The sequence below is a fragment of the Chiloscyllium plagiosum genome, unplaced genomic scaffold, assembly GCF_037043375.1.
Source record: "Chiloscyllium plagiosum isolate Xiang-an unplaced genomic scaffold, Cpla_swu_hap1 HiC_scaffold_24, whole genome shotgun sequence".
Taxonomy (NCBI): domain Eukaryota; kingdom Metazoa; phylum Chordata; class Chondrichthyes; order Orectolobiformes; family Hemiscylliidae; genus Chiloscyllium; species Chiloscyllium plagiosum.
Window position 1 is genome coordinate 32,714,370 of NW_028270162.1, and position 121,896 is coordinate 32,836,265.

General features: G+C 39.9%; 2 protein-coding genes across 7 annotated transcripts; one reads left to right on the plus strand and one right to left on the minus strand.

Moving 5' to 3' along the window:
- Positions 1 to 30,366: 30,366 nt before the first annotated feature.
- denr (density-regulated protein) lies at positions 30,367 to 68,424 on the minus strand. 4 transcript variants are annotated; one of them, XM_043715778.2, is made up of 9 exons: positions 68,293 to 68,370; positions 65,723 to 65,780; positions 62,642 to 62,744; positions 61,001 to 61,020; positions 54,964 to 55,048; positions 42,913 to 42,990; positions 38,011 to 38,127; positions 37,566 to 37,705; positions 30,367 to 30,650 (listed from the first exon to the last, which is right to left on the minus strand). In XM_043715778.2, exons 2-9 carry the CDS (start codon positions 65,723 to 65,725, stop codon positions 30,606 to 30,608), a joined length of 591 nt encoding a protein of 196 aa, XP_043571713.1. In that variant the 5' UTR covers positions 65,726 to 65,780; positions 68,293 to 68,370; the 3' UTR covers positions 30,367 to 30,605. The 4 variants fall into 4 exon arrangements, with proteins under 4 accessions (XP_043571713.1, XP_043571714.1, XP_087856183.1 ...); XM_043715779.2 differs by lacking the exon at positions 65,723 to 65,780 and having other exon boundaries at positions 68,293 to 68,424; XM_088000057.1 differs by lacking the exon at positions 42,913 to 42,990 and having other exon boundaries at positions 68,293 to 68,372.
- A 210-nt stretch (positions 68,425 to 68,634) lies between these two features.
- On the plus strand, positions 68,635 to 121,117 carry ccdc62 (coiled-coil domain containing 62). Of its 3 annotated transcripts, XM_088000058.1 has the most exons (16): positions 68,714 to 68,768; positions 72,724 to 72,809; positions 81,384 to 81,477; positions 85,302 to 85,342; positions 87,570 to 87,728; positions 90,576 to 90,768; positions 92,220 to 92,386; positions 92,485 to 92,586; positions 93,752 to 93,923; positions 97,323 to 97,424; positions 98,021 to 98,109; positions 105,209 to 105,309; positions 107,411 to 108,346; positions 109,129 to 109,312; positions 111,531 to 111,671; positions 118,001 to 121,117. In XM_088000058.1, exons 3-16 carry the CDS (start codon positions 81,399 to 81,401, stop codon positions 118,016 to 118,018), a joined length of 2,484 nt encoding a protein of 827 aa, XP_087856184.1. In that variant the 5' UTR covers positions 68,714 to 68,768; positions 72,724 to 72,809; positions 81,384 to 81,398; the 3' UTR covers positions 118,019 to 121,117. The 3 variants fall into 3 exon arrangements, with proteins under 3 accessions (XP_043571710.1, XP_087856185.1, XP_087856184.1); XM_043715775.2 differs by lacking the exon at positions 72,724 to 72,809 and having other exon boundaries at positions 68,635 to 68,768; XM_088000059.1 differs by lacking the exon at positions 72,724 to 72,809 and having other exon boundaries at positions 68,635 to 68,768; positions 107,411 to 108,190.
- The last annotated feature ends 779 nt before the right edge of the window (positions 121,118 to 121,896 follow it).

Here is a 121,896-nt window from a genome sequence, read left to right on the forward strand (position 1 = left end):
ATGGCAAATGGAGTTTAATGTAGAAAAGTGTGAGGTCTTGCATTTTGGAAAGTTAAATCAAGGCAGGAGTATAGTGGAACAGAGGGATCTTAGAGTTCAGATTCACAGTTCTCTGAAAGTGGAGTCACAGGTCGACAGAACAGTGAAGAAGGCTTTTGGCACACTGGCCTTCATCAGTCAGGGCATTGAGTATAGAAGTTGGGAAGTTATGTTGCAGCTATACAGGTCATTGGTGAGGCCACACTTGGAGTATTGTGCTCAATTTTGGTCACTTTGTTATAGGAAGGATGTTATTAAACTGGAAAAAGTGCAGAAGAAATTTACAAGGATGTTGCCCGGACTCAATGATCTGAGTTATAGGGAGAGGTTAACAAGCTAGAACTTTTTTCTTTAGAGTGTAGGAGACTGAGGCAGGGACCTTATAAAGGTGTATAATATCATGAGAGGCATGGATAAGGTGAATGCACTCAGTCTTTTTCTCAGGGCTGGGGAATTGAGGACTTGAGGGCATTAGTTTAAGGTTAGAGGGGAAAGAATAAAAGAGATCCTGAAGAGCGTGGTACTCATATGGAATCAGGTGCCAGTGGAAGTCTTGAAGGTGAGTATATTAACGTTTAAAAGGCATGTGGTCAAATATTTGGAAAGGAAAGGATTAGAAGGATATCGGCCAAGTGCAGGGAAATGGGGTTAGTGTGGGTGGACATTTTGGTCGGCATGGACTGGTTTAGGTCAAAGGGCCTGTCTCCTTGCTGTAGCCTTCTACGATTCTATGACATGGACAATTTCATGAACATCTGGAAAATATTGTTCGCAGCAACTTTATTTTGTCATTCTGTCTATACAGCATAGACTTGTTTCCACCTCAATCAGCCCAAAACATTTGCCTCCACACCCTTACTCTATCCACAACAAAATATTTTCTCAGAAGTAAAAATGCTATTCCTTCTGTGTGTAACCCTGTGTCCCCATTATGATGGATTAGAAGAAGCCACACAAGATGAGAGAAAGTGTAGTTGGACAATATTTAAGAATATTATTCTCTTCTCATATAATATGACAGCATTGTATATATTAAGAGGTTCTTACTGAGATACATACAAGAAGAATAAATTTCACTTAAAAGGCATAGAGCCACTCAATCACCTGCAGCATGAGTGATATATACTAAAAAATAACTCTATTTAGTTAGAATCCAAGTCCACACTTGCAGTGAGATCTTTATTTCAATTAACTACATTCTATAAAACTCACACTCAAAGAGACTTTGCAGTACAGTTTCATAGTTCCTTGAAGGTGGAGTCACAGTAGGCAGGGTAGTGAAGAAGGTGTTTGGTACACTTGTCTTGATTGGTCAGTGCACTGAGTATAGGAGTTGGGTTGTCATGTTGTGGCTGTACATGATGTTGGTTAGGCTGCTTTTGGAATACTGCACTCAATTCTAGTCTCCCTGCTATCAGAAGAATGTTGCAAAACTTGAAAGGGAGGAAAAAAAGATTTACAAGGGATTTTGCTGGATTTGGAGGGTTAGAGCTATAGGGAGAGACTGAATAGGCTGGGGCTATTTTCTCTGGAGTTGACCTTGTAGAGGTTCATAAAATCATCAGGGGCATGGATCAAGTGAATAACCAAGATCTTTTTTCCATGAGGTAGGTAAGTCCAGCACTAGAGGGCACAAGTTTAGTGGGGGAGGGGAAAGATTTAAAAGGGACCTAAGGGACAACTTTTTCATGTAGAGGGTGGTGCGTATATGGAATGAGCTGCCAAAGGAGGTGGTGGAGGCTGGTACAATTACAACATTTGAAAGTCATCTGGATGGGGACATGAATAGGAAGGGTTTAGAGGGATATGGGTCAAATGCTGGCAAATGGGACTAGATTAATTTAGGATACCTGATCGGCATGGATGAGTTGGACCGAAGCATCTGTTTCTGTGCTTTACAACTCTATGATTCTATGAGTTCCCCATATTAATACAAGTAATTCAATCTCAATGAACCATGAATTAATATATCTATTATTGGTTCCTTTATTCTACTAGTTTTCAAGAAACTCTTCAGATCACATTAGATGATAATGGATTCCCCTTTTCCATTCAAAAATAAAACTATAATAATAAAGAACAAACAAGATAAGCAATGACAATGGATTATATTCAACTAGGAGAAAGTGAGGCCTGCAGATGCTGGAGATCAGAATCGAGAGTATAGTGCTGGAAAGGCACAGTCGGTCAGGCAGCATCCGAGGAGCAGGAGAATCGATGCTTCGAACATAAGTTTTTCATCAGGAATGAGGCTTGTGGGCCAAGGGGGCTGAGAGATAAATGGGAGAGTGTTGGGCTGGGGGGAAGGTAGCTGATAATGCGATAGGTAGACGAAGGTGGGGGTGAAGGTGATAGGTCGAAGAGGAGAGTGGAGCGGATGGGTGGGAAAGAAGATGGACAGGTAGGACAGGTCAAGAGGGTGGTGTCTAATTGGAAGGTTGGATCTGGGATAAGGTGGGGGAAGGAGAAATGTGGAGACTGATGAAATCCACATTGATCCCATGTGATTGGAGGTGGATGATGAGGCATTTTTCCTCCAGGAGTCGAGTGGTAAGGGTTTGGCGGTGGAGGAGGCCTAGGACCTGCATGTCCTTGGGGGAGTGAGAAGGAGAGTTAAAGTGTTCAGCTAGGGGATGGTGGAGTTGTTTCATATGTGTGTCTTGGAGGGGTGGGGTTTGAGGTCGAAGGTGCAGAAAGTGGATGAGATGCGCTGTAGGTCATTCATCAACCACGTGGAAGGGGAAATTGTGATCTTTGAAGAAGGAGGCCATCTGGGATGTTCTATGGTTGAATTGGTCCTCCTGGGAGCAGATGCGGCAGGCGGAGGAAATGGGAATAAGGGATATTGTTTTTACAGGAGGCAGGGTGAGAGGAAATGTAGTCGAGGTAACTGTGGGAGTCGGTGGGTTTGTAGTAGATGTCCGTGTTGAGTCGGTCACCTTTAATGGAGATGGAGAGATCTAGGAAGGGGAGGGAATGTCCAAGATGGTCCAGGTGAACTTAAGGTCGGGGTGAAATGTGTTAGTGAAGATGATAAACTGATCAACCACCTCCGCACAATGTAGCAGAGGAAAAGGTGAGGAATGGTCCTGGTGTAACTGTGGAAGGTTGATTGTTCTGCGCACCTGATGAGGAGACAGGCACAGCTGGGGCCCAGGTGGGTGCCCATGGCTACCCCTTTGGTCTGGAACAGATCATATTCACTTTGTACATTAAAAATCCCAAGCTCTTTTTTTTCCAATGTTTCCAACAATTTCCAATAATTTCCACCTTTTTTTGTAAAACAATCAGATAACTGATTACTGATATTTACTCATTTCAATTTTGAGATCTCTCCACTCTTCAGCATCTCATTGAAAACTGTAATATTAATTTTCAGTCATTTTTCATTTACATATTTCATTGAGTTCATGTAATCCTATGGTGACGTGTAATCAATGTATTACTCAATGGCAATTGCTGCTGGATCTGCTTTAATAATTTCTTCCAATATTTTCACTAAAGATAATGCCATATCTGTTGCTTCAGGAAGTAATAGAGCTTCTGCTGCTAACGTGCTTTTTACTGCTTGTTTAACCTTTAGCTTCCCAGACTAAGGGGTAATATTTGCCTCCTTTTTCCAGAAGAAAAGTTATAAACTCTGAACACCTGAGGTCCTATTACTGAGACTTGTATAAGAAGCTTCACTAAAAACAAACTTCATGTTTCTGTCATCTCCCAGTGATCAAAACTTTAAAATGCAATGCTCCACATCATTTTGTTTCATTTTTTCCTTTCCCTGAATATTATCTTCCATCCTGGGATTTTTCATAGCTTTACTCAATTTTAATACTTCAAAAATAGCATCTAGACTTGTTTGGATGCATAGCCAATTCTAGTTGACTGTCCAACTAGACTTCAATAATTCCTCTGTTTCAATTTTAGAAACTAATGTATTGTTTTGTGGGAATATGGCTTTGTCTAATATGAATGGGGCGAACATTTTCCAAATAAGATTGCTGAAGCAATGGGACACCCAATCCATTCTGCCTGATTTTCAATCCAACATACTTAAAAGCCTTAGAAGTCTGATTTTCAATTTAGAATTGTGTTTTAAGCCCATTTATGACAACATATTGAAATTCACTGCTCCCAATCCACTATCTAGATGCATTATAAAGATGCCTGAAAGCAGCCCTTCATTGTGGCAAGACCTGCTTTTAACTGAAGACAGCAAAATTATTTACTGAGAAGTACCAAACATTAGAAGCATCTTTTAGGCCATATACACATTCAAGTAACTTCCAGAGAGTCCCCAGTTCATTTGATGCCACTGGTGGAGGTCAAAGGAACACCTTCCTCTTGAGCTGATCTCTTTGTAGAAATGTAGCTTTGATATCAATTTGATTTACATTCCCAATCATTTGTTGCTAACAAAGCCAAGAAAATTTCATAGAATCCCTACAGTATAAATAGAGGCTATTTGGCCTATTGAATCTGCACTGACCTTCTGAAGAGCACCCCACCCAGACCCAACCCCCAGCAATCTAACCCCACATTTACTATAGCTAAACCACCTAACACGCACACTATAGGGTAATTTAGCATGGCCAATCCACCTAACCTGCACATCTTTGGACTGAGGGACCCGTAGTCAAGTAAAATTGAGTCATGTTGATTGTGCTTCATTCATCTCTTGTGCAGTGTAACCTGTATGCCTCACTCTATCTAAGAACCCTATGATCTACATGTCCTTGCTTCCCATGATTTGCCTGCACTGCTTGCAAGCAAAAGTTTTCGCTGTACGAAGGCTATAATAAATTAAATGCAACAAGGCAGGATTTGAACCTGTTCCTGGTACTGTGAAGGCAGCAGTGCTAACCTCTAAGCCACTGGGCTTCTCAAATTGCTTGCTTACTGTTGGTGTATCTACTCACATCTTGGACCCCAGTTAGTCTTGAAAAACTTGTGCCACTGGTCTTGCTTTAGCTTCACAAGTCCCATCAGGAGATGCCTTTTCTCTGTGTACTTACCTAGATTAGATTACTTACAGTGTGGAAACAGGCCCTTCGGCCCAACAAGTCCACACCGACCCGCCGAAGCGCAACCCACCCATACCCCTACATCCACCCCTTTAACCTAACACTACGGGCAATTTAGCATGGCCAATTCACCTGACCCGCACATCTTTGGACTGTGGGAGGAAACCGGAGCACCCGGAGGAAACCCACGCAGACACGGGGAGAATGTGCAAACTCCACACAGTCAGTCGCCTGAGTCGGGAATTGAACCCGGGTCTACAGGCGCTGTGAGGCAGCAGTGCTAACCACTGGGCCACCGTGCCGCCGTTACCTATGTGATAGGACTGCTTGTCGCCCATCAGGCATCTCTGTGCATTCTCTAAATTCTCTGCAGATTTGTATTTCTTGTTCTTTGGCATATTTTATTAATTTATTTTTAGTTTGTAGCCACTGAGACTTCCTAATCACATGGACCTCTATTTTTGGTGGCATTTCTATTTTGTGCTACATTTCTTTTCTTTGTTAAACCACACCCTTTATCTCACCTTCTATAATTTTCTTGATTGCTGCTGGTTGACTTCTGTGGGGGGGGGGGGGGGAGGGGGGGGTGGTGGTAATCACATAATAGTGATGGAACTTCAGAATTTCCACCAAAAATTAACTGATCTGGACTATATCATTCCACAATCTGCAACAAATCCTTAGCATGTATAACTCACATTGCTGCTGGTGATAATTTAGTTTGACTCATCTGCTAACATTTTATGAACCACCTACTCCTGCATGTTTCCTTTCACATACACTTTGCTAAGGGGGCTTTCTGATACTAAATTCATAACTATTATGTTCATATTTGCCCACATATATCAGTAAAATCCATCCCCCATTATGACTGAGAATTTTGGTTAGTGGTCCAGGTTGAGCCCCTATCCATTTTTCCATTACCTTATTCATATCTATTGTTTTATTTTTACTTTTTGTATTATTGTTGACTAACAAAATCTGCTTGCCACATCTACAAAATGTAAAGTGAAAATGTTGTTTTCTTTATCCCACATACTTCAATCTATAAGCACTGCCTCATCTTGCAGAGGGTGGACTGGCAATTGACCATGATGGTGTCCTTCAATATTTCTTGCAAATCTCACACCTATCAGTTATATCTACTATGAGCTTATCATATCCCCAACTCCTTATTCTTGTATTCTTTACTAATTTTTTAGTAAACATCTTAAAGGACAAATGAGCAAATTGCCTATGTAATTAACACAACCAACTTTTTCTGGGTTCTAAATTTTTACCCCTGTTATCATTAGTACTTCTTTAGATTCTTTAATGGAAGGGCTGTGTTCTGTTAAAGGAATACAATACTTCCCCAGTTGAGTAAACTGAAATTTCACAGATTTTCCAAATACAATAATTTTGTTGTTTTCCACATCCAGTCTCATCTCTCTTGACTGATGGCCAACGTAATTTTGATTGTATTTCATAGCAAGCTATTGGTGCCCATAAAATGGTTGTTTCTGACTATTTTACAAGGAATGACTATACTTTTCAAAGATTTTCGAGTTTTATCTTCCCCAAATCTGAAACTGGTCAAAGTCTCTAAATCATTAACTTTGTCCCTTATTACTCAGTGCGCAGATAACATTTCAGCCAGTCTACTCCACACAGAGCAGACATGCAACCACTGTGCCATACTACACAATTTAAAAACTCTACCAGAAGCACATTCATCACTGGGCTGAAACTTCTTGTGACCAATACAATGCGCTCTCTTTGATCCATCTTCTTCCTCCAAATTGTCTGTGTCATGTTTAGTTGTGAATTATATGTTTGGGACAGTTCATGGCATGATGGTGCTTTGAATCACACTTGAAACATCTATTCACCACACCCTGAACTTTTTTGGCACTCAGTCTCTTATTGTAAATCTCAAATTCTCTTCATTTCTCACAATTATCAAGAGCATTCCCACCGTCATTTCTAATTGGTATAGTTCTACTTATGTATCCAATCTGTCTCCAGATTTCACAATTTATTTACATTGTGTCCTCCAAATTAGCCCCATTGTGCTATGAATGTTGTTTGGAAGGAATACTTTCTTAGGAATTTTCTTTTGGTGCTTCCAACATTTGTTCTAGTGTATAATTATTTGCAAATCCAGAAGTCTGTTCATACTGGATGTTTTGGCACAGTCGAAAAACTAAATACCGGCATAGATTGAGAAATTTCCACATGAAATTTCTGCAGTCTTACATACAATCTGCTGAATTCTATATGTACTCTTCCATAGTAGTATCCTGGGTCTTTCTAAATTTGTCAAAATCTTATCATACCTCATGAGCCGTCATTGAATCACTTTTTTGACAACATTTCTCCATAAAGTTAGCAATCTTTCCAAACCTTCATCTGTGTTCAAATCATCAAACTCCAGTTTCAAAAAAAACTTCCTTCTTATCCTGCTTATGCATGGTAGCAAAAGTGCCAAGGCCTCTTTTCCTCTTTGGAAAGGAAGTAACCCAGGTCCACATTCTTCCACCTGTCATAAAGCTCACTTACAGAAAACTGGGGTAGGTAATCATAACCCGAAACTTTACATTTTGACTCAGTCATGCTCTGCGACCAGAAGATAACTGTTTTTTAAGACAATCCAAGACCAAACTTTCAGTGAGAGCTTTATTTCAGTTAACCACTGTTCATAAAACTCACACCCCAAATATTATTACTTTTTCATAATTATACAATCAATTCCCATTCAATTGACCTTTATTTAATAGGTCTATCATGTGTTCTCTCATTCTATTGTGTCTCAGGCATTTTTTCAGACCAAATGAGATAATAAGAACCTATGCCAAGCCCATCTGCCAACACTGTTCTCTTTACTCTTAAAAGAAATGGAGAATGTATTGCCTTTGACAACTTAGCAGGCAATGGAGAAAGAGGGCTGCACCAAACTCAAGGATCTACTTGAGGACATTAACTAAAATGATGTATTAAATTCGAACTTACCAATGTTTAAATAAAGTATGAAATGAAGAGGAAGTGATGTTACTTTGGTAGATAGCTGATTTCTTGGTATGATTAGTCATCTGTTCCCTAGTAGTCATTGTACTATTTAAAACAAAGTTGTTAACTGACTGATGAGATATATTTTCTCAATGTCATCTTAAACAATTTTCATGTTATAGAAAATCCAAATAATTCATTATTTTTAATTATTTTCTCCTTTATATGAAATCTTCACCATCTGACATATCTTACTTGAGCAGCCATTCTGTATGTATGAGGTATGTATGAGGTTCCATTGCAAAGGGAATCACAGCTAAATTACATCCAATCTTTTCTCAAGAATAATATACAGGCACTTTACAGTGGGAATTGTAAAGCAATGATCCAATTCCCATTTATTTTTCATGATATCAGACAGTGATTTTCATCAACCAAATTGCTTGTAAAAGACATCATAACCAAGTTAATTGCTACAGGAATAGGATCAAGACAGTGAGCTCCTCAAGACTGTCCCATCATTCTATTGATCTTACTTAATTTTCACTTCAACTGCATTGACTGCTTTTGATCTTAACACGCATATCTAAAAAAAACACTTTCTATCTTAGAAGTTTTAATTTCCCCAAGATCTAGATAAAGCTTTTTGTGTGCAAGAGACTTCCTGATTTCAGTCCTTGATGATCTGGTTCCATATTTTAACTTCTGTTTCTTACTGAATTCCCAGAATTGAATTCAGTGCTTCAGAAGGGATCTGGTAAAGACTCTGCAAAGTTGAAGAACAGCATATCTCTTTTGTATTCAGCCCCTTAAGATAAAGGCTAAAATTCCTCTAACGTTTTTGATTGCTTTCTGTGTGTCAAGCACTTTTAGTGATTTCTTTAAATGGACACCCAAGTCTCTTTGCTCTTCTACAGTCCTTAGTTTCTCAATTTTTTAGAATTTGTCTTTCCTGGGATGAAATAAATGATTTCACACTTCTTCATCTCCATTTAGTTTTGTTCACCCAATTCTTCCATTTCCTTTCATAAGTTTCTGGCTTTATGCGCACTTTTCATTGTGTTTTCCAGCTTAATGTCTCTGCAAATGTGAATACAAAGCTCTCCACTTCTTCCTTTATGTCACTGAGGGCTCTTATTGGCTGTTACAAGTAAATATATAAGTTAACATATACAAGTAAAAACTTTGAATTTTGAGGTCAAGTACTGTCATAAAGTCATACAGTCATACTGCACAGAAACAGACCCTTCAGTCCAACTCATCCTCACCAACCAGATATCCTAAACTGATCTAGTTCCATTTGCCAGCACTTCACCCATATCCCTGTAAACCCTTCCTTTTCATGTACCCATCCTTTTAAATGTTGGAATTGTACCAGCCTCTACCACCTCTTCTGGCAGCTCATTCCATACATGCGCCCCCCCCCCCCCCAAACCTCCACCACCACCCTGTGCATGAAAACGTTACCCTTCAGGTCCCTTTTAAATCATTCCTGTCTCACCTTAAACTTGTGCCCTCTGGTTTTGGACTCACTTACCCTGACTAATCACCCTGTTTATGCCCCTCATGGTTTTCTACACTTCTATAAGGTCACCCCTCAGCCTCCAATGCTTCAAGAAAGAAAGCCCCAGCCTATTTAATCTCCCCCTGTAGCTCAAACCATCTAACCTCGGTGACGTCCTTGTAAATCTTTTCTAAACCTTTTCAAGTTGAACAACATCTTTCCTATAGCAGGGAGACCAGAATTCTAAAATTGTAAAATCATGCAGCATTCTAAAAGAGGGTTCTCCAGGTCCCTAACATTAACTGTTTAAGTCCTGACTTGATTTGTCTCACACATTGTTCCAAATATTTACATGCTTTGTATTAACATGCTTTTCACTTGGGGCACTGGAATAGGAAATCTGACTGATTTTACTGCCTATCCCAGTTGATGGTAATATTGGACAAGTCAGACCCCAGAATGATGTTTGGCTTGATAGATCATAAAAGATTTTTTTTAACTTTTACTGTTGTTCAAAATGATGACTGGTGACTGCAATGTAGGCACATGAGGTTGCAATTTTTTTAACAATAAAACTTATGTTTATTATACAAAGGAAGAAAAACACAAACAAATCTATATATATATAGAAGACAATATTATCTTACTGTGATCATCACAATAAATTTCAATAATATATTTCCTCAATTAATATGTTTCCTTACACTACCCATTACAGAAACTAATTTCCAGAGAAATAGCACTTGCGTCACAGCTTTTTAAATCATTAGTTAACTCATTCCTTTTTTTTGGATTATGGAGAATATCCTACAATTCCTTACATAGTCCACTGGCATAAACCTGTCACAATTCTGATGGCCTAAACCTTTGCAGTTCTACCTGTTGAAGGTTTCTCTCTAAACTCTCCTGGCTTAGAAGCTTCACAAATTGGAAGTCACTTTAGCTGGGCTGACTGGTCTTCCTGAACTGACTTGATTGTCCTGCTTGGAGACTGTTCTGCAATCTGGACTGAACTCTGAATTCTTATGAACTGAGAACTGAGCAAGGCTAATTAGAGACCAAAAAGAGGATTTACATCTGGACAGAGGAGACATGGCTGAGGAATCAATACTTTGCATCTGTTGCTATCAAGGAAGATGCTATCCAGCCCATGGTGACAAAGGAAGAAGACTCCACAGTGGTGCCAGGCAACTAGAAAATTGCAAGTATTATACCCTTGATCAAATAAAAGGTTGCAAGAATAAACCTAGCAATTATGGATTAGTCATTTTAAGTTTAGTCGTGGAGAAGCTTCTAGAAATAATTATTTGGAATAGAGTTAATAGTCACATGGAAAATGGTGGATTGATTAGGAAGGACTAGCATGGATTTCTAAAGGGCAAGAATGTTTAGCTAACTTGTAAAGAGGTAACAGAAATGGTCAATGAGGGTAATGCTGTTGCTATGGTGTACATGGGGTTAGTTAGCTTAAATGCCTGGCTTGCAATGCACAGAGACGCTAACAGCATGGAGTCAATTCCTAGATTGACTGAGGTTACAGTGAAGAACTCCTTCACAACCCCTCCCCTCACCTGAGGCATGGTGACCCTCACATTAAACCACCACCAGTCATCTCTCTCTGATGAAAGAGCAGCCCTATGGTCTGGTAAGACTCTGTTGAACTTTTGTGGGCTTCCAGTAGGTGTTTAGTATAATGCCAAACAACAGACGTCTGAGAAAAATTGTAGAATAAAAGGGGGAAGAGTAAAGTGGTTACAAAATTGCTTGAGTGATTGAAAGCAGAGAGTAATGATGTAGACATTGTTTGGTTTGTAGGAACATTTGTAGTTCCCCAAGGGTCGGTATTAGGACAGTTGCTTATTCTGATATATATTAATGACCCTGATCTTGGTATGCAGGAATAATTTCAATGTTTGTGGGTAATACAAAACTTGGGAGTGTGATAAACTGTGAGGAGAACAGTGTCAACCTTCAAAAGTTGAACAGGAAAGTTGCTGTCTAGCTTTGATAAGCATTATTTATGACTAAATTGAAGTTTCCTGGGTTACTGCACCATTCTACTCCCATTGTCTTATTGGTTAAAGTCTCAAATGAACAAATTAATATTGGGATTTGTGTTTAAATTTTAACCTTGAACTTAAAGTCAGGAACATTTAGGAGATAGTGATCATTGTATCATAAGATTTAGTATGATGGTGGAGAATGACAATGGTCAATCCAGAGCAAGAAAAATCATTTGGCAGAGAACCAACGTTAATGGAGCAAGAACAGAGCAGGGCAGACGATGCTGGAATGAAAGATTGAATAAACTGAGCAATGGGTTGCCCTCAAAGAGGAGTTGATTCAGATATATTCAAGGAATATTTTATCAAACAGGAATGGTGAGCCATGCAAATTTAGAGTTCTCTGGATGACAAAAGAGACAGGAATTAAAATGAAGAAGAAAATATCTATTATGAGATGTGCCAGGTAGAAAATACAGCTGACACCGAAGAGGAATACAAGGGTTTCAGAGGGAAGGTAAGAAAGTGTATTAGAGGATCAAAGCGGGATTATGAGAAAAGACTGGCTTCCCATATAAAAGGGAATCCCAAAGTCTTTCTTAGGAATATAAATAGTTAAAGAATATTAAGAGGAGGAGTAGGACTGATTAGAGACCAATTCGGAAATTTACATGTGGAGGTAGGAGACTGAAGAAGGGCTTATGCCCGAAACGTAGATTCTCCTATTCCTTGGATGCTGCCTGACCTGCTGCGCTTTTTCAGCAACACATTTTTCAGCTCTGATCTCCAGCATCTGCAGTCCTCATTTTCTCCATGTGGAGGTAGGAGACTGGTCTAGGTATTAAATGAATATCCAAGAGTTAGATAGTACACAGGCCATGGTGACAGATGTGGAAACTTCAATAACCGACAGCTCAAGAAAATTGATAAATAATGTGTTGGATAGATTGTTGATGCTTAAAGTTGACAAGGCACTGGGACTAGATGAGATGCATCCAGGGTATTGAAGGAAGCAAGAGGGGAAATTGCAGGGGTACAAACCACAGTCATTCAGTCTGCCCTAGACTCCGGGGAGGTAAAAGAAAACTGGAGAATTGCAAGCATTATGCCCTTGTTTGTAAAAGGTATAAGGATTAATCCAACAATTACAGATCAGTCAATTTAACTTCAGCAGTGTTGAATCATCTAGTAACAATAATTTGGGACAGGATTAATGATCATATGGACAAATGTGGGCTAATTAAGGACAGCTGGAATTAATTTCTTAAATGAACATCTTAAATGAAAATCATGTTTCACTAATTTACTGGAGATTTTTGAAGAGGTAATGGAGAGGGTTGATGAGGGTAATGATTTTAATGTAATGTACATGAACTTCCAAACAGCAAATTTATTACCAAAATGTTAAAGCTCCTAGATTAAGAAGGGCAGTAGCAATGTGTATACAAAAATGCTTGAGTGATAGAGAAAGAAGATTAATGATTAATGTTTTTACAGGCTGGAAGAAGATTTGTAGTGCGGTGCCCCAGTGGATGGTAATAAGGCCTTTGCTTTTCCTTATATATATATTAATGATCTAGACCTTGGCATACAGAGAAAAGTTTCAACATCTGCAGATGGTATGGACTGTGGGGAGCAAAATATGGAACTTCAAAAGGGAACTGACAAGTTGATGAAATGGGCAGATAGGGCAAATGAAATCCAATGCAGAATGAAATGTTACATTTTGGTGGAAAGAACATGGAGCAAAAGTATAAAACAAAAGGGTATTACTGTAAAAGCATGCAGGAGCAGAAAGACTTGGCAGTATATGTGCATATGGTGTGAGCAGCTACCAAAGCATACAATGCCTTTATTAATAGTAGTAGACAGCATAAGAGTGAAGAGTTTATGTTGAATCAGTATAATACTGTACACAAATTATACCCTAGCTAAATATTGTGTACAGTCTTGGTGCCACATATCAGAAAGGATATGAATACATTGGAGAGAGTGCAGAAGAAGTTTACAAGAATGGTTCCAGGAATGAGAAACTTCACTTGTAAGGATAAACAAAGCAAACTTTAAAGCCAAGTGCTGGAAAGTGGGACTAGTGTAGATAGGCCAAACTTGATGGACAGAAAGGATTCTTCCGTGTTATGAGAGGTTGGGACTGTTTCGTTAGAAAGGAGAAAGTTAAGAACAGGCTTGATAAAAGTTTTCAAAATCATGAGTGGTCTGAAATTAAACAGGGAGAAACTTCCCAAATGTAATAGGATTGAGAATAAGAAGGCACCGATTAAAAGCAATTTGCAAAGGAAGGAAATGGAAATGTGAAAAAATAATTAGGATCTGGAATGCACTGCCTGGAATGTGGTGGAGGCAGGTTCAATTAAAGCACTCAAGAGGGCATTTGATGATTATTTAATTTGAAAAAAAATATGCAAAGGTATAAGGAAAGGTTTGGCAGAATGGCACAAAGTTATAATGCTCATTTGGATAGTCGGTACAGTGATGGGCCAAATGGCTTTTTTCTGCATTGCAATGATTCTGTGATTCTGTAATTAGATACTAATCAAATTTCTGTGCTGTAGTCAAGTTATCAGAAGAAGTTGCTTCTGTATTAAGATGGTGCTATATTTAAGCTGGGGTTTCCCTTCAAACCAGATGAGGTTTTCTGCAGAAGATATCTGAAGTAGGAAGATTTGAAAATTATTTAGAGGCTGATACAAGAGTAAATTTCAGAACAGCTGAAAATCTGAACTAAAGCTAGAAAATGCTTGATACTTGCAAATAGTCTGGTAACACTTGCGGTGAGTGAAAAAGACTGAAAGTTTCAGGTCAATGATTTTTTCTAGTTATGAGTTACTGATCTGAACTATGAAAGGTCAGAAAATGATTGTAAATTATAGTCTTTTTTAAAAAAATCATAAAAAGATAGACGGGGTGGTGAAAAAGGTGTTTTGTACACTTGCCTTTATTGGTCAGTGCATTGAGTATAGGAATTGGGATGTCATGTTGTGGCTGTGCGGGATATTGGTTAGACCAGTTTTGGAATACTGCGTGCATTTCTGGTCTTCCAGCTATAGGAAAGATGTTGTGAAACTTGAAAGGGTTCAGACAAGATTTAAAAGGATGTTGTCAGGGTTGGAGGATTTGAGCTAAAGGGAAGTGGCTGAATAGGCTCAAGCTATTTTCCTTGAAGCATAGGCGGCTGTGGGGTGACTTGTTAGAGGATTACAAAATCATGAGGGGCATGGATAGGGTGAATAGCCAAGGCCTTTTTCTCAGGGTATGGGAATCCAAAACTAGAGTACACAGGTTTAAAGTGAGAGGGGAAAATATAAAAGGACCAAAGGGCAACTTTTTCACTCAGAGGGTGGTGAATGCACAGAATAAGCTGTCAGAGGAAGTAGTAGAGGCTGGTACAATTACAGGTACAACACTTAAAAGGCATCTGGATGGGTACATGAATAGGAAGAGTTTAGAGGAATATGGGCCAAATGCTGGCAAATGGAACTCAATTAATTTAGGAAATCTGGTTGGCATGGATGAGTTGTACCAAAGAGTCTGTTTCCGTGCTGTACATCTCTATGACATAATAAAAAGTTTTATAGTACACTTGCCAGATCCTTTATTCTGATGGCTGTGCTTATTGTTAACACTGCTACTAGGTAGTGCAGTGACTGCGCACTTAAACATGGCGATGAAACAGAAGGGAGCAGCAGCTGCATGGAACAAAGTGAACTACTGGTATAATCACACAGTTACGTAGAATCAAACTGTTGAACATGGCTCACCATAATCAATGGACATGTCATCTTCTGCTGTGTTGATTGTTACTTTCACCTTAAACTTATGCTCTATAAACCTATGTGACATAGTGATTAGCAGTTAGCACTGTTGCCTCACAGCGCCAGGGACCTGCATTCAACTCTGCCCTTAAGCAACTCTCTATGTGGAGCTTGCTTATTCTGCTCATGTCTGCATGGGGTTTTCTCCAGGTGCTCCTGTTTCTTCCCATGGACAAATGATGTGCAGGTTAGATGGATTGGCCATGCTAAATTGCACATAGTGTGCATGGATGTGTAGGCTAGGTGATTCAGCCATGGTGAATGCAGGGATGGGATGGACCAGGTGAGATGCTCTTCTGAGGGGTAGTGTGGATTTAATGAGCCAAATGGCCTGCTTTCATACTGTAGAGATTCTATGATTCTAGCTTTGGATTCCTCTACACTTGGGAAATGAACCTGGCTATTCACACTATCCATGCCCCTCATGATTTTATAAACCTCCATAATGTCACCTCTCAGTCTCCTGCACTCGTGAAAGAAATGCCAGCCTATCCAGCCTCTCCCTATAAATCAAACCCTTCAGTCTAGGTAAACGTGTAAATTTTTAAAAGGTACCTGAAGGGCAACTTCTTCACACAGAGGGTGGTGTGTATTTGGAACAAGCTGCCAGATGAAGTGGTAGAGGCGAATACAATTACAACACTTACAAAACATTTGGACAGATTCTTGGCTTGGCAAGTTTAAAAGGATATATGTCAAGCACAGGCAAATAGGACTAGTTTAGGAACCTGGTTGGCATGGTTGACTTGGGCAGAAGGGTCTGTTTCCATGCTGTACACATCTATGACTCAAAAATGAAGGGCATCAGCTTTGCTATCTTTTCCTAAAAGCATTTCAACATGATGGGTGAACATCAGATAATTTACATTTGTAATTTGAACAATGCCCTAAAATCTTTAACATCCTTGGACTGAAAAGCCATTGGAGTTAAAGTCTCACTTTTATCAGTTTGAACAGGTTGTAAAATCTGCAGTGGTTGGAGCAGCATCTGTAACCCAGGGATGAAATTGATTCAAATGGGCCAGATCCACTTGACACCCCACTTCAAACAGCTGCCATAGACACATGTAACAATTTAATACTGTCCAGGAAATACAAAGCTGCTGCCTGGAGAAGTGGACTTCTGAAGCGATCATTTTAGCTGATGTCCCAGCACCCTCTGTGCATCTACAACTGACTATCATCTTTGCTGGCCATCTTGGGTGTTGGCAACTCACTGTTTATAATATATTAAAATTCTTGGGAAATCTAGACTGTCGATTTATTTTGATGTTCAAACACTCATGTAGCCCACCTCTTTTCAGGCTATTCTAAATGCCTGCTGTATATGTAAATTCAGGTAATTATAATTGCTTGTAAATTAATGAGGGCATTTAGCAAGTTAATAGATTATTGTGAATTTCAGGTACTAGTTTGGAAGAATCCAGGATTAACTAGTTTTTCCCAACTTTTTGTACTGCTAACCATTATGATATCTGTAGTATGGTAAATGCTGAATCTTTTATGCATCATCCCGTATAATGACATTGCAGTAGTCTGCTGTAAGGTGAAACTGGTTGAACCTGTAAGGTAGACTGTCCCTTTAAGGCAATCCAATATTAGACTGCAACGTGCTTGAGATCAGTCAAGGGGGATGGTAGACCATGATGCAGCAACACTGTGGTTAATCACACATTTATCATACAGAGAGCTACACTGCAAGATTAGAGAAACTTCAGTGGGGTGGTCATACAGTGTGGGAACACACTCAGGTCTAAGGCAACTCTTAATGCATTTTGGTTACTTACCCACAAAGCTGTCCTGTTCAATGAAGAGTGGGAGAAATGACTGCAACCTGCATATAGTAAATTGAGACAATTTTTTCCCCACAAAAATATACATAAAACTACAAAAAAGGCTTACTTTCAGGTTCAGATGTTAAACAATACCAGATTATAATCCAACAGGTTTTTGGAGCACTGCTCCTTCGTCACTTCACATGAGCTTCCTCTTCAGGAGATCTGGAAGTCTTCCAACTATGTAGATGGTTGTGGTAATTGCCCTATCCATGCTCTCACATGCATTTTATATGGGTGCTTAACACCTGGAGCATGGTTCATGTACTCCGTAATAATTGAGTATATAATACTTATAACAGAGAAAAATTCTCAAAGTGCTTCACAACCCAAAGGTGAAATGATTGAGAGGGTTGATTAAAAACTTGTACGATCAGGTGGATGTTCAGGAAGTCCTTAAGGAGGAGCACCTTCAGGAGGGGATTCCAGACCACATTCGGTCTAAACAATGAAAAGTCTTCGGCTGCCAATCATGGAATGAAGAAGGCAAAGGAATAGTCAAGTGACCACACACAGAAGAATGGACAGTTTGGAAGAGGATCGTCCAGAGGTGCAATTGGAGCACAAGGTGAGATTCATTCACTGTGAGGTTGTGGATCACAAGGCAATGTTCACAACTGGAAAGATAGTCAGAATCATGAAGTCTAGCATGAGTTTTTATAAGCCTACTTCATGAAAAGAGAGTAGGCTCCCAGTGCTATCACAAACCAATGGGTCACACTATGGTTTATCATATGAACTAGGTCTTTGATGGAGTTCAGCTCTCTGTGGCCTGTAACAGCCTGACAGCTGAACCACAGACACTGAAAGTTAATTGTTATTTGATCAGGGAGCCTTGCAGATCAGAATGTGCTTGGTGAATTCAAGTTGTAGCTGAGAAATGCCCATCCTTTAAAATATGTTATAATGAAATCTAGGCTGGATGTGTTGTGAGTAGTATCCTGGTCTTTGAACCAGAAGCTCTGGAATAAGTCCCACCCAGGACTTGATGGCCAAAGAATGTGCATTCATGACATGGCCAAACAGATAGAGTATCAACCTGCAACTGCTTCCAACATATGCTGATAGCAGATGATAACAGTGTGACAGAACCCTGGACTGCCATATGTTTGAAGGAGTGTTGCAGCTACCATTATCATTATTCATAGCCCCAGACTGCAGCGTGCATGTTCACATTGCTATAGCAACTCTGATTTCATGAGTGAACTGTAACACACCACTAACAAAGTCTATGTTATCCAAAAACATTGATATACTTACTAGTGGATCTTGATTGGCCATTATGAATCAGAGAATACATTGTTAGGGATCAAAACATCATAATGTATTATTCACTGTCTAAAGTTTGGTTGTTTGTCCTTTTAAGATTTTTTAAGTTAGACAGGCTTTGTTATCTTTTTAAAGCATTTATTTACAATCTGACAGCTTGGTGAGAGGGAGAGGGTACATTTGAGAGGGAGAGGGTACAATCGGAAGTGACAATATTTCTGTTGAATAAAGGGAACTATGGAGCTATGAGGGAGGAGCTGGCCAAAGTACAATGGTGCAATTCCTTAGCAGGGATGACAGTGGAGAAACAATGGCGGATATTTCTGTGTATAATGCAGAAGATGCAGGATCAGTTCATTCCAAAAAGGAAGAAAGATCCTAGGAGGAGGCATGGGTGGCCGTGGCTGACGAGGGAAGTTAAGAAACATATAAAGTTAAAAGAGAAAAAGTATAACATAGCAAAGATAAGTGAAAAAACAGAGGACTGGGAAGCTTTTAAAGAACAACAGAGGATTACTAAGAAGGAAATACGCAGAGAAAAAATGAGGTACGAAGGTAAACTGGCCAAAATATAAAGGAGGATAGTAAAAGCTTTTTTAGGTATGTGAAAGGCAAAAAAATGGTTAAGACTAAAATTGGGCCCTTGAAGACAGAAACAGGGGAATATATTACAGGGAACAAAGAAATGTTAGAAGAATTGAATTGGTACTTCAGATCTGTGTTCACTGGGGAAGACACAAGCAATCTCCCTGAGGTGACAGTGGCTGAAGGACCTGAACTTAAGCGAATTTATATTTGCCAGGAATTGGTGTTGGAGAGACTGTTAGGTCTGAAGGTTGATAAGTCCCCAGGGCCTGATGGTCTACATCCTAGGGTACTGAAGGATGTGGCTCTAGAAATCGTGGATGCGTTGGTGATTATTTTCCAGAGTTCGATAGATTAGGGATCAGTTCCTGCAGATTGGAGGGTGGCTAATGTTGTACCACTTTTTAAGAAAGGTGGGAGAGAGAAAACAGGAAATTATAGACCAGTTAGTCTGACCTCAGTGGTGGGAACGATGCTAGAGTCTATTATAAATTATGACACATCTGGATAGTAGTAACAGGATAGGTCAGAGTCAGCATGGATTTATGAAGGGGAAATCATGCTTGACTAATCTTCTGGAATTTTTTGAGGATATAACTCTGAAGATGGACGAGGGAGATCCAGTAGATGTAGTGTACCTGGACTTTCATAAAGCTTTTGAAAAAGTCCCACATAGGAGGTTAGTGAGCAAAGTTAGGGTGCATGGTATTGGGGGCAAAGTACTAACTTGGATTGAAAGTCGGTTGGCTGACAGGAAACAAAGAGTAGTGATAAATGGCTCCATTTCAGAATGGCAGGCAGTGACCAGTGGAGTACCACAGGGATCAGTGCTGGGACTGCAGCTTTTTACAATATATGTTAATGATATAGAAGATGGTATTAGTAATAACATTAGCAAATTTGCTGATGATACAAAGCTGGATGGCAGGGTGAATTGTGAGGAGGATGTTAGGAGATTACAGGGTGACCTGGACAGGTTAGGTGAGTGGTCAGATGCATGGCAGATGCAGTTTAATGTGGATAAATGTATGGTTATCCACTTTGGTGGCAAGAACAGGCAGGCAGATTACGACCTCAATGGAATCAATTTAGGTAAAGGGGCAGTACAAAGAGATCTGGGTGTTCTTGTACACCAGTCAATGAAGGTAAGCATGAAGGTACAGCAGGTAGTGAAGAAGGCTAATAGCATGCTGGCCTTCATAACAAGAGGGATTGAGTATAGAAGCAAAGAGGTTCTTCTGCAGCTGTACAGGGCCCTGGTGAGACCACACCTGGAGTACTGTGTGCAGTTCTGGTGTCCAAATTTGAGGAAAGACATTCTGGCTATTGAGGGAGTGCAGCGTAGGTTCACGGGGTCAATTCCTGGAATGGCGGGACTACCTTACGCTGAAAGACTGGAGCGACTGGGCTTGTATACCCTTGAGTTTAGAAGACTGAGAGGGGATCTGATTGAGACACATAAGATTATTAAAGGAGGCAGGAAATATGTTTCCGCTGATGGGTGAGTGCCGAACCAGAGGATACAGCTTAAAAATACGGCGTAGACCATTTAGGACAGAGATGAGGAGAAATGTCTTCACCCAGAGAGGGGTAGCTGTGTGGAATGCTCTGCCCCAGAGAACAGTGGAGGCCCAGTCTCTGGATTCATTTAAGAAAGAGTTGGATAGAGCTCTCAAAGATAGTGGAATCAAGGGTTATGAAGATAAGGCAGGAACAGGATACTGATTAAGGATGATCAGCCATGATCATATTGAATGGTGGTGCTGGCTCGAAGGGAAGAATGGCCTACTCCTGCACCTGTTGTCTATTGTCTATCTCATGGTGAGATTATTAAAATTAAGCAGCAACTGAAGTTAAACAGATTCTAACTGTTTGAGATCTTGGAGAGGATTTGTAGCTCAGGTTGTAAGTTTGCTCGCTGAGCTGGTGGGTTTGTTCTCAGACGTTTTGTCACCATGCGAGGTAATATCATCAGTGAGCCTCCGGTGAAGTGTTGGTGTTCTGTCCCACTTGCTGTTCATGTGTCTTGGTTTGTTGTGTAGGTGATATCATTTCCAGTTCTGTTTCTGAGAGGTTGGTAAATGGGCTCCAAATCGATATTTGTTAATGGAGTTCCGGTTTGAATGCCAGGCCTCTAGGAATTCCCATGCATGACTTTGTTTGGCCTGTCCTAGGATGAATGCATTGTCCTATCCTACCAGCTCAGCGAGCAAACTAACAACCTGAGAATCTAGTTGTAACTTTGCAGCTTCAGTGAGGTTATTTTGTCATACAGTCATAGTCATAGAGATGTACAGCATGGAAACAGACCATTCGGTCCAAACCATCCATGCCAACCAGATATCCCAACCTAATCTCAATCACCTGCCAGCACCTGGCCCATATCCCTCCAAACCCTTTCTATTCATATACCCATCCAAATACCTCTTAAATGTTGCAATTGTACCAGCCTCCACCACTTCCTCTGGCAGCTCAGTCCATACACGCACCACCCTTTGCGTGAAAAAGTTGTCCCTTAGGTCTCTTTTATATCTTTCCCCTCTCACCCTAAACCTATGCCCTCTAGTTCTGGACTCCCCGACTCCAGGGAAAAGACTTTGTCTATTTACCCTATCCATGCCCCTCATAATTTTGTAAACCTCTATAAGGTCACCCCTCAGCCTCCGACACTCCAGGGAAAACAGCCCTAGCCTGTTCAGCCTCTCCCTATAGCTCAAATCCTCCAACCCTGGCAACATCCTTGTAAATCTTTTCTGAACCCTTTCAAGTTTCACAACATCTTTCCAATAGGAAGGAAACCAGAATTGCACGCAATATTCCAACAGTGGCCTAACCAATGTCCTGTACAGGCGCAACATGACCTCCCAACTCCTGTACTCAATACTCTGATCAATAAAGGAAAGCATATCAAACGCCTTCTTCACTATCCTGTCCACCTGTGACTCCACTTTCAAGGAGCTATGAACCTGCACTCCAAGGTCTCTTTGTTCAGCAACACTACCATTAAGTGTATAAGTCCTGCTTAGATTTGCTTTCCCAAAATGCATCACCTCGCATTTATCTGAATTAAACTCCATCTGCCACTTCTCAGCCCATTGGCCCATCTGGTCAAGATCCTGTTGTAATCTGAGGTATCCCTCTTCGCTGTCCACTACACCTCCAATTTTGGTGTCATCTGCAAACTTACTAACTGTACCTCTTATGCTCGCATCCAAATTATTTATGTAAATGACAAGAAGTAGAGGACCCAGCACCGATCCTTGTGGCACTCCACTGGTCACAGGCCTCCGGTCTGAAATACAATTCTCCACCACCACCCTCTGTCTTCTACCTTTGAGCCAGTTCTGTATCCAAATGGCTAGTTCTCCCTGTATTCCATGAGATCTAACATTGCTAATCAGTCTCCCATGGGGAACTTTGTCGAAGGCCTTACTGAAGTCCAGTTAGATCACATCTACCGTTCTGCCCTCATCAATCCTCTTTGTTACTTCTTCAAAAAACTCAATCAAGTTTGTGAGACATGATTTACCCTGCACAAAGCCATGTTGACTATCCCTAATCATCCCATTGCCTTTCCAAATACATGTACATCCTGTCCCTCAGGATTCCCTCCAACAACTTATCCACCACCGACGTCAGGCTCACTGGTCTATAGTTCCCTGGCTTGTCTTTACTGTCCTTCTTAAAAAGTGGCACCACATTTGCCAACCTCCAGTCTTCCGGCACCTCACCTGTGAATATCGATGATACAAATATCTCAACAAGAAGCCTAGCAATCACTTCTCTAGTTTCCCACAGAGTTCTAGGGTACACCTGATCAGGTCCTGGGGATTATCTACCTTTATGTGTTCCAAGACATCCAGCACTTCCTCCTCTGTAATATGGAATTTTGCAAGGTGTCACCATCTATTTCCCTACAGTCTATATCTTCCATATCCTTTTCCACAGTAAATACTGAAGCAAAATACTCATTTAGTATCTCCATTTTCTGTGGCTCCACAAGAAAGCCGCCTTGCTGATCTTTGAGTGGCCCTATTCTCTCCCCAGTTACCCTTTTGTCCTTAATGTATTTGTAAAATAATCTTTGGATTATCCTTAATTCTATTTGCCAAAACTATCTCATATCCCCTTTTTTGTCCTCCTGATTTCCCTCTTAAGTATACTCCTACTGCCTTTGTACTCTTCTAAGGATTCGCTCGATCTATCCTGTCTATACCTTACATATGCTTCCTTCTTTTTCTTAACCAAACCCTCAATTTCTTTAGTCATTCAGCATTCCCTATACCTACCAGCCTTTCCTTTCACCCTAACAGGAATGTATTTTCTCTGGATTCTCGTTATCTCATTTCTGAAGGCTTCCCATTTTTCAGCCGTTCCTTTACCTGCGAACATCTGCCCCCAATCAGCTTTCGAAAGTTCTTGTCCAATACTGTCAAAATTGGCCTTTCTCCAATTTAGATCTTCAACTTTTAGATCTGATCTATCCTTTTCCATCACTATTTAAAATCTCATAGAATTATGGTCGCTGGCCCCAAAGTGCTCCCCCACTGACACCTCAATCACCTGCCCTGCCTTATTTCCCAAGAGTAGGTCAGGTTTTGCACCTTCGAGGAGAAAGTGAGGTCTGCAGACGCTGGAGATCAAAGCTGAAACTTTATTGCTGGAACAGCACAGCAGGTCAGGCAGCATCTAGGGAACAGAAGATTCGACGTTTCGGGCACATGCCCTTCTCTAGTAGGTACATCCACATACTGAATCAGAAGATTTTCTTGTACACACTTAACAAATTCCTCTCCATCGAAATCCTTAACACAATGGCAGTCCCAGTCTATGTTTGGACAGTTAAAATCCCCTACCATAATCACCCTATTATTCTTATGGATAGTTGAGATCTTACAAGTTTGTTTCTCAATTTCCCTCTGACTATTAGGAGGTCTATAATACAATCCCAATAAGGTGATCATCCCTTTCTTATTTCTCAGTTCCACTCAAATACCTTTCCCTGGATGGATTTCAAGGAATATCCTCCTTCAGCATAGCTGTAATGCTATCCCTTGTCAAGAACGCCACTCCCCCTCCACTCTTGCCTCCCTTTCTATCCTTCCTGTAGCATTTGTGTCCTGGAGCATTAAGCTACCAGTCCTGCCCATCCCTGAGCCATGTTTCTGTAATTGCTATGATATCCCAGTCCCATGTTCCTAACTATGCCCTGAGTTTTTCTGCCTTCCCAGTTAGGCCCCTTGCTTCGGTTCTCAACTGTACCAGTCTCAGATTGACCTCTTTCCTCACTATCTCCCTGGGACCCCCCCACTTTACTAGTTTACATCCTCCTGAGCAGCTGCAGCAAATTTCTCTGCCGGTATATTAGTCCCCTTCCAATTTAGGTGCAATTCGTCCTTCTATACCAGGTCACTTCTACCCCAAAAGAGATTCCAATGATCCAAAAATGTGAATCCTTTTCCCATACAGCAACTCCTCAGTCATGCATTCATCTGCTCTATCCTCCTAATCCTGCCCTGACTAGCTCATAGCACTGGGAGTAATCCAGATATTACTACCGTCGAGGACCTCCTTTTTAAATTCCTACCTAACTCTCTGTAATCTCCCTTCAGAATCTCAACCTTTTCCCTTCCTATGTCATTGGTTCCAATGTGGACAATGACCTCATGCTGGCCCCTCTCCCCTGTGAGAACATTCTGCACCCTCTCTGAGACATCCTTGATCCTGGCACCAGGGAAACAACACACCATTCTGTTTTTTCGCTGCTGGCCACAGAAACGTTTGTCTGTACCTCGGATTAGAGAATCCCCTAACACAATTGATCTCTTGGAACCCGACATACCCCTCGTTGCATTAGAACCAGTTTCAATACCAGAAACTTAGCTGCTAGTGCTACATTCCCCTGAGAATCCATCACCCCCTACATTTTTCAAAACAGCATACCTGTTTGAAATGGGTATAGCCACAAAAGACTCCTGCACTAGCTGCCTACCTCTTACCTTTCCTGGAGTTAACCCATCTATGTGACTGTATCTGAGACTTTCCCCCTTCCTATAACTGCCATCCATCACATACTGTTGCTGTTGAAAATTCGTCATTGCTTCTTACGGTCTCCCCAACTGATCCACTCGATCTGATAAGATTCGCAACCAACAGCATTTATGGCAGATATAATCCGCAGTAACCCTTAAACTCTCTTTAAAATCCCACACCTGACAAGAAGCACATTACACTCTACTAAAGGCCATTCACAATCTACAGACCCAGAAAATATCACCGTCTTATTCCTCTAAAAACACTGCCCCAGGTTAAATGAATAGTTATGGCTTATATTTTAAGTTCAATCAAGAGACATATCTCCAAAAACATATAATCAAGAAAGAACCCACTCTACTCACTACTGCAGACTTTCTGTACTCCACTTAAAACAATTAACTTATCTGATTCTGTGCTATGAAGTTTGCCCAACAGCTCCTCCAAGATCAGTTGTGAATTTCACTGTTTGTTAATTTTCCCAGACACACACCGATGTCCAGTGGTACATGAATTCAAACAGCAAAGGTAGTGTCAGTTTCTTTCTTTCTCTCTCCTGCACTGACCTCACCATGTGCTTCCTTTGTGTGTTCTCCTCTCTTTTAAAACTGCTGTTGTTTTGACTTTTTTTCACAAAGTTCCAAAACAATGCAACAGCATATAAAACAGTAATTGCTGCTCCTGGAATTTGAGGAAATCACCTCCAGCACCTAAAATACCTCAAAAAAGGAGCAGCTATTACAGCCAGAAATGTTTCCCGTCTGCCATCTTGGATTACCCATCATGCTGTCCTTGATTCTCCTGTGTTGTGTTTCTTATGCAAATCACTGATTTATGCTCCATATTAAAAGGAACCTGATGAAAGCATTCTAATACAGGGTCATTTCTTCTCTTTCCATGGAAATTGCTTCTTTCCGGAAATGACCCAATTCTTGATTTCCACCTTCAGCTACCACGGACTGCAAGTTTTTGAAACTATTTATTTTCAAACTCTTCATGCATATACTTAATACTTTCTGCTCCTCTTCCTACAGTATAAATTGTGGCATTCTAGTGCATAAATTGCAAAATACTCAAATTACTCGAGTAAATAGTGTGTTGGGTGTATTTAGATTCATAGAGCTGCACAGCATGGAATGGGTGTATTTAGATTCATAGAGCTGCACAGCATGGAAACAGATACTTCGGCCCAACTCGTCCATGCCTAACAAATATCCGAAATTAATCTAGTCCCATTTGGCGCATATCCCTTTAAACCCTTCCTAATCATGTACCCATCCAGATGCCTTTCAAATGCTATAATTATACCAGCTTCCATCATCTGCTCTGGCAGCACATTTCATACATGCACTACCCTCTGCATGAAAATGTTGCCCTTTAAGTCCCTTTTAAATCTTTCTCCTCACACCTTAAACCTACGTCCTCTAGTTTTGGATTCCCCCATCATGAGGAAGATCTTGTCGATTTAGCCTATCCATGCCCCTCATGATTTCATAAACTTCTATAAGGTCACCTCTCAGCCTCCAACACTCCAAGGAGAAAAGCCCCAGCCTGTTCAGCCTCTCTCTAAAGCTCTAACCCTGGCAACATCCTTATAAATCTTTTCTGAACTGTTTCAAGTTTCACAACATTCTTCCTATAGCAGGGAGACCAGAATTGCACGCAATATTCCAAAAGTGACCTAACAAATGCCCTGACAGCTGCAACATGACCTCCGAATTCCTACACTCAACACACTGACCGATAAAAGCAAGCATACCAAATGTCTTCTTCACTATCCTGTTGACCTGGGACTCTGCTTTCATGGAACTATGAACCTACACTCCAAGGTCTCTTTGTTCAGCAACACTCCCAAGGACCTTACCATTAAGTGTATAAGTCCTGCCCTGAATTGCCTTTCCAAACTTCAACACCTCATATTTGTCTACATTTAACTCCATCTGCCATTCCTCAGCCCATTGGCCCACCTGATCAAGGTCCCGTCATACTCTGAGGGTAACCTTCTCTGCTGTCCAATACACTTCCAATTTTGGTGTAATCTGCAAACTTACTAACCATATCTCCTATGTTCATGTATCTAATTTTTTCCTTCATGTGAGATGGGCATTGTAAGTAAGGAGAAAGTGAGGACTGCAGATGCTGGAGATCAGAGCTGAAAATGTGTTGCTGGAAAAGCGCAGCAGGTCAGGCAGCATCCAGGGAACAGGAGAATCGACGTTTCGGGCATAAGCCCTTCTTCAGGAATGAGGAAAGTTTGTCCAGCAGGCTAAGATAAAAGGTAGGGAGGAGGGACGTCGGAAATGTGATAGGTGGAAAGAGGTCAAGGTGAGGGTGATAGGTCAGACTGGGTGGGGGCGGAGAGGTCAGGAAGAAGATTGCAGGTTAGGAAGGCAGTGCTGAATTCGATGGATTTGACTGAGACAAGGTGGGGGGAGGGGAAATGAGGAAACTGGTGAAATCTGAGTTCATCCCTTGTGGTTGGAGGGCTCCTAGGCGGAAGATGAGGCACTCTTCCTCCAACCATCATGTTGTTGTGGTCTGGCGATGGAGGAGTCCAAAGACCTGCATATCCTTGGTGGAGTGGGAGGGGGAGTTGAAGTGTTGAGCCACAGTGTGGTTGGGTTGGTTGGTCCGGGTGTCCCAGAGGTGTTCTCTGAAACGCTCTGCAAGTAGCCGGCCTGTCTCCCCAATATAGAGGAGGCCACATCGGGTGCAGAGGATGCAATAGATGATGTGTGTGGAGGTGCAGGTGAAGCTGTGGCGGATATGGAAGTTTCCTTTGGGGCCTTGGAGGGAGGTGAGGGGGGAGGTGTGGGCGCAAGTCTTGCACCTCCTGCGTTTGCAGGGAAGGTGCCGGGAGTGGAGGTTGGGTTGGTGGGGGGTGTGGATCTGATGAGGGAGTCACGGAGGGAGTGGTCTTTACGGAATGCTGATAGGGGAGGGGAGGGAAATATATCCTTGGTGGTGGGGTCCGTTTGGAGGTGGCGGAAATGACGGTGGATGATGCGCTGTACATGGAGATTGGTGGGGTGGTAGGTGAGGACCAGTGGGGTTCTGTCCTGGTGGCAGTTGGAGGGGCGGGGCTCAAGGGCGGAGGAGCGGGAAATGGAAGAGATGCGGTGGAGGGCATCGTCGACCACGTCGGGGGGGAAATTGCGGTCCTTGAAGAAGGAGGCCATCTGGGTTGTACGTTTTTGGAACTGGTCCTCCTGGGAGCAGATGCGGCGGAGTCGAAGGAATTGGGAAAATGGGATGGCGTTTTTACAGGGGGCAGGGTGGGAGGAGGTGTAGTCCAGGTAGCTGTGGGAGTCGGTCGTTTGTAGTAGATGTCCGTGTTGATTCGGTCGTCTGAGATAGAAATAGAAAGGTCGAGGAAGGGGAGGGAGGAATCTGAGACTGTCCAGGTGAATTTGAGGTCGGAGTGGAATGTGTTGGTGAAGTGGATGAACTGTTCAACCTCCTCGTGGGAGCACGAGGCGGCGCCGATACAGTCATCGATGTAGCGGAGGAAAGGATGGGGGGTGGGGCCAGTGTAGTTGCAGAAGATGGACTGTTCCACATATCCTACGAAGAGGCAGGCATAGCTGGGTCCCATGCGGGTGCCCATGGCTACTCCTTTCGTTTGGAGGAAGTGGGAGGATTGGAAAGAGAAGTTGTTCAGGGTGAGGACCAGTTCAGTCAGTCGAAGGAGGGTGTCAGTGAAAGGGTACTGGTCGGTACGGCGGGAAAGGAAGAAGTGGAGGGCTTTGAGTCCTTCGTGATCGGGGATGGAGGTGTACAGGGACTGGATGTCCATGATGAAAATAAGGCGTTGGGGACCGGGGAAGCGAAAATCCTGGAGCAGGTGGAGGGCATGGGTGGTGTCCCGAATGTAGGTGGGGAATTCTTGGACTAAGGGGGACAGGACGGTGTCAAGGTATGCAGAGATGAGTTCGGTGGGGCAGGAGCAGGCGGAGACAATGGGTCGGCCGGGGCAGTCAGGTTTGTGGATTTTGGGCAGGAGGTAGAAGCGGGCGGTGCGGGGTTGTGGGACTATGAGGTTGGAGGCGGTGGATGGGAGATCCCCCGAGGTGATGAGGTTATGGATGGTCTGGGAGATGATGGTTTGGATTGTAAGTAAGGATACCATTATTGCCAGGAACTGAAACCATGAAGTATTTGGAAATAGTGTAGAAGACAATGACTCTTTTCCAACATCAAAACTATTGAGATAAGCTAAAACAGCAAGGGAACCTACATAAAAAACAAACACAGAGGACTGATTTAATTGTGATTTACAAGGAGTTAAAGAAAGGCTTTCTTTGAGTTGACAGTTTGTTTCAATACATTAAGGAAGACCAGAACTCTCTACGGTAACTTGTAAAAGGCAAGATTTAGACTAAAATTCAGGTGTTTTCTTCCACAGAATAGATTTCTGGAAAAGACTGTCTGATCTCATAATTGACACTGATTCACTAAATTCTTTAAAGAGAATGCAGGACCTACTTTTGGGCTGGGGCAGAAATCATGTCATAGCTTTTAAGCAAAGATTTGATGAGCAAAGTACTGCAAGGTATTATCATTACTAAAGCAATCTCCTGAACTATTGATTGCCTGAATGGGACAGAGATGATCTGAATTTTTTTCCTCCCAATTTGGCTTGAGATTTCATCTGGCTTTTTGCCACTTTCATCTGATTACAGAGTCACTGGATGAGTGATTCTATAGCAGCATATAAACTCAACACTGATGGTGAAGCAATGCACCTTATTCTGAAAACTCCATGGGTGAGGCATTGATGGCTATGGCTACCTCCTCTCAGTTGCTTTTTGTCTATTTCAAAGGTCTCTTGCATCTCTGGCAGTAAATCATTTTTGTGATACTCACAGAAATTGAATATTCTTTTTAGTCTCAGTCATTGATTCTGATGAGAATCATGTTCCTTCTGCCAATTATGCCATAACCTCTTTGTGCAGGTCACCAAATCAAAAACTAACAGGTTTTTGCCTTGCACTCAGTATCAATCATTAGCTGCTTGTTTAACAGTTCAAGATTATTCATTGTATTAATTAATTTCACTCTTTTATGAGTGTTTCGCAGTGAAAGAGTCATTAAACTCCCACAGGACAAGAATTCTATTAAAAGAGTTAATGCATCCTTATTTATTGCTATTCCATGTATGAATAAAATTCACATCCTCGTGCTGACTGATATGTATTACAGAACAATGTGGTGCATATAAAACTCAAGTAAAAACAAATCACAAATATAATGATCCACAAGCAATCAAAACAGATATTTTATTAAACTAGGGATCTCTTTAGTGCACAGAATGTTTTTTTTTAAAACATAATCCAGAAATTTCACAGGAGCTTTGGCAACCAAATACAAGAAAATAGCCTCAAATCCATTGAGGATGTTGACTCAAGAGGTTGTCTGTAATAAAAAGCCTTTTTATTGTTTGGCTAAATTTACTTTGCCAGTTGAATTGAACAATAAAAGTGCAGTCTACTAGGTCACTTCTTCACTTCGCCAAGATCTTCAATGGAGTCATCATCCACCTGTAAGAATAATCTACAGTAATAAACTGAAGCCACTTAAAGTACGAAGTAACAGCTTTGCACTCAAGTCTTACATTATGCAGAGAAGCCAAATAACCATGAAACAAAATGTTCTGCCAGCTTTAATCAGTGCTATATACTTAGAATCATTGAGATACACAGCACGGAAACAAAGCCTTTGCTCCAACTCATCCATGCCGATCGAGTTTCCCAAACTAAACTAGTCCCATTTGCTAGCATTTGGCCCATATCCCTTTAAACCCGTCCTACTCATGTATCCGTCCAAATGCCTTTTAAATTCTTTAATTATACCAGCTTCCACCACCTCCTCTGACAGCTCATTCCATACACGCACTATCCTCTACTTGAAAAAGTTGCCCATTTTAAATCTTTCGCCTCTCATCTTAAGCCCATACCCTCTAGTTTTGGACTCCCCACCCCAGGGAAAAGACCTTGTCTATTCACTCTGTACATGCCCCTCATGATTTTATAAACTTTAATAAAGGTCACCCTTCAGACTCTGATGCTCCAGAGAAAACACCCCAAACGATGCAGCCTCTTAGCTCAAACACTCCAACCTTGACAACACCCTTGTAAATCTTTTCTGAAACTAAGTTTCACAGCATCTTTCCTAAACAGGGAAACCAGAACTGAATGCAGTATTTCAAATGTGGCCTAACCAATGTCCTGTACATCCACAATATGACATCCCAATTCCTATACTCAAAACACTGACCAATAAAGGCAAGTATATCAAATGCCTTCTTCACTACTCTGTCTACCCGTGAATCTGAACCCCGAGGTCTCCTTTGTTCAGCAACACTCTCCAGGGTCTTAAGCTTAAGTGTATATGTCCGGCCCAGTTTGCCTTACCAAAATGCAACACCTCACATTTAAGCTAAATTAAACTCCATCTGCCACTCTGTCTGCCCTTTGGACTATCTGAGCAAGGCCCCAATGTACTCTGAGATAACCTTCTTTGCTGTCCACTACACCACCTATTTTGGTGTCATCAGCAAATTTACTAACCATACCTCTTACACTCACATGCAAATTTTTAAAATAAAATGACAACTCAATTGATGAAGGAGTTGTTAGGGCTGACTGCAAGTTTGATGACAGAAGGTAACAAATCACTTTCAAACCTTATACCAACTGGCTTTTTGTAGTACTACTTGCATTTCAGGACAACCTCAATTTCATTCAAACATCACCTCACCTCAATTTTGACCTGGCACAATAGAGATTCAGCCTTTATGCCTTGTCCAGACATCTAACCCTTGCCCTTTTCTACCCTCTGCAGAATATTTTATTTCCCCCAATCTGGACATTTCACATGGCCTCTTTGATCTTTTCACTGGGAACAGTCTGCACAACGTATTAATTTCATTGCTCCCCTCATTCATTTTAACCTCTCTCCTTCTGAACTCTCAACACCAGGTTATAGTCCAACAGGTTTATTTGGAAGCACTAGCTCTTGGAGTTGGCTTCCGTTCTTTTAAATTACATTCTCGAGATAGCTCAGCTTTTCTAACAATTGGTGTGAAGTCTGTCTGTGTCCCAATGTTGAGTCAGACTGACAGGACCTCTTGGAGAAAGTGAGGACTGCAGATGCTGGAGATCAGAGTCGAGAGTGTGGTGCTGGAAAAGCACAGCCGGTGGACTGAATAAGCGATCATCTGAGTGTTGGTTGCGTGAGACAGACAGGCTTACAGGATAAGCTTCATCTTGATCTCGCTCTCTAAACTTAACAAGCAGTTGACCCATTGTCTCCTGGGACTCGATGGTGACAGAATCTTTGAGGTAACCCGCACACTTACGAGTCACTTTGTGCAAACCAGGATTAAATCTGGGTTAGAATCCCCAGACAAAGAGTAAAATAAAAAAAAGAGAGGGGTTCGAGTCCCTGTGAGAAATAAAGTGAATAAAGGGTTAATGTTCTCTCGGGAAAAAGGAGTTTAAAGTTCCTCTTTCAGTCACAAGGCTTGAGGCTCTGGAGCAGGAAAAAAAGGTTAGAATTTGGTGGTACTTAAAGTTATTGCCCTTGTCCCCCACACCTCCCCTTAGGGGTACGTTTAGGGCCACACAGCATCACTGGGAAAAGGGGGAGAATGTGGAGCTAGTCCACTCGGATCCCAACAGTGAAGTGCATTTACTGCCAAGGAAGGTTTGTCTGGGTTTTTGTTGAGGGAGTCTCAGTTTCTGGACTGTGGATTCGAGTCTTTGTTCTGGGGGAGGGGAGTGGTGTGGCATAGCATAGACTGCGGTCTGCTGCGAGGCTTTTCTTTTTTTGTGGGTGTGATTTAGTCATGAGGGTATGGCTGGTCTTTCTTTCCGTCGTGGCCTCATCTGGTGGGGTGGAGTGGTGGTAGTTGGTCCAGTTTCTTGGGTCACTGGGGGGGTTCAATGTAAGTTGTGCTGCTGAGAGTATTTGATATTTAAATAGTTTGGTTAGATAAAATACTGGTTCAAAAAATCCTTTTCAGTAACTGTTTTTTGTCGTCTTTGACTCAGGATCTCAATTCAATGTGTTTGTGGGTTTTGTAATAGGACAGATTTTATTTTTACATTAATATTGTACATTATGCCCTTTTTAAAATGTGTAACCTTAAAACAAGGTAATTGAGGACCTTGAGCCCCTGATTTGTTTGAAATTCTACAATGCCTGTTTCAAAAACATAATTGTCATGTTTTAGCCAGATGCAAATACTGTACTATATCTTTGCGGTTGTGTTTTTAATGCAAAGTGTTCATAAAAAGAAGAATGCATTTTAAGTTTGATGTTTTGTTTAGATTTTAGAGAGTTTTAGAACTTGAGGCGGAGCTGTTTAAGTTCTTTCAACTATTGTTTAGACTTCATTGGCCTCCTTCATATTGCAAATTCAAACAATGTTGATCTCTGCCAAAGTTGCGATTGTTTTATTTGGGAAGTTTCATTTGGAGAACATAATATATTCTGCATTTATTTCCTACGAATATTCGAGATTTAGATCTAAACTGAAACTGCCTCTTCAATGGCTTAAGCACAGGAAAAATTTTGTTGTTTTCTTAGTGTTCCAGATTTTTGAAGTACTTTTCCTGACAGCTTTCACATTAGCCAAGTAGCAATTTGTTAAATGAAAATAATTTTTGAATAATCTGAATGAGGTACTCGAGGGTTTGATTCGGGACCACTGATTGTTGTTTATAATTGACTGAATTGTTTAAAAGTACAACTTAGAAGCTTATGGATTATATAAGACTTGATAATGTCATAAAGAGTGAACAGAGTAACAGACTTCAAGACAACTGAGAATTTTGAAATAGGCAAACACAATTCAGTATGGTTAAATGTGTGACTGTCTTCATACTGATATCCACCTTGGCAAGGAAGGAATAAGACAGGAAATGCAAAAAATACTTTCAGCAGCTAACATCGTCTCTAGAGTTTCTCCATTCACAGGTAAAACACACATTTGGACCACCACCCGCTCCTCCACAACCTGATCCAACAGATTTAGATTCAATCAGCTTCCCAGTCATGAGCACAAAAAGTGAAGAAGCTAACACTGAAGAGGAGGGCGGTACACTTTTTGTCAGTGTCCTTCCTATGGACATTAAACCACGTGAGCTTTACCTTGTCTTTCAATCATTTAAGGGATCGGTTCACTGATCAAGCTAACATCACAACAGCTAGTTGGCTTTATTACATTTAACAGCAGAGCGGGAGAAGCAGCAAAGAATGCTGCATTCACCCAGCCTGCTGCTGCACTTCACGCTCAGATGCGCTGATATCCTCCATCTGAAGCTTCTCCAGAAGGATGGAAGTCTCATCAGTTTTGTTAAGTATTTAATGGCCCTTATCAGAGAATTCAGATTTCTCTGTAGAGTGACGTGCAAGGACAGACTGAATTTTGTTTTCAGGTAGGACTTTACTGAAGGAGATTTTGGATAACTGGCTTGTTACCTCTCAACTTGGAGGACGTGGAGTGGTCACTAAGGACTGTGGATTTAAGAACTTTACTGGTGAATTTTTTCCCATGTTGAAGGATCCTATCTACTGCATGGACTAGTAATTTTTGTTGTTATAATCATTGTATGTTGTGTGTCAATAACTTGCTTAAGTAATGGCTGTAAGATTCTTATGAATAAATTGGTCGTGCCTTTCTCATCCCCGATCTCGGTGGTTATCGTGGAATGATAAAAGGAGGGAATGAGATATTAAAGAGTTAATTTGTTCTACAGACCTGCAATAAAATGAATAGCCCAGGGGTAGGGTGGTGTGTCTTTGTCTTATAGGTGGAATGTAGGAGGTTTACATGGCTATTTCCTTGCCATTCAGGGATGATTTACATTTCATCCAGAAATCAATAAGAACATTATAGTTGGAATTTGACTACTTCCCTGTAGTTACAAAAAACAATTTGCAACAGACTTGACCATTAAGGGATGATTTGCATTATATAGTTTCTGGAGATGGAGTGGTCACTGCACTGTGTCTTGATTGACATGTGACAATGGGGGAGCTGCCTGGGGTTTGCCTTGTGGGTAGTACCAACCATGATGTAAAGATTTTTGTATAAGATTTTTGTTACCTTTGTTCATGGAGAGTTTTTGCCATGACCCCATAAGCCCTGCAAGGTGTGTTAAAGGTTTCTCCAAAGCTTATACTGTACTGTGCTTAATAAAATTTGCTTGTGCACAGAAGTTGATGTTTGCAGCTGCATCAGGTCTCTAAGAATCTCAAAAGTAAAAGAACTTAACAGCTCCTATACGTATGCATACAAGTTTATGGGGTGAATTTGTTTTTGCAGAATTACATTTTATTTTGCTCAACAACTGCATGAATCCATGTAAAACTGTAAAATTATGCTGACAGCTTGTCAGGCTGACTCAACATTGGGACACAGACAGACTTCACATCTATTGCTAGAAAAGCTAACTATCTTGAGAATGTACTTTAAAATAAATTCTGGGATTTACATACGATAGAACAGAAACCAGCATATCCCATTCTAAAAGATGAAAGATTTAATTTAAAATTGTTTAATCACATCTCCATGACATTGAACTCGTTTGGTTATAAATTCTGTGTTCGTGATCTTATTCCCCACAACCACCTGAAGGGGTGGTGCTCCGAAAGCTAGTGCTTCCAAATAAATCAGTTGGGACTATTACCTGGTGTTATGTGATTTTTAACTTTGTCCACCCCAGTCTAATACCAGCATCTCCAAGTCCTTCTGAAATGGCAGGGTTTTATTAGATCCAAACCAGAAATTATTATTTAAATCAAGAATAAGAGTGAATAGATCATTGCCTGACCAGTCTCTCTCCAACACTTTTTCTCACCTCCCTCTAGGTCATAACTTCACAAAATATCAAGTCAATCAAGTCATCATTTTACAGACTTGTGCTGACTGCATCTCCTCTGGAGATCAACCCTGCACAACGTTATCCTTCATTAGGACAGTCTTCAGGCCTTCTACCATTTACTTGAACACAGGCCCACCCATTTCCCAACAGCGTCCTCTGCCAGGCTGAATTTTTTAAGTGCTTTCTCCTTTGACCCTTCAGTTCTTTCGAATAAGGAGTCACCATCAAACCCAAATAGAGCCTAGCAATGCATGCTTTTCCATGGATCATTCCCTCCTTCCTTTCCACTATCCCAGTATATTGTTGACTGTGAATCAGTGGAATGTCTTATTCTCAATGTAGACTAGAAAGTTTCATCAACCTCGCCTCCAATTTCCATTCTTCCCTCACCTTCACACAGTCAGTCTCTAAATATTCTCTTCAATTCCTCAACTACTATCTCTGGGATTGATTGTGAACTAATATCTACTATAAGTGCAATGACCATCAGCTCCCATGACCACACTTTCCTCCATCCTGCAACCCCGAGGACTCTATGTCCTTCTCTCAGTTTCTCCACCAGCTATGAGATCTCCAGTGTCTGTAATATTGTCTTTCAATTATATATTGTTTCTACTTCTGAAAGACAGCTACGTATGTTTAAAATGTAAAAAATAGTCAGGGCTAGCGGTAATTATGGAGCATGAAACACCATGTCACTGCTCTTTGACTTTCCATCTGGTTTAATTTTTTTTGGCTAACGTTTAGCAATTTTGATGCAAGGTCTCAGATGCCAGATAATATTCCTAGCATTTTCTATTTTTATTTCAGATTTCCAGCACTGGTGGAATTCTTCTTTTGTACAATTACATACGTCATTAAGGCCATATGGTATAATTGCATTGGTCAATTAATTAGGCTAACCTTCAGGATTTTGACAATTACATCTTTCTCAGTTTTCACTTCAGAGTGTCTAACTCCAAATTGAAAATAGTTTCCTCTAAATAAGAAAATTCATTTTCCAACTTTTCATTGTCAAAAGAAAATAAAATAAAAATTTGGACTGACAAAAATCTATACATTTTGTAAATGATTAACAATTACTATTCAAAATAAACCAAAAACTATTGTATGTACTGCTTTTATTGGGCTTAGTCTTTTCAGTAAGTTTTATTCTCTAATGTAAAATTAAAGAGCCAATTGTTGTTTCAATTTGAAATTCTCTTTCCTATTTTTCAAACTTCTGCTTATAGTCATATAAAAAAAGCACACTGATTCTGAATAATAGTCAGCAAAGTTGTACCCTGAATGACGCATGCAGAAATCTTTCTGCACCTCACACATTCTACTGTACAAGGTTGGAAATTACAAGTGTTAATTACAGTAGTCAAAAGACAAACTGGTCTGGATGAAGTTTGCTCACTGAGCTGGAAGGTTCGTTTTCACTTGTTCCGTCACCATATTATGGTGATGAAATGCCTGAAAATGAATCTTCTAGCTCAGTGAGCAAACTTACATCCAGAACCTCAACCTGAGCTACAAATCTTCTCAAAACTCACTAACAAACTGGTCTTTTAGTCTTACCTCTGGCCATTTTTCTTGAATAACATCCATAATATCATCTGTGACATCACCCTGAATCGTGATTTCATCTTCTCCTGTAACTGATGCTCCACAGGAGAACTTCTGAGCAAAGAATCTCTGTGCTTCTTTTAGCTCGATCTCTGTTAATACAAAGGAGATCCACCAATAATGGCATCAACCAAATTTGTGTTCCAGATTCAGAACAACAATGTAAGGATGAAGGTTACCCATTTTATCTAGTAATGTAATTTAGCTGAGTCAGTTTGTCGGCTTCACATTAAATAGTTACAAGATGATTCACTCATGCTGAGACTGGGGAGCAACAAACTATAATAAATAGAAAACAATTGTACCTATGGAATGTCTCCCAATCCAAATTTTTCACACTCTCCATAATGCAAGAAAAATTAAGAGGACAATTAAAAAGAAAACAGTAAATACTTGCCAAAAGTTGCAAGGCCACATACTCTAGTTACATATTTCTTTTTTGCTCTTGGAATTTTAGCTATTGTAACCTTTTGCGGTGCTGTCTTCTTTTTTTGTTTAATTATGCCTCGGCCACCTAAAGGAACAAAAAGGAACTTATTTAGCAAAACAGAAGGTAATTCCTCAGGCTACACTTGGTTTATAATGAACAGATCACACATAGTAATTTAACAAGTGTACAAAGCAAGTCTGACATAAATTTGAGATGTATTCCTGACGAAAGGCTTATGCCCAAAACGTCGACTCTCCTGCTCCTCAGATGCTGATCTCCAGCATCTGCAGTCCTCACTTTCTACTATTTAAGATGCATTTGTCTTTTAAGCATTTCTACGAAGCTAAATTCACCAAGTACCTGACTTAGTAGCTTAGATTTGTCAAAGTATGTGATATTAAGTAATAGCAGTGACAGACATATAATGGTTGCTGAGAGGGAAATTTTAAGACTTGTAATGTGCTTGTCCGTGCTGATCTCGTTTCTAAATTCATAACTAAATTTGAATTATTCACTGAACATGAAAGTATTTTCTAGATCTTCATTTGACATTTTAAGTTATATATCTTGTTACTACCATTATGTGAGACCTAAATTGTGGTCATCATATATTAACTATGAGTATGACACCCTAAGTAGAGCTGTAAAAGCAATTCATTGTGCAGGGTTGTTGTGGAGCCCCAAAATGGGTGACAACAAGACTTATATGTAGACCTGTTATTTAGCCGTGCATTGTAATTTCTAAAACTATTGACCAAAGTAGCCAGTGTTTGGGCTGGAGCAGTACCTGGTGTCAGTGGCAACGTCCAGCAAGGATCTCAGTGGAAGCGAGATGGCTTCAAAGAGTGGTCTGTTACAACAGCAGCAACACAGCAAAGGGAACTCATGGCTGGCCACCAAGCCCATGGCACAGCATGTAATAAGGACTGTAAAGTTAAACACTATCTGTTTATTTTTCTGTCCTTGTGTTTTCGTAGAATTCCTAAATGTAGAAGCAAGCCATTCAGCCCATTAAGTCCACACCGAACCTCCAAACATTCCACACCGACCAATCCCACACAGGCCAACTCTGTAACCCTGCATTTTCCATGGCCAATCCACCTAACCTACTCATCTTTGGAATATGGGAGGAAATCGGAACATCCAGAGGAAACCCACACAAACCGGGAGAATGCACAAACTCCACACAGACAGTCGCCCAAGGCTGGAATCGAACCTGGGTCCCTGGGCCTGTGAGACAGCAATGCTAACCACTGAGCCACCTCATATGAGCCACCGTGCTGCCCCATTTGAGCCACTGTGCCATGTTCTGTGTTTTGGTTTATTTTTCTGTGTTTTAAGATGGTGCCAGAGACTGGCAACATTGTACAACATTTTTCACTGTATTTTGTAATAAAATAAACAAGAATAAATAAGTTCTTGACACTTATTTGAATGAATCAGTTATGCCTAAGCACGTTTATCCAATTAAGTAAATGCAAGAAGGCCCACAGTAAGTTTGCTGATTAAGTCAGGAAACGGTACCAGAACTAGTGACTTTGGAAGGCAGGAGTGAAATTAGTGAAGACTTCTCACTGTTGTTTACAATTCTGTCGAAGCGTTTAAATGTGATAGCAGTAATAGGTGGACTTTAATGGCAATCTTGAGCAGTCAATATTCACTATTTAGGCTCCCTTATGAATTAATGTCATTTGGGAAATGTATCTCAGCAAGGAGTCAACACTTCCAGGAAAACAAGTGTACGGAAATCTAGAATGTTTCCTTCAGAATTGTTCTCTTCACAAGTTTTGTTTTGCAGACAATTGCTGCAATCTTCTAATGGTTACCATAATTGCAGTGCTATCTCACAGGAAACCAAAGCAGCTGCAGAAATGGGTCGTTTTTAATTCTATGGCAAACTGTTTATTTTGTAAATAACCAGCCAGTTAATAATATTTGCACAAATTAATGGCTGATTCCTAATTGCCAAATCTCTTAGATCCTTTCTGGTACACTAGGGTTGTTCAGTTAGGTCTGTGCGACCAAAGTGAGGAAGAAATGAAACAAGCCTGGAAAAAAGAGTACTTGGAAACAGTAAATAGTTTTAATAGGATGAAATTGAAGGTGCTCATATATAAACATGGAGGAACATAGTTAAAAGAGTTAAATGTTTTTGACTGAATGATTGCAATATAATTCAGTAGATATTTCAAATTACTGATGAATTTAGAAAGTGATCTTCTATACCAGCAGGCACAGAACTGGTCTTACAAGTTTCCTGTCACTCAGCAACCATTATATGTCTCTTATTGCCAATACTTAGTGTCACATACTTTTCACAAATCCAAGCTAATGTGACAGGTACTTGGTGAATTTAGATTTATAGAAATGCTTAAAACGCAAGCACATTTTGTTTAAAATCAGCTTCTATGACTAATGAGGATGGAGTGTTGATTCAAACGTGTCCCCAGAAATCAAGTTAACTGTTAAATTATGGAAATACAAGTATGGCGGAAAATAAAATACATTTTGTTGAAGCTTTTCATCTTGCACTATTCAGGACAATTTGCTAGAAATACCAATTTAAAGGGAAACCAATATTTATACACAATTAGGGGAGTGTGCCAATTAGACTCCACAATTACAAATGGATTCTGACTGGTAGATGTGTTGCCCTCAGAAATGAACCAGAGAACAAGAGCCTTGTGTACAAGTTCTTTCTATCCGCAAAGAACTGGATTCTTTGTGTTAATACATGTAGCTTTCTGAATTGGAGTGTGCCTTATTGCAAGTCTGACTGATGATCCTAAAAGGATTGCCAGCATAATTCTTAGCACAGCCAGGATTACTTAGTAAATATTGTTCAATTACTGAATCGCCTCAAATGTTGAACATAGTGTGGAGTGTTTTGCAAGCAAATGCTAGTTGGGTAATAAATACTGTGCTTGTTGCAATTAGCCAAAGGAGTATGCTGTTTGATACAGCTTGCCAGTCTTTGGGACATATAACCTACATACCTAGCATCACAATGATTCTGAAATTCATACATCATATTACATGTGTGATGTGCAGACTGTCTTTTTGGCTTAATGGCAATATCCTATTAGCGGTGAAACCATTTGTGTAGCTAATGCATAGTAGCTCAGACTTTTAAAGAGACCTTACAGAGTATTTGGAGGTAGGCTGGGCACTTTCTGAGCATAACAGGATAATTTTAGAGCTTTCCACTAGCTTGAGCAACAGGTGAAGCTAGATATTTCATGCTGATACCATGAAGTACAAAACAAGCATTTTGCATCAATAACAGGATGTTGCTATCAAGATAAAGATACAATCTATCCAAACACAAATGAATAAAGTGGTATAACAATTCCAGTTCTAGTGCGATGCTAGGTATGGAGGCTATACATTCCAAAGACTGGCAGATATCAAAAGGCACATCACAAAACTATCTTCAACAGAAGAAATGTCATTGAGAGCCATTGAGTCATACCGCGTGGAAACAGACCCTTCAGTCCAACTCATCCATGCTGACCAGGTTTCCCAATCTAAACTAGTCCCATTTGCCTGCATTTGGCTCATATTCCTCGAAACCTTTCCTATTCGTGTATCTGTTGTAACTGTATCTTCATCCAGCACTTCCTCTGGCAGTTCATTCCAAAACCATCCTTCATATGAAAAAGTTGCCCCTCAGATTCCTTTTAAATCTTTCTCCTCTCTCATCTTAAAAATAGGTCCTCTTGTTTTGAACTTCTCCACCCTAGGGAAAAGACCTTTGCTTTTCACCTTATTTATGTCCCTCATGATTTTATAAACCTCAATAAAGGTCACCCCTCAACCTCCTATGCTCCAGTGAGAAAAGTCCCAATTTCTCCTTATTACTCCAATCCCAGTAAGATCCTTGTAAATCTTTCCTGAACGCTCTCTGATTTAATAATATCCTTACCAGGTGAGTAGAACTGTACACAGTACTCAAAACGTGGCCTTACCAACGCCCTGTACAAGCACAACAGAACGTCCTAACTCCTGTATTCAAATTGCGAAGCAACAAAGGCAAATGTGCCAAACACCTTCTTTACCACTCTGTTTATCCATGACACAACTTTCAAAGAACTATGTACCTGAATGCCTAGGTCTCTGTTCGACAACACTAGCCAAGGCCCTACCATTAACTGTATAAGTCTTGCCTTTGTTTGTTTTACTAAAATGAAACAACATATATTTATTCAAATTAAACTCTATCTGCTACTTCTTGGCCCACTGGCCCATTTTTCAAGGTCCCTTTGTCATCTCACTGTCCACTATACCATCAATTTTGGTGTCATCTGTAAACTTACTAACCATGCTTCCTAAATTCTCATCCAAATCTTTTATATAAATGACAAACAACAGTAGACCCATCATTGATCCCTGCAAAGACTGTTGGTCACAGGCCTTCAGTCTGAAAAACAATCTTCCACTATTCCCCTCTGTCTCCTACCATCAAGCCACTTTTGTATCCAGTTGGCAAGCTCACCCCAAATCTCGCATGATCTAACTTTATTAACCAGTCTACCATGCAGAGCCTTGCCAAACAACGAAGTCTCTGGTTACTTCTCAGTTAATGTCTTAACTAATCAGTGTCAAACTGCCTGGTTTATAATTTACACAAAATTTGGCAGTTAACTGCCTGACATCATTCAACTGTTGCATTATCCAAGGCAATGACTCAACTAATTGGAGTCCAATCAGCATTCTCTTCTCGTACACTATAAAATAAACGTGTTCTTCTTTAGATTGGTATTTCTTGTAAATTGTCTTGATGAATGAAAGACAAAAAGCTTAAAGTGCCTTTTGCAGGTCTGTACTACCAAACAATTCTACAAATATTTAAAATAAAGACATAGTAACCTCGTCGTTGTTTCTTCTTTTCTTCTTCCTCTCCTACTGGCGGTTCCCCCCCTCCTGCATCTTGTTGTGGGCTTTGATCTATTTTTTAAAAAAAATTGCACTACTTGGTGAAATTCCATTTAAAATGAAAACTAACTGCTAACCTTGAAGAAAACAGATACAAACCCAAAACCATTTCAGGTAAAAGCCCCTGGTTTTCTGATCCACACGTTCAAGCATAATCTCACTGGCCAAGAGAGCACGTGCAAGGATGTTGATAAAAACAAATGTAAAATAGTATTTTCATCAGGGAAGGTCAAGATCAAACTGTAAGCACTTCTGAAGTATCGGAAGACAACTATTCTAGTTAGATTTAAAACGCACCTTTGTTACAAAGGTTACTGTGGCAAAAATATTACGAATCTTACAATACCGAGTAAGTTGAGGGGAAAAGGTGTTTGTTGTAATTATGGTAGAAAACTAGAGTATAGCAAATGTTACAATAAAATTCAAAAAGTGAAAAAGAACAACTGGGAAATTCCTAGGACAATTGTCTTGGCTCTGTTGTCTGTAAACTCAAAGAATGACAACATACGAGTAACCAACTGCACACTGAATTGAGTGAGCTGGGTCTTTTGTATCAGTGGTGGTACCAATACTTTCAGGCCAGTAAGTCCAGGTTCAAACCTCATTCCACCCAGTGTGTAATAACATGTCCAGCATGTTGATTACAAACATCTCCTTTAAAGCATGGGTTAAACTAGAATAGCCAAAATGTCAACATTATCCAGAAAAAAAAAAATCAGATGTGGCTTGACTGGATGAAAATTACTTTTTTGAAAAGGTCGGTATTGAATATAAAGGGTAATCTGATGAATATTGTATAAAGTTCACAAATGAAAATATGGACCCTCATTAAGGGGACAAAGGAATTGAAAATGGACAGAAAATCAAGAATTTCTTTTGATTACTATGATGCAAATTGAGTAAAACCCAAGAATGGATGTTGTTTTTGTTGAATAAAAGACATAACTGAAGGCTGTATCTGAATGCACATGGTTTATCTTTTTGTTTTGAATGTTAAGAGTGCAAACTAGAAATAAGTATGATCTGATAGCTTTTACAGACATAGTTACAGGATAATTTAGTTTGAGATATGGATTCTGAAGGGGAGAGAACAGCAAGGACAGGAAACCACAAAAAGACAGCAGGGTGACTCTGTTAGTTAATAATAGCACAATAGTCAGGGATGACTCAACTTGAAGAAATCAGGACGTGGATGTGGTTTGGGTAAATGAGAAATGATACAGAAAAGAAGTCACTTACAAGATGCCAACAGTATCCTCACAATAAGGTGAAGTATAAAGGAAAAAAATAACAGAAGTATATAATAAAGACACAGTGATAATCATAGGAGGTTTTAATCTAAATAAACCCTGGATGAAAATCAGATAGGAAAGTAATTTAGCTAAGGAATTAATTGACTGTTTTTGGGAGAGTTTCTTAAACAGCACATTCTGGACCCAACCAGACAGAGTTGTATCAGACCTGGTAAGATATGATTAATGAATGGCCTCTGAAGATTCCTAGGTATCAGCCACCAGAACATGATTGAATTTTCCAAATAGTTTGAGGGACAAAGATTATTTTAAATTTAAATAAGGGCAATTACGAGGCCATGAAAGCACAAGCTCGGCAAAGTGTACTGGCAAATTAGGTTAAATGATAAGTCAATCGAGGCACACTAGAAAAGATATTTATCAAGGAAATATTTCAGAATACACAGAATAAATATTTTCAATGAGAAAGGAGAATTTCAAGGGGCAGACTCACCATCTATGGTTAACTAAAACAGTTAAAGACAGAATCAAACTTAAAGCAAGTATAATTGTGCAGGTCAGAAGATTGGGCTGAGTATAAATCACACAAAAATTGACTAAAAGATTAATGCGGTGGGGGGATAAGAATAAAAAAAAGGAAGCTAGCTAGAAATATTAAAAACAAATAGTAAGAGCTTCTATGAATATTTTTAATAGGTGAACATTGGCCCAATAGAACCAGAGTCTGGGGAATTAATTTGCAAAATCCACAGATAACAGCTGAATGGAGCAGATAATATTCAGGTACAGATCAAGGTGATCACACAGCATCAACACCAACTGGTGAGCAGACACAATGGCTTCTGATTCTGGAGGTCTCTGTCACACACAGACCTTGGATGTCCATATGGTGACAGGAAAAATAAGAGGGAATGTATATTGGAGCTGCAAACTGCCAAGTACCTTCACTTAATGATCGTCTTAGTGTCTTAAAACAAAAAGAGGCTGATTCATTAGTTTTAATATTCCAAAGTTCCCTTGATTTGGAGATGGTTCTGTTAGACTGAAAAACAACGAATATAACTTTTTCATTCAAAATGGAAGAGAAACGGAAAGCCAGAAACTGCAGGCCCATTAGCTTAATGTCTGATACAAGGAAGATATTGTAGCAGGACATTTAGAGTAGAGTAGAGTAATTAGGCAAAAAACTTCATGATGCTGTGAAAAGAAAATCATATTTAACTAACTTGTCGGAGTTCTTTGAATAAGTAATATGCTGTGAATAAAGGGGGACTGTACTTCGATATCCAGAGGCATGAGATAAAATAAGAACTTATGGTGTAGGGTTTGACATATTAGCATAGATAAAAGATTGGTTGACTAATAGGAAATAGTATGCTGGTGGCAATGGCCTTGCAGTATTGCTAGATTTTCAATCCAGAAACTCAGCTCGTGTTCTTAAGACCTTAGTTCAAATCTTGTCTGACAGATGGTGGAATTTGAATTAAATAAAGAACCTAGAATTAAGGGTCTAATGATCACCATGAAACCATTGCCAATTGTTGGAAAAACCCATCTCATTCACTAATGTCCTTTAGGGAAGGAGGTCTGTCATCTTTACCTGGTCTGGCCTACATGTGATTCCAGACCCACAGCTATGTGACTGACTCTTAACTTTCCATCTGGGCAATTAATGGTGGCCCAGCCAGAGACGTCCACATTCCGTGAATTTAAAAAAGTAGGCAAAAATGAGTCATTTTCTGGCTGGCAAGTTGTAGCAGGCAATGAGCCAGAGTTTAGTGCTATTTCCTCAATTTTTTACAATTTAAGTAAAATAGTTGGATGAAATGGCCGAAGTTATGATTGCTAAACTTGCTAATGATACAAATATATATAGGAAAGCTGTATTGAAGTGGAAATAAGGAGGCTGCAAAAGAGATATAGATAGGTGAAATGAGAGGGCAAAGACACGGCAGATGGAGAATACTATGCGAAAATATGACACTTTCTATTTTGACGGGGTGAATAAAAAAAAATTGGTAAACAGGTAAAGGATTCCAGAATTCAGATGCAGAGAGATCTAGGTGTCCTTGTATATGACCACAGGTACACAAAGTGATTAGGAAAGCTAATATAAAGTTATTGTTCAGTACAAAGGGAATTTATATTTCAGCATACAGGCATTGGTGAGATCACATCTATTTGTCTTCTTTTTCTAAGGAACTATGCAAATGCATTGGCAGCAGTTCAGAGTAGGCATACTGCACTAATGCATGGAATAGGCAGTTTGTGTTATGAAATGTAGGACAATACCTGTACCAACTGGGGTTTAGAGCATTATGAGGTGAGTTGATTCAATGCAACAGGGTACATATGTAAAGGATGTCTTTCTTCAAAGGCAATGGAAGAGAACTCTTTGAATTTCTTTTAGGAAGAGGGAGATAGATTCTTGATAAACAAGAGGTGAAAGGAACGTGGAGTAATCAAATCAGCCATGATCTTATTGAATGGGTGAGCAAGCTTGAGGTGCTGAGTGGCCTACTCTACTCCTAATACCTATGTTTGCATAAAGACCTCTGAAATGTGAATGCTAATATGCAAGTTCAAATAAGCACATAGGTATTGAAATTGCAAGAGCTAAAAAACATCCAGAAAAGAATGTGTGAGTATTTCTGCTATTTGATCACATCTGAAAATCTACAGAGATCTTTTCTGGAAGGCAAAGGGCAGTAGAAAGATGGACAAACCGAGGTGAGGGTTGTCACAAAGCTAGTCCCTTTTTTTTTTCTAAAATCCGTTCCTTGGCTCAAGGAGACTCTGTCCTTGATTTTTTTCAGAGGGGTAATAAACCAGGCCAGGCTCCAATCAGGGATGAAAAGCATTTTGAGAGGCCTTTTGTTTATATGTAAATAGATGAGACTTCAGGACAAAGTGGACATGTTTTAGAAGTGACCTGTATAATGAAAGGGAGTGGTCAGCTCTCTAGCTGAGCAGTTTAGTTCAGTCCTGAACTGGTGAGGAGTTCAACAGTGAGCTGTGTGGAAACTCTCTCTCTCTCTCTTTCTTTCTTTCTGCCCTTCAACTTCAACCTGTAAGCATGTGTTCCATTTATACTGGTTTTTCAAGGGAGTTGGGCTTATTGGGACTGTTGTGTATATTCGGGACAGCATAATTAAGGCTAGTTTGGATAGATGGAGTTCTGGAGGCGTTCTTCATTTTGTTCTTTGTGTTTCATTCTGTAATGTGAATAAATTTTTGTGTGCTTTAAAATCTAGTAGTCAACCTAGCTAACTTACTCGATGTTATTTTCACTGTACACTTACCAAATCAAATTGCAAAGTTATGCTCTAGGCTGCCTGCTGAAGAATGTTTTGAGCAATCTGGCCTAGTCCATAACAGAATGGGAGCTCTTTGTGGTAGGTGCTAGTGTCTTTATTTCGGGTGTTGGTTGGTTGGGTAGACAAAGCTTGGGATAGGAATGGCTCTTTCAGTCACCAAAGGTTTTCTGGATGTGGATGCGGTGACTCTGGAAGTTTTGCAACAAGTAAATAAGACCAAGTTGCAGGAATTAGCAGAGAGGCTGGAATTGGAACTGCCTGCTTCTATACGGAAAGGAGTGTTAATTATAGCAGTAGCTCAGCATTTAAACTTGTTGGAGAAACCATCAGAATCTATAAAGATGGCAAGAATTCAATTGCAAAAGAACAGCTTGGGTTAAAGGCAAGAGATAAGGAAAGGACAACAGAAATGAAACAGTTTGAGTTACAAATAAAAGCAGAACAGAGAGAAAGAGAGAGTAGCAGAAGAAAGGGAAAAAGAGAGAGAGCACAGAAAGAAAAAGAGAGTGTTTGAACTTCAAAAACGGACACTTAAAAAGGAAAGTCAGCATAAAAGGCTGGAGATAAAGGCTGAGGGTAGGCCTAGTGAGGATGAGCAAGCCCCTGGCAGTCAGAAGCCTAGTGAGAAATTGTAAGTAAGTATGTTCAAGCATTGCGTAAATTTGATGAGAAGGATGTGGAAGCCTTTTTCATCTCATTTGAAAAGGTCTAAACAAATGCAGTTGCCAGTGGCACTGTGGATTTTGTTGATCCAAACAAAATTTGTAGGTAGGGCTAGTGAGGTATTCGCATCACTATCACAGAAGGTATCTGGGGAGTATGAGGTGGTGAAAAAACCCATTTAAGTGCATATGAACTTGTACCAGAAGCCTACAGACAACGTTTCAGGAAGCTAAGGACAGACCCTGGTTAAACCTACTTTGAGTTTGAAAGGGTCAAACAGAGTAATTTCAATTGATGGTTAAGACTTTTAAAAATCGAGCAAACCTACGATGCCCTTCGAGAGGTAATCATTTTCGAAGCATTCAAAAATTCACTGCCTGAAGTAATGCGAACTCATGTGGAAGAGCAGAGTTAAAACAGCAAAGTTCGCAGCTGAGGTGGCTGATGATTATGAGCTGGTCCATAAAACTCAGTTCAGCTTCCAGAATTAATTTCAGTCCATGAGGTATAGAAACTGGGGCAAAGAAAAATCCTCACGTGGAAAGGGAAAGGGAGATCTCAGTGAAGATCATAAGGAGAACTTACCACAGGGTAAAAAAGAAACCCTTGAGGCAAAGAAATTAAAAAGCTCCGGTGTTTTCATTGTAATAAAGTGGGCCACACAAAACCACAGTGTTGGTGGGCTAGGAGAAAGCCAGATGTAGGAAAACAAGACAAACCTGGGCGTTTTGTTGGACTAGTAACAACAAGCACAAGGGAAGTGCCAGATCTGCTTAAAAAATATACATGCAAGGATAAAGTTTATTCATGCAGGCCAGGAGTAGTAGTTAAGGAGGTTACAATATTAAGGGACACAGGATCCTCTCAGTCTGTAATGCTGAAGGATGTGGACATATACACTCCTGAGGTACTATTGCCAGAAAAGGTAACAGGAATTCATGGTGACATAAAAAGTGTTCAATTATGTAAAGTGAGGCTAGAGAGTCCAGACAGAAGTGGAGAATTTGTTGTAGGAGTACTGGACAAACTCTCACCTCCAGGAATACAATTTGTCCTTGCAAATGATATAGCTGATTCACCAGTAGGCGTGCTGCCAACTTTAGTTGAAAAGTAAGTGGAGATGCACGCAACTTAAGATATGGAGAATGTTTATCCAGGAATGGGCGGCACGGTGGCACAGTGGTTAGCACTGCTGCCTCACAGCGCCTGTAGACCCGGGTTCAATTCCCGCCTCAGGCGACTGACTGTGTGGAGTTTGCACGTTCTCCCCGTGTCTGTGTGGGTTTCCTCCGGGTGCTCCGGTTTCCTCCCACAGTCCAAAAGATGTGCAGGGTCAGGTGAATTGGCCATGCTAAATTGCCCGTAGTGTTAGGTAAGGGGTAAATGTAGGGGTAGGGGTATGGGTGGGTTTCGCTTCGGCGGGTCGGTGTGGACTTGTTGGGCCGAAGGGCCTGTTTCTACACTGTAATGTAATCTAATCTAATCATGAAGAATTTTCCCTGATTGCGTGATCACAAGATCACAGAGGCACAAGCTAATGCAGGATGGAACAAAACGCACAGATAAGAAAGCTGATGTAGCTTTATCAGAAACTTTCTTTGATCAGGTAAGTGGAACAGAGAAGGAGCAAATCGGTAAACATGCAAGTATCGTTAACTCTGCTAAAATGATTGAAATACAGCAAAAAGATGAGAACTTAACACAGTTATCAGATTAGATTAGATTACTTACAGTGTGGAAACAGGCCCTTCGGCCCAACAAGTCCACACCGACCCGCCAAAGCGCACCCACCCAGACCCATTCCCCTACATTTACCCCTGCACCTAACACTACAGCCAATTTAGCATGGCCAATTCACCTAACCTGCACATTTTTGGACTGTGGGAGGAAACCGGAGCACCCGGAGGAAACCCACGCAGACACGGGGAGAATGTGCAAACTCCACACAGTCAGTCGCCTGAGGTGGGAATTGAACCCGGGTCTCTGGCGCTGTGAGGCAGCAATGCTAACCACTGTGCCACCCACTAAAGGCATTTACAGGGAAGGAAAGTGAATGCATTCCTTGTGTTATTATTTCTTAATGTCTTCAGATGATGTCTTAATGAGGAAATAGAGACCATCACACATTCAAGCAGATGAGAAATGGGCAGAGACTCATCAAATTGTTTTGTCAGTAGGGTATAGAAAGGAAGTGCTGAGAGTGGTACATGAGCTAGCACTTGGAGGTCATTTAGTAGTGAGGAAAACACAGGCTAAAACACAAAGACATTTTTACTGGCCTGGACTACACAAGGATGTTGTTGAATTTTGCCAGACGTGTCATACATGTCAGCTAATTGGAAAACCACAGATAGTAATAAAACCTGCACCTTTACTATCTATTTCAGCATTTGAGGAATCTTTCACATGAGTTTTAATTGATTGCATAGGTCCCCTACATCAAACAAAAAGTGGGAATAAGTATTTATTAACAATAATGGATGTGTCGACTAGATTTCCAGAGGCAATTCCCCATTACGAAACATCACAGCTAAAAGGGTTGTAGAAGAATTACTTAAATTTTTACTAGATACAGACTGTCAATAGAGATCCAGTCAGATCAAGGATCACATTTCACATCCGAACTATTCAAGGAGGTTATGGATAACTTGGGAATAAAGCAATTCAAATCTGCTGCTTACCATCCAGAATCGCAGGGAGTGCTAGAGAGATGGCATCAAACACTAAAGACCATGTTGAGGGCTTATGGTCAGGATTATCCAGATGATTGGGATAAAGGAATTCTGTTTGTATGTTTTGCAATCAGAGACACACTGAATGAATCAACCAAATTCAGTCCATTTGAATTAATTTTTGGGCACGAAGTAAGTGGACCATTAAAATTGATTAAGGAGAAATTAATAAGTTAGACTAAGTGTGTAGTCTCTGAATTCTAAGTGTCAAATGTTAGGGAATGATTAAATAAAGCTGAAGAGTTGGCTAGATGGCATTTAAAAGTATCACAGCACACAATAGTGAATAAGAAATCACAAATTTGCAATCTTGCACGTGGGGTTAAGGTATTGGCGTTACTTCCAATGACAGGTGAACCTTTAAAAGCCAGGTTTAGTGGACCTTATCAAATTGAGAAGAAATTGAATGTGGTGAACTACTTGATAAGGACTCCAGACAGGAAGATATCTCATAGAGTGTGTCATGTGAATATGCTCAAAAGGTATTTTGATAGGGAAGGAAAGCAAGAGGAGAAGGTGCTCATGATTACAGCACAGAGGGAAGAACCAAGTTCCGAGGATTCTGAATTGGACATTCCTCAAATCAAATTGGACAATGAGGAAGTTGTCAAAAATTGGGATAAATTATTGAGTTATCTTCCACAAGAAAATTGAAAAGACCCGGAAGAGTTATTGCTATCACATGGGGAGATGGCGGAGATAAACTGGGAAGTACTAACCTAATTGTGCATGATGTAGATATAGGAGATGCTGTTCCGATGAAGCAACATCCTTACAGACATAACCCTCTAAAGTTGGCTCAGGTTCAGAAGGTGATAGAGCGCATGCTCCAAGATGGCATAATCAAAGTGAGTTAGCGACTGGAGCTCACCTATAGTCATGGTGCCAAACCCAGATGGTACCCAACGGTTATGTGTAGACTATTGCAAAGTCAACGGCGTTACAAATACTGATGCATATCCAATTCCATGATTGGAGGACCGTGTTGAAAAAGTGGGACAAGCAACTTACATTTCTAAGTAGGACTTGCTGAGAGCCTACTGGCAAGTACCTCTGTTAGAGGCAGCAAAGGCAATTTCTGTTTTCGTAACAGCAAATGGACTATATCAGTTCAAAGTTGAGAGTGTGTTGCTGGGAAAGCACAGGTCAGGCAGCATCCATCACCTTCATCCACCTATCTCTTTCTCAGTTATGGATACTGCCTGACCTGCCGTGCTTTCCTGGCAACACACTCTCAACTCTGATCTCCAGCATCTGCAGTCCTCACTTTCTCCTATATCAGATTAGATTAGATTACTTACAGCGTAGAAACAGGCCCTTCGGCCCAACAAGTCCACACCGACCCGCCGAAGCGCAACCCACCCAGACCCATTCCCCTACATTTACCCCTTCACCTAACGCTACGGACAATTTAGCAGGCCAATTCACCTAACCAGCTCATTTTTGGACTGTGGGAGGAAACCCACGCAGACACAGGGAAGATGTGCAAACTCTACACAGAGAGTCGCCTGAGGCGGGAATTGAACCCGGGTCTCTGGCGCTGTGAGGCAACAGTGCTAACCACTGTGCCATCGTGCCGACAATATCAGTTCAAAGTCATGCCATTTGGTATGAAAAATGCTCCAGCCACATTTCAAAGACTGACTACCGAGGTCATTGCCGGAATACCTAACTGTGTAGTGTATATTGGTGACCTGGTTATTTTCAGTTACTCATGGAAGGAACATTTACAGCATTTAATTGGACTTGTTCGACTGTGGAAGGCAGGCTTGGTGGTAAACCGAGCTAAAAGTGAATTTGCCAAATCTGAAATCACCTTCCTGGGCCATATTATTGGACATGAACAAATGGCCCTATGAGATGCAAAATCGAAAGTAATTGGGGAATTTCCCACACCGTCAACAAAAAAGCAGTACTATGGTTCCTGGGATTGAGTGGATTTTACTGAAAGTTTGTGCCGAACTCTTGCAGTGTGGCTGCTCCACTCATTGAATTGTCAAAAAAAGGACAAGTAATTTCAGTGGTCAGCGGACTGTCAAAAGGCATTCAACAGCCTAAAATCTGTGTTAACCACTGCCCAGTATTAGCCACCTTGGATTACACGAAGCCTTTCAAGGTGGCTATCGATGCCAGTGATGTGGGTGTTGGTGCAGTGCTCCTGCAGGAGGATGACGAGGGAATAGAAAGATCCATTGGGTATTTTTCCAGGAAGTTGAACATTCATCAACAGAAATATTCAGTGGTGGAGAAAGAGACTTTAAGCTTGTGTTGGCCTTACAATATTTCAGTGTTTATATTACCAACAATGCACCGGAGACAATCGTATAAACTGATCACAACCCATTGACATTTGTGGAAAAATTTAAGGACAAAAATGCCAGACTGTTTAGATGTAGCTTGTCAGTGCAGCCCTTTGGTTCGACAATTGTGCATGCAGCAGGTCACAAAAATGTGATTGCCAATGCGTTATCAAGACTCAAATGCGATACGGAGGCGTTTGGTGGCGGGTATACCGCTGCCTGAATTTGCATGTGATTGTGCATGTTTATAATTAGTATAGTGGATGTGTGTGTTTAGACTACTAACTGGGCTTTGAAGGGTTAAAAATGAAGCCATCATTTGGTATTGATGGTTCATACTTTTCTTTTGGGGGGGGGGGGGGGGGGGGGAAGGTGTCACAAAGCTAGCCCCTTTTTTTTCTCAAATCTGTTCCTTGACACAAGGAGACTCTGTCCTTGATTTTTTTCAGAGGGGCAATAAACCAGGCCGGGCTCTGATCAGTCTGGTTTGGTACAGAGATTGAAATGATTTTGAGAGACCTTTTGTTTACATGTAAACAGAGGAGACTTCAAGCCAAAGTGGTCATGTTTTCAAAGTGACCTGTATAATGAAAGGGGAGTGGTCAGCTCCCTAGCTGAGCAGTTTAGTTCAGTCTTGAACTAGTGAAGAGTTCAACACTGAGCTGTGTGGAAACTCTCTTTCTGCCCTTCAACTTCAACCTGTAAACATGTGTTCCATTTATACCGGTTTTTCAAGGGAGTTTGCTTATTGGGACTGTTGTGTATATTCGGGACTAGTTTGGATAGATGGAGTTCTGGAGGCGTTCTTCATTTTGTTCTTTGTGTTTCATTCTGTAATGTGAATAAATTTTTGTGTGCTTTAAAATCTAGTAGTCAACCTTACTCCAGGTAAATTTCACTGTACACTTACTGAAACAAATTGCAAAGTTATGGCCCGGGCTACACAGTTAAGAACGTTTTGACTGGTCTGGCCTAGTCCATAACAAGGTGGATGACAGATGGAACAGAGTGGTTGCAGGTGAACTACCATGGATGCATGAGAATGAACTAAGAAAGAAGAATTTGATGACAAAAGATTTCCTGGCAGGAAGTACTGTGAAACATACACCAGCAAAGTTTCAATCTTGCGGTCAGATTAAAGACAGCATTCACAGTTAATTCCATTAGCAACACTTGAAGAAACTTTCCCTGACAAGTGACCAGATGATTTCTGAACAATTAATATTAGTCTTCACAGTATTATACACAGAAAACAAAGAAGAGTTATTCTGAATCAGAAGTGCAATATTCACTAAGTTATGCAAACATCCTGTGTTTGCATGCACCACTTATGAGGCACCAGGATTGAAATGACATATTCTTAAGTAATAGCGGAGATTGTTTTAATACAAACTCTTGGCAATTAAAAAAAACAAGAAATTACATGGCTCTGGATTGTTGGGGGAAACGGGGGTGCTGCACTGCACAGCACATCATGATGCTCAAATGCATTACGTCAGAACAACTAAGTCAATAGATAAGCTGCATTTTTTCATATCTGCCATTTACATCAATATTTTCTTTTAAAAGCTCAAACAACATACAATCGTGACTGCAGATAGTTTGTTCAGAGTGAACTTTAATGTATCAAATTTGCAACATGAACTTCATTGTGTAGTTTTGCATCCTTAAAGCATTGGTCCTCAAGACTGAAAAATGTTATGGAAGATTTTTTTGTTACCTATACTGAGTTTTGCAAATTCCTCTGGGCAATTCTTTTCCAGCCACTGTCTGCACTTGGTATACTGGGGCATGTATTCACAATACTGTAACAAAGCACACATAAGTAATTACTCAAAGAACAAATATCGATCATCTCAGTTTGAGTCACACTGACGATTCCATGTTCAAAGCAGTTACAATCTCTACTTGCTCTCTTTCCAAAGATGCTGTCTGACTTGCTGTGATCTCCACTGTTGTTTTCAATAAGATCCCACATGACCTGCTACTACCCAGTGGTCCAAGATTTAAAAAGTGGCTCTTGTGGTGCCTGCTATCTTTGAGCCAGGAGGCCCAGGTTCAAGTCCTGCCTGGTCAAGAGGTATATAATAACATCTGAGCAGGTTGGTTAGAAAATAGTTTTACAAGGTACATTGCTGCCCTCTAGTGGAAGAGATAATAAACATCAAAATTAATTAACCTGGTAACAATGTGTTGTGAATTAAACAAAATATAATTAGAAAGCTGCAGTGGTTGCAATTTTTGTAAAAAGGGATGTGCGCATCACTGACTGAGACAGCATTTATTGACGACACTAATTGACCTTCAGAAAATGATGATAATCTGCCTCCTTGAACCACTATACTCCATGTGATGTAGGTACACCTACAATGCTGTCAAGGCAGGAGTACCAGGATTTTGGCTTAACAACACTGAATGAATGGGGATATAGTTTCAAGTTCAGATGGTGAATGGCTTGGTGAGGAACTTGCAGAAGATGGTGGACAATTAATCAATTCGCTGGAGGGTGAATCTCCAGAAATATCACCGTCCTCAATGAAGCAAACCCAACATTATCAGTGCGAAAGAAAAGGCATTTGAGCACATTCAGCCAGAAGTCCTCCTACATGGACACTAGATGTTGGTCTTCTCCCCGGGTGCCCAGAATCACTGTCTTCAGCCAATTCGATTCACACCACATGATATCAAGCACAGCTAAAGGAACTGGAACTGCAAATGTTATGACCCTGACATCATTTCAGCAATAGTAGTACTGTTCCAGAACTAATTGCAACTAATTAAACTGTTAGCATAGATACAACACTGACATCCAGCTGGCAATGTAGTAAATTGCCCTGTACACAAGATGCAGGACAAATCCAAACCAGCCTATTCTCAATGAAAGCTGTGGACAGTCTGTGGCAGTGGCTCAACAATAAGCTGTTTACTGATGTTTAATTAAGGTAATGTCATTCAACTCCTGACCTCATTATTGCCTTGGTTCAAACAAATGGACAAAACAGCCAAATTCCAGAGGTGAAATGAAAGCGACTGCCCTTGACATCACGGCTGCAGAGTGTGGCATCAAGAAATCCGAGCAAAATCAAATCAATGGGGATCGAGGGAACTCTCTGTTGATTGGAGTCATACCCAGCCTAAAGGAAGATGGTTGTGGTTGTTGGAGGTCAGTTATCTGAATTCCAGGCCATTTCCTCAGGATAGTGCCTTGGGCCCAACCATCAATGGACTTTCTCTCCATTATAAGATCTGAAGTGGGGATATTCATTGATGCCTGCACAATGTTCAGCACCATTTGCAACTCCTCAGACACTGATGTAAGCCATTTTCAAATGCATCCAACATTAGGGTGAAAAGTGGCAAGTAACATGTGTGCCACACAAATGCCAGGCAATGACCATCTCCAATAAGGGAGAGAATCTAACAAACACTCCATGGTATACAGCACTACCTTCACTGAAACCCCCACTATCAATATCATGAAGAGATTATTGACCAGAAACTGAACTAGTTACAAGAGGTCAGCGGGTAGGAGTCCTGCAGTAAGCAATTTGCCTTATGACTCCCAAATATCTGTCCACCATCTACAAAGCACTAGTTAGGAGTTTGATGTAATACTCTCCAGGCATGACAGCAGCTCCAACAACACTTGAGTAGTTTGATTCCATCCTTGACAAAGCAGACTGCTGAATTAACACCACACTGACATTCAGTCCCTCCATCGCTGACACTCAGCAGCAGCGACATGTATCATCTACAAGATGCATTGCAGAAATTCTCTAAAGCTCCTTAGACAGCACTTTCCAAGCCCACAACTACTACCATCGAGAAGGACAAGGACAGTAAAAACATGGGAACACCACTAACTGCAAGTTCTCCTCTGAGCTACTCACCATCCTGACTTAGAAATAAATCATAATTCTTGCAGTGTCACTTGGTCAGAATTCTGGAACCCCTTGCTCAACAGCATTGTGGGCTACCAAACCAAGTGGATTGTTGCTGTTTGAGAGGTAGCTCAAAGACAATTAGGGTTTGACAATAAATGCTGGCCCAGCCAGCAATGAAGTAAGTGCTATTGCCTCTTCTGATTGGGATATAAACAATAATATGAGGGGCATGGATAGGATCAATAGGCAAAGTCTTTTCCCTGGGGTCGGGGAGTCCAGAACTAGAGGGCATAGGTTTAGCATGAGAGAGGAAAGATATAAAAGAGACCTAAGGGGCAACTTTTTCACGCAGAGGGTGGTACGTGTATGGAATGAGCTGCCAGAGAATGTGGTGGAGGCTTGTACAATTGCAACATTTAAGGAGCATTTGGATGGGTAGATGAATAGGAAAGGTTTGGAGGGATATGGGCCAGGTACTGGAAGGTGGGACTAGATTGGGTTGGGATATCTGGTTGGCATGGACGGGTTGGACCGAAGGGTCTGTTTCCATGCTGTACATCGCTATGACTCTATATACTTGGGTTGGGTTAAAATACAATTTATACATACACAAATCTCAAGTTTATTAAAACTGAACATTTGTAAAGTATAAAAAGGTGTTGAGAGTACAACGGAATAGCTTGAATGGTAAACACCTGCACCCCAAAATCTTGGTAACTTAAAATAGAGATATTTGAAAAAGTACAATTCGCCTTCTTCCACAAAGACTCAACGTTTCAAATTCCCTACACACAATACAAAGTTGATACGCAAATATTGAATGGAAGATCTGGCTGATGAAGGTGCAACATCTATGATTGTCTTTAAACAAGCTATATTTTCTTTTTCCTGTCTTGAATGCTAGTCTCTAAATATTCCAACTCGAAAGTAGCTGTTATTTTTTAAAATTCATTTGTGGGACTTGGGTGTTGCTGGCTTGCCAGCATTGATAGCACATCCCTATTTGTCCTTGAGAAGGCGGTGGTTGGTGGTGAGTTGCCTTCTTGAATCACTGCAGTCCACTTGCTGTGGGTTGACTACAATGCTCATAGGGAGGGAATTCCAGGATTTTGCCCCCTGATACCCATTGATTCCAGTTTTGTCAGAGTTCCTTCTTGCCATACTCGGTCAAATGCAGCCTTGATGTCAAGGGCTGTCACTGTCACCTCACCTTTGGAATTCAGCTCTTTTGTCCAGGTTTGAACCAAGGCTATAATGAGATCAGGAGCTGAGTGACCCTGGCGAAACCTAAACTGGGCATTACTGAGCAGGTGCTGCTTGATAGCACTGGTGATGACCCCTTCCATCACTTTACAGATGATGGAGAGTAGACTGATTGGGCGGTAATTGGCCGGGTTGGATGTGTCCTGCTTTTTGTGTACAGGACATACCTGGGCAATTTTCCACATTGTCAGGTAGATGCCAGTGTTGCAACTGTACTGAAAGAGCTTGGCTAGGGGAGCGGCAAGTTCTGGAGCAAGAGTCTTCAGTACTATTGCCTGAAAGTTATCAGAGCCCATTGCCTTTGCAGTATCCAGTGCATCCAGCTATTTCTTGATATCACGTGGAGCAAATTGAACTGGCTGGAGTCTGGTATCTGTGATGCTGGGGACCACTGGAGGACCCTGAGATGGATTATTCACTAGGCACTTCTGACTGAAGATTGTTGCAAATGCATCAGCCTTACCTTTTGTACCGATGTGCTGGGCTTTTCCGTCATTGAGGATGGGAATATATGTGCAGCCTCCTCCTGCAGTGAGTTGTTTAACTGTCCACCATCATTCACAATTGGATATGGAAGGACTGCAGAGCTTAGATCTGATCCGTTGATTGTGGGATCACTTAGCTCGGTCTATCACTTGCTGTTTATGCCATTTGATATGCAAGTAGTCCTGTTTGGTAGCTTCACGAGGCTGACACCTCATTTTTAGCTTTGCCTGATGCTGCTCCTGGCATGCCCTCCTGCACTCTCCACTGAACCAGAGTTGATCCCCTGGCTTGATGGTAATGGTTAAGTAGGGAATATGCCAGGCCATAAGGTTGCAGGTTGTGCTGGATTACAGTTCTGCTGCTGTTGATGGCCCGAGCGTCATTAGCTGTTAGATTGGTTCGAAGTCTGTCCCATTTAGAGCCAGACAACACAATGCAGGTTATTCTCCATGTGAAGGCTGGACTTTGTCTCCACAAGGACAGTGCAGTGGTCACTTTTACCTGTACTATCATGGACAGATGCTTCTGCAGCCTGCAGATTAGTACAGATGAGGTCAAGTATGTTTTTCCCTTTTGTAGGTTCCTTCACCACCTGCCGCAGACCCAGTCTAGCAGTTGTATCCTTTAGAACCTGACCAGCTCAATCAATAACGCTGCTGCCAAGCCACTCTTGATGGTGGACATTGAAATCCCCCACCTAGAGTACATTTTATGCACTTGTCACCCTGAGTGCTTCCTCCAAATGTTGTTCAACATGGAGGAGTACTGATTCATCAGCCAAAGGAGGACAGTACGTGGTAACCAGTAAGAGGTTTCCTTGACTATGTTTAGCCTGAAATCATGAGACTTCATGGAGTCCGGAGTCAATGTCAAGGACTCTCAGGGCAACTCCCTCCCGACTGCATGCTACTGTGCTTCCACTCTGTTGGGTCTGTCCTGCTGATAATGACAAGACATATCCAGGAACGGTAATGGTGATGTCTGAGATGTCATCTGTAAGGTATGATTCCATAAGAATGACTATGTCAGGCTGTTGCTTGACTAGTCTGTGAGACAGCTCTCCTAGTTTTGGCACTAGCCCCCAGATGTTGGTACGGAGGATGTGGCACGGTCGACAGAGCAGTTTGTGTTTTTGCCGTTGTATTTTCTGGGTCCGAGGTCAATGCCAAGTGGTCCATCCAGTTTCATTTCTTTGTTGTGAGTTTCCAGTGATTGATTCAACTGAGTGACTTGCTTGGCCATTTCAGCCGCATTGCTGTGGCTCTGGAGTCACATGCATGCCAAACTAGGTAAGGATGGCAAATTTCCTTCCCTAAAGGACATTGGCGAACCAGGTGGGTTTTTTCGACAATTGACAATGGTTTCATGGTCAGTCGACTCTTAATTCTAGGTTTTTTTTGTTTTTTTATTGAATTCAAATTCCACCATCTGCTATATTGGGATTCGAACCCATGTCCCCATAACATTATTCTGGGTTTCTGGATTAATAGTTGAGCGATAATACCACTAAACCATCCCTCCTCTTAAACACCGGTAGACACTGTAATATTTAACTGGCATTCTTCATGATAAGGGCACTTTTGACCTGTAAAACAATTTCTAATAAACTTGTCCAGAGATGTTATGAAACACCTTTGGAGCAAGTGGGATTTGTATGTGGGCATTACACCACAAGAGCCCCTCCTTTCAGAACTATATTAAAGACGGAGTTACTAACCATAGAATGATTCACTGACAGGTGCCTTAACTGGCACCAACTGAATGTCTGCTTAGTGAGCACAAAACTGAAGGTCAGTAATTTCTATAAGATGCAATGACACTAAGCATTAAATATTCCTGAGGCAGTAATTTTCACTTTATCATTAAATTTAAAGATTGGGTGAAGAATTGACTTCAAAAGAACTTATACTTCACTTTCTACCCTGCATGTATTACAGCTGTGACATACATAATCTGTAAAGTCCCATGTACAAATAGCACTTAAATTAAGCGAATCTCAAATGAATCTCAAACGAGTAACTGATATGCAATGTATTTAAATCAAAGTAGAATGAAAAGAGAAGTACAAAAGCGGAAAACGTTATCAAGAAGGTATGTTCATTTCACGTAATTAATACCACCTACCTCTGTTGGCAACGAACAGACTAGAAAAAGGAAAGAAAAAATAAGTCTTGTTATTATTGTCCTGTTTCCTCAGCCAAAATCTTAATTTCCTGATATTTCAGAACAAGTAAAAAAGCAAACAGCTTAAAAGTATTTGCATATAATTAAAGTAATTAAAATTGCCTGAAAACTTAACAATACATGTCTATTAAATAAGACTATAAAATGCTATAAATACACAAACTCTATCAGCAAATGCATTTTAAAAGACAAAAAGTCCTCAACTCCATATTGAATTCAGGGTTCGGTCATGCAGACTACTGATTTAGTCAGTCAACTTCCTGGATACTTTAGTTTCATAGAATTATAGCTTTTAAAAAACTTTGTTCAGAACTGGTGCAGAGCAATGTGAAAAAAAGCTAGTATCCAACAGTGAAAACAATCAATTTTGTGACCATAATGTTTTTTTTAAAACCTCTGACTATCAATAACTCATGGTTAGATGGCTTGCTAACAAACCATATTGTTAGCAAGCTAATGTAAATTCCATTGATCAATTCACAAAGTTTTGGTTCAAAAATTAAGTTTTTGGCATTCAGTACTTTATTTTAAAAAAAAACCATTCACTTCTTAGAGCACCATCATGTTCAATTCAACTTGTTTGTTTTGTATTACGAGTTAAACAGCTGCCTAGATCTTGTTTCTTCTTCTGATTTGCTTCATGTAATAGTTGTTAAGGTGTGCAATATCTTTTCCATTCTTGTTTCTGTTTCCATAATCTTCCTCCAACCAATACAACAAAACAAATCTGAGCTCATAAACCTTATCATGAATCCAGTTATGACTGAATACACCATTTGATGCAAACTAGATGGCAAGTGATATTTTAGACAGGGCGGAATGTTTTGTGACTAAATCTTTCATATCTTTATGAATCTAATCAACCAATCCACATAGTTCTGTGTTGGAGCTGGATGCCTGTAATGTTCCTTTTTGTGACAGGTAAATTTAAGGTACAAATCCAGTGTTGAGGGCCTGCTGCAGGTTACTGGACGATGTAAGACACGAGTTCCCATCGCACAGAACGAATAACGAGTTAAATAGCAGAAATAACCAGAAATCACGAGGACTGGCAATAAATGCTGGCCAGCCAGTAATTCCCACCTCCCACAAGAGAAGAAAGTGTATTTTCATTTTTAAAAAGGCAGATACAATCAGTAGAACAAATAATTTTTTTGTGCTGCAATAAACTGTTGTATAAAACTAAGAAGCCTCTAACTACATTTGTTCTATACAGCATGTGTTACCATCCAATGAATGTTTGAATAATAATGTTTGAGACTGAAATGGAATGAAGGAATAGGTGAACAAGGTATCAATTCATTATGAACTAGTTGGAAAATATGGGGAATTAATAAGCAGCGGCAGCAAATGTTATGGAATGCGATTTTAATTGAAATAAAATTCCCACTAAATGTGAGGAAAGGTCACCAGACCAGAAACATTAACTCAGATTTCTCTTCACAGATGCTGCCAGACTTGCTGAGCTTTTCCAGCTACTTCTGTTTTTGTTACTAAATGTATGGACTTGGACTCCATTTAGATAGTTACCTTGTAATGCATAACATGTATAAAACAAATTTTTTTTTCTGACAAACTTACTTCCACAGTAGAGTACTTTCAATGGGCATTGCGTCTTATTGCTGGCTGGTTTTACTTCTTTATTTTCTGCATCTGCATTTTCAGTAGACGCCATCTCACAAATCTAAAGATCAGATGTAAGCAAAGAACAGGATTTAATTTTATCTATTGACCTTAATCAAATATATATGTTGAAATGCAAGATTTATTCATATTATAAGATATTATATGTGAAGAGTTCCAGAATTGTCCAGTTTTTGTCATTTAACATCTTTCAAAAAGGCTAATAGATGGTGGACAAATTGAATTGTTCAAATGTTAGATCCATAAATATTTGTTATACAATGGATCAACAGACACGGAGAATGAGAGATACACATCAGCCATAATCTTATTGAATGGTCTATTCTTATTCTTAAGACTGGAAACCTGATAGCATGTTCACGATATGTTGGCATGAAATATTGTTTTTCATTACATAATGGCACTACAGCTTTAAGAGGTGTGTTTTATTCTTTTTCTATGAAGAAAAGTAGAGAAAGAGGTGCTGAGTGATCTGTTCAAAACCAATAAACAGCTGGTGAAGCCTTGGTTTTTTTCAAAAAAGGTTGGAACAACAGAAGCAGCCTGAATGCGCGGGGTCAAGCTCCCACAGAACCAGGATGTTTAATGTTAGCTTTCAGCAGTTGCTGGGGTCTTGAAGCTGGATGTGGAAGTTCTTATCCCTCTCTCTGTTACATCTCAAAGCTTGGGCTCTCTGTCTGCTACTAAAATTGCTTGTGAGATAATCTATTTTATTGAATTTGTCTCTGCCAAAGCTGCATTTACGGGAACAGTTAATTAGCAATAAATAGATCAATTATTTTGTTAAGCATTTCAATACAGTTAAAGTTAAGCCAATTCTTTTCTTTTTCTTTTGTCTGTACTTTAACTGTAGTGTAAACTTAAAGTGTGCTTTGCTCAAAGTTGAGCAGTTTGACCAATCTGCGTGTTTCTGGAATGTAACACCTTACACTTACCATTAACATAAGAAAACGTTAGAGTGTAGGTTATTTTCTTAATATATTATGAGAGATCCATATCAGTTAGATCCCTGGAAGTTTTCAGCATTATACTCAAAACGGAGATCAACAGCACTTTAAATATTACAGGATCTAATAGCACTTGCAAAAAGATAATGCAAAAGTGGACAACAGAAAAGAACACTGGAGCTAATGATTAGGAACTTAGGTCGCTTAATTAGATAACCTGACAGACAATGAATTAACATGAAAGCAAAGTACTGTGAATGGTTGGAAACAGAAATAAAAACTGAAAATGTTGTATACTCAGGTCGGGCAGCAGAGGTAGAAACAGAGTTCACATTTCAGATCAGTGGTAAAAGACCATTGAACTAAAATGTTAACTCTGGTTCTCTCTCCTGTTATATCTCAGATTGGAGGTATGCACTGTTGCTCTAGTCCCAATAATCCATGGATCACAACATAAAATAAAAAACCTTTCCCCACTTACCAGGATGAAATTAAATATTTTATCCCATCAGATTTTAAACAATAAGATTTAACAACCTGGTTTCTTAATAAACACAAATATTAATTTACTATCAAAACTAAACTTGTTCAATTACAATGCAATAATTGGTTAACATACACAGTTGACAATCTAGAATTATAATTGCTTCGCTTTATAAATATCCTCAAAACAAACACACATACACAATTCAGGGAAGATGAGAAGAAAATTTTCTGCAAAATTCAGCTATCAAGAAAAAAAATTGGCTAAAGGTTATTTTCAAAGGGAAAAAGGATAAAGCATATAATATTCTGCAGTGAGTTACCCTCAGGCTCTGTTACGTGATCAAACCACTAATCATGCATGGCTATGTCAGCATGAAATCTCAGACATGGCTTGCTCAAGAAATACCAACTTGAGATGTTCTTTCAATCACTGTTTAAAAAGAACAGAGAGATTTTATCCAGGGCCAAAATAGAGAGTTTGCTTAGCAAAATTGGAGCACAGCTTGTTCAAACTACATTAGATGAAACAAGGAGCTCTCCACGTCAGTCACTGTCCCCAGGAGGGACAAAAGCAAAGCAAGCAGTTAAAACCAAATCTCTGGAAATCTTTTAACAAGGCTTTTTAATGTCCACAGTAAACTTCAATGAACTCTTTAAAGAAGCCACTCTAGGTACAATGCCCACGCAATATGAAAAAGCAATTACATAAGTGATAGAATTCTATGACATTCAGGCAAATCAGAATAACTAGATCACACTTAGAACACAGAGCTCAACTTTGGTCATTTGACTGCAAAAAAAAATTCTATTTGCATTAGAAATAAGAGCCATATGCTGTTGGCATCCAGCTCCAGCAACTAGCTCAGGCTGAAGCAAACAGGATGAAACCTGGCATCCGGTTAGATCGGATTAAATCACAAGTCACATCCAACACTACTACTACTTGCAGTTCCACAATGTTGCTGATCTCTGACATTCTGCTATCTTGCTTTTATCCACAATACGGTCATTTTTTGACTTGATTTCTTCAACAGACTAACTGGCTTCTCATTCTTTGCCCTCCACAAACTCTCAACTTTTGAAACCATGGGGCCTGTATCCTGTACTCACTATGTCCTATGTCCATCATCAAGTCCTCACTGGCTTATGCCCACTATGTCTTCAACACATTCATTTAAAATACTGGTTACCTTCAAAGCCCCCATGGCACCTCTACCCTTTGGGCTTCCAACTAGGGCATAGGCTTTGTGCAATCTTCCCATCTTCTTTCCCACCCACCCCGCTTGATCAAAGCGTTCATAGTGAGTTTCCAGGTACTTCTAAGTAATTGGTTGTAAAACCCATTGTGACACACTGAGGTTGTGAAGAGGTACAACAGAAATGCAAGTATTTTATTTCTTGCCTGTGCAGATAAATCATCCTCTGAACACGAGTCCTGTATTTTATCAGAGAAAAAAAAGTCACCTATAAATAGGCTACAAACCTAGATTAAATTAATTTTTTTAAAAAATAAAGTACAGCCTTTGTATAAGCTATTACAGCACTACAATCAGTTGTTTTGGTGTAAGAGATGTTATTGACTTACCATGTGCTAGGATGCAGCAAAACCTCAGGGAGACCATATTACATACAGTCTAGTAGAACTGCAAAATAACCAGACATCTATATGGTAGATAAGAGTCCACTCCATTCCCAATCATGTTGAGGTTAACTGAAATAGTCATGGATTACTAGTACCATTTCACTGTCAGGAACCATTGACACATATCACTGGCCTCCAGTTGGGCCTGTACATTTGTGTAGTTCATGATCCAGCCTTTGCATTAGATCCATCAGGCCAGTTTCTGTTTTTGCCTAAGCTTGACCCTTCCAGCAGTGTTCACTATACAGTAACCAAGAGCAAAAAGAGTGTGGTACTGGAAAAGCACAGCAGGTCAGGCAGCATCCAAGGAGCAGGGAAATCGACATTTCGGGCAAAAGCCGTTCATCAGGAACGCGGCTGGGAGCCTCAGGGGTGGAGATATTAATGGGAGAGGGGTGGGGATGGGAGGAAAGTAGCTAAGAGTGCAATAGGTGGACGGAGGTGGGGATAAAGGTGATAGGTTGCAGGGGAGGGTAGTGCAGACAGGTGGGAAAGAAGATGGGCAGATGGGACAGGTCGTGATGGTGCTGAGCTGGAAGGCTGGAACTGGCATAAGGTGGAAGGTGGAGGAGGTGGGTAGAATGAGGAAACTAGTGAAATCCACATTGATGCCATGGGGTTGGAGGGTCCCGAGGCAGAAGATGAGGCGTTCTTCCTGCAGGCATTGGGTAGTAAGGAATGGCAATGGAGGAGGTCCGGGACCTGCATGCCCTCAGCAGAGTGGGAGGGGGAGTTAAAGGGTTTGGCCACGGGGTGGTGCAGTTGTTTGGTGCTGGCGTCCCGCAGTTGTTCGGTGCTGGCGTCCCGCAGTTGTTCTTTGAGTAGACGCCCTGTCTCCCCAAAGTAGAGGAGACCGCATCGGGAGCAATGGATACAGTAAATGACGTGTGGAAGCGCAGGTGAAATTTTGATGGATGTGGAAGGCTCCTCTGGGCATTGGACAGAGGCGAGGGGGGAGGTGTGGGCGCAGGTTGCAGGGAGGATGGGTTTTTGAGGAGCGAGGACCTGACATCCACCCCTTCCCCCGCCCAACCCCCCCCCCCCCCCTCCCGTTTATCTCTCCATCCCCGAGGCTCCGAGCCTCATTCCTGATGAGCGGCTTTTGCCCGAAACATTGATTTTCCTGCTCCTCGGAAGCTGCCTAACCTACTGTGTTACTCCAGCACCACGTTCTTGACTCTAATCTTCAGCATCTGCCGCACTCACTTTCACCTAGTAACCAAGAGCAGGGATCCTGATGATTTCCCATCCCCTATTCCCCTCATTTGGACAGAGTTGCAGAGCAGGTGCCAAGCCAGGTATCTCCTGGTTTGGTTGGGAAAAAAGCAGCATGGGTGCTATTGGTGAAAAAAGACAAAAGAAAAAGGTGTTGACTGGTCATCAGATGGACTCAGAATGGTCAAGGCATTGCATGAAGAATATTCGTGGAAAATATTTTGTTTAATTTTTTAAAAAGGTGCAACATTGGAAAGTGTCAGCCTTGGGCTCATTTTTGATTTGGTACAATGATTTGATAGCTTTGATGTGTCCTATTTTGGCATGAGGCTTGCACAGATAGAAAATGGCTCAGCCCTATTTGTAAGATTACTTACAAAACAGAAGACCAGGGGATAACAGTGCAGTGGACATTCTTCATGACAACACCTCAACTAATCACAGTTGATTCATCACCAATCTGCACCCTCTTTTCATGCAGTATAAATGATTGCAATATGGCAACTTTGAGTCCGTCCTAAAGACAGCAAGGTGAAAGGCATTGACAGCATGTCCGTTTTCAGCAAAACTCAAACTCTGTACTTCTAAGCAACAAACTGTTAACAATTCAAATGAAATAATCAGGACTAACATCAGAATTCCACCTCTGTATTATCAAGTCCAGCTAAGAAACACAGAAAATAGGAGGCGTAAGCCAGTTGCGTTGTGGAGCAGGCCCTCTGAGCCTGCTCCACAACGCAATATGATCATGATTGATCATCCGAACCAGCACACAAGCTGTTCTTGCTTTCTTCCCATATGTTTCGATCACTTTATGCCTAAGAACTATATCTAACTCCTTCTTGAAAACATTCAAAGTTTTGGCCTCAACCACTTTCTGTGACGGAGATTTCCACAAGGACATCATTCTGGGTAAATAAATTTCTCCTGATAAAGTGCCCTAAATTAGGCGGATGTGTGCTGATATTGCCAAGTGCATCTGATTTTATAGATTTTGGACAAATTTTACTCACAGTAAAGGTTCACCGAAAATGTGTTTGCTATTCAAGATAAAGACTTATCCAACATGATCCATACACATAATGCAATACTCTACCAGCATAGGGGCGAGCAAATCTAAAGTGAACGATGTTGAACAGACCATTAAAACACATATTTTTCAGGAGAATTAAAATGAAATAATTCCAGGAACGTACGGCCTGATTAACACCTTGATGTCCACTTTAATACCACAGCGTGTGTGAATTTACCCCGGACACCTTTCGCGTTCTATACAGGAAACTACACAAACTCCAAACCTTATCGACTGCCGCCAGTTTCCAGCGTAATCATCTAAAGCCGATAATGTAAAGGCTCATCAAGAGAAGCGAACCGCCTGAATGAAGCAGCCGATCCGAACGAAACCTGCGCACGTCTCCCGTAGGACCTCCCGTCTCTTTCGTCGCTCGGATAATGACGACAGGGGATGGCCCAATGCGGCGCCGGTTCAAATTTCTGCGCGCTGATCACCCGCGACTTCTTTACGCCATCGGGTCAATGGCGAGAGAAATGGCGGATTATCGGCCGAATTGTCGGCGGTGCTTTATTTTTTTTTTCGCGGTCGGCGTTGTGCAGGCGCCGGCGGCCGGGGCCTCTTGGTTAGCCGGTCGCTCTGAACATGGCGGTCGGAGTTGGAGGGAGAGAGGATTGTGGTTAAACACCTGCCGCCCGTTCCGGGCCCGGGGATGGTGGAGTGCGACTGGACACGGCGATGAGACCGAGCCGGCGATGCAGGGTGCGACTTCTAACTGTTTTGTCATTGATGCTAAACTGACCAAACTTCCCCCGGGCATCGTTTTGATGAAGGGTCACTGGACTCAAAATGTTAACTATGTTTGTCCCCCTCTCCACAAATGTTGCCAGATCTGAGCGTGCACTTCCATTTTTGTTTGAGAACTTCAGCATCCGCAGTTATTTGTTGATCAAACATTTACGTTTGGTTGCCAGCAGAAAGTGTTATAGAAACCCTGCATCTATACAAAAAGCCGTTGAGTTTCCTCAGTATTTACTCCGTTTATTTCGATCCCCTGCATCGGCAGTGCGTTGTTCTTGTTTACATTAGATTGTATGTGAAAATAGTTTTAGACAAGTGATAATGAGACTCGTTAATTGTCACAACCTGGACAGTGGTAATAGTTTAAAGAACAAAGACTGGCAAGAATTTCTGATCAGTTTTGAGGAGACTTCTCACGATCAAAAAATGCCCCTGTCCCACGCCTAAAGAAGGAGCTGAGCTCCAAAAACCTGGGAATATTCAAAATAAGAAACAGTGAAAGAAAGCGTATGCCTGATGAATGTACAAGTGACAGAATCATTGAGAAGCAGCTCCTGCAATCTCAGGTTGTTTCTCTCCCATGCCTGCTGATGATAATAGTTGGTCAACTAACTTTGAGGCTATCAGCAGCAAATATGGAGCAGTGATAAAGCTGGGGCATGTTGGCTGAGGGAAGGGAGGTGAGGAGGAGCGGTAAAGACGCTGCACATGGGTGAGAGACTGCAAAGAGGAGATGGATGCTAAGGCAGGAAGTGGTGGGTCAGCAAAAGATCAAAAGAGGTGAATGCATAGAGGAGAGAACAGTCTTAAATCTGTCAACAAAGGAATATTCATCTAACTGGGAAAGATTGAAGTCAGTGAGATAATGAACCTTTTGGAAATGGATGTGTGGACTCACTAGCTTAAGGCTGCATAAATTCAGGTACCATTTGATTGAAAACAGGTAGAATTACTAATGTTATTAACACAGTTATTTTGGATAATTTAATACTGAACAGGATTATTTCATAGGAAAGATTTGCTTTTGTGGTATCACAACTCAAAATGTTTCAAAGACCAAATTACAAGAGATATGCAGTGACTGTTAATGATAAACATGCAATTGTGCATATATTAAGATCCCATTAAAAATGCCTCTTTAACATTGCTATTGTATCTACTTTTACCACCTCCTCTGGCAGTGCATTCCAGGCACTTACCACTGTCTGTGTAAAAAAGAGAACAACCTGCTTCTCACATCTCCTTTAAACTTTCCCCTTTTACCTTAAACCTATTTCTCCTAGTAATTAATAGTTCTAAAACAAAAACAGAAATTGCTGGGAAAACTCAACTGGTCTGGCAGCATCTGTGGAGAGAAAACAGAGTTAACGTTTTGGGTCCAGTGACCCTTCAGAACATTTCTGACCTGGGAAAAAGATTCTGACTATTCATTTAATCTTTGTTTGTTGTTTGGTATAAGAGCAGCAAAGAGACAGTATGTGAAGAGACTAGCAGCTCTAACATAAAGGGGAATTTGAAACTCATCTATAAAAATTTCAATGTTAAAAGGTGGTGAGAGGGATTGGGAACCAGTTATACATCGAAATGGGTTTTACGCATGAGGGAGAGAGCATGATTACAGTGCTAAACTTTCCACCTGGCTTTACCAAGACACAAAATGCAGCGAATGCCCAGTCAAAGAGGAGGCTGTTGATTTATGAGGTGGGTTAAAAAATTGATAGAGGTATTTGAAATGTTGCTTGAATTTTAACATAAGTCACCAGGAGCAGATGGAACGCATCCAAGAATCTACAGCAGACGCAGTGTGGATGTAAATTGTGGAGTTATTGGCTATAACCTTCAGAATTTCCTTGGATCCAGTGGTTTTTCCAGAGGACTGGGAAATAGCAAATGTCACAGTGGTAGAGAAGATTTTAGAACTGATAATCTGAGACTAAATTAGCAACCACTCAGAAAAATGTGGATTCATTAAAGAAAGCCAGTAGAAATTTGTTAAAAGCAAATCACGTTGAACTAACTTATTTGAGATTTACTTAGAATATAGAACATTAAAGCGCTGTACAGGCCCTCGATGTTGCGCCAACCTGTCATACCAATCTGAAGCCCATCTAACCTACACTATTCCATGTACGTCCATATGCTTGTCCAATGACAACTTAAATGTACTTAAAGTTGGCGAATCTACTACCATTGCAGGCAAAGCATTCCATATCCTTACTATTCTCTGAGTAAAGAAACTACCTCTGACATCTGTCCTATATCTATCACCCCTCAATTTAAAGCTATGCCCCTTCATGCTCGCCGTCACCATACTTGGAAAAAGGCTCTCCCTGTCCACCGTATATAACTCTCTGATTATTTTATGTCTCTATTAAGTCACCTCTCAACCTTCTTCTCTCTAACGAAAACAGCCTCAAGTCCCTCAGCATTTCCTCGTAAGACCTTCCCTCCTTACTAGGCAACATCCTAGTAAATCTCCTCTGCACCCTTTCCAAAGCTTCCACATCCTCCTTATAATGCGGTGACCAGAACTGTACACAATACTCCCAAGTGCGGCCGCATCAGAGCTTTGTACAGCTGCAGCATAACCTCATGGTTCCGGAACTCAATCCCTCTATTAATAAAAGCTAAAACACTGTACGCCTTCTTAACAACCCTGTCAACCTGGGTGGCAACCTTCAAGGATCTGTACACATGGACGCTCTCTGCTCATCTACACTCCCAAGAATCTTACCATTAGCCCAGAACTTTGCATTCCGGTTACTCTGACCAAAATGAATCACCTCACACTTATCCGCATTAAACTCCATTTGCGACCTCTCAGCCCAGCTCTGCAGCCTATCTATGTCTCTCTGTAACCTACAACATTCTTCGTCACTATCCACAACTCCACCGATCTTCGTGTCATCTGCAAATTTACTAACCCACCCTTCCACGCCCTCATCCAGGTCGTTTATAAAAATGACAAACAGCAGTGGACCCAACACCGACCCTTGCGATACACCACTGGTAACTGGACTCCAGGATGAACATTTCCCATCAACCACCACCCTCTGTCTTCTTTCAGCAAGCCAATTACTGATCCAAACTGCTATATCTCCCACAATCCCATTCCTCCGCATTTTGTACAATAGCCTACTGTGGAGAATCTTATCGAATGCCTTGCTGAAATCCATATACACCACATCAACCAGTTTACTCTCATCTACCTGTTTGGTCACCTTCTCAAAGAACTCAATAAGGTTTGTGAGGCATGACAAAACTGTGCTGACTATCCCTAATCAAATTACTATTTTCTTTATAAAGGAAATAATTGTTGATGATGTGTACTTGGAGTTCTGTTTGATAGAGTTATGTAGTAGATTTTCCAGCAAAATTGAATTCCCTGATATGTATCCTTGGATGTTCAGTTAATTTGGATTGGTAATAAATGCCAACATCCCATGAATGAATTAAAAAAATTTAAGGTACCTCACAAAAGGTTAACAGATAATGTAAGATCATACAGGACGAAGGGTAATATATTAGCTTGGATAGAAGATTGGCTTACCAGTTGAAAGCAGAGCGTCAGGATAAATGGGTCTTTAACTGCTTGAGGTGCCACAGAATTTTATCCTTGGACCTTAACTATTTACAATCTATAATAACTTGAATGCAGGGATAGAACATACTATAGCCAAATTTATAGATGATACTAAAATAAGTGGTAAAGAAAGATTAAATTAAGAAATTTATAAATGGATATGGTTAAGTTGGGTGAAGAGAGAACTTGGCTGAGAGAGTTTAATATGGATAAGTGTGAAGTTATCCAATTCGGTCAGAAGAATAAAAAAAGCCACTTATTATCTAAATGGAGTGTAAACTTCAAAACAATTTGGTGCAGCGTGATCTTGGTTTTTTTGTTTGTGAATTCCAGAAAGCTAATACGCAGGTGCAGGAGGTAATAAGGAGGGCAAAAGGAATTTTGACATATATTGACAAAGGAATGGAGTATAAAAGTAGGTAAGTGTTGCAACTGGACGAGACATTGGGTAGACTGCATCTGGTACAGCATGCAGTGTTGGTCCCCTTACTTGGGGAAAGATGTAATTTCATGGGAGGCAGTTGAGAGGAGGTTCATTTGATTAATTCCAGAGGTGAAAGGCTTGTCCTATAAGGAGAAATTGAGTAGTTTAGGCTGATCCTTGCTCATGTTTAGAAGGATGAGAGGCAATATAATTGTGGTATTTAAGATACTAAGGGGGATTGATGATTGGGGGAGTGGAGTAGATGTAGGATGGATGTTTCTTATTGTGGGGCAATCTAGAATGAAAGGATATAGTTTTAAGCTAAGGGATGGCAGATTTAAAGCAGAGATGAAGATGAATTACTTCTGTGAAGGGTTCATGAATCTGGAATTCACTACACCAGAATGCAGTGGAGGCAGGAACACTGAATACACTTAAGGAGAAAATAGATTTTTAATTAGTAAGGGTTTATGTGGAACTGACAGGAAAATGAAGTTGAAGGCAAGACGAGATCAGCCATAATTGCATTAAGTGGCTGAGCAGGCTCAAGGGGCTGACTTGCCTACTCTTGCTCCTAGTTCTTATCACCATCTTAAAAACATTTGTAAAACGGGACATTTACCTTTGCTTCCCACAGTCTGTGATCAAGGTGAGACCAAGAGTGGTGATAACAGATTCTGAACATTTAAGGAGGGGTATTGGGGACAGTACAACGATGATTTTCTGGTTTGGCTCCTGGGATGAAAAGGAAGTCTGTGTGAGGGGAGGATGATTAAATTTGGCCAATCTTCTAGGTTTGGGTGAAGGAAAGATGATTTGTTCAAACATAGAAGATTCTGAAAGGATTATTGACAGGGTGGATACTGAGCGGCTGCTTCCCCCAAGGTAATCAAAAAGACAGGTGCACAGTCTCAGGATAAGAGGATGATCAAGAATTTGAAAAATTCCTTAATGCAAAGGTATCAATATTTGGGATTCTGTTGTCAATAGGTTGTGAATGCAGCATTGATTGAATATCTTTAAGGGTGAGATACAGAGATTTTTGATCCCTCAGGGAATCCTGGTTCCAGGACCGGGCAGTATCGTTAAACCCAGGATTGTGTTGAATGATATAACAGGTTCCTTGAGCCATGTGATCTTTTGTTATAGGAGTGGTTTTTGATCTGGAATATTGCTTTATAATACTCTTGGGAGGAGCCTTGGGACCTTTATGATATTAAAGGTGCTTGATAAATACTCCATTGCTTTTCCTCGATTTGCTTGTTTTCTTATCCCCTATATATGGGAAACAATGTCTTGAAAATAAGAAAGAAATAGGATTAATTATTTGTATCCTTGCTGAATTTTATAATGGACCTACACTCAGCATACTGATAGCAGGTCAGGAACTATTATGTTTTATCAATGAACTTTTCTCAGGCTTTAAAACTCAGCCATGGAACTAACACCCTACCTCTGGGTTTCCAAATCACTTCAAAAGTGTTGTAATGATTATGATCCGCAGCCCACGAATGAGGACTCTCTATTTAAAAGGATCCCGTTAGAAGTAAATGGTTGCAGAAATAGAAAGACCGACCACACACACACACACACACACACACACACACACACACACACACACACACACACCCCGAGAAGGGATGAGCTCTTTCCTGTGGTTGAGGGGAAATAGGTTAACCATCCAAATTGGCAGCTATTGCTGAATATTGTGGAGGCTGAATGCAGAAGGGTGAGGAGTATAGGACCTTGTGGAGCAGTTTTGCAAAACATGTAATGACCCCATTTGGTTTGGAAAGGTGAGTGGCATCCAACACTCTGACTTTCCTAGCATTCTCTTATACAGCACTCCTCAGCCCAATACATTTCAGTTCCACATATTCCTTTTTCCAAGGAGCCTCCATCCGAATGGCTACCATTCATCCTTTCCCCCCCCCCTCCTTCCATTGTCATTTCACACTCATGTCTTAGTCACATTCCACAAATGTTTTATTTCCATCCTCAACACACACTTCTCTTCTTGCATCTGTAACCCTTTCTTTGTTTGCTGGGTGAGAAACTGTCAACTCCAGAATGAGGCAGAGAACCAGCATGTGGGGGTTGGACCTCCAGCCATTGACATCTGGAGTTTGGTAGAAGCAGATTCAGTTGGGTCTTTCAAAACAGGATTGAATTTGTACCTGCAGAGAGAAAAAAATGCAAACAACAGGTAAAGAGCAGGACTGTGAGAAGTTGAATTACTCTTGCAGAGAGCTAGCATTTCTCAGTGGACTGAATAATCTCCTTCTGCACTGTAACCAGTTGGTGATTCTATAATAGCATCTTTCAATGAATTCCACAATCTCAATATTTAAAGGCAGAGGAGGGATCACATTGCAGTCTTCTGGGTGATAGGCCAATTGATTCATCTTAATTCATCCATCCAGGATTACTGTGCACATTCATGTTACTCTAAATAGTTATCTCTTAAACAATTCCAGTGTTTTCGCTTCTCCTTCTCTGCTTGAAAATCTATACCAAATGTTGACTATTCCCTGCATAAAGAACCCACCTGATATCATCCTAATGCTAACATTCATTAGTTTGAACCTGTCTTGTTGTTCTACTGTTTGAAGTTGTGTTCTAGAACAGCCTTTTCTGTACTGTTTCCTATCTGTGTACTTCTAGATCAGCTCTCAAACTCCTCTCTTCTAGCTTTTTCAACACTAGACGTCAGTGTTTATATTCCAATCTTTATCATTTTTTCAATTCTGATTAATTAATCCCAATTTCTGTTCCATTCTTCCATTTGATACATTTGGTGAATGTTTTGTGTTGTTTGAGTGAAAGTCCTGTCACCTGTAGCTAATTTAGTATTTGAAAGACAGTGACTAATTACTTGGTCCTATATATTCTGGTAAACCAACTAAGCTTTCAGTTCAACATTTTGGTATTAATAAGCGACCCAAACTAGAAGCAGAAAGTGAGGTCTGCAGATGCTGGAGATCAGAGCTGGAAATGTGTTGCTGGAAAAGCGCAGCAGGTCAGGCAGCATCCAGGGAACAGGAGAATCGACGTTTCGGGAATAAGCCCTTCTTCAGGAATGGGGAAAGTTTGTCCAGCAGGCTAAGATAAAAGGTAGGGAGGAGGGACTTGGGGGAGGGGCGTCGGAAATGTGATAGGTGGAAAGAGGTCAAGGTGAGGGTGATAGGTCAGACTGGGGTGGGGGCGGAGAGGTCGGGAAGAAGATCTCAGGTTAGGAAGGCGGTGCTGAATTTGATGGATTTGACTGAGGGGGAGGGGAAATGAGGAAACTGGTGAAATCCGAGTTCATCCCTTGTGGTTGGAGGGTTCCTAGCCGGAAGATGAGGCGTTCTTCCTCCAACCGTCGTTTTGTTGTGGTCTGACGATGGAGGAGTCCAAAGACCTGCATATCCTTGGTGGAGTGGGAGGGGGAATTGAAATGTTGAGCTACAGGGTGGTTGGGTTGGTTGGTCCGGGTGTTCAAGAGGTGTTCTCTGAAACGCTCCGCAAGTAGAGGGTCTGTCTCCCCAATATAGAGGAGGCCACATTGGGTGCAGAGGATGCAATAGATGATATGTGTGGAGGTGCAGGTGAATCTGTGGGGGATATAGAAGTTTCCTTTGGGGCCTTGGAGGGAGGTGAGGGGGGAGGTGTGGGCGCAAATCTTGCACCTCCTGCGGTTGCATCTTCCGGCTAGGAACCCTCCAACCACAAGGGATGAACTCGGATTTCACCAGTTTCCTCATTTCCCCTCCCCCCACCCTGTCTCAGTCAAATCCATCAAATTCAGCACCGCCTTCCTAACCTGAGATCTTCTTCCCGACCTCTCCGCCCCCACCCCAGTCTGACCTATCACCCTCACCTTGACCTCTTTCCACCTATCACATTTCCGACGCCCCTCCCCCAAGTCCCTCCTCCCTACCTTTTATCTTAGCCTGCTGGACAAACTTTCCCCATTCCTGAAGAAGGGCTTATGCCCGAAACGTTGATTCTCCTGTTCCCTGGATGCTGCCTGACCTGCTGCGCTTTTCCAGCAACACATTTCCTGACCCAAACTAGAACAAAGTCAATTGCTTATAGACCCTTTCTTTTACTGGTGATGTATACAAATAAATGTTTAATTTTAGGGGTACAGTCAGGTGATGACACATTGAAAATGAAGCTCAGGTAGAGAATCTGATGCTAGAGTTTAATATGTAAGGTTTGAGAGCATGCTGTGCAATTGTCTTGTAGTGCAGTACTCCTTCAGGTTTACTAGAGCATGTTTAATTTTTAAAAAATTGTCAGTGGTTCAGTTGATCAGAAAAGTTAATGGTGGCTGGTGGTCAGTTGGAGCCCAGCATAATATCTGTGAGCTGATTGGCTGCTTGGTACTACTGTGCCATCATAGCTGAAGTCATAAAACATCACTTCATCATTACTTGTAAAATGTCCGTATATCATACAGTCAAATAAACTCTCATTACTGTTGTTCAACTATATTGGATGCTTGCAGACAAATTTATTGGATAGGTCTACACAATTTTTCACTTTTGGGAATTTATTTCCAAGTTCACCATTCTGCAACCTGTGTACAATGGTGAGTACCTATCAATTATCTTTTCTGTTTATCTACAATAATATATTTCTGCACAGTGAAGTTGCTCATTGTCAGCACCCATTTGATCTCTGGCTCTGTTGCCACATGATGTATCTATTCATAACACAAGCTGGTTGTACGATTTCTATGTACTCAGCTGCAGAGTACTTCTCTTTAAAGATCAATGTGTTTTTTTACCATTGAAACCATTTACCTAGAAGGGAAAGAGACAAGATTATTATTCATCATATTTCATGATGCTCGTTGTTAAATTGCATTTGGGCATGTGCAGGTGTGGCATCTCACCTGTCAGAGGAAGAGAAAGAGCAGCCTGGCTCTAGCTGCACTGAAATCACAGGCTATTACTATGTAGGAGTAAGAGGAATTGGATGAAAAAAACTTCATAGTTGTACTTAGTGATTCACTTGGCGATCTTTTGCAGCAATTTTGTGCTTTGTTGATGCTCATTTCAATGAATGAAACAATTTATTTGAAGTTCTTCTCCCAGCTCCTATTCGATTGTATCCTGAATTTTCAAGTGAATGGTATGATCAAATTATACGAGGAGGAAGGGTTATAGAGATGGTTGGATTGTTGTCTGTTAGAGTGAATTATTATGGGGTACAGGGTGAGGACAGGGTTCTTGCTGGCATTATCAGAAGCTCTCATGAAAACATATAAAGTACAGTGTGTCTGGATGATGCTGCTTGGGCAGCTGGGTGAGGTGGCCACATGGAATGTAAAAGCAGCAATGTGCTACTGAGACTTTATAAAGCACTGGTTAGGCCCCGTTTAGAATACAGTGTCCAGTTTTGGGCCCCACACCTCAGGAAGGACATACTGGCACTGGAGCGTGTCCAGCAGAGATTCACATGAATGATCCCTGGAATGGTAGGCCTGACATACGATAAATGGCTGAGGCTCCTGGGATTGTATTCATTAGAGTTTAGAAGGTTGAGAGGAAATCTAATAGAAACTTACAAGATAATGTACGTCTTAGAAAGGGTGGACGTTGGGAATTTGCTTCTGTCAGGCGGGGATACTAGGACCCGAGGGCACAGCCTTAGAATTAGAGGAGGTCAATTTGGAACGGAAATGAGATATTTCTTCAGCCAGAGAGTGGTGGGCCTGTGGAATTCATTGCCACAGAGCTCAGTGGAGGCTGGGACGTTGAGTGTCTTCAAGGCAGAGATTGATAAATTCTTAATCTCTCAAGGAATTAAGGGATACAGGAAGAGTGCGGGTAAGTGGCGTTGAAATGCCCATCAGCCATGATTGAATTGCCTTACTTCCACTCCTGTGTCCTATGGGCTTAATGTGAGTCTGCCTCCTCTGAGGATGCAACTTGTTCTGTTCTTTCGTTTTCCTGCAGTGCGACTCCTCTGCAGCACAATTTGTAAAATACTGCATTCTACAGTATACTGGATACCCTCCGTGCAATGTACTGCAGAGCATCTCCAGATGTGTCAAAGTGCCTGAAGCTCGCCTTGAATCACTCAGTGCTTTGTTTTCTTGTAGTCCTGTGGTTGATGCATCTCCTCTGGTTCACTGATAAAGGGATTCCCACCGGAATCAGCATCCAGACTTTTAGATGGTAGACCTTGTCACCCAGATGAAACTGCTCCAGAATGAATGCTTACAACTCTCTGGATATTTAGAAGGTTCCTGACCACCCAGTGGTTACAGATGATCTAAACATTGAGGGAGTGAAAATTCTTGTGATCGATGAAAACAGCTCTTGAGGGTGCTTTGATTTGTAGCTCTCTCCATTCTTGCAGAAGTCTAGCTATTCCAGCAAAACCGATTCTGTCGCTCTATCCCTTGTCTAATACAAACATAAAACAATGCAGATAATGGAGCTCTGAAGTAAAAATTGAAAATGCTATAAGTACTCAGCAAGTCAGTCAGTGTCCGTAGAGAGAGAAACCAAGTTCAAGGACCAGATCTTCTTGTGTCTTGATTAGTTGGCAGCCTGTTGGGACCCCACAGAATTTGGACACACTGACACTATGATATTAAGTTGGCAATTCTCCTGCTCACTTGGACCCTCCAAAGGTTTCTGACTGAACTAGAATTGGGAGACTTTAATCAGTTCCAACTTAATAACCTGGATCAATACCCAGCAGATGCTAGGCAGGAAAGTCTGAGTTGAACTCCTGTGTAGCACTTCAACTGACTCCCCAACCTGACTAGCTCCCACCAGCAACTTGACATTCCCTCATGACCTACGTAATACCCACCCTACTGATTTAGCACTCTACCCCCTACCCTGCTTACCTCACCCACCCCACCTCCTTAGTCATTTGTCTCATGTAAGCTATCCACGTGCTTACCCGTACAATCACCCATTTACTTGTACACTCATTCACTAACACATTGGGACATTGCTGCATTCTGATAAATAAGAGCTGAAATTTGTGTTCTTAAAAGTTAATGTGGCTCATGGTCTGAGGTTTCCTGTGATGAGTGAGTTCTGCAGAATCCTCTATTGGAAGGTTAACCAGGAAGTTTGGAGCGAGTTAAGTGGATAGCTTTTCCCTTGATCATGATCGGAAACAGGTTCTGAACTTGACTGGACAGTTTGGACCAATGCTTGCGATTGATGTTCTGATGAAAAGACATTAAGCTGAAATAGTACTTTGTCTCTGTCTCTGCTGATACTGCTGGATATGCTGAATATTTCCAGCAATTTTCTGTTTTTATTACTCCGTTGTGTCAGACTGACCTCATTGTGCCAATGTGAACACAAGTTGCAGGCTTGGCAGGCAAGCTGTTGGTGATTGGGAGATGTAGTTGAGTGACTCCTTAGACCTCACCAGCAGGTCTCTGGAAGGAACTGGAGGTGAAATCATTCAGGGCCACACCTTGATGTCAATTGGCCTTGTGTGCCCATCATCCTCTTGGAAAGTGGTCTTATTCCAGGAGACTGCAGTTGTCAATGTTGACCTATCATGAAAGCTTGAGCCTCATGAAGTACTGTTATTCCAAGAAGTTCAGAAAATACACCTTATGCTGATGTTCCTACTTTCAAGCTGAAATTTGTGTTCTCAAGATGTGGAGTAGCAAGATGTGTGGAGAAGTTGCAGTTAATGTTCAACTGCTGGTGCTTTTCTTGATCTCCTGGTGCTGCAACACTGTGTGACTGTGACTGTGCCTGTTGCTCTTCTTTGGAGGTCCAAGCTAATACTGCATAAGTGATGGCAGGCAGCAGGAAAGCGGATATCGAGACCAACGGTTGCAGCACCAGGATCAACAAGAAAAGCACCAGCGGCAGGCTATCAGTATCAGTTGGTGGAATGTTAGCCATGACAGCTATCACCAACTTGTAAAATTCCATCTAATTTTGAGATTTGAACTTATGTTCCCAGAGCTTTAGTCTGGCGCTGTGGTTTATTGGTTCAGCAGCAAAACCACTGTGTCACTGTCTCCACTTAAATGTCACTCAAAGCATTGAAATTGGGCTTTCAAGTCAAATTCAGCCACCACAGATCTTTCAGAGAATAGCCACTCACCTTATAATTTCTGTCTTTCAAGGCTTCCCAGCTTTGCCAGTTTCATTGTCCAATGAGTCTCTGCTATGTTGATAGATCCAAAACATTCAGCGTGGCTTAGGAAACTCAGGAACTGTCAGTTAAAGTTGCATTGATTAAAGCACTGCACCTGTCCCCACCCAAATCCCTCTATACATGGCAGGTAAATGATTGCCTGCTATTTCTGCTGTTTTGTAAAGTCACCTATTCTTATTTCTCCTCATTTGCTGGTCTTCTTTTCGATTTGACAAGTCTTTTCTTGTCTTATGCAAAGAATACTCAAGACACAAAAGCTCGATCCTGAAATTTGTGCATACAAAGAAGCCATATGTCTTCATAACATTGCTCTGGATTCTAGTTTTGAATTTCATATATACACAAAGGAAATGAGAACTGATTCTTGGTTGTCCACAATCATTACATTTGAAGCAGCATTATATTTTGTTTCATTCAAATATAGGTACCGGGGGTTGAAATGGAAGGAAACCAACCTTCTGGAGATTCCCCTCTCATTAACCCCAGAAATCCAGTAAATGCATCAAGCTCTGCATCAGGTATTGTGCTTGTATTTTATGATAGAGCCCTAGCATGATAAGTTTTTCTATAACATTGAGAAGTGTTGTGAGTAAATTACCACAAGCTATCTTTAATTCGATTACTTATTAAGAAATCTCACAGTCTAATACTGAAACAATTGCATGTAGCAACCAAATAAGACCTCTCAAATAAGCAAGTTAAGCCTCACAACCCAACTGAGCTAATAATGATGGAATTCAGCTACGATTCCAACCAGCAGAGTCTGTCTCTTGATTTGTCTAGTATTCAATCCTTGTGCACTGTTGTTCTTCGAAGTTCAGTTGCTGGAGTTCTATTTTTATCCAGTTTTCTGACATTATTGATTATTGTTTAGATTCTTTCATCCAAAATATTGATTACTCCTCTGGGGCTATCAAGTCTGCAGCTTGTCTATTTATCAGAAGTAATTTTCCTGATCCATGTTACATTGGCATTGACTGTCCATTTGAAGACACAGCTTTTCTACAATTAACTCATTAAATTCTTCTGCAGAGCAATTATTTGTCCTTGTGGCAAAAGGCAGCCAGTTATCAAGCAGGTGTTAAACCATTTCATTCATGTAACTTTGACTTGGTAGGACTAATAAATTAAACTGCATTTATTTCAATGCAAGGGGCCTAACAGGGAAGGCAAATGAACTCAGGGCATGGTTAGGAACATGGGACTGGGATATCATAGCAATTACGGAAACATGGCTCAGGGATGGGCAGGACTGGCAGCTTAATGTTCCAGGATACAATTGCTACAGGAAGGATAGAAAGGGAGGCAAGAGAGGAGGGGAAGTGGCATTTTTGATAAGGGATAGCATTACAGCTGTGCTGAGGAAGGATATTCCTGCAACTTCTCTGGATGTATTTATTTGGGTGAAACTGAGAAATAAGAAAGGGATGATCACCTTATTGGGATTGTATTATAGACCCCCAATAGTCAGAGGGAAATTGAGAAACAAACTTGTAAGGAGATCTCAGCTATCTGTAAGAATAATAGGGTAGTTATGGTAGGGGATTTTAACTTTCCAAACATTGACTGGGACTGCCATAGTGTTAAAGGTTTAGATGGAGAGGAATTTGTTAAGTGTGTACAAGACAATTTTCTGTTTCAGTATGTGGATGTACCTACTAGAGAAGGTGCAAAACTTGACTTACTCTTGGGAAATAAGGCAGGGCAGGTGACTGAGGTGTCAGTGGGGGAGCACTTTGGGGCCAGCGACCATAATTCTATTAGTTTTAAAATAGTGATGGAAAAGGATAGACCAGATCTAAAAGTTGAAGTTCTAAATTGGAGAAAGGCCAATTTTGACGGTGTTAGGCAAGAACTTTCGAAAGCTGATTGGAGGCAGATGTTAGCAGGTAAAGGGACAGCTGGAAAATGGGAAGTCTTCAGAAATGAGATAACAAGAATCCAGAGAAAGTATATTCCTGTCAGGGTGAAAGGGAAGGCTGGTAGGTATAGGGAATGCTGGATGACTAAAGAAATTGAGGGTTTAAGAAAAAGAAGGAAACATATGTCAGGTATAGGCAGGATAGATCGAGTGAATCCTTAGAAGAGTATAAAGGAAGTAGGAGTATACTTAAGAGGAAAAGCAGGAGGGCAAAAAAGGGGACATGAGATAGCTTTGGCAAATAGAATTAAGGAGAATCCAAAGGGTTTTTACAAATATATTAAGGACAAAAGGGTAACTAGGGAGAGAATAGGGCCCCTCAAAGATCAGCAAGGTGGCCTTTGTGTGGAGCTACAGAAAATGGGGAAGATACTAAATGAATATTTTGCATCAGTATTTACTGTGGAAAAGGATATGGAAGATATAGACTGTAGGGAAATAGATGGTGACATCTTGCAAAATGTCCAGATTACAGAGGAGGAAGTGCTGGATGTCTTGAAACGGTTAAAGGTGGATAAATCCCCAGTACCTGATTGTCTGGAGGAATGAATCAGAGAATAGCTGATGGCTCTTTTAAGTTGAAACAGGTGCAAGATCCGTAATAAATAAGGTCTTTCTGTAGTAAATAAGGTCTTTTGTATTCATGTAGTCTTTAGATTGCGAAATGTCGACAGAATGAGCTCAAATTGATTGTCAGTGTAATTCTTAGCATCAGGTACCCGAGAACTCTGTGGGAAGCTAGAGAAGTGATTGCTGGGCCTCTTGCTGAGATATTTGTATCATCGATAGTCACAGGTGAGGTGCCGGAAGACTGGAGGTTGGCAAACATGGTGCCACTGTTTAACAAGGGCGGTATAGACAAGTCAGGGAACTATAGACCAGTGAGCCTGACCTCGGTGGCGGGCAAGTTGAGGGACAGGATGTACATGTATTTGGAAAGGCAAGGACTGATTCGGGATAGTCAACATAGCTTTGTGCATGGGAAATCATGTCTCACAAACTTGATTGAGTTTTTTGAAGAAGTAACAAAGAAGATTGATGAGTGCAGAGCAGAAGATGTGATCTATATAGACTTCAGTAAGGCGTTCGACAAGGTTCCCCATGGGAGATTGATTAGCAAGGTTAGATCTCATGGAATACAGGGAGAACTAGCCATTTGGATACAGAACTGGCTCAAACGTAGAAGACAGAGGCTGGTAGTGGAGGGTTGTTTTTCAGACTGGAGGCCTGTGACCAGTGGAGTGCTACAAGGATCGGTGCTGGGCCTTCTACTTTTTGTCATTTACATAAATGATTTGGATGCGAGCATAAGAGGTACAGTTAGTAAGTTTGCAGGTGACACCAAAATTGGAGGTGTAGTGGACAGCGAAGAGGATTACCTCAGATTACAACAGGATCTGGACCAGATGGGCCAATGGGCTGAGAAGTGGAGTTTAATTCAGATAAATGCAAGGTGCTGCATTTTGGGAAAGCAAATCTTAGCAGGACTTGTACACTTAATGGTAAGGTCCTAGGGAGTGTTGCTGAACAAAGAGACCTTGAAGTGAAGGTTCATAGCTCCTTTAAAAGTGGAGTCGCAGGTAGATAGGGTAGTGAAGAAGGCGTTCGGTATGCTTTCCTTTATTGGTCAGAGTATTGAGTACAGGAGTTGGGAAGTCATGTTGAGGCTGTACAGGACATTGGTTAGGCCACTGTTGAAATATTGCATGCAATTCTGGTCTCCTTCCTATCAGAAAGATGTTGTGAAACATCAAAGGGTTCCGAAAAGATTTACAAGGATGTTGCCAGGGTTGGAGGATTTGAGCGACAGGGAGAGGCTGAACAAGCTGGGGCTGTTTTCCCTGGAGCATCTGAGGCTGAGGGGTGACCTTTATAGAGGTTTACAAAATTATGAGGGGCATGGATAGGATAAATAGACAAAGTCTTTTCCCTGGGGTCGGGGAGTCCAGAACTAGAGGGCATAGGTTTAGGGTGAGAGGGGAAAGACATAAAAGAAACCTAAGGGGCAGCTTTTTCACGCAGAGGGTGGTACATGTATGGAATGAGCTGCCAGAGGAAGTGGTGGAGGCTGGTACAATTGCAACATTTAAAAGGCATCTGGATGGGTATATGAATAGGAAGGGTTTGGAGGGATATGGGCCAGGTGCTGGCAGGTGGGACTAGATTGGGTTGGGATATCTGATCGGCATGGACGGGTTGGACCAAAGAATCTGTTTCTGTGCTGTACATGTCTATGACTTCTCCTCCCAAGCATGGCTAATTGCTTTCAATTCCTGTATAATGATATGTCCTTGTCCCTTAAGAGTTTATTTCTAGAGTTATTGCTGCTTCTTTCAATTCTGAAGTTGACACTTTCACAGTAGTTTTACCAAAAACTGATTCCTTCAGATGTTAATGAATTGTGATTTTACTCTCTTTTAGAAATTCACCTTGAACAGTGGCAAAGCCCACCAAAACCTAAGGTAAGGATGAACACTCCAGTTAGATGATGATTGACGGTCAAGTTTTGCTTCACTTATATTGGTGAAGGCATTGTCTGGAGGAGTGAATCAGAGAATAGCTGATGGCTCTTTTAAGTTGAAACAGGTGCAAGATCCGTACATATTCTTACTTTCTGTAGTAAATAAGATCTTTTGTAGTTATATAGTCTTTAGAATGCGAAATGTCTACAGAATGAGCTCAAATTGATTGTCAGTGTAATTCTTAGCATTCACATGAGGGAAGTGGTATAGTGATTATGTCACTGGACTAGTAGTCTAGAAAACCAAGCTAAGCTTCTCCAGACATCGATTTGAATCCCATAATAGATAATGAAATTTGAAATCTGTAAAAATCTGGGATATAAAGTTTATTTACTGCTGACCATGCACTGTCAATTGTGGTAAAAACTAATCTGCTTCATGTATGTCCTCTTAGGGAAGGAAATTTGTCATCTTTACCTTGTGTGGCTCAAGATGAAGCAACATGATCACCTCTGGATGATTAAGAATAGGCAGTAAATGCTGACTTAGACAGTGATGCTCACATCCCATGAACAAATGGATTTTTTAAAAAAAGGATTATTTAAAAAATATAGGCCAATTGCAGAATCGTGCGTAATGTTGGACATTACGTTTAGAATTTTGCAGTTACGAGCTGGTTGGGTAAAGTCAGTACCTTGCCTACTGTGAATAACTGAAGAGAGACACTTCCTTTGTTTTAACATTTGCAGTCTTCAGGAAGTATGCCCAGCTAACATGAGCACTGAAAATTATATAGCTTATTACTTGTTTTTGTGATAGGCTAGACTTCTTTTTGTTTTTGCAGCAACATCCTATTAGTGGCAAACATCACTAGTTGCAATTTGTACATTCTCCTAGACAATGCCTCCACCAATCAGCTCTCTCTTATCATTTAGTTTGAAATGTTATTCTCATTTACATTAGTAAAGAAGAAAATTAATAGAAACATGAAAAGTGTGATTAGCATACCATTTAATTGTTGAAACTTAAGTGCTGCATATTTCCTTTTTGACGATTTAACAACTCGTAAGATTGAAAAGCCAACTGATCTACACCAAGCATCTTTGCAACAGCTGGCTCATGAAGGTTTCTTAAACTGCATTTTTCCCTCTCCAGTGCCTTGATTCTAAAACACCCACCAACATCACCAACACCCTCCCTCCCCCCCCCCCCCCCCCCCCCCCCCCACCAATCTCTCAGCTTACAGGTGAGGGGGAAGGGTCAAGGCTTGACCATGTCAACTCAATGATCCATGGCAACCCTTCATTCCTGACATTTTATCATCATCGACCTTGTAGACAGCTGTGCTTTGAATGCAGAAATCGTGGCCTCCTGATGTCGGTAGTGCCCTGAAACAATTTCAGTATATTTGGCCAGTAAAGCACTGCATGCAACTTCACAGCCAGAGCATGGTAAAAGGTAATAATTAGCTAAAAATGCTAATGTGAGTGTTGAAATATGAAATTGGTAAGAACAGGAATAGTTCCATTTCCTCAGCCCAGCCTTCCCTAGATTAAAATGAATCCTCCTACCCATTTTTTTCATTGAACCTACATGGTTTCCCTGCTGACCTTCACATCCACATTTTTGTTTGACACTTCCATTATGGTGGAACTCCATTCAACCCATCATTTTTAAAACTGTGATCCTCTAACTGTGAGGGACAACCCCATGATATTCTTAGCTCTGATTTCCTGTTGCCAAATTCCCAGTTACACTTGCTGGCTGGCTTCAGACTTGCCTTTGGGAACATTAAAAACAGGGACAGGAGTAGGCCATTTGGCCCTTGGAAACATTTGTGGAAACAAGGCCAGACTGTTGAGAATGATTGGGCATCTACATCCCATGACTTTCTTTGTTGCCTGCTTAGGGATTTGTATTTGTACCTCTAAGCAGCAGCATTGCTGAGATTAGAAGTTGGTTGTGTCCAGAGTTTAGATATATATTGAACTCCTGGCATTTTTTTGTCTGCCTTTTTAAATCTCCATTTACATCAACACTACAAATCCAGTAGATAACACTATCTCTGTTGTAAATAAATTTCCAGTCCGGAGAGCTCACTGCCTATTAATTTTACCATTGACCATTTGTACATAATTCTAATTCTTTAAATTTTAAATGAAAGGAAATTTCAGCGCTAATTGTTAATTTTATAAAAGTAACATTTGATTTTTGATGATCTTCTCAGCCGTCACTGGAGAATGTTAGCAGTTCAAAATCTATAGGAGATTCAAAGATGAACTTTGGGAAGATGCAAGATTTTGCTGCAACAAATGCAGGAAGATATAAAACTTGTCCAACAAAGGCTATTCAGCCAGCTCCTATATTGAATGCTTCTGCGAAAAATGTAAGTAATTTGGGGTTTGGGCTAAGCTAGCCTCTTTTTCTCTTTTGTTCCAGGTGGCAGATGAGGAAACCCAATCGTTCCACTTTTTAATCCAACAGATCATCTGCTAAATTGTTAGCAAGTCAAAGTATGATTTTTTAACTCCCTATCTAGGAGAATTGGCAAGGTGGGATTTGGGTGTTGCCACTCTTCTTCCGATTGATGCGAATATCCCACTGGACTAAATACCCCAGAATTGGAGGCTACAGCTCTGATCTCCTGCTTCCCTGGACGCCAGATAAATTTAGTGAATGTAAATGGACTTAAATACTGAAATGGTAAACTCCCTTCACCCATCTCTAGGTCTTGATCTTAATAATTCCTAATGTAACTGGGTGATATAAATTGACAGTTTGGTTCTATTGGAAATCAGAATGGATAGTAAATAATTGTTAAATAATTTTGTTGTCAGATGTAAGCTGGCTTGAGAGTAAGCTGACCTTACCTTATCCTTGGCAAGCAGCTTCTATTGCCAGGTCTTTTCTCCTTTCCTCTTTGTGGTTTCCCGCTATGGTGTTGCTCAATTGGGATTTTATTCTGTAAAATATGTATCTGTTTGCTTTTCAACAGACGAGTTGGACATCAATATACTGTGACCCCATACTTATCACTGTCTTTGTGGATTTTGCACATTCTCTCTGTTTCTTTGTGGGTTTCCTCCGGGTCCTCTGGTTTCCTCCCACAATCCAAAGATGAGCAGGTTAGGTGAATTGGCCATGCTAAATTGCTCATAGTGTTCAGGGATGTGTAGGTTAGTTCTAAATTAACATTAAATTGAAAAGGAATTCCAGTATATGCAGCACATTATGATCAAACTCCAAAACTGCCTGAAATAAGCTACAGTACCCAGTATGTGATAATGCATAATTTAACATTTTGGGTACATATCTTTGATCAACCAAATACATGAGAAAGAATAGCAAAGATGCAAAGTTGGAGTTGTAGCAGAAATTAAACAAAAATACCAGGAAAATGTGGTGAATATGATGAGAAACCTTTTTCAAACCAAATACTGGCCTGACTCCCCATTTTGTTTCTTCATTGGGATGTGGACATTGCTGGTTGGCATTTATTGCCCTTCCCTAATTGGCAGGCACTGTTAAAAGTCAACCACGGTGGCTCAGTGGTTGGCACTGCTGCCTCACAGCACCAGAGACCCGGGTTGGTTTCCTGCCTTGGGCGACTGTCTGTGTGGAGTTTGCACATTTTCCCCGTCTCTGTGTGGGTTTCCTCCAGGTGCTCTGGTTTCCTCCCGCAATCCATAGGTGTTAAGTGAATTGGCCATGCTAAGTTGCCCGTAGTGTTCAGGGATGTGTAGGTTAGGTGCATTCGTCAGGGGTAAATGTAGAGTAGTAGGTTAGGTGAATGATTCTGGGAGGGTTACTCTTCGGAGGATCAGTGTGAACTTGTTGGGTCAAATGGCCTGTTTTCACACTGTAGGATTCCATGTTCCCATTGCTGCCTGGAGTCACTTATAGGTCAGGCCAGATAAGGATGACATTTTCCTTCTCTAAAGAACAGTAGTGAATAAACCTGATGGACTCTTCTCAGATTTCATGATCATCATTGTTAATTATTTTCTGTCCACTCCCCTGCAGCCCCCCCCCCCCGACCCCGATACACTATCTGCCAGATATTCCCAAAGTGCAAACATCCATTACTGTCAAAATACTAAAGTTAAGGGAACAGAGGGCTGTAGTATCCCAAGAAGAAAGATGAGGTGCTGTTGTTGAATCTTACATCTTATCTTCATTAGAAAAGTGTGATTTAATACTGGATGCATATGTGCAATACAAATGAGATTGAATCATTAAGATTTTTCCCTTAAAGTACGTAAAATTGACCTTCAAAATTTTGTTTTTTTTTTGTTTGAGCTATGCTAATACTAATCCATCGGAAAGAAAGTAAAATTAATCTTAGCCCGAAGTCTAATATTATAATGTTTGTGTTTAGTGTATGGTAGGAACTTGGGAATTTGACTAAATACTGGAGCTGCTTTTCAGGATAAAGAAGGTGGGATACCCTTTACTGATAATGGACAGGTACCCTTATTCTTGTGGAAATGATAAAACAGACCAGTATTTCGCAATGAAATCAGGTCACAGTTTGTTACAAAAATGTAGTTGCATTGTGAAACTTGAAATTTTCTGGGTTGTAATTGGTGCATTTTAATGAGGTATGTGTGTGAAGGATATGGATTGAAGACATATGGAATTGAGGTATACTTAGTCATGATGTAAACTAATGATAGGATAAATTTATGGGACTGAATAATCCATCCCTTTTCCTATGTCAACAGAATCAAAAATGGAAGTGTTAAATGAAAAATATCTATCTGCTCCACTTATCTTTATCCAGGGAGAATGAAGACCTGTGTGAGAAGGCAATTTTTGAAATATCATGAACACTTTCCAATCTTTACTTCTAGCTTACTAATTGAATAATTTCAAGTATAATTTTTCAGAAATTATGGGAAGGAGAACTGAATTACATTTAGAAGCTAATTGAAAATTATTACCAATTTTGCAAATTCAGTTATGTTTACTCTCTAAAGCTATGTAACCATATATAATATTTTATATCTATCAGAGTAATCATGTTGTAAGCATAACAGATTCAGATATCATACATTTTTCCTGGATTGGTATCTGGGGCTGCCCTTTTGGTAACAGTCATTATCCAAACTGCTGCCAATATTATTTATGACTAAACTGCTTATCAAAATCATTGTTGTCCTTTTTTTAATGAAGTAAGATAATCAAACAAACCTAGGACAAAATTTCTCATATCGTTACCTTTTTGACCCAGAATGCAAATACAGATCTGGAAAATGCTACTATTCAGAAACAGCGCAATGAATTACAGCTGCTTGTTGCAGAACTGAAAGATCGGGACAAAGAGTTAAATGAAATGGTGGCAGCGCACCGAAAGCAACTTGCGGCATGGGAGGAGGATCGTCTGAGGATACTTAGCCTGGAAGAGAGATGTGCTAAACTGGAACGTTAGTATTGTTTTAAAAAAAAATTATAACATGTCCAGGTGGCTAAAACATTAAAACTAAGTTCCAGTAGTTTCTCAACTAAGTGAGAAACTAAGAAGTTCTTCGAAAGAAATACTTCCTTGGTTTGTGCTATGTGACTGTTCTCTCTTCTGGATAAAATATCATTTACTTTTACTGGAATCATCATTTTGCAGTGGAAATGTTGTAAGTCACATTTTTATTTCATTGACAGTAGCTGGATTCATTGCATAGCAACAACATCTGATTATACAGTGCTTGAAATTTAGTAAAACATTCTACATCACTCAGCAGTTTCAAACAAAATTGCTACTCATGAGGACACAAGTAGGAAGTTGCAAGATTTGGATCATAGGAAGCTGAATGCATAGCAACCAATGGTAGACCAATTAAGATTGAGGAAGTGCAAGAGGTCATAAATAGAGGAGTGCAGAGATTTCAATCATTGTAGGAATGGAGGAGGTTACAATAAGAGGAACAAATTCAAGGAGGAGTTTTAAAATAAGGGCAATAATTATAAGCTCACATGTTGGACTCGAAACCAGTAGAGGAACAAATTCAAGGAGGAATTTTAAAATAAGGACAATAATTATAAGCTCACATGTTGGACTCGAAACCAGTATAGCTCAGTGACCATAGAGGTGATGTGTAAAAGTACTTGGTGCATGATAGGATACAGATACCATAATTTTAGATGAGTTTAAGTTTGTAAATGTGGAATATGACAGGCTATGTATCGCAAATACACTCAGAGATGTGGAGTCTTAATGACAGAGTAGGTTTGCAATTGGAAGTTCAGTCAGGGTCAGTCACAAACCATAGTTATGAATGATTTAGTCCTGCCTCCATGTAAGAAAGAGGTATGGAGTTGGTGGTTTGAAAACAGAGTTTCTGGAGATGAAGAAGTAATTTATTTACATTTTATTTGAAGGAAATTTCAGCTTGTTCAGTACTAGATTTTAGATCTGTGTGACAAATAAAACTCACTGACGTATAAAGGGATATTAATGATGTGACCTTTTAGTCCAGCATTAGTTTGTGCTTTCAAGCATGAAAAGAAGAGAAATAATCCCATAACTAAACCTTTCAGAGGCCATAAACTTTCCATAAAATTTCCTTTAGTCTCATGTATTTTGATTAATTAATCATAAATGGGTAAGCCATTTTTCAGATGAGATGTAGCAACATCATTTATATCCAACCCAGCAGAGTTTGCTGCTTTTAAGAGAAAATGGAGTGAGGATATGTACTGCAATTGTATAAATTGTTCTTTCCAAAATACATCTGGATGAACAACATTTTTGATGGTTCAGTAGGAACCATTCTCTACAGTTTAGAAATATGCAAAGGAGAACAGATAAATGGATCATCAAGTTTTGAAAAAAAAAAATCCTACTACGTGATAAATTGTTGGTAACATTGTGTTTTAATAGATGAACTGCGAAACAGGAATGAGACCATTAGATCCTTAGGTGCGCAACAAAAGATTTTGGAATCTCAGCAAGCTGATTGTCTGAAAACACTGACCAGTACCCAGCAACGGCTGAAGGAAATATCTGAAAAAGCAGCAGAAACTGCTAATACCTGTGAAGAATTGGAGGTAAGATTGCCAGTAATAAAATTGTAGATTAGATTAACATTTCTGTTTCATCGATGACCTTTTTAACTGTATTGTTGTATTCTGTTTACCTCATGCAGGACAGGAACAAAACCCTCAATTCCTCCAATTTAGAGCTTTCTGCCCAGGTGGGACAGTTAGAGGCACGTGAACAGGAGCTCACTACAATGCTGGAATTAAAGGTATTAAAATTATGGTCCAGAACATGAGCAAATGCTTAGTAAATTCTTAGCAAATATTCTTTGATCTTAACGTTTCTATCTGTTATAATGCATGTGTTTTCTCTGTGTGACATAATCCCATGTTAAATAATAAACTTTTTAAGTAATGAGTGAATATAACAATCACCACCTCTTGCTACCAGTCTCATTTTACAATGCACCATGGTCACTTGGTGCTCCAGCACTTGAATGTTGCTGAGAAGAGAAACACTCAGCTGAAATGTTTTGTTTTGCACATAGGATAAGCGGTAGTATGCCAAATTTAAAATGCTCACAGCAATTTCTACTATAGAAAGAAAAGGATGATAATTGGTTGGCAAGTCAACGTTGATTGTCCAAGCTTCTTTTCCGCTTAGACATCCTTTATAGCCTCGGGACTCAACATTGAGTTTAACAATTTAAGAGCTTGACCACCACCGTCCTTGTACATTCCTTACCCTCACAACCCTGTCATGGAATGGGTTGCTTTCAGTAAAACTTCTCTTCTTCCTTGATTCTTCCTTGCCTCCCCTGTTTTTTCCTCCCTCTCTGGACTCTGTTTTCACCTGGTCACTCACTCCTTTTCCACCCCACACTGTCATCAACATGAATACCACCTTATCATACTATGACCTTTACATGTTTCCAATTCTGAAGGAAGATCTTTGGACTCAAAGCATTAGCTTTGCTTTCTCTCCACAGATGCTGCCAGACATGTTGAGTTTCTCCAGCAATTTCTGTTTTTGTTTTAATGTATTCCTTTTGCTTGCAGTGAGTAGCTCCCTGCATGTGAATGTCTATCAGTCCTAGAAAGTGTAAATGGGACACTTTACAAGCTCAATTACTTGTAAGTGGAGTTTTAAATGCACTCATGCTTTCTGGAAGGGGCACACATTTAACTGTAGAGACTATTCAGCAATAATCTCTCTTTTCAGTATTATTCAATACCTTGGTATTTTCTTTGTAAAAGCAATATAAATACATGATGTTGTTTTCCATTCACTAGTGGTTTGTGACTCTGGCTCTGGTGTATTTGTTATATCTTAATTGCACCCTCTATATAAGAGGATAGAGAAGTCTGTATGAATCCAATTTTAGTTTTGATATCTAACACCACAATAACTATGGGTTTTTACCTTCTGTCTAGGACAAGGATATGGTTGACGCCACCAATCACATCATGGATCTTACAGCTAGGTTTAAAACCTTAGAGGGTGCATTACGAGAAGCCAGGGTAAATGAAACGAATACCAGAAAAGAAGTGCATGATTGCAAACAACATTCAAAGAAACTAAGACATGAAATTTGCAAGCTCAAAGGTCAGTTGTGGGTTACTTGTTTTTAAAATATTGAGTTTTTTTTAAGTTTCTTTGTTGTGAACAATTGCAATTTGCTTTTTACATTTACTTAAATGATACATGTAATTACAATCCACTTTCAATGTTGTAATGATACCAAGTGATTACTTATCCAGCAGTGTACATCTTTGCTCAGTCATGACCCAGTATGTAATAAAGATGTATGACAGTGCTGTGATATATTAGGCCAACTTTGTTTTGTTTTTTATTCATGGGAAAATTGCTGTAGTGGGTACAATTGAATCAGGAGAAGAGGTGAGCGCACCAATAACTATTTAAAAGATTTGTCTGCTCTTTGAAACAAGTGGTTAGAAAATTATGGGGTTCATGTGCTCTTTGTACCGAAAAATCTACCCAATAAAATAGACAAATGTTCTTTCAACATTTTTGGAGTCAAAGAAGAAGTTGCATTTTCTGTATACATTAACTTCAATCTTATCGCAATCCTTTGAAGGTATTTCACAGCCAAGAAAGTGTAATTGCTGTTCTTTTGACAGCAAATATAACAGTTATTTGGGACTTTGGTCTGGCCTAGTCCATAACATTTCAAAACATTCTTAAGCAGGCAGCCCAGACCATAACTTTGCAATTTGTTTTGGTAAGTGTACAGTGAAAATTACCCGGCGTAAGTTAGCTAGGTTGACTCCTAGATTTTAAAACAGACAAAACATTTATTCATAAAATTACACAATGAAACACAATTCAGTTTAATCAAACTAGACTTAATTATGCTGTTTCAAATGTACACAACAGTCCCAATAAGCAAACTCCCTTTAAAACCCAGTACAAAAAAAACACATGCTTATAGGTTGAAGTTGAAGGGGAGAAAGAGTTTCCACAGAGCTCACTGTTGCACTCCTCACCAGTTCAAGACTGAAGTAAACTGCTCAGCTAGAGAGCTGACTATACTCTTTCATTATACAGATCACTTCTAAAGCAATGATCACTTTGGCCTGAAGTCTCATCTGTTTACATGTAAATAAAAGGCCTCTCAAAATCTTTTTAGTCTCTGTATCAAACCAGACTGATTGGTTTATTACTCCTCTGAAAAAAATCAAGGAGAGAGTGTCCTTGAACCAAGGATAGCTTTTAGGATAAAAAGGGACTAGCTTTGTGACACTTGGCAATTAAATGCAACCTTGTTTTAATGCACAAATGGGATATGATAAGTTTGACAATGTCAACACTATAGGAGTGCTACATAATTTTTTCCTGTCCTGAAGTATCACTGACAACTGTACTATGTGTGATTCGAAATGGGAACACTCTGATTCAGCTAAAATAGTACCCAGATTAAAGTAGTAATGTTTAAGCCCATTTAAGTTATTCTCAATTACTACTTTCAGTATTCTCAAGAGTTAATTACTAGGGAACCCTCTTGTGGTGCAGGGATAGCATTCCTACCTCTGGACAAGGGTGGCCTGGGTTCAAGTCCCACTTGCTTCCAGAGGTGCATAATAATGTCTTTGAACAGGTTGATTAGAAAAATAGGTTAGTTTAAAAAAAGTCACTAGTGAGTTTAAATGACTGGACCAGTTTAGTTTTCCCTTTTCCAAAATGGGTTTCTCTAAGTATTAGTGGAATCTAAATGTATTTTGGATTATCTGTACTTTTTGGAAATTTTCTTTTTGCCAAGTTTGAAAAATTTTAAATGTCTTATTTGTGATTGTTGTGCCCAGCAGGATTTTAGACAGAGGTAATCTGCCTTTGGTTTGAAGGTATTGGCCTGGACCCACAGCAGAGGAAAAGTCCCTTCTTTGAAAGGGTATAATGATTTCTTTCATGTTCACCAATTGGTGGCATATCTGATCTGAACACTGGTGTGTTCAAATCTCTGGAATTTGCTGCCAACTATCAATTATCAACAGAATAGCTAATTGTAGTGGAGTTAGTCCACCAGGTGGGGAGAAACAAACATATGCACCCCTGATCAATGTGGGTGGCAAGTAAAGATAAAATTACTACAGTGCTAGTGGACCAGACAAGTTGGACCGAAGGGTCTATTTCCATGCTGTACATCTCTATGATTTCCTCTTTGGAGGTGGATTAACCTCAGCATCACTGTGCCTCAGGTGATGGAAGAGGTTGGGAAGAAGAGTCCTTCATGGTAACCTCAGCCAGTGTGGGAATCAAACCCCGTCTGCCATTATTCTGCATTCCAAACCAAGCGTCCAGCTGACTGAGCTAATCAACTGACCCTGTTATGGGGGGAAGAAAGAGAAGCTTAAGTCTTGTTGATGAGAGAGGTGCAAAAGCTAGAAAAGGAAGGGAGTATTAGTCTCTGGACTTGATGAAATGTAAAATTAGGATAAAAAAACAAATAGAGAAATAGTTTTGTGTTCTGAAGAAGAGTCACGAGAGCTGAAACATTAACTCTGATTTCTCTCTACGGATGCTGCCAGACCTGCTGAGTTTTTGTTTTTTGCTTCCGTTTCTGATTTCCAGCATCTGCAATTCATTTGGTGTTTTATGAAGTTAGGATACTCTTTGATATTGCAACCCTAATTCATTACTTCAAATTAAAATTGCAAAAAACAGAATTGCTTTATTGTCATCTAACATTTCTATGAAATAAGCATCTAGACTCACTTGAACTACATTTACAAACTAATTATTACTTGCCTGTCTATCAGATGTCCACTTCTCTTGTATTTAACAATTTTAAACATCATTCTGAAACATATTAACAATGCAGAAATTTTTTTGCAACACAAGATTCCTTGCAACAGGACAGTATTGCAGAACCATGGATGGTGATATAAGCATACAAGTGTATTTGGAATATTTGCTATTACTTTTCTTATGATGGTTGTAGGATTTAAATGTTCAACCGTATAAAATATGATTTTGGAGACAATGTTGTTCCAATGTACTGCTGCCTGAGTTGCTTGGATAAATGTACCATTTAAACATTGGATCATAGAATTTCAGATGATTCCAATCAAGCAGAGTTCCTGCATCTGATGTGCTTATTTGACTGTGATTTTGCACTTAGTCATGAGGCCCTCTAGCCAAATGTAACTTAACCTGTTCACTGACAGGAATAATGTTTTCGAGGTGGTAATGTCAAGAGAAGAGGAACAAAATGGGAAAAATTGGAAATCAGCTATTCTTAAAACTGCCCTAAATTCAATTCTGGCGATTTCTGAGTTGAACATGTTTGAAAAGTATTTATACCAGAACTTGCGCAGCATTGAGAATTTCATTATATTAAAAGTTGAATCATGTTACATCATTGTTGTCACTTAGAACCTATTGAGAAAAAGTTATCTTTGGGCATAAAGAAAAATTACGTTTTCTAGTTGTCAGCAGTGGGAATAAACCTCATGAACTGAGATTTTCCCTTTTATTTTTATTTAGATGAGTTAGATGAAAAGACTGTGGAAAATAATGAACAAAGAGAAGAAATTATTCGCCTTAAACAAGAGAGGCAATATCTAGGAAATGAGCTCACTTTAGCAGGTAAGTGAAGAACTCTGAAGTAGTACTGGGGATGGATGTCATATACTTAAACTCAAACTCTGATTGCTACTAATTTGTCCGATTACAGCTGTGGTGGGCTTGACTGTAAAGACATCTTGAACTTTATAAAAACCAGTATGTGGAAACGTACCTTCTGAAATAATCAGATGCACAGGATTAGATTAGATTAGATTACTTAGAGTGTGGAAACAGGCCCTTCGGCCCAACAAATCCACACCAACCCTCTGAAGAGCAACCCACCCAGACCATTCCCCTACATTTACCCCTTCACCTAACTACGGGCAATTTTAGCATAGCCAATTCACCTAATCTGCACATCTTTGGACTGTGGGAGGAAACCCAGGCAGACACTGGGAGAATGTGCAAACTCCACACAGACAGTTGCCTTAGGCTGGAATTGAACACTGGTCTCTGGTGCTGTGAGGCAGCAGTGCTAACCACTGTGCCACCGTGCTGCCCCGTTTTGATGTCATTTTGATTTTTGTTTTTTTTTTCTTTCCAGTTATGAGAATACTGCAGTGGCAGATTAGGGTGCAAGTAAAAATTCACTGTCTTGTTTTGTGATTCCATTTCAGTTGAAAGGGAGAAGAGGAAAGATCAGATACTGGAGCTGGCAAGGTCAAAACAGGAGCGAGCGGACACTGAATTGCATGGTCTTCGACAGGTCAGACATTTTGAAATTCATTAATGCAATCAAACGTTGAAGACAAACGTTGTTTTGAAGCAATCACAGTTCAAAGTTGTATTCAGCCATATTGTGCATAAAAATCAATGATTATCATGGTCTGTGGAATATTCAGTAATTTGAGATAATGTATAAAATTAATCATTAGATCACTAATAGCTCAGCATGTTTAGTGAGTGAAGTTTGAACCATGGAAATTAGGATGCTTCCAAAATGAATCACTCCCATGCCAAATTACATTGTTAAAGAAATAGTAGACCACTCAGCCCTTTGAGGCATTCCGACCTTCAGTTAAATCACGGCTCTTTAATATCTCCAATCTATTCACCCACCTTTAACCCATGTCTGTTGATATTGTTATCTAATAATAATTTGTCACACTGTCTTAAATTTCAATTAACCCAGCATCTACAGTCTTTTGGAGAGAAAATTGCAGATTTCCACTCTCCTTGGTGTGAAACATTGCATTACAGTTTCATTTAGTCACTGGCCGCAACCTTTTGAACTGAAAGGATTGCCAAGCTAATGCAACATGCCCTCATAACTGGGAGACAGTGAGGTCTGCAGATGCTGGAGATCAGAGTTGAGCGTGTGTTGCTGGAAAAGCACAGCACAGCAGGTCAGGCAGCATCCAAGGAGCAGGAAAATCGAGCTCTTCATCAGGAATGACCTCATAACTCCCAGCATAATTATGATTGTTGTTAAACTGAAAGGTCTATATTTTCCAGGTTCCTCCCTTTTTATTAAAAATGAATCGATCTTTTCCGTAGTAAGTCAGGTGATTGATCTCAGCTCTGTGTCACTTTTTGGACAATACAATTGGCTTCAATGTCCTTAAGTTAGGGAGGGCAAAATAGGCCAACCGTCCTGTTCTTGATTGCTGTCTTGAGACCATACCAAAAAAGTACATCAGAATGTGTACATGTATAACACCTACAAATACACAAATCCAGAAATGCTACAGCCAGGCTCATTTTCCTCAAGCTGACAATATCTGCTGTAGAGATTCATACAAGGATTATGGTCAATTGGGCAAGGCACTAAGGAGCACCTAATACAAACTGAAAGCACTGCGGATGCTTTAAATCAGAAACAAAAACAAAAGTTGCTGGAAAAGCTCAGCAGGTCTGGAAACTTTTGGAGAAATCAAAGTTAACATTTTGGGATTGGTAACCCCTCCTTAGAACTGATGGTAGCTAGGAAAATGTCAGTTTATATACAGATGATAGGGTGGGGGGAGGCACTAAAGAGTAAACAATGGGTAGGGATTGGAACCCAGAGAGAGAGAAGAACAGTTGGACAGACAAAGGAGTTGTTAATGATTTGGCTGGGAGGGTGAATAGCTGTTAATGGAGGCGTAGTGGCAAACAATAGGTCGTGTGTAATGTGATAACAAGGCCTGCTATCTGGGGTCGGAGTCCAGGAAAAGGAGGAATTCAAGCCCTAAAATTATTGAACTTGAAATTGAGTCCAGAAGGTTGCAGGGGCCCCAAGTGGAAAGTGAGGTGTTGTTCTTCCAATTTGCCCTGAGCTTCGCTGGAGAACTACAACAAGCCTAAGAGAGATGTTGGCCAGGGAACACGATGGTGTGTGAAAACGGCAGGCAGAAGTTCTGTGAAGTAGTCACCCAATCCACACTTAATTTCTCCAATGTAGAGGAGACCCCATTGTGAGCAGCAAATGCAGCAGACTAGATTATGAGAAGTGCAGGTAAAGTGCTACTTCACCTGGAAGGTATGTTTTGGCCCATAGATGCTGAGGAGGAAGGAATTAAATGTGCAGATGTTACACCTTTGGTAGTTGCAGGGGAAGGTGCCATGGGCTGTGGGGGTGGGAGTATTGGGAGTAAAGTAAGAGTGGATCAGGGTATCCTAGAGGGAACAGTCTGTGCGGAAAGCGGACAAGGGAAGAGAGGGGAAATATATGTCTGGTGGTGGAATTGGCAGCTGATGATCTTCTGGATGTGGATGCTGGTGGGATGGTAGGTAAAGACAAAGGGAACCCTATCACTGCTGTGGGAGAGAAGAGAGTGGGTGAGCGCGGAAGGGCAGAAGATTGGTCGGACTCGGTTAAGAGTCCTGTCGACAACGCTGCTGGCGAATCCTCAGTTGAGGAAGAAGGTGGACATTTCGACGGCTCCCTTGTTGAAGTTGGCCTCATCAGAACATATGCGATGGAGGAACTGGGAGAATGGAATGGAGTCTTTCCAGGAAACAGGTACACTAAGGAACACCTGTTGCTTTTGCAGCCGTGCCTCTGCAAAGAGTAAAAAGCTTTGCAGGAGAAGATGAACAATGGGGAGTAAATTAATATATACGGTAATAGCTAGTTCAAATTGCATAAAACCTGACCATTTACGCCAGTCACAAAAGTACGTCTGATTTTTAAAAAGTAGCCCAATCCTCCTAGTTTCTATTTGGCCCTTTGAGCTTGTGCTGCCATTCAATATGATCATGGATGATAATCCAACTCCGTATCTGAAGAACTATATCAGTCTTCTTTTTGAAAACATTCGCTATTTTGGTCTCAAGCGCTTTCTGAAGCAGAGAATTCCACAGGCTCACCACTCTCCAGGTGACGAAATTTCTTCTAATCTTAGTTGTAAATGACCTAGCCCATATCTTTGGACTGATAGTCCTGGTATTGGATTTCCTGCTTATCGGGAACATCCTTCCTGTATTTACCCTGTCTAATCTTGTTGACATTTTGTACTTTCCTATGAGATGCCCCCTCAGTGAATATGGCCCTAACTCCAGTGAATATAATCCATAAAGGCTACACTTTATACTTTTTTTGCCCAAAACAATCCTTAAGGTTAGGGTAGTGTTTGCAATAATAAGCTCTAGGGCAACAAGGGATGGGCATTAAATGTCTCTGCCAGTGACATGTGCATCCCAAGAATGAATAAATAAAAAAAAAAGCTCTGTAGATTTTGAAGAACCAGAACTGAAAAATTGAAAGATTAGGAAAACAGCCAGTCACATTGCCTAAATTCAGAATCTTGTATGCAAATTGTTATTTGCGAGGGATGAGGCCTGGATTTCTTGTAGATAACTAAAAATGCAGATACCACTAAAGTCGCCTTCTATGTGTCCAATTCATCCCCTCAATAACATAAATACACTGTATAATGTTCTAAAAGCATTAACATGCATTATTAGTTAACAAACAATGAGAAAAATAAATATTATCATAAACATGCATACCTTTAATCGAATAATCTTGAGGAAGGCACGATAAGAGTGAAGTTAAAGAGGATACAATAGCTAGAGATGGAGGTTGTAATTTTGCTGCTGGCTCTTTGGCTGGCTCGGCTGTTGAAAAGAACATCATTAGGGGGCACTAAGATGTCTGCTTCTTAATACCTTTATAAATTTCAACATCAGCCAAAGCATTTTGACTTGAATGCTATGCTTGAAAGGTGTATATATTCAAACAATAAATTCATTAATACTTTTGAAACTATTGCAACTTCCTCCTTCTTCTTGAGCAGCCAGACAGAGATTTCAACTCTTCCCATCTTCAGGATAACTTCACACTAATTCTTCTAAACCTTCTGCTGTTGACTGTTTACCTTTTCTTTCAAGCAATCTGTTCATTTACCATGTTGGAAAATCCTTCTCTTCCAACTTCTTCAGCCAATTTAACAATACAGGAGACTTCTGTTGATAGGAATGGAAAGCTTGTGAAGTCATTCACACTGTTGGTCATACCTTCCATCAGCAAACATTGAATGTGGATAGTGTTAATTCACTCTGAGATACTTCTATATTGTCATCCATGTTGTAATCTTTCTAACATTTTAGTATGTGAATTAGTATTCATGGCCTGATGAGTGTGTCCAAAAGTACGTTTTGTATAATAACAGGCCTTCATTATTGAGATTACACCCTGATTGAGAGACTGAATAAGAGAGATGGTGTTGGGAGGAGGGAATACGACATGGTCAGTAATCACAGCCTCTGTCACCCATTCTCTTCTATTTGACTTGCAAATACACACAACAGGTTCTTGCTTTTCCCTCTTAAAGCATGAGGATTCTTGGAATGGAACAGAACCATGGGTTTCACCAAATGGCAAATGATGTTGCCACAAATTTGAGGGTCATGTGGTCCTTCACAGCCTTGAAACCCAAAGCCCCCTTTACTGTTGTGAGATGTATCTTTGTATTGGCATATGCTTCCACCATAATGACATTTCATTGGTATTAAAGACTTGTTGAGGTCTGTACCCTTTTTCTTCAAGATTTCCATAACTCTTCCAGACCTCATGATCTGCTGATGCTGCCTCCCCTTGTAAGCTCACATTATGCAACAAAAAAATGCTCCTTGAAGTCATTGAACCATACTTCTGATTATAATTTTAAGGCAGACTCACAAGGAGAAACATATCTGTGCATATTCTCAGTCTTTTGGAGGCATTGGCTGCAGCTCAAAGCCTTGTGAATATGCAGATCCATAGGTAGCAAATCAGCAAATAATGAGGACTGAGTGTATCACTTGTGATCAATAAGGTGCACAGAAGCTGCACCATAAGGAAATTGTTGTAATTTGCTCCTGTAAACGTTTCAGTATGGATTGTCAGAATTTAGCAAGATAGCACCTCTGGCTGATAAATCAAAACACTATGCTATGAACATGGGTTTGTGCCCAAAACTGGCACAACATATGACTGGCTATGGAGTGGAGAGACTACATTAGAAAGAGGCATTATTTTTAGGTCCAGCTTTCTTCGTTGTTATAGCTAGTTTGCAAGTGATTTGAACAGACCTTGGAGCAGGTAATCTGTATAGAGTCATAGAGATGTACAGCACAGAAACACATCCTTTGGTCCAATTCATCCATGCCGACCCCACATCCCAAACTAATCTAGCCCCATTTGTCAGCACTTGGCCCACATTGTCTAAACCCTACCTATTCATATACCAATTCAGATGCCTTATAAATGTCGTAATTGTACCAACCTCCACCATTTCCTCTGGCAACTCATTCCATGCATTCACCACCCTCTGCGTGAAAAAAACATTCAATTTTTTTCAAATAATATTGAGCTAGAAGTGTCTGGAAAGTCACTCCTGTTAGTAATTTACACAAAAAAAATCATCAGTTTACAAGTTAAAAGAAATATGGTGAGTTCCAATTCTGCAAATTGCCACATGATTTGTGTGACTCTGTCAGTAATCTTGCCAAAGCCTATAAATGTCCATACTTGCTCTGAGCTTTCCCATTTGAACTAAACTAAATAGTAATTGAAACACTGCAAGATTTACAATGCTATTATGAATTATTCCCATCCTAGCATTTTGGATAGATAATTAACAATGCATTTTGTGATACAATCTTTGCATAGTGCTGGATTTTAAAGGGCTGTAAAGGGATTTGTGAATCTCCCCCCACTAAGCAGCAAATGGTTTTGGAAGCATTTTAATTTTCTTTTCCATCTTGGCAGCCTTTTAATTTTGCCAGTGTTGTAAGGAGGCAATAACGTTCAGAACACAAGACAGTTTTGAAAGTCAAGTGAATTACTTCAATGCAAATCAGACTTCTTTCAGAAGCTAATATTTTGGAATACAGTATATATGTGTAATTTGAGAGATCATGTAGTAAATGTGGAATTCTTGGGAGGTAATGGACCTTGAATTTCTAATATTTTCCACCACAGGGTGGGGTTTTTTGTTATTTTTGGTCTGTTTTCAATTTAATCTATATTAATTTAATATAATTAGTCGACAATTCTACTATCATTGTTTCAGGGCAATACCAGGATGGTAGAAAGCAACTTAGATAGACCTTGATCTTTTTCTAACATTAGCTATGTTCTCATGAATGCGCTGCATGGGTATACCCATGCGGATCACCTTGGGTGGGATTGCTAGTTTCAGAGTTGATGATCAAGAATATTTGTGTATTTTGAGCACTATTTTACCATTTACTCATTAGCTTCTCAAAGATGAATGCAACAATTTCCAAACAATGTCTGCTTTTCGTTCTCTTTAATTTTAGTTTACTTTTGTTCGCTTGTTATGTCGTGCTCACTCACTAAGCTCTCCCTCTGATGATGAATAAATCTGATACACTGAAGTCAAGTGAGAGGAGACTGAATCTTGTAACTACTGCTAGTAGGTGTTACCAAAGTCTCGTTATGAGAGCAGGCACTTTACTCAGGTGATGTTTGTGATGTAGAATAGCTAATGTTGAAACTCTATGGTTTAAATTAATGGCTGTTTTGAGTTTGGTGTGTTCTGATGCTTTGATCAGGAGGATGGCAGCAAAGTAAACACATCTTAGGATGTGTTGTGCTGCTGACAAAAACATCAAGATACTTGCTCCTGACGACTTAAACCTCTGCTTGTTATTTGGCCTCCAACTAGTGACTATTCTTTTGGGAGGAAGGGAAAGCTATAAGCCAGGTATCTTTGGGTTTTGGTACTTCTAAAATGACAAGTTTTTTAGTGACCAGGTAAGCAGGTGGTTCTGCAGTATTCATTGGCACTGTTAATGGATTGACCAGCCAGGCCAGCTCACTAGTTTAACCTGGAGGGATTCTTCCAACTCTGCTCCAGAGAAGCCAAGCAAGCCAGAACATTTAACAGGTAGGCTGAACTATCTGAGCAAGTTACAAGAAGCATACCAGTTTTAGTTGTGCAGCCTTAGCTGTTTAATATCTGAAAGTGCTGTCACATACGCATTAAGATCCCCATTCTTTGGCTTTTCCAACTTATGTCTATGATTTCTTAGGTGTGGTAAAGAGTATGTTTCAGTGGGAGTACAATATGCACTTTTTGTTGAGTGTTTTGAGATTCTGCAGTTATTTATTTCTAGTAGATTAATTGCAATATTTAAATTCTGCAATTCTTCATCAAAATACAGTTCTGCATCTATGCATCATTGGTATAATATAGAAAGTGTAATTTCATTTTTAAATCCATAATTCCATACAAACTATTAATAGTTATTATTATTTCCTTAGTTCAATCTACATATGTTGTCTTTTCTAGATATTTGTTTGAGAAGCAATGTGTTTGTCTCAATCTAATCCTTTATATCTGTTATGTACTACTTTTATATCTGGTGATCAGGTGAATGAAAAACAACAACATGACTTGCAGCTTCTGCATCTGAATCTTGAAAGTTCTCAGGAGTTGATCCAAATGCAGGAGGAGAAAATTCTGGAAATTAGGTAGGCATAAAAATTTGATTTCACTCCTTATACTGTTTATAAAAAAAAACTCCTTCCAATTTATTTTAGGCATAATGTAATAAATTGACACATAATTACATCAAAAGTAACTTCATAAACAGGAATTATTTCAACAGTTTTTTAATAATTTATTGTAACATGTTTAACTAGCATATCTCAGTGAAGCAGCTATCTTGGGTGATAAAGGTTTCATGAAACCTGGTATTCTGCTTCTGAAAACATTGCCCTACAGTAAGCTTTATAAAAGTGGACTAATATAACAAATATTTCCCTTTGTCTCTGAGGAAAACATGTACCTTCCAATGTACCTTACAAGGCAGCTCATTTTATGGCTGTCTTAGATAATGACTTACATTCTGCTACAATGGTGGAAGCGGCTACAATCTTGAAGTTGTCATCTTTTATTTGTAATAATATCTATAATCAAACTTAATTGGTTATCATCTTCAGTGGTTCCTAATACAACAGTGGAGCAGAAGTGAAGTAAGAATTTCAATTTGTTCCAGATGAGCTTCAGAGTTGTGTTTTGAAAGGGAGGGTGTAACAACAAACCATAAAAAGTTTTGCTTGTTCCAGAATGGCATAAAATAATCATGTAATTAGTCAGGAACATCCACATTGGGAAGCACGAGGACAGTGCAATTTGAAATTGTGAATTAGAGAACAGAAAAATTCTAGAATTTATTTATAATGGTCTTATATCTGCATTATACAATGATCGATACCATCATAACTGGTCTGCTGAGAGTCGCAACTAGGGATGGATTGGCTACATAGGAATCAGGAGATTTCTTACCTGCTTCTATGGAGGGCTCCATGTTCAAAACTATGGAAAGTGTTCTAATCATGCTATTTAAATTGATACAGTGTTAAGCGTAGATGATACAACAAACTTATTTAGTCTAATGTGGAAGTTCACAACAACGGGATATACCTTAAATTAGAACTCAGTCAATTAGTAAAATTAGGAATCTTGTTCTCATTGGAAAAAAAGGTAAGAGAAATCTGGAACTCTCTTTCCTAAAAGGTTGTGATTGATCCTGAGAACTTTTCTAAGATCAAAATCAATAGATCTTTGTTAGTTAAGGTTAGAAAAATAGGGAGGAAAGTATAAATTGGAGTTGAGCTCTAAATCAGCATTAAAGAATGTTGGAAGCATTCAATTGGAAAATGAAACTGAATTTGTTTTTAATGGCTTGTGAGATTCCAAAACATTTGTTAAATGTTCCTCAATTATTTTAAGGCATAACTAGCTTTTGTACTTTAAACTTTAGTGTTAAATCATAGAAATATGTTGGAGAGTGGACATGGGGACTGATGCTGTTTTATACGTATTTATGATGTTTACTTGGAATGCTATTTCATAATGTGGAGAACTGATTTAATGTTTACATGTGCCAGACTCTACATATTGAACCAATGAGAAAAAATTGAAAATTTGTGGAACAGAAATGGCCAAAATTGTACTGGTATCCTGATTCAACAATTCCATTGTACATTCCAGTATAATGTTCCAAAGCTTATACTATTGTCATGTAGAATTTAAAACTGATATCTTCCCTTAGAGTAACAGCAAAATCACAAATGAGGGTGATTCTAACTATTGTAATATTTTTATACTAGTTCAACTAATTCCTCCATCACCACTTCATTTTAGCAATCTTTATGGGTGGCACGGTGGCACAGTGGTTAGCACTGCTGCCTCACAGTGCCAGAGACCCGGGTTCAATTCCCGACTCAGGCGACTGACTGTGTGGAGTTTGCACATTCTCCCCGTGTCTGCGTGGGTTTCCTCCCACGGTCCAAAGGTGTGCAGGTCAGGTGAATTGGCCATGCTAAATTGCCCGTAGTGTTAGGTTAAAGGGGTAAATGTAGGGGTATGGGTGGGTTGCGCTTCGGCGGGTCGATGTGGACTTGTTGGGCCGAAGGGCCTGTTTCCACACTGTAAGTAATCTAATCTAATCTAATCTATATGGTCTTTTGAAGAGTTGTGCAAAATTCAACAAGGGAGCTATAAAAACTTAATCACAAGCTTTTGCCATTCATCCTATTTAAACTTTTCTTTCCTTTCTTTTTTAAGTTCAAGTCGACTTCTCTCCGACTCAATGACACCGAGCAGGGATGGACATAATGAGATAGAGGAGCAAGATCACAAAAATGATGTAGTTAGAAAATGGAAAAAGGAGGCAAACAAAGACTGCGTAGTGACCAGACACAAAGAAGAAACAACTAAATCAATGCAAAGCTTTAGTGATGAATTAATTTCATATAATACCAAAGAACAAAGCCATATGTCGGGCTCAGAAGTGGGTAATGCTACCAGAAATTATACCTCGACCGAATATGTAAATGCTCAAACTTTCTTTCCTAACAATTTCGATCAGACTGCAAATGGAAATGTGGCATTCAAGAACTATAGTCTACAGGTTAATGTTAATGATCCTAATAAAAAACCAACAAAATATGTTCTACCAAAACAAAGCTCCAAATATACAACTGCAAATGATTGCATCTCACCTCAGTCAAGAGATGACAATTTACAGCAAGTGTCAAGGAAGCAAAAATGGAGATTTGAAGAATCGTCTGATGTCAATCCCACAGAGTATATGGAACAATATAATAATGTAAATTATACAAGCGTTGATCATCACAGTCCTCGCTGCAGCAGTTCTTGCAAAGGCAATTTAACCAGCGGTTCAGTAGAAAATCATTATACACTTTGTTCAAAGACAAGTGCAACTTCTATTGTATCAACTAAAGAAGCAATGAAGACTTCAGAGAATCATAAAATGGAGGACAAGTACTGTAACGAATTGAATGAACGTAAAATTAATGATGAAATGATTCGACCTCATACAAGGTATGAAACCGACCAGGAGCCTCCAAACCCAGAACAAGATTGGATGAAGATTTATCAGCCAGCTGTTGATGTAAAGGATTTGTGGTGGCTGTACCTAAATGATGGTTCAGGATCCTCACATGAGTTAGACAGTCCTGCTAGTATGGGAAAAAAGAGGTGTGATTATGCCTTGTGTTTTCTTAAAATAAAAGTTATAAGGATTAAAAGGGCAGCCATTGATAGCACAGCAATGTGCAATGAATTTGATTTATAATTGTAGTAAAACCTCTAACATTCTAAACTATACTAGAGGGAGAAATTTCCAGAGTGAATGTTGTAAATCTACATGGGTTTGGTGCAATATGTATCAATTTATGAGAGATACCTGTATTTGCATTGATTGCTTCATTCACTGGACAACTGGATTGGAAATGTTGATTAATAGGAATGTTTTAAAAGTTTTTTTTATATAAAGCTGTCAAACTAGGCTCAGCTCTATCGGTCTTGCCTCCAAAATTAGAAAGTTGAGAGTTTAAGTTCAATTGTTGAAATAGTTGTAATATATAATTTATTTTGCTAAATACATTTGGGAGGTATTGGGTGAGAAAAAGTTTGTTTCGAAAGTTTCTATCTCAATTGTCCAATATTGTAGCCTTAACTTGTAAATCAAAAATGCCTATTAGGTATTCAAGTGCTACATTAGTAGAGCTGCACTTTATGATTTGTCACTACTATTTGCACATTAGTTGGAGATTAAGAAGCATTTGAAGCCAGTGCATCTTTATAAATGAGCCAAGAGATCTGAGCAGAATGATTTGGTTCCAATGGACTTTTCTGCCTGTTTTCAGCTTGAATTCCTTTTCATGACAATGAATTTTGATTTGGAGTGTGGGAAGTAGATAGAATTTGGTAACTTTGAAACATGAATTTAAAATTTTATTCTTCTGCACCATTAACAGTGAGGACAGGCTGGAATTGAATACATTTAGTCTGGATTCACCACCACGTTCTGTGAATTCCTCACCAGTCAGAGAGCGCTCAAGAGGAAAGAGCAGCATCCATGGTGACCTATCTGTGAATGACTCTGTTTCACCAGTGAGGCTGAACATTAATGAGGACAACGAAAGAGGGTCTGCTAATAATGTAAGCTTTTACAACCTGTTAACGATTTGTCAGTAGAAAATGAAACTATTGGTAAGGACTTCTGCCAAAATGGTATCCTTTCATAAAGATTTGGAGATGCTGGTGTTGGACTGGGGTGTACAAAGTTAAAAATCACACAACACCAGCTTATAGTCCAACAGGTTTAATTGGAAGCACACTAGCTTTCGGAGCGATGCTCCATCAGGTGATTGTGGAGGGCTCAATCCTAACACAGAATTTATAGCAAAAGTTTACAGTGTGATGTAACTGAAATTATACTTTGAAAAATTGATTGTTAAGGCTTTCATCTGTTAGAATACAATGACAGTTTCATTTCTTTCATGTGTAAATCACAAAACCTTTTTTTAATAAGTTGCATTCTCGGGTTAGCTGCTAACAATGGTGATAGCTAGACAATATGTTGAAGGTGTTGGCCCCCTGTGTTCTCTGTCTATGCCATGATGTTTAGATTGATTCTAATCTAAAAAGTGAGATAATGGAGGTTTACATAAATTCATGCAGTTTTTGAGCTCAGAATTCTACATGAATGCATGCAGTTTTTGAGCAAAGTACAATGTAACTGAGCAAAGGCTATGACAACGGATGAATGAGCACCGCACAACAATCAACAGACAGGAGGGTTCCCTCCCAGTTGGGGAACACTTCAGTGGTCCAGGACATTCAGTCTCGGACCTTCGGGTGACCATCCTCCAAGGCGGACTTCGGGAGAGGCAGCAGAGAAAAGTGGCCGAGCAGAGGCTGATAGCTAAGTTCGGTACCCATAGGGAGGGCCTCAACCGGGACCTTGGGTTCATGTCACATTACAGGTGACCACCATTGCACTATACACACACACACACAGGCACTCCTGTACACACAGACACACATACACACAGACGCGCACACAGACACCCACACACACCCTTACAGGCACACACACTCCCACACTCACACATGCACCCCCTCACAGACTTAAGACACTCTGCACTCACTACAAACACACACACACACACATACATTTTCTCGCACTCACAACCCCCAACCCAGACAGACAAAGACCCACATGCACACACATATTTTGTGGGGTGAATTTGTACTTGCAGGGTTACATTGTACTTTGCTCAAAAACTGCATGCATTCATGTAGAATTCTGAGCTCAAAAACTGCATGAATTTATGTAAAACTCCGTTATCTCACTTTTTAGATTAGAATCAATCTAAACATCATGGCATAGACAGAGAACACAGGGGGCCAACACCTTCAACATATTGTCTAGCTATCAGCATTGTTAACAGCTAACCTGAGAATGCAACTTATTTATAAAAAGGTTTTGTGATTTACACATGAAAGAAGTGAAACTATCATTATATTCTAATAGATGAAAGGCTTAACAGACAATCAATTTTTCAAAGTATAATTTCAGTTACATCACACTAAATTTTTGCTATAAATTCTGTGTTAGGATTGAGCTCTCCATTATCACCTGATGAAGGAGCGTCGCTCCGAAAGCTAGTGTGCTTCCAATTAAACCTGTTGGACTATAACCTGGTGTTGTGTGATTTTTAACTTTCATAAAGGCTTATTAATGCAAATATTTTTTAACGGAAACCACATAATTAATTAGACATAAGCCAATAACGTAAAATATCTGCAAACTAATACGTCCTAATTTTTAATAAACAATAATGAATGCAATTAAAGAGAGTCATGTAATAAGCAAAGCAAATTGTTAAATATATGAAATCAAAAATGCTGGAAATGCTTAATCTGGTCAGGCAGAAACCATGACAAGAGCACATAAGGTGATATTTCATGTCTAGCCCATTTATATATAGACTGTAATATTCTGCTTAGGTTATTTGAAAGGCTTTGAACACTATTATGTTTGATTTGGACTTATACATACCAGATGCTAATAGAATAACCTCTGAAAAATTGCTCCCAGAAGTGCTTCTTATCCAACTTTGTTAAATGAGAAGGTTAGGTGAAGGAAGTCTTAAGTATTTTGGAATTCTTGTATTTCAGAAGCATAACTGTTACAACTTGCCAAGTTAACAAGCTCTTGGAACTCACATGGGCACACTTTTGTTATAATGAACAGTATCGGTTGTCACAAATTAATATATATTCATTGTACACAGTAATTTTTGGAAACGCGAACTACTAAATAATGTGCCTTTATATTAATCATGTTAATATGGTTTTTCAAATCCTCTAGCCTTACCGAGATGGCTGTTCACCAACGACTAAACTGCAACGTCTGCTGGCTGAATCCCGACAGATGGTTGCTAGTCTGGAACGAAGCACTCAAGTTCCTCATAGCTTATCATCCTGTACTAACAACAATAATAATGCAAGGGTAAGTGGGGTTGCACAAAATAATTTCTGTATTTAAAAGGAATGTGCAGAGGCCTACCTCTTGTAAGCCATACTTCTCAATCAAAAATAATAATGCTGTCTCAACGTTTAGAAATTATAAAAACATCCCAGCATTGGATTTCTCATCAGTCTATCCTCTAAATTTATATCACAGTTCATGATTTGAAGTGTAAAAGTTAACACACATGATATGTGTTTACTGTATATAGGTATTGTAAAACAACTTGCATCCATCCCCTTTCTTGGATCTGATTTTTGTTATCAATTGGATCTTGAGTATATTTTGCTCCTGTGGAATTGCAAGATTAATCAGATGTCATAGTGCGCATGGATGGAGAGGAATTACTTTGTGTCAGGCTGCCAAGCTCTCATCACTTCAATTTCATGGTCAGAGATCAAAACCATCCCAGAGAGATAGCAAATTTGCAATGTATATTTTCCTGTATGTCAGACAATGGAGAATGTGGCTGTTGATAAAGATTTGAATTTACCCTGTTGTTTCATCATCAACTTGGAAAAGGTGCAGAATTTGGAGGTAAATATTTAAACCTTCAGCTATTTGATATGTTGGAAAGCCTTCAGCTACATCACTGCCATAATAATGTACACAAATATAAAATATCTCAACTTAACTTTTGAAATGTTTTTATATTTCCTGACAGATTGTGCCTATTTGAAGGAATGCAAAATATTAAACTCTAGATTACTTGCATTTATTTTCATTTTAAAAGTTGAGCAATGCAGCAGTACTTGTGTGTGCATTGACAAAGCAGTTCATCCTTGAGAATTCAGCTGTCGTGCTAATCCTGACATAAGAAAACCTCTGAATCAATTTATGACTTGCACCAGCCTTTCAAGGGCCATCTTGGAATACAGCAGAGATGCCATCACCACCTTTCTGTGAACTAACTAGGTTTTTCACCATTCCTAAGAATTGCTCAAAGCTGCACATGTTCAGAAAGCAAGATCCCTCTTTTCCTTACATACTTCCTGTGTTATATGGTTTTGATCCTAGAATTGACTGACAGAAATTTCTCCCAACTCTCTCACTCTTTGGAGGTATTCACAGATTAGAAAATTCAGAGTCCTCAGTTGTGGAAAATGTGACTCCAGAATTTATGCTCGGGAGGAAATGGTAAATAGTGAGTGTGAACAGTGATGGAGTAAATACCCCAACTACTTAAATATGAACAATCAAGTAACTGCTTGAATATTGCTGAAAACAAACTTGTACCATGGGTCTCAAAATGATTAGCTGATTGAATCAAACAATCTGTTCCTTTGGTTGTTCATTACATACAAAGTGTTGACTTGCAAAACCTAAAAACAAGATATTGACAATTAAATGTGATCCTGTTTTGGGGCAGCATAGTTGAACACTCCTGAGTGTGCCAGTGTCTACACAAACAACTAAATTCAGTTTATCAGACAAGCCTGTATGGTGGCTCATTTATATTTGCAAGCAATGATATACATTTATAGAAAGACTCATTCTCAAACAAAACGAGTTTTTGTATCTTTCATGTTACTCGAGAGCTGGGGCAGCCAGTAGTTTTTCCTTAGCTGAGGCGTTGCCATGGCAAAAATGAACTTTCCCACCAATCAGCCACCATTTTCTCCAGTGGGTGTAACTGGTAATTATTTGAAATTTGGCCTGGTCCTGATTAGTGCAAACTGAAATGCACCAATAATGCATCTCTCTGCCACCATGTTTAGAATAACTGTTCTGCTTATTTGCACAGTTAGCTCAGTTGGCTGAATGGCTGGTTTGCATCCCTAGAGTGACGCATATGGAACAGGTTCAATTACTTTATCAGCTGAGGTCACCATGAAGGTCTCAATTTCGCCCCTCGCCTGAGACATGGTCAGGTTAATCACTCTAAGGAGAGTGCTGTCCTATTGTCTTCTGGGACTATGATCATTTTATATTTACAATATAATTGTAATTGCAATACAATAGACTGTTGTTTCAAGGTAGGAAATAGCAACCTAAAATTACATTGACCTAGTTTTATTATGTTATTTTGTCTTGTCACTCCCTAAGCAAAACCTGTTGATTAACTCTTTTTAAGCTGCTGCTAGAGTTACTACTTTTAATCTACGTTAAGAAGATTACACTTGATAAGTGAAAATACTTTTGCATTTTTGCTTCTTTATCTGTTTCATCCAATATACAAATCTGTTTTTTAAAAACCCAAGTGATAGGCAATATTATATGTTTTTTTCTGTAATTTACAATTTATTGATTTCATGCTTTAGCTAAATGTGGATTTGAAGGTGTGGTAAATTGTTTTGTAATCGTTGAACGATAAACCAGTTAAAACACAACTGGGGGACTTGAAATCAAGCAATTTGTATAGTACTACAAGTTCTAAACCTACGTTGTTTCTCTTTGAGGTCCCAGTGAAAAATAAAGTTGTAAATTTACAGCAAGATCAATGGATAATTCATTTCCCATCTTCCACCAGAAGGAAAGAATTGAGCCTATACATTGTGAAGAATAGTAACTAACTTTTGGCAGCTGTTCAGTACTCAAAGTCCACTTGAACGTGTAGTTTATTTGCATTTATAAATATCACAAATTGCTGGAGAAACTTTTTCTCCGGGAAATAGATGGCAATATTTATTGTTCTATCCTAGTTGCAGTGGCAACTGAATAACTTGCCAGATAAACTGCACAAAAGCATTTAGAGTCAACCAATTCCATTATGGCCAGATGAGTGGTAGATTTCCTTTTTTGTGGAATGTTGTTGAGTCAGTTCGGTTTTTGATGAACTGAGCTCTTATTGTCATTCTGGTGCTAGCCCACAAATTACTCAGTAGGATTTTTAATTGTAACTTGCAGCATGGCAACAATTATCAACCAGAACTACTTATTTCTTCTCAATATGCGAAGGGTGGATTTCTTTCATCCCATGATCATTAACTTGTTGGTCTTAGCTCCCACATTTGCTCTACGACCCCAACTCTTGACCTGTTCTGAGACTCCAGGACTTGTATTCTGTGCACTGCTTGTACTCCCAGCAGGAGCTGCTGTAGCCTTTGGTACTGTAGGCACTACACAGCTTTTTTTTAGCATCTCTCTGAGATGGGGCTTTCTCCCAGGCGAGGGGCAAAAGTCATGCCTCCAGCCAATTAACTCTCCTTTGAATGTTAAGTGATTGTGAGACAGATAGTAACAGTGGTAATGCTGTTCCCAGTTGACTCAGCAGGTAGTAGCAAAGGAAACCTTACTCTCTGAAAAATCTGAGTCATTAATTTAATTGTTTTATAATGGTATCAGTCTCAAAATGATGTTCTTTTAAAGGTCCTTTCACTACCATTATTTTCCTGTAATATAATTCGCAAAATGGAAAGCAAGGAACGATAGCAACAAAAACAGAAACTGGAAAAGCTCAGCAGGTCTGGTAGCATCTGTGAGAGAAATCAGAGTTTACATTTTGGGTCTTGTGACCCTTCCTCAGAACTGTGTTCTGAGTCACTCAACCCAAAACGATAACTCTGATATCTCTCCTCAAATGCTGCGGAATATGCCAAGCTTTTCCAGCAATTTGCTTTTTATGATTGATAGCATCCACAGCTTTATTGGTTTTTGTTAAGGAACAACAGCATCTTATTTATCAGATACTGCTGTTTATTTCTTAGTATTGAAAAGACACAAAGCAATTATATTTCCTGCTAAAAATCACACAATGCCTGCTTATAGTCCAACAGGTTAATTTGGAAGCACTAGCTTTCCGAGTGCTGCTCCTTAAACACCTGATGAAGGAGCAGCCTTCAGAAAGCTAGTGCTTCCAAATAAACCTGTTGGACTATAACCTGGTTTTGTGTGATTTTTAAGTTTGTACACCCCAGTCCAACACCAGCATCTCCAGATCATATTTCCTGCTAGACTAATTCTCTAGCTTTCACATACTATAACATTGCAGATAGGTTTTGATCTCTCTTGAATTGGAAGTTCAATCGTTTGCCAAAATGGCATTGTTATAATTCATAATTATTTTTGAAGAAAAGATCAACATCCCATTTAAAACATTTATTGCAGATTTGGTATAATATGGTAAGCAGCTATTAATGTGTTTTTGATGGTTGGCAAGTAACAGTGGGCTTTTCATGTTGGTGTAGCAGCTAATTTGGGTCATTTGAGCACAGATTCCATAACAGTATTCCGTTTCAGACTTTAGTAGTCACTTGTCAGTTTGTGTCTTGTGGTACAGTGGTAGCCTCTGGACTAGCACATCTGGTTTCAAGCTCCACCAGTGCCAGAGATATGACTCAATAAGTTGATTCAAAATATTTAGACGTCAATTAGTACACTTCACAAATATGTGAGAGTTCATTAAGTTAATTATGTCGGTAGATGAGCAATCTGTTGCCTTAACATTTTAATTTTGTATGTGAGGCTTGTTTAAAAAAAAGAGTAAAGTCCATCATGGAATGAAATCCACATTCCACTCCAGAGGAATCTGCATGTCCCTGTGCAAGTATTTAGAAAATTAATAAAATGTTATCATTCATTGCAAGGGGATTTAATTTTAAAAGTAGGAAGGCAATGCTTCACATACAGGGCATTCCTGAGAGTCTGTATACAGTATATCTCCTTATTTAAGGTAGACTGTCAATGTGTTGGAAACAGTTGGAAGATTTACGAGACTAATACCAGGAATTAGTGCCTTGTCTTGGAAGGAAATGTTTGACAGGGTAGACTTGCAACTGCTGAAGGTTAGAAAAATAAAAGATGACTTCATTGAAACAGCTAAGATTCTGAGTGATATGGACAGAATGGATGTGGAGAATCTAGAACTTGGAGTCATTGTTACACAAAATAAGGGGTTGCTCATTTAAGACATGAAGCTGAAAAGACAACAGAATTTTTGAGAATATTTGTAGCTCAGGCTGATGATAAGTATGTAAGTTATCTTGCTGAGCTGTTTTCAGATGTTCCTCACCATGACTAGGTACATCATCAATGAGAGTCTCTGGTGAAGCGCTGGTGGTATGTCCCGCCTCTCTATTTATAGTTCTTGGTCTCTTAAAGTGGGTGATGTCATTTCCAGTACTTTACTTTTTTTTTCAAGGGAAGATAGATGGGATCTAAATTGATTATTGATGGAGTTCTGGTTAGAATGCCACGCCTCTAAGAATTCTCATGTGTGTCTTTGTTTCACCTGTCCTCGGATGTGTGTGTTGCCATAGTCCAAGTGGTGTCCTTCTTTGTCTGTATGTATAGGAACTAGTGATAGTGGGTCATGTCTTTTAGTGGTTAGTTTGTGTTCATGTATCCTGGTGGCAAGTTTCCTGCTTGTTTGCCTGGTGTAGTGTTTTTTTTACAGTTCTTGCATGGTATATTGTAAATGACGTTAGTTTTGCTGGTAGTATCTAATGGACCCTTTAGGTTCATTAGTTGCTATTTAAGTGTGTTGGTAGGTTTGTGGGCTACCATGGTGCCAAGGGGTCTGAGTAATCTGTAAGTCATTTCTGATATGTCTTTGATGTAAGGTAATGTGGCTATGGTTTATGGTTGTGTTGTGTCTGCTTGTTTGGGTTTGTTTCTGAGGAATTGGAAGGAGGATTGTGTTTATTGGGTACCCGTTTTTCTTGAAATGTCACATAGATATTTTTCTTTGCTGTTTGTAGTTCTTGGGTGCTGCAGTGTGATGTAGCTTGTTGAAATAATGTCTCGATGCAGCTCTATTTGTGGATGTTGGGATGATTGCTTCTGAAGTTAAGTATTTGGTCAGTGTTTGTTGTTGCTCTGTAGACCCTGGTTTGAAGCTCTCCGTTAACTGTATGTTCAATAGTCACAACTAGGAATGAGAGTCTGTTGTTCTCGTCTTTTGTGAATTTCCTTCCTCAAAAGCCAGTGGGAGTAGAGCCTTCGAATACTTTTATGGGACAGATTGATAGATTCTTGGCTATTGGGGATTTTGAGGTTACAATCTGATTAACCATTGTCTTATTGAATGGTGGAGAAAGTTTGAGGGGCCAAATGGCTGACTTGTGCTCCTAGCTAACATATTTGTACATTGCACACACTCTCAGCACAGTAGCTGCATGAGAAACTTAGTTGAGTGAGGAAAGCAAGGATACACTGTGATAACTTTAGTATTATTTTGTTACATTTATCTTCTTAAAATGAAATAATTGGTGGTTTAATCAAGATTAATTATAGGAAAATAACATGTCTTGGTTAAGAGTTTTGGCATACTTTAAGTGACGTTGTTTAATTCAGTGAATTTTAAATTTTGATCTATAACCTATATTTAAATATTTAAATCTTGAACAGTTATCATATAATATTTTTTGCAGGATGGTTGCTCGCTCTAATATGAGAAAATCACTCCTGTATGACAAGATAAAACAACAAAAGATTGCAAAGTGGAGTGAATGCTTTAACAAGAACTTTAGACGACAATGGAAGAAGCATTAAACTGCCAATATCTATGACAGTTACACTTAATATTTACCGGACCAGATTCTGATGTGTTTTAGGATGCAGATATGAAAATTGCAAATAAATACTTGGAAGCAATTGTTATTTGTGGACAGTTATAACTATAGTAATGGTATTTCAAGCTGTAAATATTTTATTTTTAATATCCCAGTCCTGATCAGACTATCAGGAGTATCTGTTGAAATTAGACACAGAAAATAATCATGTTCAAGGTGGTGTTTTAGAGCAAGATCACAACACTTTTATAAATGAATTTTGCTGTTTATAACATAGTAAATACATTTTTAAAATCTCGTTTATATAATCAAATAAATTGAGTGGCTGAAATCCAGATAGAGGAAATCCGTCTTCATGAATTCTTCAATCAGCTGATTAAACTAGCCCAGTTTTAACCATAGTTACAAAGCATATGTGATATCAAATGCAGAAAAGAGAAACTCCAGTGAACCATCAATATGTAGAGGGCTTCTCCTGATCTTTTGTGTTTCTGTTGCTTACCTAGTCATGAGTCTTTCTGCATTGTTGGTAATCCATTTAATGAAGTACTCTTCCTGATCTACATCTATATTTATTTTGAATACTGCTGTTAATCTGTAAAACTAGTGAGAATGTGAATTTGTATTACTAGGGGGGAGGCTCAGTGGTTAGCACTGTTGCCTCACAATGCCAGGGACCCAGGTTCAATTCCTCCCTTGGGCAACTGTCCACGTGGAGTTTGCACATTCACTCCATGTCTATGTGGGTTTCCTTTGAGTGCTCTGGTTTCCTCCCTCCAAAGAGGTACATTGGCCATGCTAAATTGCCCATCGTGTCCAGGGATGTGCTTGGGGGTAAGGTGGATTTGCTGGATTACAGGGATAGGGTAGGCCCTACGAGTCTGGGGTATGCTGTTTAGAGGGTTGATGTGGACTCGATGGGCCAAGTGGCCTACTTCCACACTGTATTTCTATGATTCTAGATGTCAGCAACGTTGTTCCTTGAACAACTTTCCTTTATTTTTTTAAGCTTTTCTGATTTGATTTAGCATGATCTTTCTAAGCCCCTGGATTTTATTACTGAAACATTAACATTGCAAAATGAATCCTTTTCTAATAAATCATTGACAAGATGTTGAGAAAAGACTGATTCAGAAAGACAGTACATTTGAGCCATTGATCACACAGGCTAATGAAATACTGTACAGTATACAAAACATTATATACATATTTGAATGCAAAGTTTCTATGGATGCTCACCACTAACATTAAATTGAAAATGCGTATGATCCATTGGTAAGGTTTACTACGTGCTATAATTACTACCCCATTTTTTTTTTGTTTCTACCTCTCTTCAAAGTGGCTCTCGAAGGCAGTTAGAGATGGGTAAGTGTTGGCATTGCCAGGTATGCCCATATATCTCAAATAAAATAAAAAATAAAATATAGTATGGTTTTTACATGCAAAACTAGGATTAAAACTAAGCTATCTAGCCCCTAGAGGCCTGCTCTGCCATTCACTAAGATCATGTCTACCTAAAATCCACTGTCCCGCCGTATCCTTGATTTTCTTAATGTTCAAAATCTACCTTAGCCTTGAACCGAGCTTCCACATTCTCATTCTAGACCCTCTAGTCAAAAGAGTGCTGGGTCGGCCAGAGAAGCAGCAACATGTTAGGCAAACCCGTTTCTTTCTTCAAGATGTTCATATATGCATATTCCATGTGGACTCTGGGTATCAGGAGTGGTGTTCTAGCCAGATTCCTCACTCTAGTATCGAGGTACATTGAAGTGATTGACCCTGCTATTCTGGTTAGTTTAGAAAATTCGCATTTATTAGGGATTGGTTGGATTCATTCCTGGTCCATTTATCTCAGTGCCAACTGAAATGTTAATGTCCTTTTTAAAGATGCTTCAAAAATGCATACACTTTGTTATTTAATTTTCATGTAAATATTATACCAACTGTTACATTCATTGTATAAATTGTTGAACTATTTGTATTTATTTTTAATGCAAAGATAGTGCTGTGGTCCCATGAATAATTGAAGCACACGATTAGTTTCGTGAATATGTAAGTAAATAGTTTCTATTTGCTTTTGATGATTAATGTAGGTCTATTTAAATGTACAGAACTATGTTTTCAAACTGTAAAGATTTCTTAGTTCCTGCAATCATATGATGGACCATTTCATTCTGAAACATTAGCGTCATGAGTAAATGAAGTAAGTTGACATTGTTTCAGGAACTAGTCAACCAGTTGGTGGAATATTTCATTTTGAATTTCCAGCCTCGACTAACACTTGACTATATAATGAAGGCACGGGCCAAGTGCCATTGCTTGTCTTGAGATGGTGGCGTAATTCACCATATGAGAGAGGCAAGATGATCAACTGCACCTCAAATAAAACTGCCCACACCCAACCTCTCCACCATTGTGCCTCCTTTGAGGTTGACACTGCCAATTGCAACAGCTGAAATACACTGGACGTGAGAGTAATGGACAAAATATGTACTTTTATTATGAAAACATTTGCATGAGAGGAACAACAGAACAAGTATTATTTGTTAATACTAACTTTAATACACTTTTTGTAATTTTGTATCTTTTTTATGTTTTATTTTGTTGGGGCTTGGCCATTACTGAAAATGTAAATAATTTGAGGTATTTATTTATAGTTTTATTATAAAACTTAACAGTGTATGTTCCTACTGTCATATAATAGCACTAGTTTAGCTGAATTCATTGACTTAAATTTTTATGCTTATGAAATTGGCTTATTTCAGACCATTATATTGAAATTAATAGCAATTTTGTACTTACAACTTTTTTATTAGAATTTATTTAAGTTCCCAAAAGGTGTTGTTTGTTTGTATAAAGTAATGACATTAGATCTGTATTACGATGGTGATGTACATGAGACTGCATGATACATTTGCCCATTAAATGCTGTTTTCAAATCTTTTTGTAATGGAATTAGATAAAGAAAAATGTTCAACAAAATTCCTGGTGTAGTTGTAGATTATTTAAGTGTTGAAATCAAGGTTTACTTTAACTGAAACTTTTGAGAAGCGAGATGTGCATTCATAAATCTTGACATCATTGTTTCCACGCTTTGACATAATTTTACTGTTAAGGTTTGTAGAATTAACTGCCTTAAACTTGTCTCTTACATTTTTCGAGGAAAGTTACATGTTCTGGTACTGATCATATAATATGTACAAAGTTAAAAATCATACGACACCAGGTTATAGCTGAAAAATGTGTTGCTGTAAAAGCGCAGCAGGTCAGGCAACATCCAAGGAGCAGGAGAATCGAAGAAGGGCTTATGCCCGAAACGTCGATTCTCCTGCTCCTTGGATGCTGCCTGACCTGCTGCGCTTTTCCAGCAACACATTTTCAGCTCTGATCCCCAGCATCTGCAGTCCTCACTTTCTCCTAACTGACACCAGGTTATAGTCCAACAGGTTTAATTGGAAGCATACTAGCTTTTGGAGTGTCGCTCCTTCATCAGGTGATAGTGGAGGGCTCAATCCTAACACACAGAATTCTGTGTGTTAGGATTGAGCCCTCCATTATCACCTGATGAAAGAGTGATGCTCTGAAAGCTAGTGTGCTTCCAATTAAATCTGTTGGACTATAACCTGGTGTTGTGTGATTTTTAACTTTTGTGCACCCACGTCCAAGACCAGCATCTCTAAATCATATAATATGTGGAATCATGTTGATCACCAATCTCACTAGAGATAAATGAGGGCATTCCTAAGTAACTAAGC

What these genes read in the sequence shown, in the direction of transcription:
- ccdc62 (XM_043715775.2), top strand. Translation starts at nt 68,745, where the DNA reads ATGAGACCGAGCCGGCGATGCAGG. An exon ending in ATACCTGTGAAGAATTGGAG is followed by an intron (nt 92,387 to 92,484) that starts GTAAGATTGCCA and finishes TACCTCATGCAG; the next exon opens with GACAGGAACAAAACCCTCAA. An exon ending in AATTGCATGGTCTTCGACAG is followed by an intron (nt 98,110 to 105,208) that starts GTCAGACATTTT and finishes TCTGGTGATCAG; the next exon opens with GTGAATGAAAAACAACAACA.
- denr (XM_043715778.2), bottom strand. An exon ending in GAAAGTACTCTACTGTGGAA is followed by an intron (nt 61,021 to 62,641) that starts GTAAGTTTGTCA and finishes TCCTTTTTCTAG; the next exon opens with TCTGTTCGTTGCCAACAGAG. An exon ending in TTCAAGAAAAATGGCCAGAG is followed by an intron (nt 30,651 to 37,565) that starts GTAAGACTAAAA and finishes TTATTCTTACAG; the next exon opens with GTGGATGATGACTCCATTGA.